This window comes from Sipha flava, unplaced genomic scaffold (genome assembly GCF_003268045.1).
Source record: "Sipha flava isolate LNK unplaced genomic scaffold, YSA_version1 43_pilon_pilon, whole genome shotgun sequence".
Taxonomy (NCBI): Eukaryota; Metazoa; Arthropoda; class Insecta; order Hemiptera; family Aphididae; genus Sipha; species Sipha flava.
This window is the reverse complement of record NW_020273171.1, coordinates 2,417,568-2,561,746: the sequence shown is the minus strand read 5'-3', so window position 1 is coordinate 2,561,746 and position 144,179 is coordinate 2,417,568. Positions and strand designations below refer to the sequence as shown.

The 144,179-nt window shown below is 29.6% G+C and overlaps 16 protein-coding genes across 26 annotated transcripts; 11 read left to right on the top strand and 5 right to left on the bottom strand.

The window, feature by feature from the left end:
• The first annotated feature begins 26,857 nt into the window (after positions 1-26,857).
• Positions 26,858-47,688, top strand: LOC112689410 (PR domain zinc finger protein 1). 4 transcript variants are annotated; one of them, XM_025563104.1, is made up of 11 exons: positions 26,858-27,139; positions 41,385-41,450; positions 43,080-43,253; positions 43,325-43,441; positions 43,554-43,604; positions 44,336-44,461; positions 44,605-44,737; positions 45,115-45,562; positions 45,642-46,603; positions 46,741-46,969; positions 47,074-47,688. In XM_025563104.1, exons 2-11 carry the CDS (start codon positions 41,442-41,444, stop codon positions 47,387-47,389), a joined length of 2,565 nt encoding a protein of 854 aa, XP_025418889.1. In that variant the 5' UTR covers positions 26,858-27,139; positions 41,385-41,441; the 3' UTR covers positions 47,390-47,688. The 4 variants fall into 4 exon arrangements, with proteins under 4 accessions (XP_025418889.1, XP_025418893.1, XP_025418892.1 ...); XM_025563107.1 differs by lacking the exon at positions 26,858-27,139 and adding an exon at positions 31,023-31,041; XM_025563105.1 differs by lacking the exon at positions 26,858-27,139 and adding an exon at positions 36,827-36,962.
• A 3,467-nt stretch (positions 47,689-51,155) lies between these two features.
• LOC112689417 (cuticle protein 19.8) lies at positions 51,156-55,807 on the top strand. Its single transcript, XM_025563121.1, has 5 exons — positions 51,156-51,304; positions 51,450-51,902; positions 54,147-54,311; positions 55,082-55,219; positions 55,369-55,807. Exons 1-5 carry the CDS (start codon positions 51,293-51,295, stop codon positions 55,555-55,557), a joined length of 957 nt encoding a protein of 318 aa, XP_025418906.1. The 5' UTR covers positions 51,156-51,292; the 3' UTR covers positions 55,558-55,807.
• LOC112689416 (peroxisomal targeting signal 2 receptor) lies at positions 55,554-66,166 on the bottom strand. 3 transcript variants are annotated; one of them, XM_025563116.1, is made up of 7 exons: positions 65,183-65,520; positions 56,665-56,962; positions 56,475-56,588; positions 56,288-56,396; positions 55,994-56,187; positions 55,839-55,924; positions 55,554-55,727 (listed from the first exon to the last, which is right to left on the bottom strand). In XM_025563116.1, exons 1-7 carry the CDS (start codon positions 65,275-65,277, stop codon positions 55,580-55,582), a joined length of 1,044 nt encoding a protein of 347 aa, XP_025418901.1. In that variant the 5' UTR covers positions 65,278-65,520; the 3' UTR covers positions 55,554-55,579. The 3 variants fall into 3 exon arrangements, with proteins under 3 accessions (XP_025418901.1, XP_025418902.1, XP_025418903.1); XM_025563117.1 differs by lacking the exon at positions 65,183-65,520 and adding an exon at positions 63,323-63,736; XM_025563118.1 differs by having other exon boundaries at positions 55,636-55,727; positions 55,990-56,187; positions 65,183-66,166.
• Positions 59,551-65,275, top strand: LOC112689414 (arrestin homolog). Of its 2 annotated transcripts, none has more exons than XM_025563114.1 (8): positions 59,551-59,778; positions 59,837-59,958; positions 60,015-60,356; positions 60,410-60,598; positions 60,675-60,863; positions 60,921-61,089; positions 61,150-61,294; positions 64,985-65,275. In XM_025563114.1, exons 1-8 carry the CDS (start codon positions 59,712-59,714, stop codon positions 65,082-65,084), a joined length of 1,323 nt encoding a protein of 440 aa, XP_025418899.1. In that variant the 5' UTR covers positions 59,551-59,711; the 3' UTR covers positions 65,085-65,275. The 2 variants fall into 2 exon arrangements, with proteins under 2 accessions (XP_025418899.1, XP_025418900.1); XM_025563115.1 differs by lacking the exon at positions 64,985-65,275 and adding an exon at positions 61,387-61,477 and having other exon boundaries at positions 59,553-59,778.
• A 3,448-nt stretch (positions 66,167-69,614) lies between the features above and the next one.
• On the top strand, positions 69,615-71,810 carry LOC112689418. Of its 2 annotated transcripts, none has more exons than XM_025563123.1 (7): positions 69,615-69,918; positions 70,137-70,212; positions 70,336-70,408; positions 70,813-70,936; positions 71,012-71,092; positions 71,177-71,224; positions 71,373-71,810. In XM_025563123.1, exons 1-7 carry the CDS (start codon positions 69,862-69,864, stop codon positions 71,625-71,627), a joined length of 714 nt encoding a protein of 237 aa, XP_025418908.1. In that variant the 5' UTR covers positions 69,615-69,861; the 3' UTR covers positions 71,628-71,810. The 2 variants fall into 2 exon arrangements, with proteins under 2 accessions (XP_025418908.1, XP_025418907.1); XM_025563122.1 differs by having other exon boundaries at positions 69,616-69,918; positions 71,012-71,098.
• A 7,180-nt stretch (positions 71,811-78,990) lies between these two features.
• LOC112689412 (atrophin-1-like) lies at positions 78,991-85,021 on the top strand. The gene is made up of 3 exons (XM_025563111.1): positions 78,991-79,143; positions 81,145-81,223; positions 83,515-85,021. The coding sequence occupies exons 1-3, from the start codon at positions 79,120-79,122 to the stop codon at positions 84,918-84,920; spliced, it is 1,509 nt and encodes a 502-aa protein (XP_025418896.1). The 5' UTR covers positions 78,991-79,119; the 3' UTR covers positions 84,921-85,021.
• A 1,429-nt stretch (positions 85,022-86,450) lies between these two features.
• Positions 86,451-89,045, top strand: LOC112689419 (zinc finger protein 716-like). Its single transcript, XM_025563124.1, has 4 exons — positions 86,451-86,799; positions 86,924-87,079; positions 88,587-88,756; positions 88,822-89,045. Exons 1-4 carry the CDS (start codon positions 86,697-86,699, stop codon positions 89,020-89,022), a joined length of 630 nt encoding a protein of 209 aa, XP_025418909.1. The 5' UTR covers positions 86,451-86,696; the 3' UTR covers positions 89,023-89,045.
• LOC112689411 (pseudouridylate synthase 7 homolog) lies at positions 89,030-94,055 on the bottom strand. Of its 2 annotated transcripts, none has more exons than XM_025563109.1 (12): positions 93,900-94,055; positions 93,717-93,819; positions 93,558-93,661; positions 93,410-93,501; positions 93,199-93,343; positions 91,891-91,996; positions 91,465-91,665; positions 90,452-90,608; positions 90,154-90,357; positions 89,714-90,096; positions 89,491-89,642; positions 89,030-89,270 (listed from the first exon to the last, which is right to left on the bottom strand). In XM_025563109.1, exons 1-12 carry the CDS (start codon positions 93,979-93,981, stop codon positions 89,065-89,067), a joined length of 1,935 nt encoding a protein of 644 aa, XP_025418894.1. In that variant the 5' UTR covers positions 93,982-94,055; the 3' UTR covers positions 89,030-89,064. The 2 variants fall into 2 exon arrangements, with proteins under 2 accessions (XP_025418894.1, XP_025418895.1); XM_025563110.1 differs by having other exon boundaries at positions 93,776-93,819; positions 93,900-93,924.
• Positions 94,056-94,497: 442 nt separating this feature from the next.
• LOC112689413 lies at positions 94,498-99,274 on the top strand. 2 transcript variants are annotated; one of them, XM_025563112.1, is made up of 5 exons: positions 94,498-94,731; positions 94,804-94,954; positions 96,548-96,834; positions 96,920-97,020; positions 98,102-99,274. In XM_025563112.1, exons 3-5 carry the CDS (start codon positions 96,576-96,578, stop codon positions 99,224-99,226), a joined length of 1,485 nt encoding a protein of 494 aa, XP_025418897.1. In that variant the 5' UTR covers positions 94,498-94,731; positions 94,804-94,954; positions 96,548-96,575; the 3' UTR covers positions 99,227-99,274. The 2 variants fall into 2 exon arrangements, with proteins under 2 accessions (XP_025418897.1, XP_025418898.1); XM_025563113.1 differs by lacking the exon at positions 94,804-94,954.
• A 2,875-nt stretch (positions 99,275-102,149) lies between these two features.
• Positions 102,150-129,714, bottom strand: LOC112689443 (histone-lysine N-methyltransferase setd3-like). 2 transcript variants are annotated; one of them, XM_025563162.1, is made up of 10 exons: positions 129,615-129,714; positions 129,292-129,513; positions 128,905-129,228; positions 128,585-128,782; positions 128,419-128,483; positions 127,779-127,837; positions 107,339-107,456; positions 105,225-105,552; positions 103,206-103,366; positions 102,276-102,392 (listed from the first exon to the last, which is right to left on the bottom strand). In XM_025563162.1, the coding sequence occupies exons 2-10, from the start codon at positions 129,404-129,406 to the stop codon at positions 102,276-102,278; spliced, it is 1,485 nt and encodes a 494-aa protein (XP_025418947.1). In that variant the 5' UTR covers positions 129,407-129,513; positions 129,615-129,714. The 2 variants fall into 2 exon arrangements, with proteins under 2 accessions (XP_025418948.1, XP_025418947.1); XM_025563163.1 differs by lacking the exon at positions 129,615-129,714 and having other exon boundaries at positions 102,150-102,392; positions 129,292-129,406.
• LOC112689442 lies at positions 108,896-125,768 on the top strand. The gene is made up of 3 exons (XM_025563160.1): positions 108,896-109,125; positions 123,174-123,315; positions 123,388-125,768. The coding sequence occupies exons 2-3, from the start codon at positions 123,178-123,180 to the stop codon at positions 125,680-125,682; spliced, it is 2,433 nt and encodes an 810-aa protein (XP_025418945.1). The 5' UTR covers positions 108,896-109,125; positions 123,174-123,177; the 3' UTR covers positions 125,683-125,768.
• Positions 129,715-131,553: 1,839 nt separating the features above from the next.
• LOC112689357 (talin-1) lies at positions 131,554-135,076 on the bottom strand. Its single transcript, XM_025563031.1, has 2 exons — positions 132,116-135,076; positions 131,554-132,055 (listed from the first exon to the last, which is right to left on the bottom strand). Exons 1-2 carry the CDS (start codon positions 134,826-134,828, stop codon positions 131,829-131,831), a joined length of 2,940 nt encoding a protein of 979 aa, XP_025418816.1. The 5' UTR covers positions 134,829-135,076; the 3' UTR covers positions 131,554-131,828.
• Positions 135,077-135,225: 149 nt separating this feature from the next.
• LOC112689302 (protein PET117 homolog, mitochondrial) lies at positions 135,226-135,577 on the top strand. Its single transcript, XM_025562947.1, has one exon. It carries the CDS (start codon positions 135,325-135,327, stop codon positions 135,538-135,540), a length of 216 nt encoding a protein of 71 aa, XP_025418732.1. The 5' UTR covers positions 135,226-135,324; the 3' UTR covers positions 135,541-135,577.
• Positions 135,521-138,486, top strand: LOC112689301 (CWF19-like protein 2). The gene is made up of 8 exons (XM_025562946.1): positions 135,521-135,856; positions 135,914-136,573; positions 136,815-137,078; positions 137,152-137,217; positions 137,415-137,609; positions 137,675-137,791; positions 137,860-138,198; positions 138,255-138,486. Exons 1-8 carry the CDS (start codon positions 135,521-135,523, stop codon positions 138,387-138,389), a joined length of 2,112 nt encoding a protein of 703 aa, XP_025418731.1. The 3' UTR covers positions 138,390-138,486.
• Positions 138,487-138,566: 80 nt separating this feature from the next.
• LOC112689310 (26S proteasome non-ATPase regulatory subunit 8) lies at positions 138,567-141,622 on the bottom strand. The gene is made up of 7 exons (XM_025562956.1): positions 141,407-141,622; positions 141,198-141,339; positions 140,421-140,493; positions 139,554-139,656; positions 139,118-139,310; positions 138,854-139,039; positions 138,567-138,789 (listed from the first exon to the last, which is right to left on the bottom strand). The coding sequence occupies exons 2-7, from the start codon at positions 141,303-141,305 to the stop codon at positions 138,652-138,654; spliced, it is 801 nt and encodes a 266-aa protein (XP_025418741.1). The 5' UTR covers positions 141,306-141,339; positions 141,407-141,622; the 3' UTR covers positions 138,567-138,651.
• Positions 141,623-141,735: 113 nt separating this feature from the next.
• LOC112689311 (DNA-directed RNA polymerases I, II, and III subunit RPABC2) lies at positions 141,736-143,071 on the top strand. Its single transcript, XM_025562957.1, has 4 exons — positions 141,736-141,892; positions 142,387-142,453; positions 142,585-142,676; positions 142,756-143,071. Exons 1-4 carry the CDS (start codon positions 141,864-141,866, stop codon positions 142,964-142,966), a joined length of 399 nt encoding a protein of 132 aa, XP_025418742.1. The 5' UTR covers positions 141,736-141,863; the 3' UTR covers positions 142,967-143,071.
• Positions 143,072-144,179: the final 1,108 nt, after the last annotated feature.

The following is a 144,179-nucleotide window of genomic DNA, read 5'->3' as shown; positions in this document are numbered from 1 at the left end:
GCTATACCAAATAAAATACCTTTTTTAAACGGGAACCAATTCGGTTACTCCCAATACGATACACTCATCAAGTCATGACTGTTGACGAGGGGCTCTTTAAAACGCAGCACTGCCCTAAGCCAGGCACCGTGTACACACATTTCTATATTTTCGTATAACTATTCGCTGACAGTGAAGACGAAAAGAACACCATGTGTGGTTTATTTTTATTATATAATTTCATGTTTTATATTAAGATATTACAGCGTCCATTACGCTTCCCCCTCCATCCAGAAATGTATAATATTTTTAATGTTTATCATTAGTACGTAATTTGTATGAATTTGTAAAAATGTTTTCGTTTCTGTTTTTAACGTTATTCTAGACCCTCCGGTAATAAATTAATTTTTTCGTTGAACAAGGTCCGTACAAATTCTGAGAGTGGTTGTACAAATGCATACAAACTGCGTACAAATAATAAGCATGAACATAATCATACTTTTATGGACGGGAGTGGGGGCAGGAAGCGTAATGGACGTTTACAGTTCTCGGGAAACCATTTTCCACAAACATCGTTCATACTTCTGTAATACTATTTGTAGACGTTGTCTTTCGCTTGCGCTACAGCCTGTGCATACTCGTCAAACTATTGACCTTAGAGAACCGTTTTAATTTTTTGCTAACGACGCGGCGGGTAAATGTTATTTTTTTTCTTTTTCCAGTGAATGACCTCAAGGTTAGGCACTGTTAATGAAGTAATAATCTGAGAAACAACTTACTTAAAAATTCATTATGTATATAATGCAAGATTTTATGATGTGTAATCGCTAATTACAGTTAAACGTAGAAATAAATATCATAGGAATGTTGAATACATTGAACGCAACTATAATTTTGATTATTTGCCTTGTGAATAATAACCAGTGGATTAAAAATCATATTTAGTTAGGTGCTATTCTATATATATGTAAACAGTATATCTATGTTTAAAAGTGTTTTTATTCGTCTATTTAATATCACCACATTGCAATAAATAACGTTACATTTTACTTTTAAATTCTATCGAATAGGTGGTTCGTACTACAATAACGCAATTACTTTAATATCTAACAAAGGACTAAGCTCTCAGGTTATAATTGTATCTCAACAAATTATGAAATTTCTTAACAATTTCCGTACATATTTTATGACATTTTTAAGTTAAAACTGTTTCCGTTAATGGAATAAGTATGTTCAACAAAGTAAGCATAATGCAAATGTACAACCGTTTTAAAATTCGCTAAGAATTTTGATAATAGCTAATAGTTAAATAATATAGTATACGCATTTATTAAGATTATTTTAATAATAATAATGGTTTTTTTTTTTTTTTATTTAAAAACATAATTTCCGGAAAATAAATTTGCTTTTCGAAATATTTATTTTAGAATAATATTTTATTTGTTCGATTGGCTGAGTATCACTCACAGTTCACTTTGAGTTGCCGTTCTGAAACATTTGTTGTGGTTTTGTCCTAATATTTCATTATTTTGTATTGATAGTTTTCATAATATTTCAGTTGTTTGTGAATGGACCTTTTTACTTCGGTTAAGTGATTTACAATATTTTTATTGTGATTCATCGCTTCACGACAAAAAAAAAACAAATTTATTACCTTTTATGGGATATGTTATCCATGTGTTCAATATTTCTTTCACTAAATTTTCAGAATAAAGGTTTTATCACGTTTTTAATGATAAAAGATTGTTGCTACAAAACATGACCCTTGTATTACACATGATACCGTAAACCTAAGATCCTTGTAGATACGCCGACTATTATAGTCGTGAACTGATATTATTGATACTACTATTGTTTATTTACCTACCCGAATCTGAATAGAGTTCGAATTCTGAATTCAAATAAGTCTCCGATGCAACATCGTCATTGTCTGTGTGTAGCGGACAAATGCCTTTATTACACTTTCTTTTTCTTATAAAGGACCTTACAGGGATATGTATAATTTTAATATTTATCCGAGTATTCATGAATACGTTGTAAAAGAATAAATTCTGTCAAGATAATATTCTCAATAAATACAGGATGCTTTTGATTTATTATTACTATACTTTACTATCTAACACAACTATTGCTATGAACTATTAACCAGTTAAATATTGTATTCAGTGATCTTGTTTGTATTCTCAACCCTGCAGAAAGAAAAACAAACAATATAGTTAATACAAGCATGACAGCACAAGCAAAACGTGGGTAGCATATTCTTGATGTATAGTGAAGGTGGTGCAATAGATCGTTATTTTACACGTCCGTTACGAATAGAATGAGTTTATCAATGAAATCATATTGATTGGTCCGAACATAATTTTTGTCGTTGATAAATTATAAGTTTAGTACTAGTACTTATATGTACATAACTCTACTTATATTTGTTATCATATGTGTAATAATAATTGTAGTTATATTATTTTAGAGGTTTAAATTTTCTAGTAAATAACATACTAGACATTGTTTAACAACGTTATTTCAACAATTTAGCCAATAGTCGCTTCTATATCGATTGTTATTCGTTACTAAAATAAACCTTAAATTTTTTTAAGTGTCATTAACACATTATTATTACGCATGGAGCATTCCAGAGTTTGCACTGTTAAAAAACGATTTATTCTCTCTGTAAGCTATTTGATATGTATCGTGAAGAGTTGGCGAAGATTCAGTGTGTTGATATAGCTAAAAGTTACTGCACGTTGTTGTTATATTAATACCGTTTCACAGTTTTCGTATCGTGAAAATTATATAATTTAAATAAAGTTATGTTACTATTTAGCAGTTAGTTTACATGTTTTTCGTTGATTTGATCGCAGTTTGAATTGTATTATTTGTGTCCGAACTATTATGTATTCAATGTTTGTCAGCACAACATTTTTTCTATAAAAACTGTATGTTTTGTTAGTTACATAAAATAACGAAATTTGCCATTGAAGATATTGAAATTAAGTGAAATTTAAATAATATATTTCCTACGACAAGTTTTTGAAGATTTCAACTACTCTTTATTTAATTTATTTAAATTTACTAGATTTAATAATTTATTTTAAATAAGTATAAATCATTACGATTTTTATTTTTTTAATATATTTAGGAAAGGCTTTTTTTTAGCTGTAAAATGGATTTTATAAATATTGTTGACGAAGAATTTGTACATTGCATAACAACTTCTGGTACATCACTCTATAGTATTTAGGTCAAATTTAATTGTTAAACTTGTGTGATCATAGTTGAGTTTTTTTCCACCTTGATATAGTAGGTCAATTGTTTTGATTAAAATATGTACGATTATGTTTTCTTTAATGACAAGTTGGTATGACAAGTATTGTTGTTTATAATATTATATTATTATTATTATTATTATTATTATATAGTAAACAAATGCTAGAATTTTCGTTGTGAAAAAATAATTGTATGATGTGAACCTTTCAAGATTATATCCATTGCGACGAATGTGATATTTTTATTTTTATAAAAAATCCAACTTGTTAAAATAACATTTTTTTGAAATTTTAAGTGTGCATCACATTTGACTACAGTACATAAAATCAATAACTATATACTCCGAAACGAAAAACAAGTGTAACACTCAAACTGGCAATAATAACGTCCACTTGACGGGGAGCCGGAAACCACTGAAGAACGCATGCATACTTTTCTGGTATAAAAGTGTTCGTATATATTATTACGCATAAACATACAAAAATAATAATACTCCGGTATAAAATAAACGAGTACGGTATGTGAGCGGTATTACACTGTGTCGTATATAAGGCACGGAGGATCGTTGGATTGCGAAGAAAATCTATCCTCCGAGTCCAGGTTATAATGCATATTATTGTATATTCACAATCGTACACACAGTACAATACACGTACAACCATTTTACTAATAATACAAAAAAAATTGTTGTCTGAAGTATGCGCTGATGAAGGAAACCGTCAAAATCTCGTAACCGTTCTTTCAGAAAATCCTAAACACTCATCCACCGGCAGCTGCAGCTGTTACGAAACAAATCGTCGAAACTGCTTCGGCTAAAATCTTTACTGTAGTAAATAGTTAAATAGTTATATTAACTTGAACGGTATATAGGTACGCATTATTTTTACAACGCACAGAGTATATGGGACGGATTGGTGAACGCTATCGGTTGCAAAACATCACATTTCATCATCTTGTTAACTTTGGTATGTACCTATTCGGTTTTGTATAACTTTCGCGTACATAGTCAAAACATAATGTACACGTTTTATTATACTAATATACTATAACGAACGACGAATATATTCTATATGGATAATATTTTTTTCCTTATTCTTTTTCCTCTTGTATTCGGGTCGTCGTGGTGTAAAACCCCATTTTAAATCGGGTCAAACGTATTTACTCGACGGTACTTATGGCTGGCTGCCGATTTACAGCTACGGTACCGTAAGCAAGTCGATGAAAACGAACGGTATATAACTGTTTTCGTGTTTAAAAGTAGATCGTGTTGTTGCTTTTTTTATATTATTATTTGTATTTTTTTTTTTTTTTAATTTACCATAATATGCAGTTTAAAATTGCTTTGTACACCGAGACCACAACGGTACGTGAACAACGTGGAAAAAAAAACTCGCCTTTACGGGATATTTTATTTTATTCCATTGTGTTGCCATTCAATTACAGTACTATTTGACGAATTTGTACCACCGATAAACCGGCACTTTTCGCCGTGGGTACCAACCGGTGCTTCATCATTGATGCGCCCATGCTTTATGTATTATAATACGTATACCCGCAACGTTGCAACAACAATAACGTAGAAGACGTATACAAACGATTGGCACACGACGCAACGTTTTACAGTTGATTGTTATTACGACGGTTTTTACCTCGTGGAGTTAGTTTAAGTCCTATGCGAAAAATCGAAAAATCAAAAACAGACAACTAAATCGAATTTATAGATTTTATGCACACGTACGTAGTGTACGAGATAAGTGTAAGTCACGAACGAATAATATTAACGCGGTACACGTTGTGTTGATGGACTGCGATTTATTTCGAACCTTATAGGTTTACCCGAACAACAACGTAAAGCAACAGTTTGCAAGACGCTTACGTTCTACCGGACGCGGTCGTTTTCGCGAATAGTATTATCATTGTACAGGTGTACGATAAAAATAAGTACAACTCATTTTTCGTTATAACGACGTATCGTCGCCTGTAACGCAGTTCTAAATATATATTTTTCTAAATAGATACACGGACAGTGAAACCACTTCGGAACGCGCGCCGCCATGAAACCAAAACGAAGCACCGTTATAATTGTACGGAGGACAGAGTTGTTCGGTAAAAAGGGAACTTGCGGAGAGTGAGAGAAAGAGAGAGAGAGAGAGAGAAATAAAGAAATGAAAATCGTTTTGTTTATACGTTCACGTGTTGTACAGTCGTATAAATATATTTAAATAATACGTACGACCCAACGGTAAACGCATGAACACGAAAAACCTTTATGTATTAGTCATCGTTATATTTTCGTCAAACGTTTATTGATTTCATAACGATTTTAGAGACGTTATTGTAATACAACCGTAGTGCATAATTTTACGTTGCACTGATAATACGTTTTTAAAGCGTTTACATTCATATATTCGTAACTGTATATCCTCCATTTTATCGGTCAATAATTTTCGTACATTACGCAATTTAGTTTTTCCGCGACATTGAAATGTATTTAATTTTATGTATTTGTATTATAAATCACAGATGGTCGTTGAGTTATTATTCCTTTGGTATTGTTTTCGTTTATTTTATAGCAAAACTTAATAATCATTGTACAATAAATGTTTTTACTTAATTACAAATGTATTTATGTAATTTATGCATTCATATACAAAGTCTTGAACAAAACAAAATATTTTTCTAACGAAGAAAGTATGCACAAAATAAATCGTTTTTCTTTGACAAAAACATTTAAATACTCTTATATTGGTTTATTTGAAATAAGATTCGATAGTTAACAGTTGGACATACAGCGCTCAGCAAATAAAATATAACAGTTTATTATAGATTTATAATAATAAACACAAACATCTTCAAAATTAAAAACTAATTTACATAGTTAAATCCATCTACTATAAATTAACTGTTTGCAGTGTACAAAATCCTTTCACAGTGAAATTAAGTCATTCCACAACATGTTATTTATCTATAGAATGTATTATATAACACTGAGGATAAAAACAAAACATTTACACTGTCGTAAATTGTATAAAATCACGTACAACTGTTATTATTAAATAACTTGTTATTGTTAAGTTTTGAGTAATATATTATTATTCTTGTTCAAAAATTAAATATTGTAAGCGGTTTTTATTTTATTTGTATAATCATACTCATTTGAATACATTTTAAAATTCTAAAATGATGTGATATTTTACTTTGATGTAGTACTCGTATTTTAATAAATTATGTATTTACACAATTTTTCAGAGTGATTTTTTTTTTTTTTTTTTTTTATAGTACGAAGCTTCATTATTTTATTTAATCTTTTATGGATAATAATCAATTATTAAACTTCACGTGCATTCTCTTGGCTATTTAGTTATTTATTAAGTTTTTATGTCATGTCACATACTGATATAACTTAACAATGTTTACAGTTAATATTTGCATCGTTTACCTCGAACGTCCATCATTTATGAAACATTTTTGTTAAAGTATAATATTAAACGTATTTATATGCAGGGACACAAGGTAAACTTATAAATCCTATTAAAACTATTTAAAAATAATTTACATATAATTGAGGTGAATTCATCTAATGCAATTTAAATGGTGTGTATTGTTTGTATCGTTTTAGATTATATTTGACTAAAGTTAGCATATTATATTGCAACAACGACGAAAGGACTTTTTATGAATACGTAAAGTCAACAAAATTCATATCAAAAAGTGCAAATAAATAATTCTATCGTGCGGAAATTCCAACATGTATATCTACGTACAATTGTAGAAATACAGTTATTTTTCATTTTCAAACGAACTACTAAACAATGTAAAACTTAATTTTCAAATAAATCTATTATTTCAGCGTTAATAATGCGAATGCAAAATTACGCGAACGGGAATACAAACGATTCTAAAGATAAACTTATGCGTGTTTAGTTATCTAGTCTCGAATAAAAAAAACTTTTGTTTCTACTTGGTATTCCGTACAACAGTGATTTTTCTTCTTTCTTTGTAAACCGTAATTTTTACTGTACTCGAGCATCTATAGTCTTACGTCGTTTATGGATTGTACGGGCAAGTGGACCATATTTCAATGTTAAGCTATTATTACAGAACACAGTTATCCCATGTGTTCCAACAAGGTTGGAGTGGTTAGATAACGATGTAAACGCGTATGGCCCGAGATTTGACCCAAAGAAGTCCTTGGTATAAGACCTCACACAACAATCGAATAACTGTTCTCGGTATCCTTCAAAATGCTTTCACATATTTTAAGATTTACTCATAAATTACTCGTGAGAAAAATAAAACTGTTTTCGTTGTGTCCGAACACAATATAAATATATTACGCATTATTTTTTTTCTTTAAAAAACATTCTTTTAAAATACGTGTGACTTCAGAACATTAAAAACATTATTTTATGACTCACGTATGACTTCAAAACATACATAACAAATCCGCATTTACACACACACTCACGCACGTTCATCAATCTATTGGGCATACTATACGAATACGTGCTATACGTTTTCTTTGTGAATAAGTATTAAGTACGATAAGTACTGGAGCAGTTGTGAACCGAACGCGTTTCGAAACATTCGCGAGGATAAAAATCCTGTTGGATTCGAATCGTTTCGTGAAAACGAACCTATGCTTTTATTTCTCACGTCTTACGATCGCGTACGTTCGGGGTAATCCAATCGGAAGAACGCGTTCGAGACGTTGACCAACGTTATCGCGACCGCGGAAGTAAAAAAAAAAAAAAAAAAAAAACTGTTCCGCTCGTATTTCTTTTCACGCGCGAGCACCAACGGTACTTTGGTTTTTTTCTCTCTCTCTCTCTCGCGTCCACCGTCGCGAGAACCAGATCGTTTGCGCGGTACGAAATAAAGCTCCGGTCATTGTTGTTGTTTTTACGCCGTAGCCCCGTCAGCCGCTTGTCCCGGACCGGGCGCACCACGTGCACGGTACCGACCCGAGTACCGTTGTTCGCACAACGTCGGTTACGTGAACACGTCCGCCCGCGCACCTGCGGGTGACGACCACGTTGTCGGCGCGAAAATCACGACACGCCGGCTACGGGTTGATCGGATAACGCGCGGCATGTGTAACATCTGCACCGTCGGCGTACGGCCACGTACACCGCGACCTTGCTGTCAGATTTGGAACCGCGACGATTATTAAAGGCCGTTTGGCCGTTTTTCGCGTCGGTATCGTTATCAGAAACATCCAGTTCGTACAATTTTAAACGGACGGTTTTCACGTTGCTAACGATAATCGATAGATTATTATGATTATGATATCGGTGCGCTAATCGTCGGACGTATATCTTATCGTTCCGATTTCATTGGCCGATAAAAAAAAAAATAAACAGTTCGTTTTCACACACAACCGACGGTACCGTTTTGATATTGTTTTTGGATTTCACTAGACTTCAGTAAAACTAACATTAATGTTATAATTTACATATATTATATTATTATTAATATTCCTTATGGTATTATTGTCATTAAGAGTTTTATTTATAAGATATCTACTGTTATTGGGTTGGTGGGGTCGAGGACATGCCTTTAGGACAAGACGACGGACGATTAAAAAAATAGGACCAAAAAAAAAAAAGCAATGAGATTTATAAGTATTCAAGAGAAAGATTTTAAAACAAATCAGTTCGACAAGCGAATAAAATCGTGATATAGGCAGTAAACGGAAAATTATTTTTTATCGCTCCGACATTTTAGATCTAATATGAAACTAGTATCCGATCGAAATTTGTCTCCGATAAAATCGGTGTGTGTGTGAAAACGGCCTAATAATGTATGCGCTGTCGTCCGGGAGTCGCGGACCGGGTACGACGAAAACCGAAAATATAACAACGAACGAACGAAAGTCGTCGTGTGCTGTTGTTATTACTACAACAACAACAACGTAGGCGGCGGTCATCTCGGCAGCTTGTCCCGTACGAGAACGTGCATTATAATTTATATTTATACATGTATAAATGTAACGAAGCGTACGCACACCTGTGGTACTCTCCACTTCACTCGGGTCGCGGACAAAACTAACGGGAACCTTCTTCGTCGTCGTCGTCGTCGTGATCGTTTGGCCGCCCGCCCGCCCGCCCATCGCATAATAACGGTAATCCGGTCGACCCACTCTCATAACGGGGCTTCTCGGCGGCGGCGGCGTACGGTAAATCTGGAACTGCCTCCACTCGCTACCTTCCCGCCGCCGCGTCGACCGGTTGCACTTGACCCGCTAAATATTATTATCGTTATTATTATTATTATTATTATTATTATTATTATTATTGCTATTATAACTATTATTGAGCGCTGGCGAGCGCGCGTGATCCCGAAATGTGTCGCTGCGCGTCCCTCTCACTCGGCGTTCACTCTCCCACAACGCACTCACCTTCGCCCGAAATAACTACGCGTGAACACGTACGCGCGTACAACGAGCACAACACGCGTGCGCTACGTACACTCGTCCTAGGTGCGCGTTGCACCGGTGCATTGAAATCGGGCGTTTCCTGTTTACGCGTATTTTGCGGTTTTTTTTTTTTTTTTTACAATTTTTTCCCTTTTTCCACGTCCGTTCTCGTCCGACAGATTCGTTGGTCGGTGCGTACCGTTTTTTATCTATTTATCATAATGTATGTCTCTCTCTCTCACGAGCGACGGATGCGGTAACGTGCTGCTACCGGCGAACGGAGGGGAAGAGACAACGTTTCCCCTACAACGCCCCTTCCCATTCTCATTCCGAAAAGCGGTTGACCTAAGCTGACCTAAGCGAAAAATCGCACAGGTTTTCGTTGCCTCGTGCTGCTACGGGTGGACGTTTTTCAATACCGTTAGACGCGCGCGTGGGAAACCTCCGCGGACGGTTCGTACAGCGCCGGAGGCGGTGGGGGTAGGGGGATGAATCGGCGAAGTGCGTGCGAGTGTATGACGATATTGTTTTTGCGTATGCGACCAAGACAAGTTGCTGCGATCAACAGGACCGTAAGACGTAGTTGACGTGCCCGCAGCCGACGATTGCTAAACGTTTATATATTAATGTACACAATGATGGATTTAAGAGAGGCATAAGGGCTTTGTCACCTCTCTCTCATTCTTAACATTGGTGTTTGATCTCGATTATTTTTGTAAAAAATGCTATGTAAAAATTATAAATAACACGATTCAATAGAATTATTTCCGGGAACGAATTTATATTGTTCCTAGATAATCTTAACGCCAATAAGTAATGCTCAATTATGACTTAAGATCGTGTATTTCGTCCTATATATATGGTGCATATGTTTTTTATTAAAAAATGTAGTTATTTAATATTTTTTGAAAAACGTTGCCCCATACCCTAAAAACAAAATCTTTGGTACGTCGGTAGACGATCTTTGGTACAGCACCATTGGCGTGGCGATATGAATAATCGAGAGGCAATAGCTTTTCAATTTTTTGGTGGGTGGGTGGGTATCGACAAAATATACTTGCCTCTGAAAATTGTTGAGTTCGCCATGCCACTGTACAGCACATATGTACTTATTCACGTCCGCAGTACAAACGCGTGATCACGTCAGGGCCTCGAGTTGTCATCGTGCAGACCGCTGTTTAACAGCATGATCTAACGCACGCCGACCACAGGAATGATGGTCGCACCGATAGTAGAGAACCTAAATCAGGTATCGAATCTTCTCCCTGCCTCCGTGGATCGTTTTCGATTTTTTCTAGCGAAAACGTTTGCGTCGGTTTCTCACCGTGAACGGGTTCCTCACACATGACTACTTAACATGTTCATTACGTCATATTTATACGTTCCTGGATACTATCTTGGCCTGTGTTGAGCATTTCCATTTACTACGGTTCATCTGTATGTGAAATTCTATTCGATGTACAGAGCGTATCGTATACGCGACCGGTGGCGTATTTGCCTTCAGTACCTTTCGAAGAAACGTTTTACGAAACGATAACGGTTTTATTTTTGTCCGTTTGAGCGCCGTATACTGGAACCGCGGGGTGTTTGTACAAAGAAAACAAATCGTACCTTTTCTCGTGAGATAACCAACGGTAATAATATTAAAGATTACACTTCCTGCACATCCTTGTCCTGTTATCCTAACACCCGTTACCTGTATTATAATTAACCGTAATACTCCAGATGGTCGATATTTCCCAAATAGTACTAACACAAATAGTATATAGGTACACAGATTAATGCCATTATAGTTTTTTTTCCAATTCTATACACATACTATTTATATTATAAGTAGGGCTCTCGGTTTGGTATGTGTATCGGTATACACATGTACAACATTAAATCAACATTAAATCAACATTAAGTCCGAACATTAAATAATAATATGTAGGAATACTCATGTATTTAATTACACGTGTTTTTAAAGTTCGTGTACATGTGTATTAAAAGTTTATATACCCGTGTATTATACTGTAAATATAATGTGTAAATATTCAAAATTAAAAAAACTAATTATAGATACTTATTTATATTTTGTCATTAATAAAGGGTTGTTTCTGGTCATGAATTTGATAAATATAAATATATATATATTTATAATTTTTAGAAAAATCAAATACGAAATTTATAATTTATATTATTATATATGAATCTAATTTGTAATTTATTAATAGAATTGGCTTGGTCGTATTAATAAGTTATTTTTATAGTGTTTTTACTGTATAATATATTATAATACAATCGTATAAATAAAACTCAAATTAATAGTTATTCATTTATTATTAAAAAGTTTCCAATTTAAAAATTAAATTAAATGTGTGTTAACTTCATGTAAACAACAATGGGGGAGGGAAACATGGGGCACGTGCCCCTGTTACCCATCCTTGTATCCACCACTGATTATAACGTACATACTTTTAATACACGAGTACACGGACTCTAAATACACGTGTACACGTGTATTTTAATAACACGCACTTTAGTACCGTTTCTATAAAAACACGTACGGAACGTGTTCTTAAATACACGTGAAATAGAGACCATTAATTATGTGTTTTTATATGAATATGTACTCATGCCGTTGATGGACTAAATCATTAATGAATGAATGCTTGTGTTCAAAATAAGTACATTTTTATATCAATCAATATGGATTATACAATTTTAATTTACTAATTGTTGAATATATAATATAGTATGTTAATAGATATTTTTACCACGAAAATTTACGACGTTTTCATGTCCGTTGGTAAATATAGGTACATATAAATACCCAAGTATATACATAAATGTATATATTTAAACAAATAAGAGCGATTAATTGAATTAATGATTATTAAAATTAATGATATTAAAATAATGATTTGTTTCTTGTAAAATATAAAACTCAAGTTTCTAACACTGTATTATCTATTTACATGGAACAGATTTTTAATGGTGTGAATAAATAATTTAATAAATAATGAATAAATAAATAAATTTTAGGTTACATTTTGTTTAAAACATTTATACCATACAATGATTGGATCATTTTTCAAATTTGTTTTGTTACATAACTGTGATTTCTATTTCATATACATTCATACTATACTTAACTATACTATACTAAGTAGATAATGCTTATATATTATTTAAATATATATTAAAGGATCATTTACCGTACAAATAAAATTATTTACGTTATTATTAATGTGAATTATATATATATATATATATATATATATATATATATATATATATATATATTATTATTATAGCCTTATATAGTTAAATTACGGGTTTTCAAAAATACGATTTTTCGATAAAATCGAACGAAAAATACGGAAAGAACATTGAATATTGAAATAGATTATATCGAATAATCACATTTATTAGTAAGTAAAAAGCAAAAGGAAAATCTGTATGTTGATAAATATTACTTCCATATATTTCTAGTTAAATACATTTCTGTTTTTAATATTACCAATTATTTTGATTGGAGTATAACATAATAGTTGCTTGTTAAGATTATTGTATTTTTTATTATTGAATATTTTACGAAACTTCAATACATAAAAAAAATAATTTCTCATGGAATTATTCTAATTTTTAATTCCATTTAATACATTTCTGTTTCAACAATATATTTCATTATATCATAATGATACAACCATTTTATCATAGGATAGTTTTGAAACATAATTTCGACCAATTAAGTACCTACGTACATTATATTAAATTGATTGTAAGTGTTATTTATCTGACTTTTAGAAAACTAATACTCATTATGTTTCACATAATAATAAAATACTTTTGTTGTTGTTTATATTTAAGTAAATAAATTATATGATAGCTTGTGAAATACTTAACACATAATCGACTCTAAATAATTCGAAGTTCAAGGATACAATTTTTTTATCGAGAATTGAACATTTTACATTTTATATTAAATACATAATATTATCTTGAATTGACCTTAATTATAACATTTTTTACATTATATAATATAATAGCATGTTATCAAATAGTTGGCCATTTTATAAATATTTCACAACGACATTTGGATCAAGGCCAATTTGCAATATAGGGTTAGTTTTTTTTTAAACATTAATTGTGTGATTTATATATAAATAAATTTTAAGTTTTAAAAAAGTAATAAGCTAAATTAGGTATATAAAAAGTATGAAATCGAAACATACAGTAATTAAGTATTACTATCGGATTAAAATATAAACTATAATTTTTAATGCTATTATATACATGCATTTTAATAGTATAACTCAGAGCAACTCAAACATTTTTTTTTAAAGTAATTTCTACGTATACAATTATACTGAAATTAAATTAATATTTAGTAAAATCTGTTACCTATATCCGTGTATTAAAAAAAAAAAAAATAATTTCGTGAAACAAATTGGTGTTAAAACTTGAATACAAAATATAATTTTAATCATTTTTACTATTTATTAGTTATTTTTAAAATAATATATATTTTACTCTTTAAAAATAAAGAAAAAAAAACTTTCTTAAAATTGAAATGATTATTAATTATTTGTTTTTATATTTTCAGGATTTTATCTTCTATCACAAATATTAATTGCTTGTGGCCCACCGTGCATATGCTATTATACACGCCGAAACCTAATAAGTAGAAGCAATCATAATAGCATAACAAATACCACCACATAGGAGCTGATACCCAGCTCATCAAGTAACATCAAGTAACATTGATATCCATACGAAATAAATAAATAAAAATGTAGAAAAAAATAAAGATATTTCTTAGATAATTATTAACATTTACTTTATAAATGATATGTTTTAATTCATAAAATACATTTATGTATCTTATCATACTCACTGAGAACATATTTAACGTTCCTAATTATACATTTTTTATTTTTATAGGTAGGATGATTTAAACAAAACTATGAGTACAAATTTAAAAAAACATTTGAAGTAAATTTAATAACTGAATATTGTACGTTAATAGAAACTGTTTGTATGCTAAATATTTTATGTACCTAATTTATTTATTGTATAGAACACAAAGGTTTTGTGTTATAACTTATATAAATTATGTTATAACCTATGTTACTTACTGGTAACTTTTTAAAATATACATATTTATGGGATAAAAACTTTAGTTTATTTTAAATTTACTTATATATAATATGTAATATAGGAATTATTGAATCGACAAAGTTAAATTGAAAAAATTTAAACTTCATATTAATTTATGGTAAAATTAAAAAAACTATAATAATGAGATTATTTTTGAACAAAGTTTTAAAGTTAAATTTAGTAAACCGTCTTATTTAATTAAGAAAAACGCAAAATACAAAATATATTATATTAACTTTATTTTTTTATTAAAAATTAACATCATTATATTTATAGTAAATATTAAACAGTAACAAAATAATTACTAAAGTATATTGGGATTTAGATTATTAAATTTTTGTTAGGGATTATTAACGAAAATAATAAGAATTGGTGTATTAGATAAAATAGTAGTATTAATGATTAGTTAATACGTGCTGTATAAGAGATCTTTAAATCTTTAAAAGAGTCATCTATCTGATGTATGGTATTTGAAGGACATTTGTAACACATAAATATTATAAAAATAGTGGAGGTTCTATTTTACATATTAATCAATGAAATACTTATTCAATATAAACTCATGAAATCAAATTCGTATTTTTTGATACATAAAGATTGTGTATAGCATTTTTTTTATATTGACTACTTATTTCAAACCTGATTTGTAGGAAAGATAAAAACTATTTAAGATTTATTAGAAAAACTGTTTACCATTGAATTAACAATTATATTTGTACAGGAGTCTGTTAAGGTAGTTATTTAATATTAACGCGTAGTATAATGTTAATTTATATTATATTTGTATAATTCAAACTAAAATAGTATAGTTTTTATTCAGATTTTTTTTATATATGTGCTCATATAAGCACATTATTATTTTTTTAATTTAAAGATATGTGTATTTATTTAGAATTTATATTTTTTTCATGACTATGTATCTTGATTAGATAATACAGTTTTTATAATAAACTATTTAAGTCTAGAAGCTAATAATCATTGAATCATTACAAATGTATTATTTAATAATACTGACATAGTGAACTGTATTAAGTTTGATAGTTAATAAATTATATAAGTGGTAACTTTTTCTATGCCAGTCACTGCACTCTTAAATACGACTTGGTATCAGTTTCAAGAATTGTTTTCTCTACATAATTGATTATGTATTGTTTTAAACCAATGTTATTTGACATACCAAATTAAAATACTTAAATACGATTATACCCTACTTATGAATTAAAATTGTTTGATATTAGCTTAAAAGTATTTATTTCAACATTAACGTACAATTAAAAAAATTTTAGTAGACTGTTAATATTATGGATGATGTACCAAAAATCAGTTGTAAAGATTAGTAAAAATATTTTATGTGAAATGAAAGATTATTATTGAATATTAAATAAAATATTTTGCTAATAAATGTGTTTAGGTATATTTGAGTTATTTAAAAATATAAATTGTTTTATTGGCTAGAATAATGCTATACTAAAAAATGTTTATATATTAATTGTATACATTTATAATTTTGACTGCTTGAGTTTAATTTTAATTTTAAGTAAACAAAATTATAGATCGTAAAAAAGCAAAAAAAATTAAAAATTGTTTTTTTTTAATGTATTAATAGCATGCTATTCGATCCTTTTACCTGTGGTCTCTTTTTTTGGTAATTTTCTTTTTTGGTCATTATTTTTTTTATTTTTTGACAAAACATTACGTTCTACTTTTCTATTTACAATTGTTTGTTTTCGTTACATAATAGATGGATGTACATTTAACGGCAATATTATGTGTATAACGGTTATATTAAAGATCCGTTTTATTTTTTTTTTTTTTTTTGTTCACCTATTTATACAATATACAAATTCGATGTAAGTAATAATTACAATTATTGATACCGAACGGGTTTTTATAGGTAAAATAACGAAATATTTTATTTATTTACGTGACAAGTTTTTATTGAATTATTATTTAGTTAAAACATTGTCGTTTATGAAGTAGGTAAACGTTTTTACTGCCTAATATGTTTAGTTACATGAGATATTAAAAATTACATAAGTGACGAAACCGTATACATAAACCTATTAATTCTAATTTTATATAAAACTATTACATAGTTCGTTTACTAATTTTTTTACTATGGATAATAATAAAAATATCCTAATATTTTGGATAACTTCGTCAAATTATTCTGAAAACTTATGTAATTTAAGCCTTGAAAATAATATGATTTATACTGTAATAAAACCTGTTCCAAAACAAATATAAGAATGAGGATTACAAGACATTTAAGATACAAGCCACTGAGAAACTAATAATCAAATATTCTAGGTTATAATTCTACGAAGTAGCCTTCGTAGTACTGTAATATTTTGATCGGAATTCAGATTTAAAAAAACATTTTTAATTTACTATACCCATTTATATAATATATACCATATATATACATATATATATAACATATACCCATTTCAATCGATACGAAGGCAATATGTTTTTAGTTGTTAATATATATGCTGATCGATAACCAGAAAGCTCTTTTTGTGCAAATATTGAACCATATATTTTTATTTCATACTAAACGTCTTCACGGTTTCAAATTTAAATAAACGTTGGTCGACACACAAGTATTAAATATTAATGTCAGACTTCTGCGCATAAAATTGTAATTTTGCGACAATGTTTGCAAAAAACGAATGTAACGGTTAGGTATTATGAGATTTATGAGTAATCGATCGGAATTTTAACCGTTATATTTTAAAGTTTTTTCTGAGAACTTATAGATTTTTTGTTCATACATTATACAATTGTTTCCGCTTTAAATTTGTTAGTTTGTTTAAAACAAATTAAATTAAATTGAATTACATAAAAAAAGGTTACTAACTCTTCAACCATGTTTTTTAAAATTATAATAATTATTTATTTAGAGTTTTTTGGTTACGATCATAGTATCTAATAATACTTAATCAACATTACGTTTCGATAAAAATATAACTTTTTTTTTTAACAAAAGAAAGTATTTTTGTTCACCTTTACATGTTTTGTACAAACCAAAATGAAAAAATACATTTTAAACAATACGTAATTATAACTAAATATTACTTTTATTGATTTAGTTCGAAACCCGTTTGTTGAGTAACCACGGTTTATGCACCACGGAACCGGTTGTAAAAAATTTATACTATTTTGATATGATCACTAAAATAAATATGGTATTGTGTGTACACGAAAACATTTTTTTTTTTTCGTTCATTTAAAATACTTTAAATATTTTATTACTATACGAATGATTTATTTTCCATGAGGAAGAATAATATGTTTATTTTTATTTCCACAGTTTATTCCCCTACTGAATACGCGTTGTAAAATATCAATATAAAATCTGCAACATCGAGCCGCTAAGTCTTCCGGGTGCGTGAACGTTTGCTAACCGAATATTATCATACGCGTGTAGCATTATCTGTAAAGAGATACTTTGAAGGAAGTAAAACGACAATCAGACGGTTGCGATAACCTAATAAATATTGCGTTTGTATTGTTCGTATACAGCGCGTAGATCGTACGGACAATAAATCGTATGTATACACACACGTAGCGCGTGTGCGTGTGCGATGCCGTCGAGAATATAATATAGTGATAATAATAATAATAATAATATGTCCTGAAGGCGAGAAGCCTATCGTGGCGTGTTTAAGGAAACGTGCGTACGTACGTATGCGTATAAAGAGATTTCAATGAAATAATATCCTGTCTTTACCCCGCCGCGCCTGTTGTATGCACAATTGTGATGCGCGTGTGTTGATGTGCTGCGTGTACCTGTTATTCCTCAACATAATCATGACCTAACTTAAGGATACCGCACCGTTCAGCAACCGTACTGTGTACACCCTCGACGGGTAACGATCCCGTTACGACCGCGACGTCTAAAAACCCCGTGTACGCCACGCGAGACCACCTGACTATGTACATAATACCCGTTACCTACCCGTAGTTATTGTATTGGCTTCTACTCGCAGGCTTTTTTTTCTTTTTTTTTCCTCTCTCCGTTCCTATTATAGAAATGCGCCGCATCGCCGTATACTTCCTCCTCCCTTATCCGTTGTTTACACTTACCTCGCAGATGTTATGAATATTAGGTGCGCGCTCACCGTAATACACCGCGGTACCGTTATTTGGGTCGAAAATAATATTGTATATATGTAAAAGTAATCACTACATTTCATTTCAATAAAACCGAGAAAACATCCGGGCACGGTACCTACACCCGCGAACGCGGTCTCTTATTTATTTTTCTTCTTCTAAAGATCATTTGAAAAATGTTTAGTACCTACTTACGGGGGCCGTAACGGTTGAAATTAGTGTACACAAGAGTTTTGCTATTCAGATTATTCTATCGTTGAGAATAAGTTATTAATTGTTGGAGGATATAATCATACAGCTTATTTATACATTTACCACTACTCCATAGTTCTTTTCGTCATCGATTATTTCACATCTAGATTTATTTTCAGTCATTTTGCAAGTTAATGCACTATAGTAATTCATATTAGTTTTATATTTTTCCTATTTTTTATTGATTTATTAGTTTATTTACCTATACTAATATAATGTATGTAAAAGTGTTAAAGCACACTTAATATTAGTTTATTAATAATTTTATTGATTTTAATATTACGTGTATACCTATGTATTAAAAATTGTTCGACTTACTGATAAAAAGTACAGTGCGAATAAAAATATAAATCCACTAAAATGTATCATCATTACCTATCAATTCTGAAATAATTTATATATTAACTCACAAAACGTACGTAAGATTTAAAACATAACAAACATTCTTGTATTATGATTACTATGGTTGTATTTGCATTTAATTTATAATTTTATTAATTTTTTCAATAATTTTTTGAGACTTATCAGTGTAATTGCTAGTTTAATCGATTAATTAATATCATTGTGCCCAAAGTATGTTTGTTTTATTTTAACATTAATTAAAAAAAATCCATTTGTGAATGACTATAAAAATTTGAAATAATTTTAATAATAAGTGTTGTACATTGATAAAAAAAAAAATTATATATCAAATTTTTGGCAAAGATTTACCATACGGGTTTCATATGCCATAGCACATTTTCGGAGTTCACATATATATATATATATATATATATACATATATATATGGCACTTAAGTTTGAATACATATGTCATCATTTTTAAACAGTATTCTTTATAAATATAATATAAATTCATATTTTTTAATTTAACCAATATGTGTTAGCTGATAAGTGATTACTGTTGTTTCATTGCTCTTCTTAGTATTCACTAGCAAGGTTTAAGATCTACATACGAATATACTATATAACTGTGGTCATTAGATGACTTTATTATTATTATTATTATAATTATTTATTACTTTAATCATTATAATCCAAATGTATACGTTGTTATTTATGGAACGTTCCAGCCATAGATTGACCTTTATGATTTTATGACTGTATATGTTTACATTTTACAATTATTATTGTCTATGTTATTATATTAGTCTATAGTATTAGGTACATTATGTTCTGGGCCTGGACGTTAGCGTTGGGCAAGCAAGTATTGCCCGTTCGTCGATTAAACAGTAAAAGTTATATCATTATAAAATTGAAAGATATTATTTGAAATACGTTCATTTTAATGTTTTCTGTATAAATAATTATACAATACCTTTTGCATCGTATATAAAATATGTTTATTTAAAATTTAAACCATACTTACGTACTGCTAAGTGTTTTTTATTTCGCGTTTCACTTGTCACAATAATAATTATCTTATTCAAAATTATCTAGATAATTTATCTCAGATAACCAATTTATCAATTTATTTAAAAATATAGACAAAAAGGTACTCAAAATTATTTGTAAGAAATTATAAATATTTATATCTATATAAATCATCTAGATAATGTACAACAATGTTAATAACTATAATAAACTATTTGAAAATACATTCCTATTTTTTTAAAATTATATTCAATTAGTCTCTGTGTAGACATTATTATAAAATATTTAAACTTTATTTAAATACTATTATACATTTATTTGGTGTGTAACGTTTTAAAATTATATTTACTTTAGATCTGTTGTAAGTACATATATATATATATATATATATATATATATATATATATTATAATACGAATTTTTTTTTTTTTCAAAGCCACCATTTTAAAAAAAAAATCTTTTTAACGGCCAGGTGATTGATATTAAAATGAATAATTTTTTATTAATATGTGATTCAAATAATTTACAAATTATAAATCTTACTAAAAATATACATTTTTTTTTGTTTTTAATTTGTTTTATTATACAATCTGTAAATATATTTTTACAATGAGCATAAGTGTTGATAAAATAGAAATATAATAAAATATAATTATAATATATAAATATAATTAGGTTTTTTGTTACCATTTCAGAATGTTTAGTATTTTGGTTTATAACTTTTTGTTCATATTTCATACCATACTATGATAGAATTATGGTATAGATAGTAGTTAGTTTTATAGTATGATAGTATTAAATATAGTATTATGAATTTAAGTTTATTTTGTGTAATTAATACAAGTTATTTTACTCATATATTTCTTCAATATCCGTTCATTGGATTATGGTTACAATATTTTATTCACTGTACTCGAATCACTCTGTATATGTTTAAACAATGCTTTGAGTTCATTAATAATATTCCGTGCACGTTATAGTTGCAGTAGAAGAGATTGCAAGCAAAAGCGACAATAATTGATTTAGTCGTTGAAATGATATTGCACAGGAATCTAACATACTGACATACATTTAAAAATATTTTTAATAATATTTCCAGGCTCATTATTATGTTCAGTGCATTTGTTGTCATTTCCGTTTTGCATAAAATAATTAAACACGTTACTATACGTTTATACGTATTTAATGTCACTGTAAAATCTGTCAAATCATATTTGATAAAGTACAATTTCAAAAACAAGTAGATCTTTTTCGTAATTGTAATTATACGTATACAATGTGTATCAATATTTATAGTATTTTTATATTTAATAATAATTTGGATATTTGCAAAACGTGAATGATTTGACTTTAACGATAAAAAGGTCAGAAAACTTTTAATCGTGAATCATTCCCGTTATAGATAATTTAAAATATTGGAAAATAAAAGTTTGTTTTAAAAATATATATATATATTTATTTCTAATATAAAGGTTTATTTTATATGCACAATATGTTTATATATTATCAATTATAATACAGTATTCATCAATTGGTACCTCATCGATGTTCTCACATTTTGTTTTGGAAAAATATTTTTGCTATTACTAGATTAGTAATTGCAATTATAATTTTTTTAATTAATTTGAAATGTACTAATAGATAAAAAATTAATATTAGTATTGTTTTTAAATAAATATTGAACATTCTATCATAAAAAATAAATGTCTAAAGGTATAAACTCTTATCACACATTTTAATCTAAACAAAATAATAAGTATAATTTGACATTGTATTCATCTAAAGGTTAAAATTCAATAAATAAACCTATAAAATATACATCCTTAGATGCTACTACCGATAAAAATATATAATTTATTATAAATGACAGTTTTTAAAATTCATTGAACTCTGTGATTTTAATCTTTTTTCTTAGATTAAACCATTGTAAAAATAACAATAGAGAATTTAGAAGAACTATCTTGAATACTTTGGAACGTTATAAATCTTCAATAAACACTCGTATATATATAAAAAAAAAAAAAACTATAGATACTTGGATTGAATAAAATTATAAACATTTTTTGAACATAGCTTATTTTTTTGATCATAAATCAAAATATATCTAAAAAAATATCGATTAAATATTTATTTTTTTTTTGCCATTAAATATATAAATATGAAATTTGCTTAATATGTTTTGACAAAATGTATAAAATATGTTAGTGACATTATTCATGTATCACATTAAAACCCATTATGTGAGTTTATCTATACTTAAACAATTACATCATTAAATATCATTGTACAATACAATTCAATGTTTCTATCACCATAGGGATATTTTCTATGACAGCATTGCCAAATAATCTTGGAAAATATTCCAAAAATCTGATGTAGGTAAACAATAAAAGAATAAAATCCAATGAATTAACTGCGTATGATATATTCAGTATTCCTCACGTGTCAGACTGTATCAGCTATTAGAGTTTAAATTTCATTTTCGACTACGTTTAAAAGAAAAACGAACTTTTTACTGTTGAGACTTTTCCTTTCCGTCTTGGCATCCACCAAATAATAAAATGAAAATAATTATAAAAACATCTTTACTCTCGCACACACACAAACATACATATAATAATATGCCTACGCAAACCATGAAATGACGATCATTTTCATTACGACGGAGAAAAAAAAAACCGTATAAAAGATGCCGTATAGAACGTTCCAGATCGAGAGCCCCGTGCGTACGACTAGATAGAGTGGAATGCCGGAATCCGTTATTTCGTTCGTGTCAACGACCGTGGTTCAACTTTATGTTCCTAACCATGGCCACAGCTGCCGCCGCCGCAGTCGTTATTATATATTATTATACTACGCTGCTGTCGTATAATAATCGTCGAGGTTACAATGACTTCGCGCGTCAGTCGTTTGCCCTAACGTAAGCGACTTGATTGCTTTTAAATAAGTGGCTTAATATCTTCCACGGACGTCAACTAAGATTCTAAACCACATCTCGGCATCACTACAATTACTAACCTGTAGGACAGAAGACTCTTGTAGCATTTGCGTATTTGTATTGCGCAATCGCAAAAATAGCAGAATACGGAACAAATACGGTATATGCTTTTACAAAGCTAGTCTTGACATTTTATTTCGTATATAAATGCATATTTCTTCTATGTATAAAATAATTATTATTTCTATATTATTATTATTTTATATATATATATATATATATATATCCTATATTTTAAATAGTTTATCATTTCATCACTACTTTTCTGCCGACGTTCTTATTTTATCGAGTGTACGACCAAAATATTGTTGAATTAAAAATAATTTTAATTGTTGACCATATATAATATGATTGTTGATTTTTCGCAGATGCTAATATTTCATAGTAATACGTCTCCAGGATAGACGATTAGATTAATTTTATTTAAATAAACACGTAACTTACATTACACATTTTCCGATAGGACATTAACGATCCCATAAACGATACCAAAATATTTCATTGCATTGACTTTTTGTCAACGTTCGTAAATAATTTAATATTAAAGTAATTTAGCTTTAGTTCTGCTGTCTACGTATGTGCGTCTTTATGTACTGTTTCAACATTAAAATGTCTAAAGATAAGCAGTTTTTTAACAGACTGTAAGAATCGTGATGTGAAAGTTGGATGTAAAAAAACGAATTAATGTTACGCAATATTTAAATGATTCATATATTTTGTAAATCAAAAAAAAAATAAAAGAGCATATATTTAATGCATTTTATAGGGGTTTCGTATTTCGCTTGCATATTTGGTGTTTTTTTAGAGTTACAAGTCCTCCACCCTACTCATCTGCAAATCCATCATCATAACGCAATACAATGGTGTGTAATTTTATGCAAATCATCGTGTTCAGACTGTTATTTATATCGATAAAACTGAAAGGCCAAAGGTTTGGGTTCGGCTGTCTGATCGATTCGTACGATCTCTAAATTAAAAAAAAAAAAAAAAAACTATCGTCACCCTTAACAATGCCTGGCCGATTAAAAATTCAAACATCAACGAGTCGAATCCAATGTATCACAGAATCAATCGCATCCGCATGCTACTACTGGACAAACACCTGCTCCTGAGGATAGGTGTAGGAACACCCTACGGGTGGTACAACTCGTTTTCGTTTTATGGTCTCTCTGAAATTAGACACTAGCTCGTACATGCATAACATGTACGGTACAAATATACATTTGTACATTCGTATTATAACAATAACATATGTTGTATACATGCACGGGTATACGTATATATTTTGTACGCGCACAAAACTGCACGTAAGATTCGTATCTATGTATTACTCGTGTTATACAGGTACGAGTGCATTCAAGTGTACGCATTTACGTTCGATGAGCGTTTGATGCCGAACAAATCTGCACACCTGTCGGACGCGGACGGTTAACCGGTGCAACAGATTCTCACGACCGCCTGTGACCGTTGCGGGACGGCCTGTATTTTCCGATCGTACCGAAGCGGTCCGACCAATACTCTGATCTGTACTCAGCAGCGGTGATCTCACGGGAAAACGGAAAACCCAAGGTTTTTATCGCGGAGCGTCCCTTCCAGCGTTCGGGTGATTTCTTCGCAAACGTTTCCCGTGACGTCAGTTGACTCTTTGATCCACTTTCTGATCCGCCGCCGGTGATGCGAATTGCGCATGCGCGTCACGGCTAGGTCAACGGCCGCCAATGACCAAGTTCATCCTCTCACTAATCGTGTGTGTGTGTGTGTGTGTGTGTGTGTGTTACGGTATACTGTTTTCTTTTAACTTTTACCTGGACATTGCAAAACCACCGCACCGTGGTGTTGTACATAATGTACTGCATCTGTACGTACCCGCTTGGCTATTAACAATAATGGTCGTTTCAAGTACAACGCACCGTACCTACATGCGTCGTGAAATAAATAAAATATTTAATAGGCAATAATTAGGGTCCCAAATGGTCATCCGATGCGGTGTTCACTAACCACCGTTAAAGTCACTGGAATGAAAATACATCGTCATCGGATTCTACCGAGATCTAATACATATTATACATATATAGTCTATTGGTTTCAGTTGAATAATATGCGCCGTAGAGAAACGCTGATGATGTAAATGCGTAGCACTAATATTTTTATGACCCATTTATCGAACCCATTTCTTAGGGCTTCGTTTGCTGCACAGAAAAGACGTTTTCTGGAATTGAAGACCCGTTGTATAATAGCCAAAAGGAAGAAAACCCGATCATATTCGCTGTGTGGTCATTGGAACGGTCAATGGCTCGCCGGCGAATATAGTTTACTGGAGCGATGGCCGGCAAACCGGTAACAGGTCGTTGAACTCTCTGAGAATATGTCTATTGCAATTAAAAGAAGATGCTAGAAAACTGCCTATGTATCAAACAACTTAGCATTTCTAAAACTATTTTGTCTTGGCTCGAGAAAAATCTGAAAAATCAAAAACAAAGACGCTCGTTGTGATTTTCGATAGTTTTGCACTAGAAGCCATTGACCTTGTAATGGATTTTTCGAACTGTATAATTCGTGAGTACTATCAATATTATAGTATGGTCGTTGGACGTATAATAAAATTACTTTTTCGGTGTGAGGTTTTAAAGGGGAAAAAACCGGATTTTTCTTTGGGCAAATATTTTTATTAACTTGTTCCACTCGAGAGGAAGAGTATAATTTCATCTTAAACCAGTTTGGATCTGGTTTTGGCGAACAACGAAAAATATATATGTACAACGAAAATATTGTATACTTTTATCGTATAATTTTTAATTACCATTAAAATAATCGTACCTATACAATGATCGATGACACTCGTCGAAGGCGATTTTATTCAATTAAGCGTGGAAATATCATTGGTTTTTGCAAAGCAGTCCATATTATCGCACTCCATATACTATTGTTGCAATTCAGATATCGAAAAAAGAACCGAATAATCTCACGGTTTCTCACGGTCATCCCCTTGGACACGTCAAAGAAATCACAGACACTTTGTGCGACAGTAGAGGGTTGTAACAACCGGTGCAGTACCGTTAAATAATATAATAATAAAGAGAATAGCGAAGGAGGAAGGCTGGATAGATGTATATACAATGTATGTAACCCCACTACTGTAAACTGCGACGGCCCCGACTACCTGTGGCGTTTACTTTCAGAGTTCATCGACCGTTCGGCCTGCGCCGTGAGCTCGAGAACCGGTCGCGTTCGGTTGGAAGGAGATACCGTTTCTTCCACCAGAGGTCGGTTCGTTTTGAAGGTTAAGTTTAAGGAAGTGCTTTGATCCACAGTGTCAGCGCAGACAGGTGACCGTGCGAGTCTTGTCGCCGATCGGTTGCATTTTTATACTCCGCATTTGTTATTAAAAGACGTTTACATATTATAATTATTATATTTTTATATTTTGTTTATAATATATTTAATTTGATCGTAAACAACAATTTTTTATTTTATAAAATCGTGAAATATTCATTTGAGTGCATTTTTTTGTTGGATATAATTCGAAATGATCTAATAATCAACATAGAACGCGCTTATAGGATAATAATCAATACGAACAATAATTGAGTGAGTACTTGCATATTTTATTCGAATAATTTTACTATTATCAACCATAACATTTATAATGTAACTAACATAGTAATAATTTTCCGTATTATACACACATAAGTTAATTTTTGTTTATTCTTTTGAGCTGTAGTTGATTAAAATAATATATGATTGAAGTGGATGGTAATTTAATTAAAATGAATGGTTAAACTGACATTTCATAAGATATGATAAACACTGGTCTGTAACTGATAATGATTTGCAACGAATTAAGTATTTATGATTTTATTATACTCGTAATAACAAAAATTATTATTTGAAATGACATTTTTATCGTCAGAAATCAATTATTTTAATCTTTAATAATGATTTTGAGTCCTTAAATTTACTTTAGAAAATTGTAATAAAAGTAATATTTTATAAAATCCATTTGCAATGTAAAATAAATTTCAGTTAGATTTTGAATTTCGAAAGGATCTAATTTAGACCGGTTGAGATTTTTTTTCTCGGTAACCATGAAACGTTTTAAAGGTGTCGATAGGACGGAGAACGATTTTCGCGTGTATTAAACCCACGCAAACAACGAACGCAATAATGAAACGTTCGCATATGATACATTGTTGTATAGGGATAAATATTGCGTCGTTCAGAAATCGGTGATCGTGTCACGTTGGGTCGAACCGGCCGGCCGGTAAGACGGCCGTGAAATATACGCAACCTATCGGAGTGGGAGAGGGAGCTTTTTGTTGTTTTACGGTCGCTCAACACAGCCTCGTGTCATCGTACTATTCGCTACATTGCAGCAGGTTGCTGCAGGATTAATAACACATTAGTTCATTATATGTCTACAATAATGGTTTTTGTAAGGATTATTGGATCACAACAAAGAACTACAATAAACACCAATAAGATGTAATGTTTAGCTATACTCTTCACCAAAAGGTAGAATCTTTTTTTTTTTTTTCTTTTTTAAAGAGTAAAAGTAATGATAAACTATTATGCGTCCACACACGTAATATTGCGTGTACATCATTTCGATAAGGTCATCATCGGTTGATTGTCCGCGGTACGTAGGTACGCGCGTAGATCAAAATCGCGCACCGCGGACACCGTCATGACCTCGCGGTACACGACCGGGCCGGAACCATGGGCGGGGTATCACAAAAGAACCATCGTTGCCGCCTCCACGCGATCCACGATCAACAGGTCGTTATCTCATCCATTCATTAGCCGGTGATTTTCGCCGTATCCCAATATAGCCGCGGCCGCGTGAGAATGACGCGCGCGCGCTCGCTGAAGCCATTGACCGGTGTATTGTCCTCGTGCGGGCGTGCGGGGGCGACGGGGGAGGGGCCCAGGGAACAGGTGATGGGGAAGGGGAGTTGCACTACCCCTCCGGGCCGCGCGACCTTGCCGTCCGCAACGCTCGCCCCTCCAAACGTCGCGCCGACGGCGTGTTCGACCGTCGCCCGGGCAGGTCGGTGAACTCTGCGCGACGCGCAACCAGACCAACGTCCCGCCGCCGTCACCGCCTTCCCCACCTGGTGTAACCGTGGCCTTTCGCCCGTGAAAAAAATCGTAAATAGGTACAATATATATATTTATACATATGTGTATTCGCGCGAACAGAGGAAGGAAAAAAAAAAACTCGACTTTACTCGACCGCGAGATAATATTATACGCAGGGGAACCTCGGCCGCCGACGTGTGTCGTTTACCCCGTTCGGCGGTACACATCCATCCATCATCGTACGCACTGACACGAACAAGCACACGAAACCACCTGTGCCAAAGACGCGAGTCCTTTTGTTTGCTCGTCGTCACCTCATCCCGTCCTCGAACGACTTCGGCGCAGTAAAATATTAATACGTACACGCATACATGTATATATACATTTACTTTGTACCCGTACGGTAACGACGATGACGACACACCCGTCGAAGTTCTTACGTACGTGAGCGTTTGGCAGGACAATGTTGTGTTCGGGGCCGCGACTGCCGCGTGACCTCGTCGTACGTTTTGTACGTCGTCGCGTCCCACGTATATTGTAATTATCACTCGTTCGTGTTTGTTTACATCTTCGTCGTTCTCGGGCGAACGTGCGCGTTGCTCAAGAAGAAACGCGTTGTTGACGGTTGTTCTCGAACGATGATTATTATTATTATTATTATTATTGAATATAGTTTTGTTATCGTCTGATACGCGCATGGGTATATCGCGTGTAATGTGCATAGCTGTACGTGCACGTACGCGAAACGGTATGGAAGCTCTGCATCGCGAACGTCATTGATCGTAAATTGTTTTTCTATTTTTTTTTTTTTTTCTTCTTGAGTCGCTGCCACACGGTTTTTGCGCTGAAATTCTCCGCGACTAGTATATACGCGCCGAGAACCGGAGTTGAGACGCGCGTGAATCGGTGCCAAAACGATACATCGTAATAATCATAAAATCGGCATAATTAATCGGCGCGAGAACGATGATGTTTACGGAGCCGTTGGAGTGCGCGGTGTGTGATATGCGACGTGCGGGCTACGAGATTTCTGCGATAAACTACGATTTGCGCGGCGCAACGACGGAGGACACGGAAACATATTGATGTAACGCGTTATCGGGCGTGGCGCTTAAGAGATCGCGCGCCAGAAGTACTGCGATGCCGCGTGCAAAGAGCCGAACGTTCACTCCGTGAACGTGGTCCGTGCCGCGGTGGATCCGTTGTGCGTTTTGGACGTCGCAAAATCGGGACGGGCCGCGCGGGTGCGTTGCACGTGCGTGACGAGAACGAACGGAGCGGCGACCGGTCGTGCACGCGCAGTTGAACCGTGCGCGTTGCGCGTTCGCGGAACGCCGTGAAAACGAGAGGAGAACGGAAGAAGAAGATTGGACACGGGCGCGCGGTGGCTGTGACGGCCGTGTGTCTTACGGGCCGCCGGACGAGATATTGCACGGTGCGACGAGATGACGTCGTCGGCCACCGAGTTCATTGGCCGGTTCGCGCGCCGACGATGGCACCCGGTCGAACGTACCCGGGGGCGCGTCCACGGACATCAGTGTAAATGTGTACGTTTATTACGCGTAGTGCGCGCGCGCGCGCGCGCGCGATCGTCCGCGTTTTGGGCGCGGAGCGAACCGACGAGGTTGTTGTCCGGCCGCTCATCGTCGGCCCAGGGGAAGCGAGACAGGTGTACAAACAACAGTGCACTATAATCGATTCGTGTTCCCGGAATCGCGAACGTTGTTATTATTATACTCTTCCCCTACCCCCCACCCCCCACCCACGGTTCGCCGACGCCGCACGGTCGCGCGAGATAAATCTTATCCCCTCCGGTCCGCCCCTCTCGCCGCCGCCGGCCACGAATATTTTTCGTGAGCGTTCGAGAGTCGGTGCGCGCGCCGCGTAAAAAGGGAACGCCTCGAGTGAGTTCTCGGTTAAAAATTTAATTGAACACGTTACGTGACGCGTTCGCGGAAAATAAAAACTCATGCCGGCCGAAACCGCCGCCGCTGCACCATCGGTCGCCGCCGGTCGTTGATCCTCGCGCGCGCGGCCGGTTAACGTGTGTTTTTTGGCGATTTTCGTAGGCATTTACGTTTCGTTTCCCACTCGTTTTTTCGCCTCTCCCGTTTCGACCGTTGCGCGTAATTTTTTCACCCGTACGCCTCGCACGCTTTGTTCGCTCACCCCGTGCGCACACGTCGTACGGAAATACATTCCCAGATGATATAATATCAGGCACGTACATCGATGTCGTTACGCCGACGTTGATTCATCGCCGGGTTGCGTTCGACGCGAAACGAACAACATTTATTTGAAAGTCTCGTGGGTGGCCAGACGCTGCTACTGACCTGACCTGTCACACGCGAATAGCGTCCCTAGAGTGCCGATGACCTGACGTGGTCGACGTGCGTACTCCTCTGCAACAGGTTAGTATACGCACCGTGCGTATTTGCTTTGCCCACTATTATATTACGTTATTATGTAGTTCCCGGTAACCGAACCTTTGTTGCGATCTATAACGGGAAGCCGCGGATATTTTCGGTATGGCGCAATGTGTCATGAAATCAAACAATATAGTTGTACGCGGTACGGTCAACACGTAACTTTCTTCAAACCCCCGTCCGCACAGCAGGTAGCCGTTATTATGTTTCGCTTCACCAACATTTTATTATCGTATTGAACATCACCTCAACTCTAATAACGAAATCATTTTCAATATAAAAGAAAGATCTTTATAAATCAATATAAATATACTTTTTTTTTTTTTACCACGGATGCACGGAGATATTTTATGTGAGCGCGTAGAAATAAAACGAAAATTTAAGGAAGTACAGTAAAACAAAATCGTACAAGTATGTATTTAATATGAATCGATTAAACGTTGATTTCGACATGTCTTTTTGTTCATACCAGAAGAAAACGTATAAATTATACATGTATGTACGTATGCGTGAACATGATATAATGGTGCAACATTGAATCATGTCGCACTAATTCGTGTACACACATCAGTACCTATTCACCGGACGGGCGTTAAAATAACAAACGTGACCTTCAGCATGTTTTTTCCTTCTAATTATGGCGTAGAAAAAAATGCGTTCCCAATTGGAACGGTTCATTAGATACGCACCATCTTCACGCGTAGGCCGGCCACCCCGCAGCGTAACCCACTGGCCTTCGACAAGGAACCTTGTCCTTCGAAGTACCGTTTCCCGGTTCGGTTGTAAGGGTAGTTATAACGGTACCGAAGGTCACACGGCAGTACACGGTATTGTGTTACATTGTACCACGGTATTATTTACGAGACGTTTCGCTGAAGCCGCAGTTTACTTGTCCGGGCGCGCACAATAAGACACCGCAACGGCCACAGCGATTTCTTAGTGCATGTGCGCGCGAGTGCGCGCGCGCGCGTGTGTGTGTACGTGTTTGTACGCAATATGTGCACGTATACGGGAACCAAGACTGCGGTGGAATAGAAAATTTGTCATCGGAGGGGAAAAAAATTGTGCGCTCAAAGCTTCGGTTCGTCGAAAAGAAGAGTGTCTGTCTTGTCCGGTTTGTTCCACTTACAAGGAGGTCATTAGTCCAGGCGTCGAATTCCCATCGCGCATCGCTTTTTCTTTCGTTCGCCGTATTTCGAATGCCGCGCCCGCGTGCGCCTCCTCGTTTCGGCTTCCGCGGGTCGTTTCCGTTGGATCTCGCGAGCGATTGGCAACAATTTTGGAGTTTCCGACGTTTTACCGATTCCGTCCCAACGGTACCACGGATACGCATCGTTACACGACCTGTTGTCTGTTCCCGTACGACTCAAGCGAGACTACAAGATCCCTGCCAGTTGGCAATCGTATTACTGCAATCGCCGGTATATAGGTTTAGGCATAGGTATGACTTAGCTTTATAGGTATACACATGTACGTATTTATACGCACGCATCACGTATTATTATACCGGTGCCGGCGCGCTGCACTAGAGTTCATCGACCGGTCACCGTCGTGGCATTGCCCGTAAAAGTCGTCTGCCGTACGGTGGGGAAGTTGGGAGGGGACGATAAGAAATCTATTTTATTTTATTTTTTTCGCAACCGTAAACACTGGAATTAATTAATATTAGTGGTTATAGTGTTAGGTACCTAATTAAATTTATATACATTCATGTCTTGGTATATTTTAAATTCTAAACCAAAGGTGTGGGGGGAATATCGCTATTGAACAGTAAACGTTGCGCTACCGCGTGTGTACGGTGTAGTTATTCAAATGACGGTCAAATTTCCACATTAGATAATATCGGATTTTTTTTTCTACTCGATCCAATAAAATTCAATGCACGAAAAGTGTTCAATGTGGTCAATCATACACACATTAAACACGAAGTTATTTGTACTTACACGCATGCGCGTTACATCATCCCCTTAGTAATGCTTTAAGCAAATTAAATATAGGTGCATGTTTAATATACTAAACTTCATGATGACGATGTCTTTCCCGCTTCGTCCGTACGTACTTTCGTTTGTAGATGGGCGTATACAATTATATCGAATCTATTCATTTACGAGAACCGTCCACGGACCACCCTTGTACAGTTATTAATGGAGCAGAGGACTTATAGCATTTGCATATTTTTTTAGCACAGTCACAAAAATAGCAGAGTACGAAACAAATGCATTTCATGCTTTCACAAAGCTAGTTTTGAAATTTTATTTTGCATATAGATGCATATTTTGAGTTTTTTTTAGTTTTTAGGGCATATTTCATCCATGTTATACTTTTAGATGCATATTTTAAACAATTTATCATTTCATCAATATTTTGTCGTCAACATTTTTATTTATTTTTTTATTCGACCAAAATAATGTTATTAAATTATAATGTAATTTTTTTTTTTTTTTTAAAGCGCCTTCTCGTGTAGTAATATTTAAAAATACAGCACCTTGCACCTAATCTTTTACTTCCTGCAAAACCTATAACTAAATGGTTAAAACACATAAGCCCATAAACTCAAATAATTCAATACTTACTGTGACATATAAGTTGTGCTTAAACTTTAAATAAAACATATTCATTATCATTAAATTAATAAATACTTACAGAAGAAGAAGTCCGCATTTTTCTTCCTAAATATTCATTTTAAAATATAAAATTTTAAAGGCATATTGTTAATTTTATAATGCATATTATTAATGCATATTTTATGTATATAGATAACTGCATATTTGGTGATTTTTTTAGAGCTACAAGTCCTCTGCCCTAGTTATTAATAAGGAACGACGAAAAATATTTGCTGTTAGTGTTTGAAAAGTACATTTGAATGTTCAAATACTGTTTGTATAAATTTTAGTTATATTTCGTTTTCAATAATATTTTTGTTTGTTCGTAAAAGAGCTGTAAAATGCCAAAAATATTTAACTTTGACATATACGAATCGTGATATTGCGTGATTGACTTTTGTGACATTTGGATTTTATACATTCTAGGAGAGTTTTTGTTTTATTTCGTTACATCGTAAATAAAAAGAAATTTAACACAAAAATGTTACAAAACAACTTGACACCATGGCGTACATTATAAAACATAAATGTTGAACAGCGCGGAATAAAAATGATGTTTTACTGTTGGTCGGAAATTTCCCGTCGCCGTCTCCGATGATTATTACCCCGTGAGTACCTACCCAAGTGTTTTTCACCCACTCAAGTCACCGGTGCCGTCGAAGTGAGTCGATTTTTTGCGACGCGTGTCGATGACACACACCACTACGACGGTAGTACGGCGCGCGTATACCACCTTTAAAACGCTAATACGGTTTAAGGTCAATGAGCCGATGAATAAATTATAGAAGAGAATCGACAAAAGAAATGGAATGATAAAATAAAATGTACGTATAGATTGAGGTTAGGTTACCGTTACCTATATGGTGTGCGAGTGCGCGCGCGCGCGCGCGCGTGTGTGTGTTTTGTATAAGTTGGTCATTGACCCGAGGCTAGTCGGTAGCGGCGGCGGCGGCGATAGGTAGTCAGGTATTTTTGCGTATCTTGACGCACGACGAAAATCGTTTTCCCGTCTAGCCATCGAAGAAAAAAAATCACACATCAACTCGCTACCGTTCCGGAGGCGGTTGGTTAGACAGGCAGGTAGGTGCGCAGGAGATCAAAACAAACCCTTCCCTCTCGTCCCGAGCCGAAAACGGTCGGCTGCAACGATCCACGATGATTCATGACGGACGAGCAGCAACCGTTGCGGGGGCCGCCGACAGACGTATCACGCGTATAATAGTTTAAAAACGATAACGCGCGGAGCCGTTACGTCAAAACGAGTGGGGTGATAACGCGCGAAGAGAAAGGAGGCGACGGCGGCGAAAACCCCTGCGGCCGTCTGACCGACTCTTTCACTCGGAACTCGGAAGGAGTGCTGCCGCTGCGTCGTAGCGGTGGCGGTTTTGCACGCGCGCGCGCGCGCGCGTGTGTATGCGGGTACTTCCGATTTTCTTTCACGTACGCGGCCTCCGCCGGGCCACGCCCACTGACCGAACGTCCTCATTATTACGCGCCGCGTCGTTCGTAGCCGCCGTCGTCTTCGTCGCCGCCGACGCCGTCATCTCGGTGACCTGATGAACTTTTGTCCGCTATACTCCGGCCCGGGAAGGCCCTGCCCCCTCACCATCCTCTCGCCCCCCCCCCCCTCCAACCGACGCTGACACCTCTCGGCGCGTTACGCTTTCCTGGTCGATTTTCGTTTTTTCCCGTTAGGCGTCCGCGATTATTACTATTAGTTCGTTTGTTTGCACCGGTGTTTTTGTTATTGTTATTGTTTTGTTCCCTTCGAATTTTTCGCGTGAAACGATTGATGGCAGGCAGCCTCTCCGCTCTTCCCCTCTCGTCGCGCCACCCGGCGTGCACTCGACTACCGCGCTGCAGCTCACGTTATCCATTATCCCGTCCTTCTGCAGCTACCGCAGCACTCGAACATAACGTACGAACGTGTCGGATATGTTTAGTTGTATTGTTTTTTTTTTCATTCTCCCCCTCCCTCCCCGATTGATTTCGCGTTATATTTACTTACGCGCAAAATAATCTTTGCGATAGTGATTGACCCAGTTTTCGTGTGCAATGTGCGCGCGCGCCGTCAACAAGCGCATTACGTGACGACCTTGATGCACTTTCAGCGGCACCGTATACACCGCGCGACAATATCCACAGAACCCACGCACGGTGCAAGTATATGGTTTTCGTAGTACGAACGTGTTCGTACTGTGCACAAATAAAAACACGTATATAAAGATATAAAGAATATGCGTGAGTAAAAAAATGAATTGCTTACGCGCGTCGCGTTCGATTGCGTTACAAAAAATGAACTAATTCGAGAAAAAAATTAATTCAACGCTCAAGAACACAAGTCGACCACTATACCGTTCGTGTACGTATAATATTATGTACATGTGAAATACCACTTAAATTATTTGTTGCTTATGATATCTACCGGAGGAGTATTGATTTCTATTTTCCTGTCGCCGTGTGACGCAGGTGCATTCCCTCGTGCATCATCTACTGCACTAGATTATTTTTTTTTCGCTCAAACGTATTATCCGTAATGCAAATAAATGGATTCGCAATGCCCCGTCGTTCCTATGAAACCGTTACGCGTCCTGTATTTCAATAAGCACGAACACAATAAATAATCTCATGTGCATTGCTTTCCGTCCGATACGGCTTAAAATTATTTCGATTTTCGGACGATTCGGGAACGTCGAATGTGCGCTTGCATACACACACACACACACACACATACATATATATATATATATATATATATATATGCATATAATGCAAGTAGAGCGCCAAATCGTAAGACCGTTGACCGTTGACCGAGTTTTGTTGTACGTGTAAAGCGTCGCCGACGTGCATGCGCTGGCGAAAAAGCGAGAGTGTGCCGCTGCCGCTAGTGCTGCTCCGAGCTTGCGTAGTCGTCCTGATGCACCGAGGCGCATGCGGAAATGCAATCGACGCCGTTTGCCGTGTCGGCGAGCGCGCGCGAAGTGGGGATAATGTGTGCAACGGGTGTACGGGGCAAGCTCGGGCGCGCGCGCGCCGTGCCAGGGACTAGACGACGACGGGATGATAATCGCTGGCCGTCGACGGTAAGTTGGGTGGTGGTGGGAGAGCACAGCGTATCCTCGTCGTGCAAGCCGGAATTCGATGCACACAGACCGGTGTGTTGCCTTAGGTCAGTACAACGCCTGATTGCTTAGAAGCATTTGTTGTTTATTATTATTTAAATTTTTTTTTTATCAAGCTTCGCACACTTTTCGTTTTCGTTTTCTGTCCTGTTCGTCCGGCCGTCCGTCAACCGTCTGCAGGGTAAGCATGTATTACGCGTATTTACTTTAGAAAAATGTCGCAGTTTAACTCCGCCGTTGTCGTTTTCGTATATTACTCGGGTGTGCAATATAACTTATACGTCTCTTACACGGGAGAACGGGGCTCGTATCCTTATGCTTAGAAACACGAATCAAACTACTATACGAATAATAAAAAAACTATTCAACGTGAACGTTATTAAATATGTATGGTGAAAATCTATCGTACTTGCGAACCGTATTCAACATCAATTCGAGCACGTATTTATTCTTTACGTATGGTGTTTTGTTTTGAATTACAAAATACGCAAACCTATAGGACGTATATCTGCGGTATTATTTCCTTGTCGTTCCCATTTCACATTTGATTGTTATTATTGCGTTGGGACGCATATGAAGATCAAGTTTTGATCGCCATGAAGTGCACATCGTGTATGTGCAACGGGTAAAACGGGAGTCCCAAGGCTGCGGCCGTGAACGTCAATAATCTAGTAATTGTGTATGCCTCGCTGGGTCTATTTATATACGTATGTACCACGGAATACGTATTTGATATTTTTTTTCCGGTATGTTTCATAATATTCGTATTGTGTATGACGTCGAGAATTAATTGTTCTCTCTCTGAAATTGGATGGTTATTAAACGATGAAAATTTTAATTGCTTTTTTATATATTTACAATTTATCGTTTTTGTCTAATGCATGTGATGGTTACATTTTTGCCAATGATAATTCAGCACCAAAATAAATACGTTATTTGATCAAGAACACGTGTTATATTGCAATGATCTAAAAATATATATTATCTCGCACATTGTTCTAAAGAAAAACGAAGTTGTTTAATGAGACGTTTATGTAACGTGAAATAAATGCCAGGAAAATATACATTTCGTGTAGGTAGTTTTTTTTCCTGTGTGTACCGATATGATAATGCAATGTTTTGACTGTTTGGACGAGGAAAATTTATTAACTCTGGAAATAAATTATTTATAAGACAAAATGCTTAACTTCTTTTTGACACTTTTTTATTACGGGAGTCACGAATTATAATATAATTACCAGTTTAATAAGTATCGAAGAGTATGAAACATTTAAAAATCAACCGTATCAATTAAAATAATATCATTCATAATACAATGGAAGTGTATTGAGTTTTTATATAATTAAATAGTAGAATATTAATCAAATTTGTAATGTCTAAGTATGGAATGCATTTTTAAGCATAATTTTCCTATTGAGTAGAAATGTTTAGGGTTTTTTTTTTTTTTTTGTTCTTATAACACTTGTTGGATTTATTTAAGCTAGTATTACATATTGTTGGGAAGTAAATATTTTCACAAGAGAATCTCCGTAAAAACAATTGCATTTCGATAACTTTTCTATCGTGTGTTCTCGGAGGATTATATATATGTACTATGAAAAATATTTTATTCAATATATTACGTTATTTTTATACGTTCTGTATTTTTATAACTTATAACGCATAACGAGAATTTAAATTATTTTTTAAAAACGACATTATATCGTTTTTATCGGTCAATAAAATTTGTGCAAATTGATAAATGTATTAAGCTGATTCTAACCGTTAAAATTAATTTTTAGACAATGCAATTCTTTTCTCTATGAATACATTATAAATTTGGGTTCTGTATACTTAAGTGTCAAATTCCTGTACAAACCATAAATATTATGTATATATTTTTTATTTTGTGAAATTATTGGTACACATTTTCAGTACACCTGTTTCAACTCAAAATTATCATTTTTTATTTTTTTTTTTTTGTTATTCATCATTAAATATTAGTGCAATGTATATCACTTATAGTATGCTCAGTACGGCGTATAAAACAGCGTAAAATTATGTGTTTACGCGGTGATCTGGTATCCGAATCCATATAATAACTTTACTTATATAATTTATAATTTACTCTATATACTTTTTATACTTTATATACATTTATTTGTATAATTCATATATTAATATGAATTACATTCATCAATCCTAGGTACATCGACAAATGTAATTTTTGAAATTGTTTCATGACTCTGCAGAAGTTAATTCATTGTTATATTTATTTTAATAGATAAATTTCTCATTCAATTCCATAAAAATTATATGCCAACGTATTTACACAATAACATCAACTTAACAAATATACTTATTTAAATTTCTTTTAAAATTAATATCATAACCTTGATTCTGATAACGAGATGAAGGACATTTTATGATGGTTGTGTAAGTCTTTTACGCGATTCATATAAAATTGTAAAAATGACAAAAGTAATAAAATTGAGTAATTGAAAACTAAAAGAGCTAATATAAATAATTATTTTATCTCTTTATACGGTCGAACCACACGGAGTGAAGTGATGTATGTACAGAATAGGCCTATATGTATTGGTCTGATAATCGCTTGAACGTCCTTGACCAAAATGCACAATGCACTTTATCAGTTGGTGCATTTGCTAAGCATATACGCGTAAGACCGAGACAAATTATGATGCAATTAAATATTAGCTATATGTTCTTTAGTATTTGACAGCAATAACATTAATTACAATTATGTTCTGGTTTTAAATGCATATTTATAAGCTGATATTGATAAAAGGATAATGAACATTCGACTTTAATTCAATATATCAATCAAATTGGCGATATCATTATAGATTAGTTAGACTCTTAAGTAACACTATAAATATAAATATAAATATAATTTCAATGGAATTGAATAAAGCCATATATAATGTCAGTATGAATATATAATGTAAAAGTTAAACGCCAATAATACATTTTCAAAACATCACTGCATAGTAATACATAATTTTAATTTTAATTTTTCAATAATTGAAATGTTAAAAATCATTAATAATATTATTAACAGGAAATATATGTTAAATATTTTAATTTTTTGTATCTGTAAGTAATTAAAAATTGAGAATGGAAGTACTTAATGTTGGGATGTGTTATAATATACATAAAACGTTTTAATATTATGATACGAACTTTAAAAAAAATTTTAAATAATACGTATTGGTGTCTCGGGCACTTATTTTAAAACATCAATTAATTTTTTGATTTTGTTTGTCAAATTAAGTTAAATAATCTTGAAGTGAGTTAAACTAGATTTACCCAATTTATTTATTTTCAAATTTGAAATAATATATTTTTAGTTAAAATAAAAATGTGACAGTTAATAGTAAACTCAAGTTATAATTGTTTTATTAAAAACGAATATGTTTACCGAAGTTCATACACATTTGTTTACTAAAAAAATATATTTAAAACCACACTAATATGTTATACTCATTAATAATGATCGCACTTATCATAATTGAAATATATATAATTTTTTTTTCTTACTTAACTGTACATATAATTGCAGTAGCCAATTTATATTAATTTTCAGAATTAATAATAGTACTGTAAAATAAGGCCAAATGTGAGCTTAATCAATACAGCGAATAATGGTGGTGAATGTTAATTATTTACTTAATTAAATATTTTCAGAATAAAATAAAACAAATAACTAAATATTACTTATGATTTAATATTTCTCGATATCAACTCTTGTAATTATTTTATTTTTAGAACATTGAAAATAAATAAGCTATTAATTAATATTCTTTATGCATTCTTATTTTCATTCAATAACGATTCCTTGTAATCTTGTTCATTTCTTTTATTAACAATTTCACACAATGCGCATGTATTGACAATAATTTTTTGTATCAATTGAGGAAGTAAAATTTACCATTGTTGGGTTGTTCATTTTACAGTATAAGTAATACATTTATGTTAATGTTGAATTCTACCATAATTGTAAAAACTTCTAAGTACTTTTAGTTGAATTAAAATTTGACATATTTTTACATAATTTTTCTTAGATCGATGGAATAGTATCGGAGATTGCATTAACGTTCATATACATTTCAATATTTCATCGTACATTTTTGCTTTTAAATTTAACAATATATATTATATATGTACCGATACATTTTTTTAATTACGAAACTTGTACATGTAATTACTTCCTAGGACAAAACATTGATTACAAATTAAGTAGATTACTAAATAAAAATAAAATATTCATTTTCACAAATAATTTTTATTTTAATTATGTGATATAAGAATAAGTCATCCAAACCATTTATACATTATACTACTTTTATAAATTGCGATATGTTTATTTGAACAAAACGTTTGAGTACATACAGAATGCGTAAAGATATTTGGAATTTTTCGCTTGAGTATAAATAATTCTAATGCAGGAAACAGACTAAGTGAGCTTCAATCATTATAGCCATCTTAAAATAATTCCAGATATATATTTTAAAAATATTTGTATTGAAGAAGTCTTGCCATTCTTTTATTTGTATAGAAAATAATTTTTTAGTGTAATGGATATTTTATTTTCTGTTTACAGGTTGTTTAGTAATTGCAGACGATTTATGGAGAACTAGTTACTTTTCAACGATTTAAAATGAGACAGGTAAATTTAAATTTAGCTTGATGATAAAAATAATAGTTTTTTGTATAATTTTTAGTATTCGCTTTAGGGTTTCTTATAAACTAATATTAGTTTTCCTCTTTTTGAATATCATTTAAAAAAACAAAAGTATCTGTAAAAATATATTTATGTATTTATATATTAATATGTAGTTTTTGTATTAATTGTATAATTTAATAAATTTTATTTTATTTAAATTGAATAAAAAAAAAAAAGTACAATACTGTCGTAATTTATCATTTTTATGATATTTATGATTTTGTTTGGGTTGATATATTTTTAAAACTAATAACAAGACATTGTATTTTTATTGCACTGTATAAATATTATGTCTTTAAAATTGAATATTATTTGGAAGCTGAAATATATTATTATAAAAAATAAAAATTAATTTATCTGGCAGACTGCGATATTTTATTTTCTCGTTCTCCAGACATAGCATCATTTTATTTGCTGTAATATCGATTTTGTCTAGTCCGATGGTGGTCACCCCGGACCTCAGACAATTGTTTCATTTTTCTCGAGTCGTTATTTTTTTTTATTCGTCTGAATAAACACTGTCTCGGTATTTCTTGTTCATTACTCTTTTTTACTGCATTATCACTGCCAATCGATTTTATTCTCACACTGTCTAGAACTACATTATTGAACTTTCCGGTCCGCCATTTTGTCGGGACGGATTGACACTAGACAGCAGCCATAATCGGTTACTACTTCAGGGTTAAAGTTTAATAACCTTTTACCGAAGTATTCTAAGATTTTTCTTTTTTTCATTTTAGTTGAATACATCCAAGTATTGATGCATTACAATTATTTCCAATAGTTTAATAAACATTAAAATTAGCTCTTACTTTGAATTTAAATTTGACTTTTTTCATGTTTGTTTAAAACTATAAGGGTATTAGACAAATTTCTATTCGTATTACACCTAATCAACATGATTTGGCAAGTATCTTCTGAATCAGAAATAATATTGATATTTTCTTTGGTATATAGTTACTAACGAATGGCCTTCCAGTTGTACTAATAATATAATAGTTTTAAGGTCACATGCTATTTATAAACATATTTATGTATACATAGAATTGCATGTTGTAAGATTGTAATAGAGTATCTAAGTTCTTACTTTTGTCTTAAATGACATTTTTAAAAACTTGTTTTTAAAGATTCGCAAAATATATTTATATTTCTACTTAATGCATAAACTGCATCTTTAATTTGGCTAACGCGTCATAACGAAATACTGGCACTGAGAGTATATATATTTATGAATCCACACGATCGATAGTGCAGTTTGTAGGGCTCTCAGTTGGCACTAGTGACCCATATTCTGACTTCTCCTTGCCCCTACCCCAAGATCCTACTCATACCCAGCCCTAAATGCACCATGTCCGACCTCGGCAATTATCACGATGTATGCTATTAAAACAATGTAGTTGTCTTTTTGGCCATGTGATTCGACGAAAATGCGCGCATTCAGCTAAAAATATATCCGCCCAGAAGGCAAAATCAATAGACTCAATGACCCTGAACCAATAATGCTTTTTTATTTTTATTTTTTCGCTCTTGGGTGTATTAATTTTAATTCACGTATGTTTTTTGTCCATTCAGGAAACGCCTCCGATGGAATCGGATTTGCCATTTGACTTCAATTCTATCAAAGAAGAAGAATTTGACAAATTTGTCGACTACATTGTATTAGACCAGCCGCCAGATCCGAATAACCCAAATCGAGCGGAGAGTTCATTACCCAGAAACCTTAAACTGAAAAAAATTGGAAAGAAAGTAAATACTCAAAGACAATGGCAAATGTCTTTATTTTTATCTGTCTCTAAATGTATGCATTTTATTGTTAGATTACTGGTGTAAAGAGTGCTATATACATTCCATTGGGTACTAGATTCGGCCCATTAGTGGGTGAAGTTTGTGTCAAGGAACATGCACCAAACGGAAAAAGGAAATATTTCTGGAGGGTAAGTTTTATTAAAAATCCTTATAGCTTTTTATAATGCTTCTTAGTTAATATGTTATTGGGTTTAATGATGCTCTCTTATCTACAAATCTGTCCATACTTTTTTTTATTAGGTTCAACTCATGCTAGGTCAAGATAATTTCTGGCGGAAAATGCGCCAACAGGTAAATTGCTTTGGCTACTTTGATATCTATCTTCTGAATCAGAAAGTCAAAAAGGATTTTAAACTGGGTAATCTAGGAACATTTTTATTAGATTTCGATCTTTTTGAATTTGAAAAAATTAACTACTAACATGAAAATTATAATTTTTTTTTATTATAATGGTTATTGCTTTATCACTTACTAAGTTAAATTTATTCTATAGCAATTATTTTTTCATCCTTTAGTATTTACGTTTATATATTAATTCTTATTAGCATTATCATCGCATATTTTATACGTTTTAAGTTTTTACTTCACTTAATGAAGATCGATACAATGACTAGATTTAGTACTACACGTATCCATATAATTTAACTGTGTAATCTAAATATGATTTCAATTTCCTTAATTTCATTTTTGTTCATTTCTAAATTTTTCGTTTTATTAATAAATTGCATTACCTTAACTCTTTACTATTGACATTATTTATATAATCATTATTTGATATTCATGTGAAACAAATAAGAATAAGAAAAATATAAAGTTTCTAATTTTAAGTTCGGCAAAAAATAGAAATGGAAATCTGATTCAACATCAAATTCAAATTAAGGTTTTAACCATAGACTCACGAAATCTGTGAAAATGGTATCCGTTCTGACTCTCTGTTCTAAACTATCGCCTATTTTTCCAATTTTTTTTTTCATTTTGTTTATTTCTATTATCCATTTATTTATTATTATATACCGTTACAGATTTATAAAGAGAACAAACCGTTCTATTATATCAATACGTACGATGAAACCAAATCTAATTGGATGCGGTATGTAAGTGCTCCATATTCACCACAATCTCAGAATCTGATCGCGTGTCAATGTGGAGTAAGTTAAAATTGTATAATATAAGTATTCAATTTGATAAAATAACTCGAAAATATTTTATAAATTGAATGCAATAATTCAATTTTGTTTAAAACGTATATTAGATTATCAAATTATATTAATTAAAATTAATTATTTTGTAGACTGACATATTTTTCTATACTATACGGCCAGTTTATCCAAATGAAGAACTTCTTGTTTGGTATTGTCGTGAATTCGCTGAAAGGCTAAATTATCCATCTAGTGTCGAACAGATGATACAACGAATGCAAGGAAGTGAGTAAAATATTTTTACATGGTGCACCTTGTTTAATGTTATTGTTACACACACCGGTATGTATAAGATTTGCCTATCTAATACGCCGTGTTTGCGCTAGAATATAATTAGTCTCGTCCATTGAAATAATTATTTATTTTTTTATTTATTTAAATAAAATGAATCACGATTATCGATGTATTTTTATACATTATGTGTATGATATTCAATTTTTTAAAGTATACTCAAAATACGTAGAATTTAATCAAACATATTTAAAGAGTTGTATAATATTTTAAAGTAATAGAAAGGTATAAAAAATGATTTAGCTCAATTGAACAATCAGTTTTCGACACTTTAAACATTTTTTATTAACATATTCCTTTTCGATTAACAGAAATACAAACATCTACGTCACCGACGTTACCTATGTTAGCCGATGCTGCAGATACGGTATCATCGTCATCAACTCCTCCAACACCACCACCGCAGCCAGCTGATAGTGGTGATGTCACATTGAAAACAGTTAACCGAGTGCACTGGCAGGATGACGATATACGAAACGAATTTGACAAAGCAATGACAAATAACGCGACGTCCATGCGACGTGTAGTGATTAGCCCAGTCAAAGAATACGCCGACAATGGAAATGCTGACGTTTTGAGGTTAGACGGGTTGAGGTTGAGACCAATAGATGACGAAGGAAAGGCTCAAGGATACGCTCAATCCAATTCGGTGCGGTCTGACGAAGGGTATCACAGCCACACTTATCATGACGATGCACCCACACCACCCGAACATCTATCCGATTCTGACGATAGCTCCAACTGCATTTTGGATTACAGGTAAAAATATTAAAAATAACTCATGATAAACATGATTATTCACATCACGGTTTTTAAATTCCAATTTTTATTATTTTAGTAAGAAATCGAAATTGCCAAAACCTGATGAGGAAGCGGTTGAAGTGGAAACTAACGAGTTTCTCAAGGTGAAGATCAAACTGCGCAAAGCCTCGCAGTATAGAAAAGATTTCGACCAACCACAAAAGGAGCCAACACCTCCTCCGGCTATAGCCGAACCCGTGATTGTTGTTCGACCTCAGTCGCCCAAACAATACGCCGAACCGTCGTCATCGTCTGGTACGTCACCCGATTCCGTTGAATCGCAGCCGAAGAAACTTAAGCTCGAACCGATCGTTGCACCTCCGCCATCAGTTATATATCCATATCCCAGGGATCAGAAGTCGCTTTTAGAAAACCTGTTGCTGCAAACCAAAGAGACAAATCAATCGCCAGCGCTCACGCCGATCACGTCTATGACGCCTCCGCCGCAAATGCCAGCCGCCGATCCACCGTACATGCAGCGCTACGTTAACGCGTCGGTAAGCCCGGATTCGTCGACCAAAGTAATGTCACCGCACCTGTCACCGTTGCACCAGGCACACCGGAGCCCGCCGCCGACGATCCTCGTCTATCCCGCGCCCGCCGGTCAGCAGATCCAATACGTGCCGTACCACCATCAGACGCATCTGTTTCCGCCACAGGGCAACGGGTACCAGTGTCATTATCCCAGCAACCATCAGGTGGAATCCAGCGCCGGGAGTCCACCTGCGGGTTCGATGTCGCCGGACGACGTGTCGCCGTGCGGAAGTCCCGGGAGCACCGGCAACTCGCGCGGTTACAGGTCGCTGCCGTACCCGATCAGCAAGAAAAACGGTAAAATGCACTACGAATGCAACGTGTGCCGCAAAACCTTCGGTCAGCTGTCCAATTTGAAAGTGCACTTGAGAACGCACTCCGGTGAGAGGCCGTTCAAGTGCAAAACGTGCGGCAAGAGTTTCACACAGCTGGCCCATCTGCAAAAGCACAATTACGTGCACACCGGTAAGCATATGACAAAATGATATCGCGCGAAATCGTGTAACGGTAACCCAACAACGGTTGTAAGACGTTAACCGTAACCAATCGCAATCGATCATCACGCGGACCGCGGTTAATTCGGTTGTTTAACGTGTTTGCAGGCGAACGTCCGCACGAGTGCGATGTGTGTCAAAAACGGTTCAGCTCCACGTCCAACCTCAAGACCCATTCAAGGTTGCACACCGGCGACAAACCGTTCGTCTGCGAGGTGTGCTCGTCCACGTTCACTCAACTGGTGCATTTGAAACTGCACAAGCGCATCCACACCAACGAGAGACCGTTCACGTGCCACTGTTGCCAAAAGTCGTACATCAGCGCCAGCGGATTGAGGTCAGTATCGCTTTACCTGTGCCAACTGTGCGTTCGCGCTAGGCTTAGTTCTCCCCCCCCCCCAAGCGCGGAAACGCTAACGGTGCGTGTTTATTCTGACTCAGAACCCATTGGAAGACCACGTCGTGTAGGCCACCGTATTCGGGCGGCAAGGACGACGCGGTCGAGCAACAACGGACCAGTCCCGATTATCAAACGTATCATAACAACGGTTACGCGGGCGGCATGATGGAACAGGTGGACGACGCGAACCAAATGTACGGCGGACCCCCCCGGGTGGACAAGCACGAGGACGACGACGACGATTTGTACTCTCACTTGCGGCCGCACCACCATCAGCAAGCAATCACCGCCGTCCAACCGGAAGAGATCCAACGGCCCTCGGTCATCGAACAGAGGCACTTCATCGAGTGCACTTAAAATGCACACACAAATTCACACGAACTGCATCCCGAGACCGTACGTCGATAAAACGATTGTTGTTCCACACGGATTTAATGGGCGTCACCAATGAATTCAATGATCATTACCATTAGTGGCCTCCCCATACGAAAAGGCTAATATTTTTTAAACACGTAATTATTATTATTATTATTATTATTATTATTTTTTTTATTATTGGATGAAACTCGATAAGCTCAAAGAAGCCAAATATTTATTAATATGAAATTTCGTCAAAAAAAAATAAAAAAAATTTTTTTTTTAGAACAGAAACATAAGCTGTATTTTAATTTTTTTTTTTTTTTTATAAACTTAGCGAAATGTACTGATTGTTAATTTTGTATAGATATTTAGTTTTGTACTTTTAAAAACAGATATTAATGTAATGTTCCTAATTTTTTTTTCTCGAGTTTTTCTATTTGTGTAGACTGTAAAATGTAAAAATATAAATATTTATATTACATACATGAATATATTATACATATATGCATATTATATTGTAATAATTAATTTTATTAATATTATTTAGGTGTATTTATTGTACGATATGAACGAAGTTTTGTTGATCTCAGTTATGTTTTGTAGATAATGAATGTGTTGAATATTGGGAAGGAAATTGGTTATAATATTTTTTTTTTTGTGATTTGATAGTGAGGGCACTAGTTTTTTGAGGTTATGTTTTTTCGTTTTTAATTTTGCAAAAAAAAAATCACAGTTAAAAATAATGTTATCATTTTGCCTACATTATAAAATCTTAATTTTGTAATATTATTATAATATTATATGTGAACTGTTAATTTACTTTTTGCTATTATACATACAATATGATATAAATTATTATGTCGAATAAAATATTTTATGTGTTTTATTTTACTTTCATTATTTATAACTGATACCTAGTTACAAATAATAAACTCAATTTTTTGTCGTCAACAATAATTAATTAGAAAAATGTAGATTTTTAATTTTTAAATATTAACTATATATGAATATTTGTAGTAAAAATTGAAAAGTAGACAAAGTTTGTAATAACATTAGTACATAAAAATATACAAATGTATGTTATATATAATGCAATATATTTTTTTTTTTTTATAAAATTAGATATACCTAAAATGTAATATTAATGTAGCTCACGAAAACCCGTAACTCAGTTAATTGAAATAAAAGGTAAAAAAATAAAATATTGTGTTTCTATAGAAATAATAAAAACAATGAATTCGTTTTGGTAAATCTGTAAATGCAATTAAATTTAAAGCCTGAACCTTCTCGTTTCGGTGTATAAATACCTACAACATGTAATAGATTATCAAAATATTATTAGGTACCCCTTTTGGTCGCATATTAATTTTATTGCTAAGCTGCAGCATATTATAGCAGAATAAATACTATACAAGAAAATAAGTAACTCTACGTCTTGAGTGGGTCCATTATTTTAACACTCATTAAATTCATATTAATTCGATAAATCATATATTTTAATAATACGGATTATTTAATTTTACATTGATTATTTGTTTGATTCCTAGTTGTATACATACTTTAAATTACAGATGCAGCATACAAAATAAAACTGTCAATTTTTTAACAATTGGCCAAATAAATGTTGAATTGCTAAAATTATTGATTGTATTTTACAAAGGTTGTGTAAATATTACTACAATGGATAAACTAACAATAATTATTCATATATTTACAGTTGACAAATGTAAACATAATTTATACTCCCTTAGATTTATTCACTGCTTTTGAAAACACCAAGTGACTGTTACAAAAATAATGATATCAATAGAAATAAAAATAATAATAATATGAAATGAATAATAGTGAATATTGATCTTAATAATATATAATTATTTAATATATGCAATGTATAATTTGTATTAGATGTATAATGAATAAAAAATATAACCATTTTAATTTATATATATACTCGTATAACTAAGTATATCCCCACCCATCCGACGATCATAACAAAAACACAGAATACAGTATTACATTGATTTTATTTTTGTATTTTGTTTTTTAAATAACAAATAAATCAATAAGCTTTGTCTACTGAATATAATATAAAAATAATCACTTATAACATTATATTACATCATTTTCAGTAAGGTTTTTAAGTTTTACCACCGATGTAAATATTATTGTACGATTTTTGTTTGTTTTATGTAGATTCAAAATTGATTTTCATCGAGATTTGAAATTTTTACTTGGTACCTATCTGTTGTTAATTAAGTATAATTTTACAAATTATATAATAACAATTTTGATTCAGATACATTTTATCTACCGATGTTAAATAATGAATTGGGCCGGCAGATCATATATTTTTACCAAGTAGTTATAACTTGAAACGCCGCGAGCCACATTCCAATCAATCGGCCCAAAAATGACAGATGCAGCACATGCACTTTCTGCCGTACCCGTGAGTACGTCTGTAATTTGATTAAAATGTTCAGTAAAATAAAATATTTTGATATTATTGATATTATAGTCATATTAAAAAATAAAAGCTCTCTCTGTTCTTCCAATAACTTAAAAAAAACACTGTTTATTATATATTAAATGTTAACTTCAATCAATACTTATCATTGCGTGACTAATTTTACAAACTTTCTAAAGCTTTTCCATATTATAATTATTACAACATATTTATAAAATTATTATTCATTAAAAATTTTAAATTATAATTATGATTAAATAATAATAATAATAATAATAATAATAATAATAATAATAAATAATAATAATTGGAAAATAAATTGAAATACGGGAATTAAAAATGATAACAATCACACACCTAACCGGTTATGATAATAACATAATATACACAATAACATAATATAAAAAGTATATCATACAGACATAAAATTGTATTATTTTATATTTATGCTGAGAAATATTATATAACTGCATTATAATGATAAACAATAATACTTTCATTTCAGCTGTTAATTCTTGATCACGTTGAATTTAAACTTCATTATTTCACTTTCATCATAATATATAATATTTGCTCATTTATTTCTACAATTAGCATAATTACGTATTGATTCATTAATGATTAATTAGCCATGTTATAAAATATATACAATTAGGGAACAAAAATAAACCAGAGCATATTGTTTACATTTAAAGTGTGATTTGAAAGTAATTTGAAAATTGGAATTCCTTTTCCAGACAATTGATGAAATCAAGCTAAATACGATTTAACGTGTAATAAATTAAGCTAATTAAAATACAACAGTGCGGTCTAAATAATACCTAACAAGATTAAAGTGTCAATATTTTGGATGATTTTGAAATATTCGATTGTATAATGTTTTTAGTGTTAATTGGAAATTATCTAATCGGAAACAAGCCGAGGAAAAAAAAAGAACACTGAATTTAAAGTACACGTCTGCGTTACATTTAAACTTTTACGATAACAAACGCTGAAATGCCGTATAATTCGTCCGAGGGTGGATACGATTTTGACACGATAATGGTCAAGTATTTTGTAACGTTCTAAAAAATTATGTAGCGGACCTGTCCTCTGGGGCGTTGTTTACGGGTTATTTCTGCTTATTTCAGATCCACCCGATCCATTGTTGAAACGGACCACTTTCTAATTCACGATAACACGTTACGTTTCGACACGGGGGGGCACCCAAGTGCGGGAAGTGGGAACAGCAAAGTCGTGAACGTTATCGGTAAGCGAACCGTGCCCGGTGTGAGTTACGTATATAAATCGATGGACCGGCCGCCGATGGGCCATTCACTTACCTGCGTCTACCGCCGCGTATTACGATATATTATGCGCGTGTTCGTCTGATACTACGCGAGCAAGAGCTTTTCCTCTCGCCCCATTCAGTTGCAAACCGCGCCGGTCCAGTCGAAATGATCGCACAGGTAAGCGCGAACGTCTTTTCTTTGCAAAAGCGTTCGATTTTTTTTTTTTTTTTAATTTTCCCCTTTATTATTCTCTTTTCGACTACGGCTGTGCACCACCCACCAACGTCGCTTGGTCTAACGTTTTCTTGTTTTGCCCGCACAGTGTTTCCTAGTGGTCGCTATCGCAGCAGTTGCGATATCCGTGCCAGTCACCCAGGAAGAGTACGCCCGGTACATAGCTCAACAGCAGACCCAGAGGTTGGAAGACAAACAACCAGAAAAAGGTCAATCCAATCGCAGACCGGTGCTGTTTCAAGTCATCCCATCCGGCAACGGCGCTTACCCACAACCGGCGGCCGCACGGCCCGCTTATCAACAGCCCGCTGCGTACCAGCCTCAAGCCGCTGCGCCGCAACCGTTAGCCTATCAGCCGCAGCCCGCCTACCAGCAGTCATATCAGTCCCCGCAGTCCTATCAGCAGCCGGAAGAGTACCAACAACCGGAACAACAGTATCAGCCGGCCGTCCGGCCGCAAGCACCGCGTCCTAAGGGTGTACCCAGACCTAAGACATCTAACAGGCCTGAAAAACCGGAGGACGAAGAAAATGACAACAACGTGAGTGTTTTTTCTCGTGTTCATGATACTACATAGGTATCTTTGAAAAGAATAATATAACATTAACACGCATGTATTAACCAAAAAAGTGGAATTTACAAATCTTCTGTATTGGAGATTTTATTCAAGACATATCGATATTAGACATTTTAGTACATAAACATACATAAACTTCATTGTTTTTTTTCTAATCTATAAGTTTGATAAACAATTTCTTGTTCGCCATTTATTTTATTTTACCATTTCTGTTTTAACATTACTAATCCTTACTTCGGTTTAATAACTATATATTTTATAAAAATAAATTCATACTATGTATAAAAATTCAAATTTATTAATTTTAAAATCTACTAACAATTATTTTAATTGATTGTTGAAAATTTTCTTGGTGATTTTATATTTTAACGAGTCGATTGATAATTATATAAAAATTATAAGTTTCATATTTATTTGAATAATTATTATTGATTATTTTTATTTTATTTAATTTAAAGCATAACACTTTGATTGATTAAAATAATGAAGTTAAACTTTTTGGTATTATTTTATAAAATATTTCATAACCAATTTTTATTGATCGCTTTTAATTTTACTTGTACGATAGTTTTTGTGAGCTAATAACATGAATTTCCGTACGCAGCATCGTAAAAATCGTAGGTGTATCAATCATAAATACTCAAAGAAATAAAATTAATATATATTAATATATTTGATTTTATAAAACTAAAAAAATGTTATGTTTTGTTTTAATATTATACATACTTCAGACATACATTAATTAAATATTATTATATATTTAAATATTTTTAACTTTTAATAATAATAGATAACTGGATAGAATTATTACTAAAGTGTTGTACGAGCAATATATTATATGAGAAACATTTTTATATAATAAATTCGGTTTAAGAAATTTTCATAAAAGTAATTTTTCAATTTATATTTCATTAATCATTAAGTATGTAGCAATCATTACGGTTACTTACATAACTTTTGATCGTTATTATGTAGAATACAATATCAATCTTACATGTAAGCATAATATTATATAGTTAAATATAGTTGTTTGTATATCAAAAGTACGTAACTCACGGGGGCGGGCGAGCTAACAAAACTTGATCAAGTTACGATGTAACAAAAAACGTATCATTATATTAGAAAGTAGTTATAGGAGATCAAAATGTACTCCGTAGACGCGACCTAGTACAAACGAATATTACGAAATGTTTTTTAAAGTTTATTACAATTTATAATCGATGTGCATTATTGATAGTCAGTCGTGTGAAATGCTAAGAAGTATTGTAATAATAATATTTAAATTATTACCGGACATGCACAGGAGTTGTCACGACTTAACCCGACCGTATAACAGTTGCATAACGTCGAAGCTATAAGAAGTGGCTCGGATCTAGACAATCATTAAAGCCATAACGTGCGTGCAGCAAATGAGAAGACGTTCACTTTTGTTTCACAACAGACAAATTGTAGCAGCTAATGTGTAGGCAATGAAGAAACTTTAGAAACGCTTGCGTGTATATTGTATAATCTGACCCAATATTTACTGTTATTTCTGTTTTCAATATAAAATGAATGAAATAATTTCAAATATTTCTCGATAAAATACTAAATAGAGCAATTTAGTTTATTACTAATAAGTAATGAAATTAAAAGCATCTACTGTGCGAGATATTATTATTAAATTTATATTTTTTATTTGTATTGATTGAATTCTAATGAAAAATACCAACTAATGGTACAGTATTTCATTTAATCGTTAATTATTAAACATATTTAAAATATTGCAACTTAGATTTTAAAAACATGTTATACAGATTATTGGCTTTTATATAATCGGATTTTCACTTTATACGGTGAACTATAGTAAAATCTATTTAAGCAAAAAGACAATTAGATTATCCATTGAAATGATTAACTAGGCACCACTTATTAGACTTCAGTATGTACAGACATTTTTTTTAGTTCTATTTTGAGGACATGAAACAAATTGAAAGCTCATCTGTCTCTGGTTCTTTAAACATGTAATTTAAATAATATTTATCACAGGATTTAATAAATGTTTTGTATGTTGTTTCGTTTATAATTGTAATATACATTTTATAGGTACATATTTTTAATTGGTGATATTTAAAACTAAACTAAAGTTTAAAAATTAAAAATTAATAATTCATTCTAATCTACTTTTTTACATTTTTAATAAAACGATTTTATCTTACTTTATCACAGCCAAATGCTCAGTATCAATTTTCGTTCGACATCAGTGATGACGAGTCAACAAACTACCACAACCGCAAAGAACAAAGAGACGGTGAAAAGATTTCCGGCAGTTACAGCGTTGTAGATTCAGATGGATTTATCCGTACAGTTACATACACTGCTGATCCCGAAGAGGTATTTATATAATTAATTAAATTTATATAAAGAACTTGCTAGAGTCTTACAAAGAAATTTGTGGGAATGTATAGAAAAAATCTTAATACAACAACAATATTTGTTATTAATTATATTAAATGGAAAAATATTTAAATAGGTCATATGTGCCAATGAATAACTGATACTCACATTGTTATAGGTATATGTAATATTTTCGTAAATTAATGATTAATCAATATATTTATTATATTAAATATAAATTACACACCCATGGCCGTAGGGCATGTTTTAATGCTTTGGAGAGGCTTTAATCCTATTGTTATCTCTATCAATGTAAATACATTATCCCTTTCTTGTTTTAAATTCATTCTTGAACATTCAGCATTATCTCTGACATTATAAATAATTATATAACAAAATATATGTTATATATTGTAGTGATCAATAAATTATTTTGGCTATTTAATAAATAATAATATATAAATGTCTACTGAGCATTTTAATTTATGGAGTAAATTGCATTGTTTCATAAACTCCACATATAACAAATCGTATAAATTTATAACACCATATAACTTTATAATTTTTTATTTTAACTTAAAAATATGAATATAATTAGTCGTTTTTATAAAATTTGGTGATGAAATTAATTGACATAGAACTTTAAATGATTTAGACTTTATACTTAAATTTAATAATATTTATGGAAATGCAATTATAATTTATTTTGAAATCGATTTTCAAGACTGTGCATTTGTATAACACACAAAATATTTTATGCTCAATAGGGTTTCAAAGCTGAAGTTAGCCGAGAACCAACTAATATCCAAGTAAAGATTCCCTCTCCAGCACCACAACAAGCATCGCCAGCACCGCAATACAGATTGCCGGAAAGAAAAGCTCAGCCTCAATACATTACAGTTCAAGTACGTCATAACAAAAAAAAAAAAAAAATCAAATAAATAAAACTTAATATTTATTATTAGAATCAAAAACAAAACCTAACTAATGTTTAACTGAACAATTATAGAATCTGTTAACAAGTTAATAATATAAATAAATATATCAATCACAGGCCAGTGAACCAGAAGCTGCTGAACAACCAGCTGATCCGATTTCCGGTTATTATCGCCCTGTGCCACAACAGGTCAAGGCACCAGCTCACCGATTCGCACCTAGACCTCAACAAGCCGGCAAAGCAAACGCTTTGGGTTATGCTACCGCACCAACTAATTCACCCATCATCTACCAGGCATATCAGTAGTTAAATATTCACAAGGGTTTGCCTATATTTGGAACACACGAGCCTCAGCATCCCATCCGCAATCAGCCATCAACCCGTTCTCGCTAGGACTAATGTCAAGGCCATAAACGAAGTCGGAATGGTTTTGGTGACTCTGGCGCGGTTCCGATGATGTACTGTAATCCCATATCCTATAAGATAATGTAGCAGTGTTTCATTTTTTTTTCATTTTTTAAATTTATAGTTATATTATAATCTTTTAAAAATAAAATTTAATTGTTGTATAATATATCGTAACATACTTTGTCGTGAAATCATATGAAACCGAAGCTAACGTAGACCAATGATGAGGTGAACATTGTACACGTTTCACAGCATCCTGACAACCCTATATTATTAACGAAAGAAAAAGGCTGTTAAAATCATAATATCACGATGGTTAAAAACATGTACAAACTTCAAGCTGGAATATTGGTGTTATCAATTTTCGCATATCCCATACTCTTATTAATCCTTCGGATCCACCTGTGACTAATATGAACGGGTGAAATTGGTTCCACGAACAGCATAATATTTCTGCTTGATGAGCGTTTATTTTGACACTGGGTCGTAATGGAGAGGAACAGTCCCAAATACCCAATATTCCATCACCTTTTATTAAATGATTTAATTGTATTATCAAATTCAATGTTACAACTATTACTAGTATATTAGATACACTATGTTTTTATATAAATGTAAATGTTTTTACCTGAAACTGAAGCAAAACACGAAGACAAGAAAGGAGACCACTTTGCTTCGTAAACCAATCGGTCGTGTCCCTTATACGTCGTCAATGAACAATACTTGTTAGGGTCCCACTAATAGAAAATAACTCATAAAACGTTTGTGTTCATAATAATAACGAACTATTGATATTATTGTATATTTTCACGTACCAATTTTACTGAACAATCCCACGAAGCTGATAGTATAAAATCGTCAATTGAATTTTGACACCAATCAATACTGCACACTTCTTTTTTGTGTTCACGAAATATTCTCACTGGTTCCTGTTTAACAAGTGACGAATTAAAATTATTTCAATACTTTATGTATTATTATTATTTAATTTTTTATGTATATTACCTGTGGATGTTTATAATTCCACATTTGTATGGTTCCGTCTCCACTACCGGTAACTAATAAGCTTTTGACAGTTCTGCTCCAAACTACATCAAACAATCCATCCTCCCAAAACATATCATACTTTTTAGTTATTGAACTTTTTTTTTTGTTGTAAGATACTAAAAACAGAGTTCCTCCACCTTTAAATCCGTAATACTGTGCAGTGGCTATCGCCAGAAGGTTTGAACGATTAGGTGAAAATTTTATAGAGTAGCCATGACGATTTTGAGTTTTAAAAGTCGTCATCGGGAATTTGAATCTAAAATTGAATTAAACCATATCTTAAAATACCATAATCAAAATATATTATTATTAATCATATTGATTTGATAGACAAATTGATAATGCTAGGAATACTATTTAATTAAGTGTCTACTATACTAGTACAACTAATGTCTACTATTTATAACTATTTTTATAGATATGTGTCAGCTATTTTATTTAAACGCATCTATATTACGAATAATTTGTTTAAATTTAAATTTATTATTAATATAAATTATTTGATTATATTAATTAAAGTTAATTAATCAGTGCATCATAATAAAATAAGTACAATTGCTAATAAATTATACCAATTCACATATTTAAAATTTAAATTTAATATATTCATAATAATTTATCATATACCCAAACACCAATCTACTGAAGTGTATTATATAAATACAAAATTACAAGTGCATCTGCATTACAGTTCAGTAAAAATATTATTTTAATTTAGATTTATCTAAAATAACAATGTTGTAAGAAAAACATTTTCAATTGTTTTTAGAAATAATTAGTTTAATAATTATTGATCGTCACTTTGTGATCTACAATTTTACTACAAAAAACTTTTTGTGTGAATTTTATATTTTAATAGAAGAATCATACTTCTTAGTAAGTTAGGTTGAATTATACATGTTCTAAAGATCGCTCCACGCTACACATGTTTTACGTTTCGCGTTTCGTGTTATTTTGTATTGTATATGTTTTCGTAAACAGGAAGTTTATATCACAAGATTATAAATTAAATAAATTAGATATTAAACATTGGTAAATGGATGATATCAATTATTATTGTATGAAGTCCACCATCTTCGTGTTTATTGTTTTTTATATTTTTGCTTTATAACCGATACAATATAAATTTCACTGACAATTGATAATTCATCTTCACTATAACTATTCATTTTTATTTAAATAAAAATTAACGAACAACATATGTGTTGACATGAACTAAACGTACTAAACAACAGTTAACTGAAAACTGAACAGAACACGTGAAACATGCATAGTGTGTATAACTTATTTACGAAACACTACGAAACGGAAAACATGAAATATGAAACACGCATAGTGTGGATCGACCTTAACGTTTACAAAAAAAAATAAAAGGCTACAATTTGGGAAAATTAAAAAATTCAAATGTTTATAAATGTAAACAACTTCATTGCAATAATTTAAGCCATAACATTTCTTTAAATAAATAACAAATATCGTCAAATGGAAATTAGTTGAAATATACAATCTGAACAAAAATTAATTTTGTAATGTTTATAAATAATTTGTATGACTTTTAAGTCATTTTTATTTTCTTTTACTATAAAAAAAAAAATCATATTTAAATTTTTTAAAGAACTTTCAAACATTAATTATAAAAATTGAAAATGTTAAGAAATAATGATTAACTTTAATTAAGGAACAATTATTATTTTTTGAGTTACGATGAAAACAAAAATTTAATTTCATCAAAAACCTGTAATCCGCATCTAATAACTTTTAGTTGGTTCTTTACAATTATTAAATAAAATGTTTGGAAATTAGGAACATAACCAAATCAGAGTATGAAATAGACATCTCCTATCAAAAATCTCTTATAATTTTGAGGATCGAGGCAAAGAAATGAGCAAACCTGTTTTAAAAATCACACTTTATCCACAAAAAATCAAAACTTCAGTTAATATTACAAATTACTTTTAATACTATTATTCGCATCACTATCACCATCAAAATAACATATTATATTAGATGTTACTGAAGATTATTTTATGTTTTTAAATAAAAAGGCCTATAATACTTAAATCTTGTTGTTTTATAATTGTTGAGCTTAATAATTTTCATTGAAATATCCAATAAGAAAAACCATTTATATGTTTTTAGTTTTTAAAAAACTTAAGTTAAGTTATTTTGATATAACTTAAAAATAATAATTTTAAAGATTCATAAATTCTATTATCGAATCAAAATAAATTTCCCTCAAAACAGTTTTATATAGATCATAGAAACAATTCCAGTATCAAAAATCCTGTCAAATAAATGTCTATTTATATTTATGTTATTTTAATTTTAGTTATCAACTTCAAATTTGTTAGTCTATCATCTAGTCTAGTTTATTAAATAGGTAATTAGTTTCTGAAATTAGACTATGGCTTCATAACCTTAAATAACGACTATTAAATTGCTTTTTAAAATGAAAATACTTTATTTTGCATTATTTTATTTTAATTGCATTTTCAAAATTTCAAATATATTAAATAATACCGTTGCTTAGTTAATTCATTAATATCAAAATAATTTTATTTTTGAATAGTTCTGTTATTGTTCAGAAAATGTCATAAGTTCAATATTATACATTTACACATATAAATACATACAAATATTTTAAAAATTATAAAAATATTTATATCATTTGGGTCAACTTCTGTAAAGTATTTTAAAAAGGCTTCTTGAATAGGATAAGAAATTGAGGTATTTTAGAAAAACTTGAAGCGTTTCGAATTTTAACAAAGACATTTCGCAGGGACAAAATATTAATATATACATATATGTATATTTATATATATATATATATTTATAAACTTCCGGGACTTCATTTAATCTAATTATCTTATGACGACATAATCGTGAAAAAGAAACCCTACGCGAGAGTATTGGTACCATCGATCAACTGTTTAGTTTAACATTAGAAGGGTCACATTCAATCAGATCCTCCATTCAAGTGTTTTGTATTTTGTTAAACTTAAATTATGATACCTTTATTATTTCTTTATTTTATAGCGACGCTAAAAGTTTTTAAAAAGTCTACTCCTAATGGTATTTCTATGCTTACATAAAGAGTCTCTTAAATTTATATTACATTTATATATTTTAGGAAAAGTCACTGTTTACGTCGGTAAACGAGATTTCATTGATCACTTGGACTTTATTGATCCAATTGATGGAGTTGTTGTGGTTGAAAATGACTATTTACAAGGGCGGAAAGTTTTTGGAATGGTATAACTTATCATATTAACACGATTGGCGAAAAAATCTTTAAAATGCTTTTTTAGGTGTCTACGACTTATAGATATGGTCGAGATGAAGATGAAGTAATGGGTGTAAAATTTAGTAAAGAAATGATACTGGCAAGTAGTCAAATCGTCCCACCAATAAAACAAGTTACAGATTTAACTCCCATTCAAAAAAAATTGATAAAAAAATTTGGTAGCGGTAATGCATTTCCATTTGTGTTCAATTTTCCTCCAAATTCCCCATCTTCGGTAACCTTACAACCTGGTGATGACGATAGTGGCAAACCATTAGGAGTCGAATATAATATTCGCACTTACGTAGCTGATAGAGAAGACGAAAGAGGAAATCAAAGATCTTCCATCGAACTAGCCATCAAAAAGGTATATCTTTTTAATATTTGATTAATTTAACATAAAAATATGTAAATACTCAGTTACAATACGCTCCACCAACAAGAAGTCAAAGATTACCGAGTTCGTTAATTAGCAAAGGATTTACGTTCTCGCATGGCAAAATTAGTTTGGAAGTTACCTTGGATAGAGAAGTATATTATCACGGAGAGAAAGTTATCGCCACGGTCGTCGTAAGTAACAGCTCGAGGAAATTCGTAAAAAACATTAAGGTAATACCAAATATATATTAACATCGTTACAATTGTTAATATGACTGTTATTAACAAAAACCATTATCATGTATAGGTGTACGTAGTTCAACATACCGAAATTACAATGGTAAATGCGCAATTTTCTAAATTTGTTGCTAGTTTGGAGACCAGAGAAGGCTGTCCAATCACACCAGGAGCTGCGTTTACTAAACAATTCTATTTAGTTCCACTGGCGTCCAGCAATAAAGATAGGAGAGGCATTGCGTTGGACGGATATCTTAAGGTATTAATAAACATATATTCTGTATCATATTTTCAATTAAAATCGTATAATATTTAGGACGACGATGTTAACTTGGCGTCGTCTACCTTGACATCGGGAGGTAAAGGCCCAAGTGATCAAACTGGTATCGTTATTTCATATTCAGTCAGAGTAAAGTTGAATTGTGGTACTCTGGGGGGTGATCTTGTGACTGACGTTCCATTCAAACTGATGCACCCGAATCCAGGTAAACCGTTGTAAAAAATTTTTTTTAATACATTTAAGAACAAATCATTTTAAACTTCAGTGGCCGATGATTCTACTGCACCGTCCAAGCAACCACAAAAAGGAGTATTAAAAAAAGCAAAAAGCTCCGATAGAATGAAGTATCAAAAGAGCTTCGGAGAAGATGACGAAGATAATATAGTATTTGAAGACTTCGCAAGACTCAGGTTGGCTGACGAATAAATGAAATCCTATTAAGAATTATAACGTCTTAAAACTTTTTTGAAATGTGTTTTATATGTTAAACTTGCATTGGTAGGAAATCCAGGATATGTATAAACTCAAAATTATAATAATTATTATTATTGCAAGATTATAATAAATCAGTTCGCCGCCGTCTTCGATATAAACTGTTCTCGATACTTATACTATTTCCGATAGTGTCTAACAACCTGAAATACTGGATTCGATTCCCAGACGGATATCCCTTAACAATGCCGTCGTTCACTTTGGGGAGAACATGTCATCGGCAATAATCATTATGATGATTCCGAACCGGAATATTCAGTACTGGTTCGATTTCCGTTTTTCACACCTTTGACCCCTTACAGCTAATATTCACATACATATCCAGTTTGACCGATACCCTAAGAGGGATCAATAGCACGAACGTATATAAGTTGTAAATAAAAAATATTTTCTCAGTCAATACAGAGTACTTCTGATAAAAAAAAAAACACTCGTTAAACATGTTTTGTGTAACGAGTATAATATTGATCATGAACGGACAATAAAATAGTTCAACTTCAAATTTCTTGTGCTTATGTGTCCAAAATAATAAAATATCACCATGGATTTTCCTATAAAATATATTAGTGAGTTCTTATTTTAAATCTGTATATGACGTCTTATATAACTTATATCAAGGTTATTTTATTTTGTACATTATATATAATAAAAAATAATATAATAATAATAATTATAAATAATAAATATATAATTATAATAATAAAAATAATAATATTATAAAATGTATGATTAAAATAAGTTAAAATACCCAAAATTAGATACCACTTATACACACACGATTTAATATATATTATTTTCAAGAGAATTACTAAGAAAATAAGAACCGAAAGTCCACGTCAAGGGTAAATTAGTACTAATTATTCGCAACTAATTTGTCCACCGGCTGTTACTATTGAAATCAAGTAAAAACTCATTAAGTGTTTTGATGGATATTTTGCTAAAAAAATAACCTATTTTATTTGGTTTAATAATAACTAAATTTAAAGGCTAAATTACTTAAAATAACCATTAAACAATTAACAAATAAAAATAGTAGTATAATTTACGGACAAAGTTATTCACTTTAAATTAATTGACCAAAATGTGGTCATAATTATTTTAATTGAAAAGGTTGATAAATAATATTATATGAAGTAGAATTAACTATAAAATATATTCAACTATAAAATAAATTAATTAATGAGTTTTAGATGTTAAATAACCAGTTTATAATTTATTGTAATGTATTAAAAAACGAAATGTATAATATTATTTTTTCATTTAACTTTTAGCAAAAATATAACAGGATTTTATAATGGCGGCTTTTACCTCTTATATATAATATCTATTACAAACAGCAACATTAAATTATTTTCTCATAGGACTAAATTTAAATATTATTTTAAACTTTTTAATAAATATTTAAACTATTTACAACTTCATTTTTTCAGCTTAAAAAGTAACGTAAACAATTATTTGAAATTATAGATAAAAGCATAAAATAATCATAATAAATATTTTACTATTTTTTATATATATAAAATTGTAAGTAATTAATAAATTTACATTTGTAATTTTATATATTTACCTATGTTATGATTTCAAGTAGTATTAAATAATACATAATAATCTAAATATCTCAAATAAATTTATTATAATTTTATCCATGTATATCTGTTCACAAAATAATCTTTTAATATAGTCTTTATGATCCAATTACACGTACAAGCATAAATAATGTAACTATGATATAAATAACTAACAAAACAATTCTTGAAGAAAGGTCAATTTTTAAAGTAGAAATTCTTAGAATAGTATACGATACAATTTAAAAATGTAAAATTATCGAGAGTAGTTTAAGAACAATAATATGTTATATGTGTGCAATGAAATGTTTATAAAATGATTTTAAATATTTTAAAACGATATTTATTAATACTACGATAAATATAATAATTATTACTTACTTCAATTCAAAAATTCCATGTGTACTCTAAGGCATGTTATTAAAAACTGTTGATTTTTATTAAGGTGTGGTCTCAAAAGTCTTGAAAAATAATCCCCCACCTAAAAAAGGGTTAGTATAGTGTTGACCCAATGACCAAAGGCTGTTGAGCTCTCCGGTTAGGGTTTAGCTCCCCTCAGTGTCTGTATATAATTTATGCTCATGGGCATTTTTATAATTATGATTTACTGTTGCGCAAACCCATCAATCAACCAAGAAAACGGTCGACGATGTTGTTTAATGTTTATACAGCCGGACATTTCTCTTTCTTTATTATTATTATACACGTTTTTTTTATAACTACCGCGTGATATGGTTATTTTTTAAAACGAATTCTCACAGGATATCTCGAAGAAAGTATGACTAGGTCATTTTTTAAAAATTATAAAAGTTATAATGAAAACGTTAGTAAAAATCTTAATTCCATCGTTACTAAGACAAATATTTGTTGACATTATTTTTCTAATAATGAAGTATATTTACCTAAATAAGCTATTATAAATAATAATAGATGTTCAATGGTTAATTTTTAATAAAATTGTAATTTTGAAATGTTAATTTCAGCTTAACAAAATCTTTATTTTAAATATTAGATGTATCTAATATTAAATTAATCAAAGAAATTAAATACTTTTATTACCTTATCATAGCATCTACTAACAATATTTTATAGGTCATATATAATATTTAAATCATCATTGATAATTATTTAATTAATTAGAAAATCAAAATTAGATTACATAATGTAGTTTAAGTTTAATATACATATAACTTAAATATTTCGTAGAAATATATCGTATGTTTTATTTTTTAATAAATATTTTTAGTATTATAATTATATAGCTATGTAGTCATTAATCATTTAAATTAAAATATTTGAAATAGTATGTTTAATATATATTAGTGATGCCTAAACTTAGGTACGAGTATACACTTTTACATTGGCAAAATTCATTTGGTTTATGAGGAGGAACACAGTATTTGTAAGGTTATCGGCACATTTCGTAAAATTATTGAGAATTTAACACACTCAATATACATAGATTTTTTTTTTTTGTATTTATTCAATTAAAATGCATACATTTACAGTAATTTACATGCATTGTTCAAGATAGAGTGATCCAACCCGAAATTCGTGAGCCACGTGCAATCCTCGAAGTCTTTTTTTTTGCCCTTCTCCATAGAAGACTTATATTGAAAAAAAAATCACAATAATATTATAATAAAATCGTTAGATTGTATACTTTTTATTTTAATTGTCTATAAAACGTAGATATACGTGCAACGAGTAACGTCCAAAATCATGATTAAATTCAGCTCACCACGTATGTATGTAGGCATCGTGTTTTAAAGTAGCCATAGCAAATCTGATATCTTGTGATGGAAGATCGAGGAAGTCATTATAATTATAGATATTATTAAGTGGCCGATTATTAACTGCAGGTTTTACTGGATAAAAATATAATATATTTTTTTTTTTTTTTGTGGCACTTGGTGTTTGTATGAAAAAATAAAATTTAACAAATCCATCGTCCAAAATAAAAGCAAATATGATTTTTATGATGGATTCAGAATTGATACTATGGATGATGAGTAGAATGAAAGAAAGATTGAATATTTTTAGGAAATTGATCAAGATAAGGTGTTTGACCAGTAAAGCAGGACATGCAAATATAACGCAAGAGAGATCACAGAACTTTAATCATATACGACCCGTCGGTTGACGAACATAATGAACACTCGTACTTATGTTAGAGCGGAATCTTTATTATCCACTACTGTCCTCTACACGGATACGCGCAATATTATGAAGCACAGATACCGTTTTACCGACGACCAAAATGAAACTCGTTCGGGTACGTAAGCAGCCGTTGTACAACAACCGTCGACAGATGTCCGAAAGATTATCAATTTCATCCGTATTTTTGCTGTTGTGGTTTTCGTCCCGTAAACGCCGCCGGTGTTCACGGACTCGGGCGTCGCAGATGACGAAAGTATGTATGTAAGATGCACGGCCGGGTAAAGTAAGGTTGGATGTAGAGCGAGATCGGTGGACGGATAACGGGAAGAAAACGTGTAAGGTGTAAAACAAATTACCCGGTAACGTTGACGGTGAACGGTTACAACCCGGTAACATAATGCGTTTCTGCATGTGCACGGCGCGCCGGTGTGTCCGATGTCACGCGATTACGCGTACCGCACCGGACGACGGCCGGAAGAATAGCCCTTCCCCCCCTCCCCCGGGACGCTCTGGGAGAGCAACACACGCGCGCCCGACCCTTTTCCATTCTAATTATGCAAAGTCGACGTGAAGCGCGAAAAAACGGGGTCGGCGCTGTGCTGCGGGTCGGTGGGCGAGCACCGCGGTGTTACGGTTCCGGTGCGCGCCGGTTGTTTGGTGATTTATTACAGTGGCCGTAAACATTGAGGCTTCACGCGTTTCCCCGTTCGCGGGAAACCGGTTTCCGGCGACCGCGGTCCGCGCGCGCAAGGAGATGCCCACCATTTGTCATTATGCAGGAAAACCGGTACGGTTCACGCGGAACACCACCGCCCCGCAGCGCGGCTCGATGTGCCCGCAAACCCTCGCGGTGCTCTCGTGTGACCAACGGTCGCGAACAAAACAAGGGCCGTAAGTGCATTGTAATCTCCAAGGGAATTACCTAAGCTAGCGTAAACATTGAAAGGATTTACAAAACGATTTTATTTTTTATTTTGTTTCCATCCCGTCCCCGTATGGAGAATGGTCCTATACTATGTATTACCAACGCGATGAATGAGAAAGAAAAATAACCGAGTTCAGAACGCATAGCGGCGAACCGAATCAAGGACTTTATACGGATTAAAAAAAAAAAAAAAAAAAAAGAAAGAAAGAAAAAAAACAGAAGAACGTGATGTTTCCGCGACGTCCCGGATAGCGCGTCGCGGCCGAACAATTTATTATTCGGTCGCATCACGACTGCACCACGAGACCACGTTAAGATAAACTAATCGTTACATTTGATTCTCGGACGAGAAGGATTCATACTACAGAGTTGGGTTATAATTTTATCAATATTGTCGGCCCTCAACAATTTCGCGTACGCAATACATAATGTGTAATAAATCGATCAAACGTATCGAAATTACAATCCACGTTAACAATGTATTACACGTGTATGTACATAAAATTTAAGTTGAATAAACTATATATTTTTTAAAACAATTTTTTTTTTTTATCATACTTTGATTTAATAATGGAGTACGTTGCCATATTTTACATGTATTTTCCTTTCCACATTTTGACGGTTCACTGGTCATCTTCATAGTTATTGTTTTCGCTAGGTTTTACATTCCGTTAGATTGTATTTTCTGCAAAAACACAAGAGAAAGCTAATAATAATATTATAATAAAAGTTTCATTTACAAAACAATCATTTGGTCATGAATCAGCGGAACCCAATAAATATAAGACATCTGACCATAGGTTAGATACTGTGCCGTTACAAACACTTTTGTATTATTTTGAATGATTTTATTTTCAAACCAATTTATTAAGATTTTAACCGGGTGAAAACAATTTAAACTATAGATATCTTATTATTCACCGATTAAAGCTATAGACACTTATTTAATATATTTAATGGAATAAATACGGTGTGATATCCGTAGTTTTAAATTAAAATACGTTAAGTTACAATGGTAGAAATTTTCAAGCTCTTCGACGATTAGTTTAAATATAGAAACCGATTTTTTTTGTACTAAACAAAACACGATTCGATCTTAGAGTACCAAGTGAGTTATTATTATGTATATAACTGGGTACTCGGTATTTGTTGGCTGATCATTAATATAATTTAAATTATTGAAAAGGATATTTAATGATGAGAATCCACCAAGTGAAACTGAAATTGAGATTCTATGTACTTGATAAATTAATGACTATTGATTTAAAAACTATTTCATTCTTATAAATTAAATATAGATATATATATATGTACATAATAATACACATTTATTTATTTTATAAGATTTTTTTCGCTGATATAATAATGAATCGTATCGTATTGTAATCGTAAGTGTAATTGTATTAGAGAAAAAATGTTTTATTGGAATTAATACGGAAGCAAATTTTTATGTGAGAACTTTTTATAAGACATTTTTTCACATAATGTATAGTAAATAATGATAACAGACGACAGCAGCATACTGTTGATGTTTAGAAAGTCTAATTAAATACTGTAGCGTTAATTAATGATCAAGTTACCAATGGTCAATATTGGGGGGATTACTTTTTCACCCTTTTTGTTCCCATCAAAACCAGACCTGGACATTAGGTATTTCGCTCCCTCTTTGAGTATTTAATTAAGAGTGCTAAACTGGTTAATTGCCTTTTGTTCGTCATATATTATAGGCATATACCGATGTTTGTTTAGCGGGTAAAGGAATAATGTATCCACCACCCCAAATATGTTTATGTTAATTAGCTTATACATTACAATGCATCTTGATACCATTATAATTTATAGCTGTAAAAGATGGGTTATGTTTTCTAATACAAAAAAAAAGATAATACATAATAATATTACCACTGAAACGCAATCATAGTTGGTACATATTTTCTAACATAGATTTGTATTTAAGAAAGAAAAATTATGTAGATTTAATATCTTGTAATTTACTAAAAACGTGTGTAAAAGTATAATTTATTAAATATCATCTACTGCAGTAGCATTGTGTTTATATAATAGATATATTCAGAATACTATTACAGATGTACACAATTTCAAAACAAATGCATTATAAATGATTCTGTCTTAAATAGTTTTCAATTTATGTGTCATACACAAAGGATCATATTGTGTATACTCGTACAATCATTTGACATTATTTTACATTCTTACAGCGCAATATAAAAACGATGAGGTTAGGTTTTAAATTCAAATTTCTAACTTATACTTTTGAGGTGACACAATACGCATTTAATCGTTTTTTAGAGTTTCAACGTAAGACACATATAAAATGTAAGTAATAATAATAAATAATATATATTATATTATTATTTATTATAATATATTTATTAAAAATAAGTAAAAAAAGACGTCCACTGCGATAAATCGAAACCAATATTACATTCGTAGTAATAATATGAAGTAATGTAACTGCTGTAGTCTGCAGTGTTAGGCGTGTTAAATGTACATTTCTATAAAGAAGATACACATATTATAATGATATAACATCGGTAAATGTTAAGTTTGTATAGCAGACTTGTGACACAATCACGAACAGTCGTGTTTAAAACCTTCGGGCGATGTGCTGCGTTCATTTATCATCCTTAGTCTCGCGTATATAATATAGTCAATTTGCCGCGAGTCCGATTATAATCGTGTTTGTTATTGTAACGATCTATTGGAAAACCTTTTTTTAATGTTTTGAAACGAAGTTGGATTACCCAATCGGTAACCACACAGACTCTTTGTATAGTGATAATAACATACCATTATAATATGGTGGTAGATACAATATTATAATAGGCGTCGCAAGCGTATGGAAAACCTGTAGCGCTATTCCGTTGTGCGTATTGACACGACGATATAATGAACAACAATTACGTATTCGAAAATCGTATCTGCCCCGTTGTTATAGTTACCGAGTGGACCAACGATTGTTAATTTATTTTTTCATCGAGCCCTTGAGACGTGAAAAATAAAATCCACGGTGACCCGCAAAACGAGAAAGGTCAATTTCGAAATCACTACTCGTAAAAAATGGTGTATCGACGGTTCTGTTCCTTCGTAACGCTTACGCCTTTTTATAATACGTTACGGGGTTTATAATGACGCTATACATCAGCACCAACTAAAACCTGTCGATCCTCAGATGGTGCTAGCAGCGTTGTACGACGTGCAATATCCACGCAAACGCGTAACAATAATAATCCCTGGTGAATTCGATTTCACTCCGGCGGGGCTCCAAGGCTCGCGGTTCCGAGAACCATCGGTGCGGATGGCGACGAAAAATAATAATAACGCGTAAGGTTCTCGGCGTCGCGCACGTATATGACAATGTATACGAAAGGCGCCTGCGGCCGACGCGTGTCGGACCGTACGACCGCGACGACGTGCGCTGCAGCGCGTAACCGGTGCAGCGCGTGCGGTTTGCGGTGCACCCGGGAAAAGCGCGCCGCGAAGACGGGGGAGTTGGCGGCGGGAAAACGCGACGGGCGCTCGGACGCGTCGTCGCCGGCTCGTAACGGGAAAACGGTTTGAACGAGTATTGTTATGCGGTGCGTACGCGTAGCCGCCGCTGGGAGAGACACGCGGAAATCCGACGCGCGGCAAATCGGTAACGGATTTCTTCGATCGGTTCCGATTAGCGTTTTATCGCGCGCGCCCGACGACGGTGCACAGTCGTTCGCCGCGCCGACCACCACGTACACCAGCGGGCAGCAGAGCAGCAGCAGCAGCAGCGCGGAAGAAGAACGAAAATAAAGAAAGAAAAGAAAACCCCCCCGGAGCGAAAATGACATTCCCCGGAGCGATCGATTATCGCCATTGTTGTCTACTGTTTATACTATCGGTCAGTACATATATAAATATATATACGCAATACACGATTCCGAGTCCTATTATCGTTACCTACTGCTATTATCGTCGTCGATCAAATATCTTTCCGGCAACGGCTTTAATATGCATGTTATCGTATATGTCGTAACTTTTTGCCGCGACCATCCCAACGCGCGCGCGCGCGCATTGCGTAACAATAATTATAACCATCGTTTTTCGATTTCGTTTCAGACGACCTATTATCGCGTTACCGTTTCCATTACGGTGATCGACAATTACGGGCCCGCGGAAAAGGACCGCGCACGAGGTAAAAACAAACTGAGTACACGTAGACCGTCGTCGATTTTTTTTACCTCGCGCCGTGGCTGATCAAACGTTTAGCGAAGTAAATAATCACTGCAGTAACACCGCGAAATACGAATGTTCACAGATATCAAGGATACCGTCGACGACGCGCGTTCGGAGAAAGCGGAAGACGAGGACGCGGAAAACAAGCATTTCATGTAAGCTGGTTCGTTTATTCCGAATCAAACCTGTACAAAACATCCGGACTCCCGTGACACAATAGCGTTGTGAACAGAAGTGAAATTATTCGGTATCGTGTGTCGGATGATTAGGAAAAATAAATCCATATTGTATCTATTAACGAACACGCACAAATACCCCAGTACATATATATGATAATGTTATATTCGCCAACAACAACACAATATTATGAAATCATTATTATAGGCTTATTATACCGTGAACATTTTCGAAATGTTGACATATTGTACGTTTGATGTATGGTTATTGTGTGTTTTTTATAGTGAAATTCTTATCTTATTTGAACGATCAAGTTTTCTCCTGTATCGATCGAATCCGGATCATCGGTTTTTGTTTAATTTTCTTTCTTGTCACGTTTCAGGGACGTGTACTCGCTGCAAAGTGGTCCACAACAGTTGGAGTTTGGACACGTGTTCGAGGATCCGAACGTCTGGGAACAGAGGTACGAGAAAAAAGATTTTGACGCTCAACGGTACCAAGGAAAGGTGAGTGCTATACGGATTGGACGAAACATACGCATAAATTATAAAAACTTACCACTGTATACCGTGGCTTAACAGGTGAAATGGGGTGACAAGGACGGTGGTTACGGCGAACAATATTGGGACTTGAACCATGGTGGTGCTGGTGAATCGGCCCATGTTAGCGTGAGAATACATAAAATTTCATTAATTATTTTATTATTGTATTGAGATAACACACGTAACTATAACTTATTCGTTTAGGAAGACAACGGGCAATACGAAGAAATGAATCCACTCGAACACGCACAGGTAAACGAAAACAAACGTCTTAATTATTTTAATCAATACATTTTATACTTCATATTTGTAGCTTATAAAAGTAATATAATATCATTATACTATATTATACCTATGTACATTGATTAATTAATAAATGCAAACATTTGTTTGGATTTAGGAAAGCCGTCAAAGATCCGTAGTATACAAGCCTGCAGTGGTGATACAACTCGTGAAGAATAAATCTAAGAAACCTACAAGAAGTGTTCGAAACAATAATATAAATAGATTATTAGAACCCGCAGTTACACAATCAATGGGAACGGGAAACGCCGATAAAAAAAACGCTCCTGTATTAGTTTTCGACCTGAAAACTGGTGTGGTCATGGACGAAGCCACAGGAAATAAATTCATTTTAAAACCGATAAATAAATAATAGCAATCGACCAATAACGTTTGGAAGTAGATAATACGTATTAAAAAAAAAGTTAATAAATGTAACGTCACTGTCTTTCAAAAATAATATTTGGTTCTAATTTGTTACAACGTTAACGATGTAGTTTTTTTAAGATAAAAAAATACATATATATTATATTTAAAAATGCACACTATGCCTTATAACCACTATTTGTATTATTACATTTGTATTAAGATTTTTTTGTTGATAGCTATTAATTATACTAGACGAATAAATGAAAATTAAACTATATCGTATTGATAATTTATACGAATGCAAATAATTTTATACTTTTAAAATATCTACATTATAATAAATGCATGTATTTATGTATCTATTTTGTTTACAAAGTTTATTTTTAAAAATATGCAAGACTTTAATTAATAACTCCAAAATATATAATGATGTACTTTTATAACATTTGAATAATATAAGATAAAAATCTAGCATAAAAAAATAATAATATAAATAATAATAAATAACTATTATAAGTGCAATAAAATATTAGTATAATTTTTTTTCAAAAGTTTTCTGGGTACTTTTCGGTTATCGTACCCCAACGGTCGGCCGGCCGGCGGCGGTGACGGCCGGGAAATACCGATTCCGTTATCGTACTCCATTATATTTATATCAATATTGTCATATTTCATTGTCAAAAATATAATTTATTATAATAAAATAATATAATAATATGAAATAATATGAAAACCAAAAAAAAAAAAATGGTCTATACCGAGTTCGTCTTCACAAAATTGTGTAGATATGTCAACTCTTTAGACCACCAATAAATGAACTTAACAATTTTTAAAAACGGCAGTCTACAATTATACAATTATATAACCAAGTGTTTGTACGAATACCGGTAATATCCTTGCACTTGGAAATGTTGCATCGCCACAGAGGTTTAGACCCGTACCGTAACAACATAACGTGACCGTTTTTAAAAGTACGATTACGATGAAGCACTCCGCGGTCTTATAAAAAACGTATCGCACTTTCTTCGTCATTGCACACCGAACATAAAATATCGTGGTAGAAACGAGCCATAGTCGATTAGAGAACTGATTTTTGGCAATGAAACATGACAATATCGAGATAAATATAATGGGGTACAATAACGGAATCGGTAAATCCCGGCCGCCACCGCCGCCACCAGCTGGCCGACCGTTGGGGGTACAATAACTGAAAATTACCGTTTTCTCTTTTTGTAAATAAGTGAATTAAGAATTAAAATAAACAAATAACTTTATATGTATAAACATTTTATAAAATTTAATAATACCTTTCACCATGTTTCAATTATGAGAAAACTATTAAATAATTGGTATTGATTTCTTTGTTGAGAGCTAAAACAATTTAAATCGAATTATAGATACGTTTTCTAAACAATCGATAATCTTTCGTTTGTTTACTTTAAAATTCACCTTATAATTAGGGAATAATATATTATAATAATATTATAATTATTTTTTTTTTTTTTTATATACATATATTTTTTAATAATTCCAAGTCCTTGAATTTAGTATCAATTGAATATAAATAAATAGTTTCCTAAATTTATATTTCATAAACTTGTTTACGTATTATCATACTATAACACGCATGGTAGACGTTTTCTTCAATATTCAATTATGTTAAGATATAGTACTTACATTCCTGGTTAATTTAGTAACAAGTATTTTGTTTTAATTTTTACATGTACGGGCGGGTGTCCTTATTACAAAAACTTCAAATTGTGTATAGAAATTACAATATACAATATACAACAGAAATAATTAAAATGTTTACATTTTAAATTTAAACATTAATTAAAATAAGGACCCCTCCTCATTTGTGTGTGATAGACACTCGAATGGTTCATCTCGTAGTGTTAAAATGGAGAATATGGAAAGAAACAGTAGAACGCATAATTTTCAGTGAAACCTTAAAGCTTACCAAAGTGAGTAGGGCGGAAAAGTCAATTTTATTTTCCAATATTCCTTTCAAACTCAATGAACGCCTACGCTTCCCAAATTTAATTAGGTTGAGCTCATTCGAAACTGGGACATAGTCATGAGGATCGTAAGTTATGTTCAATAAGTAACTTGAAAATCTTAGGAACCTGCGTTGCACCCTTTCAATTTTTCTGGAATTGTCAGCAGTACCATATTCAAGAATCGGACAAACTTGAGTGCAGAAAAATGACTTAACCAAGATCAAAATCACGGATCAATCTCATAATAAAACCAAGCTTTTTACAACAGTATTACAACATGTATAACAATTATAGCCACCAATATCAAGTGAAGTATTGAATTTGTAATCAAAGTCCATAACGCTACCAGAAACATGCATTATATCTGATTAATCAAGTTAATAAGAGAAAGTAGTTGGTGAGCAAGCCCTGAAAAAAAACATTACTTTATATTTAGAAATTAAATGACAGTCCTAATTTATCACATCATAACGAGAATAAGAAGAGTTTAAATAATACATAGTATTACAATAAATATACAGTAAATAAATATTTATAATTGTGTTTTTGATAAACAAACTCTTGAACATAAATGTTTAACATTTTTCTTCGACAATGTGTATAGATTATAAATACAGTATAAGTATAAAATATTTTAGGTTGTCCAAAAATAATAATTAGTTTTCTAGTATCTATGCATGAGAAAATATTTTGAAATAAAAAAAAATGTGATTGACTATTAAATTAATCTATATAAAATATGTGTACCTAAGTATGAAGATATTTTTGTAAGTACCATTATTACGAAATGCGAGATACGAGATATTATTATATGCGAGATGAATAAACAAATTGCTAAAAAAAAGTTGAAATTAAAATATATCAAAGAATTTATATAAAAGATTTTTATATTTGGTTTAAAAGATTTTTTAACGGATTTTTAAATTAATAAATATTTGTTGAAATAAAAAAACCTTGAAAGAATTGATTATTAAGAACGAGCAATGCAAAATTGTACATGTTCAAGCCTCACAGAAGACTAGGTTTATATTACATAAGCTTCCTATGTAAAACTTCCGAGTGATTGTTATTTTTTAACGACCATTATGCATTATTATAAAAACGATCGACCATGGTTATGTTAGTTGACATTGTTCAGTGATTATGATTTAGGTGCGCGTAATAAGAATAACCGATAATGATGGGCTCTAGTTATTTTATATTACCTTATTTGATATGGTTGACACTTATAAAAAAATATGATTAATTTTGCATCAGCCCGCTTTATCTGTTTAGTTTGACTCTCTTTTCCCACCATAATATACGAGTTACTTTCACTAAAAAATTGTAATTCGTTTAACTACGGATCCAATAAATCCACGATCAAGTATGAATTTTCCACCCATGATTTTTAATAAATTGTTAGTTTTTACTATTTGGTGTATTTATAATAGATATTAAGTATGTTTTAGTATTATTCGCTTCGAATTATACAAACATTTATGAAAATGTGTAATTCTTCTAAAACTGAATAAATATAAATGTTATTTTGATAATTTTTTTTATATTTAAGTCTATATTGATATCTAAGTTTATGTTATAGTTATTTTCCAAAACATGTTTATAAAAATGTTTATTAAATGCCGTGTATTTTAATTGTATTTCAAAAATATGTTATCTTATTTAAAACTTTATTTTTGTCTTACGTATATAAAATTAATTACAATTACATTTAAGTTTAAATATACCAGCATTTTCAAAAAAAGCAGGATTTTCTGTGATGTTTTTAATATTATTATTTTTTGATCAAATTATTTTTACTCGTAGTTTCAAAAACGATTTTTACATTATTAGTATTATACTTTAGAATTTTAATGATTTTGTCAGAAATATGATTTTGATATTTCGTACTACAATAGTTAACAACATTACTTGGTGAGTTGTGTTTTATTTTTCTTTAATACGTTTATGGATTTTTTGAAATAATATTTAAATTAAAATTATTTTTACGGGCTAAATTATAGATAATATTGAGCTCGTGTTGATGTAACTATGTATATTTATTGGAACACGTTCAAGTCTATAGAGTATTGAATTAAAATATTATATTTTTTGAGAATAATAATAATTAGAATCATTTAGTATTTTAACATCAGTTTGTAGAAGTTACCTACAAATATTAAATTCAATTTTTTTTTATTTATTATGGAAATTGTAAGAACTAATTAATTTAATTTATTATTTATATATACTGCAAGTGTGAATTTAATAAGTTTAAATTTAATGAAGTTGTAAGTTTCTATTTATTTTGTTTAAATAATTAACTAAATTCTCTATTTATCTTTATGAACTTCTAAATAAAATAAACATATCATCAACATACTTATAATATTTATAATAAGCTTTTATATATGGACTATATTTTTGTTAATAATAATATTATTTTCATAATTTTTCATGTAAATTTCAGATAAAAAATCCACTCATAACTAACCTTTTTTTTCCGAATATAATATAAGATTATACTATAATAAGTTTTGATTAATAATTACATTAATTGACTGAACAATTTTTTGTATTTCGTTTTTATTGAATTTATAATTATCATGTATAAGTTTATTTTTTTAAATATTTACTGTTTCGTGTTTCGGAATAGTCATATATATATATATACACATTTAATGTCAAGAGAAATCATTTTATACCTTGCGCCGATATTAATTGTATTCATTTTTCAACAAAATCATTAGTATTTTTTATTATTAAAAATAATTTTAAAAATATTTTAAATGTATTAACCAATTTTAAATATAATATTTTATATTAATGCATTTTAATTAATAATAAATAATAATAACCAATCTTTATATTTCCTAACATATCTATGTTACTCATTTAAATAATCTCTAATGTTGAAATGAATGATATTTTTGTAAAACGACCAATTTTTCTTAATATTGACTTTGTATACACTTGATAAATTTTCAATTCGAAACCTGTTATACTTCAAAATAGTGAATAATACTCCAGACTAAATATTATATATTATTTTTTTTGTTTGTTTATTTTTATATTATATAAACTATTTGTTAATTTTTATTTTATTTTTATTATTTTATTATAAAATATATATTTTACATGTATTTTATATACACATATAGTATGTATATTAAATGCATTATGAAAATTTTAAATATGAACAATGAATTTTGACATTAGTTTGTATAAAAAAGATAAATTTATTTTTTTAGTAGTACGTATTGTTATTAAAACTGAGTAAGTTAATTTAACACCGTAATACTGGCTACTAAATTATTGTTTTTACACTGTTCACTATTCAACGTCTTAACAATTAGACCAGAAAATTTATGAAAACCATTTGACAAGAACCGGTATTATTTTTTAATTTATATTTATCATATATAAACATTTGTAGAAGGATGATTTGAAAAACATAAAATTACATAACATGAAAATTTCAAACTACTTGGAAACTTAATATTAAATGTATGAATTTATGTATATAGTATCTTACATACTTTTTCGCCTTTTCACTTGATACTAAAACAATCTAATAAATAGCTACATAATATACCACATATTATTTAACATACAATTTATTTGTCAATCAACATATTATTCTAATTTTATTAAACGTATGAAAAATATTTATTTATACAGATACATTTTTATCAACATATTTATGCATAAGTACAACTAGTAAAGAGAAAATGGGTTTTTGTAGGCTTAGCTCATTCAGTTATTTTCACTAGTTTTAGGAAACATTTATTTTTTAACAATATTATGTTAATAACATTTTATTTCCAAATAAGATGTAAAGCAAAGTATGAAAACAGATTTCGGTAAAAATTATTTGAAAAAAACTGATTAAAAAAATTCAAATCCTAACCCTCGAACAAATTTATAGAAGTGGCTAAATCAATCTCAACAAATGTTGAGCGATAGTTTTCTACTATGAGTTTCATGGAAAACTGTTCGAGGTCAACCATTAACAAGGCTGTTTAGAGTACTTATCTCTTTTAAGTATAAAAAAATATACATAAAAAAAAACTCTTTAAATATTGAATCCCTATTATATATTAATATTCTAAAAATAAATAAAATGAATAATGAATTATGAAATAATAATAAAATTGAATAATGTTTTATTAACAATTTGAAAAACACATCTTAAGTATGGTTGAGATAAAATATATTTAACAGTTTAACTATTCATGTTTTGTATGTTATTAATATTAAGTTATCTAGGACATTTTAAACTCCCTGCAAATTATAAAACTGATTAACCTTTTGATTTGATATTTATAACACTAGAAGACTTTTATTTGAAAAGCAGCTAATATTAGTAAAGATTATTATTTTTAGATTAACGAAATATAAATATTTTTAAATCAGATGTAAATAGTCAAATATCTGTTAATGTATTCAGCCTAAGTATAAATACTCGGTATTTAAAATTGTTTATAATAAATCATATAAGCTATTTATAGAGATAATATTTAAAATGTTATAGTATTATTTAAAAAAATTAAAATAGTGAAAACGTGTTTTTATCAAACTCTCAATCATTTATAAATAAATTGATTTCATTATATTATATTTTAAAAACACTATTGATTCAATTTTAGATAAGAATAAAATAGTTTTGAAGTCATGAACTTGGTATTAATGAAGAAAACCCAGTGCTATTAGGTTTTTGTATTTTATTAAATTTCTTTCCAGTAATTATAAACCAAATACTCTAAAAAATACGTAGTTTTTCCAACCTATTTTTCAAAACTTATTCAAAACAGTAAATAAAAATTATAACCACTTTCAAAATAATGTTTGATATTTCAATATTTTTTGTCTGTCTAACAATAAAATTAATACCTGAGACTACAATATGATCATTTTAGAATATATTTTTTTATTTTCTCTGTTATAGTATGTGTTTCTGAAAAAAAAAAATTATAACTATTTTGCACCACTTAAAATTTAAAATATTTAAGGAAGTATTATTATTATTATTATGTTATTTTTATGACAAAATCAAAGCTAATATTTATTGAAAAAATGTATATAATACGCATATACCTGTTATATTATATTATATAAAATAATTTATTGAAAGAAACTTTATGTTATCAACTCGGATAAAATTTAAATTCATAAATATCTTAAATCCAGTCGTCAAGTTAATATTATAATTCGTGGTCATTGGTTTAGGTGGTGGAAGCATTATATTGTAAAATAATATCATTTCTTCCAAAGTAAAATACAATATTAAAAATATATTTATTTTTAAACGTAAGACAGAGGGTAGGGGAAACAAGAGAAACCGATCTCAACGCTTCTAATAACGGCCATAATAAAAAGACAATCTGTTCGCTGTAGACACACGTCGAAGCTAGTGATCTACTGCAATACAATTAATTTATAGACACTGTTAATATAATAATTTTTTTATCCTATATTTAATTGTAAGTATTTAAATAATTTTAATTAATTTTAACAATGCAGTATGTCATCCATTGCTTGGTAAGTAAATTTAAATTGATTTTATAATTAAATAAAAAATGTAAAGTAAAAGAAATTTTACAAATCGAAAAATGCTTATCTTTTAGACATTTTTGGAGCATTTTATAAAAATAATCTTAATATTATATGGTAATCTATATTTAACTGTAATTTCTTAATCAAAGTTATTAATTCAAAATTATAAAAAAAAAAAAATTATAAACTTAATTTTTATTTCCTAGAAGTGTTGGGAAAATTGTTAAAGCTTTCTTTCCATAGTGTTAATTGCATACATATGTTATATACATAAATATTGTATTTCACAGGTAGCCGATTTGTATTGACCACTATAAATTAATTTACTAATTACTAACCACGTGAACAATTAACAAATGTATATCAAAATTATATTAATTTTGTAACATATTTGTTAATTATAAGTGATTTTAAATGAATAATTAAATTATTTGTTTTGTCTCTTAAAATTATAGTTATGGAGGATATGACTAAATAGTTTATTACATGTGAAAAATAGCTGACCGTCTTTTACTTTATTTGTGTTAAATAATTATACACACATAAAATCTGAGTCTCTTACTCCCAAAATTAAGCAATTCACACTAAATGATAAATGTAACACTAACATAAGTTATAAGTTATAAGTTTATGTGCTGTAAAATTTATAAGGAAAAAAATTAATTTTATTCGTACCTATTTATTAATATGAAACACATTATCGCCTAATGAATAGTATATATATAAATAGCCGAGATAAACGATAAAATAAAGTAACAATTGAAATACCTTTAAGCAGATCACTTCGTTGTATGTGGTTTGTTATTATGAGTTATTAAGTATATATATACCGAGCTATTAAATAAATGAAAAATTAAGTAAACTTCTAGATTTTTTTCCTTAATATTTCGCGATCCAAGTACGATATATTACTACATATGATCCGTTCACAGTGAATCAATACAAAATAGGTGTGCTCTACCAATATTTTATATTAATTAATAATTGTTTCCTCACGTATATTATTTCTACGACATTCTTTTATACCACAAAATTTTGGTCGTAATAACCAATTTCGAAATAATGTGTACCAACTGCATGTTGCACAGATATATTGGAATTAATTTATTTTTTGCGAAATAGTAAATTTTATTTTCATACAAATATATCTTAAGTATTATATTCAAGAGTTTTATTTAAATAATAAAAAGTGTTCGTTGCTCATTTTGTAATTAAGTGAAAAACTTGGTTGAATATTGTAATTTATAATTAAAATAATTAGATAAAGTGACAAAAGCAAATTTAAAATCTTGAAGAACATAAGATATTATTTTACACATAAAAAAATTTAAATTTATTTTCATTAGTTCAACTCTCTAAATAAAAATGTATAGAAATACCAATATCCTATTTATATACAGCTATAAAGTTTTATATTTCATACTTCTTTTTTGCCATCACTTGTTCTGTATATAATATTTTATATTTATTCAGAGCCATCAAATCAAAATTTGATGGAGTTCAATTTATTATATTCCATTCCATCAATATGTGTCAAATATACATTATCTTCATACACTGATATATTATTTATTCAATTATATAAGATGTAAAAGCTGAAAATACACAAATTCTGCTATAATTTGAAATTTGTCTTTCCTCATATCATACAAGTTATATGTTGTTGGTTTTTTGTCATTTGGTCACATTGATGGTACTTTCCCTCGCGTTATAACCCAATATTAGTGACGGTTTCCAGATGAAAAGAATCCGGAGACATAAAAAAAACACACGAGGTAATCAACGGACAATAAAGAAAAGTAACATGCGTTGTTTTCTTGGCCTCCTTTTCTTTTCGATCCGTTTGCGCATGTGAATTGTTACATAATCAATAACAAAACGAAAATACAAATATAAAATATAATGACAATAACGCGCAACCAAATTTTCGTCTCGTGAGTACGCATTCAAATGTCACATTTAATAAAAATCATATGTATTTTACAGGTGTTCCTCTCGACCGTATCCGTCGCGGTATTATTCGAAGTAAAAAAAGTGTACGTCATTGAACGCGATTTTAAAACAGGTATTTAAATACTTTTACCGACACAACATTATTTAGGATGTATTATGGATAATGTGGTAATCAACATAATCCCATATATTTGTTTAAACACTAATAATATCGATGAACTATTATGACTCACGAATTTAAATTATATACCAGACACATAATATTTTTTTCTTCTTTTTATACGTTGACAGAATTATTTTTGTAAAAATGTTTTTAAATTATATCACTTCCAATGTCAACAACGACCCATATTCAATCCTTTTTTAGTCAAGATACACCTCAGATACACCGCTTTATCAAACCGTCCCAGAAATAGTAAACTAAGTCGAACGTAGTTATAGGTACACTCGCATCATCACGTATTTGATGTAGTTAATTTGCACCACCTAGAATCGGGAGATGGGTATCAGGTCTTTATCGTTTTGAAAACTGGTACTTAGTAACCAGTTGGTATTAGGTAGTAGATTCCCTACTTATTGTAAACATGTGATAATATTTTGATCATTGATGGTCAAATAATATCTAAGTAGGAATGATCGAGTGGTTAAAATATGTGTTTGCACCACCTATTAAAAAGTAGTTCGACGCCATTACACGTTGTAATACTGCAGTGCTATTATAAAATGTTAGGTTACTACTTATGCAATACGCTATCACGTTATAATAAAATCGGACGTATTATACACGGTACACATGATTATAATATTATGGGGTTATCTACATTTGAAATTATAAAGGTATTGTGTGTACCAAACCCGAGTGTAACGGCGAATGTCGTTTTTGATCGTAAAATTTTGACGACCCCCATGTGTGTATGACCGTTTTGGTTTACTGAATTCATAATAATCAAACACTATTGCGCAGTAGAACGGCAATTTATCTAACTTATTCCCAGTAGTGTACCTAGTTTGGTACCTTGTCACGCACAATGGCACTGGGATAGAAAAGCAAATAAAGGGAACTTGATGAAAGGCATAGCACTTCCCCAACTCCAAAAGTTTTCACGGACGCCCTAGATAAATATTAGAACTTTATTATACTGAATATATATTAATTACGTTGTTAAAAAATTATAAAAAAAAAAAATATTACCATACAAAATGTAAAATTTATTTAGTTTTTTGTTTGTTTTTGTTTGATTTTAACATACCATTACTATATTCCAATACCATATATGTAGGTTTTTTTCTGTATTAAAATTTGCCTTTTATCTCATGTTTTATTTAATTATTTAGGTCAAGCCGTGAAACACACAATTAAAAAATTTAAATAACATTGTGCCATCTTTAATAAATATTAATTAAGTACTTTATGCGTGAATAGTTAACATATAATCAATTAAATTATTAATAATGACGAGAAAACCGATTGGGATCATAAATCCAAACAGTTGTAGTAGAATCGACTCCGATATAATATATAATCATAACAATATTTATAAAAATATTAATTTTTTTATCAATGTAAGTTGTTAATTTCTTTTCTGCCTTACTTTTTTTATTTTAATTAAAAAATATTATTATTAATAGTAGGTATATTTTCAGGTACTATTAATAGTAAAAATAAAAATAAATTTTAAATTTAGTAAAAAAAAAAAAAATTAGCGTTTCTTTATAAATTACGGCCACCATAACAGTAAAACATTCATCAATGTGTATTTATTCAGACAAAACACATAATATGACATAGATATATAAAACATAATATGTATATTATGTGTTTGTATACACATTATATATTTGTATAATGTAAATACCTCTGTTGAAAGAAATTCTGATTGCCGTGTATAAATAACTAGTTAGAGGAAACTTCTGACGAAGGTAATTTTTAAAATATTCTAAAAAGGAGACAAATTGTACTTTTTCCAACTTAAACTGTGCCGACACGCGTCAGGTCGTTACGATATAATAAAATCTTTAGTGAAGATCGTGGTAGTGAGGTGGAAGGGCGGAGAGATTACGGAAGCTTAGTCCGCTCACCGAATAATTTAAACAAAAGTATAGAATATTGTGCCAAATCATACATCTTGTAGGCTGAAACATAAAAATAAATTGTATATTATTCTTATAAATAAATATTTTATCATATTACGTTTATATAATTTGATCAATATTATAGGCTATCAAAAAATACGATTTAAGATTAAAAAAAAATGTCTCACTATGGTAAAAATGGAGATGGGAGGGGGAGCGAAGGCTCCGCTGGTCAGTTTTTAATCAAAACCTTAAACCAGACGATCACCCGCTAAAATTTCACAGGATTTCCACCTCTGAGATCGTACTCAATCCGTACATTTTTCACAGGTCAGTTGAGAGCTCGGCGGCAAAATGTGCCGGTACAGTCGCACACCATGGCACGAATCGGAGCGCTGGACCATCACCAGCAGCAGCAGCAGCAGCAGCAACTGTTCAACGTGGCCGTGTCACCACCGCCTCTGCCGTCGCTACCGACCACGGTGGTGGGTGGCCAGCAACAGCAGCAGCAGCCGTTGGACTTGGCGTCCACGGTGGACCTGACGGCCGACCAACGGCCGCCGATCGATTACCTGACGCCACCGCCGCACACCGATTTCCATACTTTTCTGCCGTCGTCCGGTACCGTGGAGTCAATGGTGCGCGCGGAATCGCATCAGTTCCATCAGAACGTAGCGACGGCACAGGCGCCACCACCACCTCCGCTCTCACCGTTGACAGCTGCTTCGTCGACGGTGCACACGTCTCCGTTCACACCCAGCGGCGGCGGCGGCGGCGGCGGTGGTGTGTTCCCGCCCGCCCAAGCGCAACCACCACCCCAGTCACTCGGTTCGCTGACCGTGCAGACGTCGTCGCCCAGCAACCAGGTGAACAGTTTAACGTTCACCAGTCCTCCGTTGGAACATTTCACGCCATACACCCCGATGCTGGTGCAAGAATCAGCTAATCATCACCACCAGCAACAGCAACAGCAGCAAGTGCAGCCTCAACCGGTGCAAAACGGCGGTCGCTGGGAACTGGGATTCGACGCCAGCGACATATTGACACCTCCGTTCACTAGCGCGTCGGAACTGCCATCCGCGAGCGGTAATGGCCAGACGTTCTTCCCGCAGGATTTCGGTCAGGAAACCGCGGGCTCGGTGCGCAATAACAAACAGTATCCGGCCGGCGGAGGGTTCTTTGGCGGCGGCGGCACTGGTAGTTTCGGCGGCAGCAGCTTTGGTGGCGGCAGCAACAGCAACAGCTTCGGCAGCAATAGTTTTGGCAGTTTCGACACCACGGTCGCGGCCAACAACAAGTTCACGCCACTAGACGCCGTCATACGTTCGTCACCGTCCAACAAGAATATCTACTGGGGCACGCCTAAGTCCGCCCAACAACAACCGCTGAGGCCACCGCCGTCGTTCCCCGAAACCAACGCGTACAGGTTCAACACCAACAACAACATCAACAACAACAACAACAACTATAACCATAATCAGTTCCTAGACTCGTACCAGATGCCGTTCACCGGTCAGTTCGACGGACCGTTGTCGCAAGGCACGGTAGCCGACCACGTGGTGCACACCTCGTTCAGGATCAAGAGGCAGCTCCGGGACAGTGAGTCCGCGGCGCTCTGGAAAACGGAAGAGGACGACGACCACGATCACTCCGACGGCGTCCGAAAACCCGTGTTCAGTTTCGTCAAGACCGACAGGAACGGCAATTTCAAATGGAGCGTCAGACACGGGTATTAGTTGTCCGCCCGTAACGGTTCAACCGTTATATATATAATATTATGTATTTGGTGTACAACACGCGTTGTGTAATTGTTTTGTATTAAACGTATTTAACCGAATGTAAACCCGTTTTCAATATGCGCTGCCCAAACGGACAATCCTAATCACGTCCACTAGGCATCACTTGCCGCACCACCGTATACGTGTTCATTCGTCGTATTATGTCGTCGTTACGTACGGATAAAAACGTTCGGGAATGAGTAGATCTTTTTTTTTTTTTTTTACCATTACCGGTCTCCAGTTTCCGCGTCAAACCGCGGCAACGGTGTCGTAGCTGTAGTGTAGTACCTGAACAGAACATTACGAATAAACAGGCGCACTGCAATATTTCTGTTTAAATTACGAATCTGTTAAGCTCACTGCTATGGCTCTAATCTACGGTCCGCCATGCTAGTTTTGAAAATACATTATTTTTCAATCTATTGAAAAAATTAATTAATGAATTAAAATAAAACGTGTGTCTATAGTGTCTTTATAGATGTTTTTTTAACAGCTATAAAAATAAACAATATATATGTATTAGAGTTATGCACGGTCTGGTCTAGATCGGTCCGGTTTTTTTCGGTTTTTGTGTTTTTCAATTTAATACGGTCTGGTTCGGTACCCTTGTCTGAAAAAAAATAAATAAATGAGTCCAATCTGGTCCGCTTTCCTTCAGTTAAATAAGATATTAATGGACTTAATTTTGAATAATTTTGAAAATATATTTTTACGTGCATACATTACATAATAAAATATTACCAAACACAGTAATATTATTATATTTTAACTCAGATCATAATCTTTTGGGAAACCAAAAGAGCTCATCGCGTTTCTGTACGGTTTTAGGTGTGATATAATATTTACTTATTATAGAATATAGATCCAGAAATAGAATTCGAGTTAATGAATATGAATTATCTGACTTCTGTATTATTTTCAAATATATCCAATATAATACGTTGTGGACAACTTTTTAATTATATGGTTTTTTATTTTATTTTGAACATTTTACGTCTTGATGTCGTGAGTAAAAATGTAAGATCATCAACAAAATTTCCATTTGGTAAATTTTTAATTGTCGGTCCGGTCTCGGTATTTTCTAGTACATTTTAAATTATACGGTCCGGTCCAGTCTGCTTTCATATTTTATTTAATCAGTCCGGTCTGGTATTGGTCTAAGTTAAAATGTATCAGTCCAGTCCGATCTTTAAAATAGTGTGTGATTGTGCAGAGCTCTAATATACATATACTATGTATATTTTTAAGCCCCTCTGTCCCTGCTTAAATAATTTTAGCCAGCGACGCCCGCAGTGTATCTCAGATTTTATACATCGTACATTTTTTTTTGAGATTCTTGCGCTTAAGTATGAAACTATGTATATCTGTACATCCGTCTGTACATACAGATATCCGTCTGATTCGACTGAGATTATATCAAATAGTATGAATTTCTGTGTTAGTTATATTATCTACATATGCGCTTCCCCATTAGGTAATATATGTGCATTCGAATGTTGTAACATACGTTCGCTCGTCAACACGTTTCGGCGAAAGAATATATATTGTGAGCGACCCGTATTTATTACATACATAAATTTCATATATATTTCATTGTTCAACTCTACACTTTATTGAACTGCGAAAAAAAATACGAGTTAAGCACCGACCAGAACCATTTGTTATACGTTCTAAAGGGTTTTTCAATGGCACGTGATGTGTTTGCGATAAGTGATTTATTGACTCGTGTACTTCATGGAGTCCGACGAAACGAGAAAGAAACGGAAAACATTACACACGAACTACGCACTTAAAATGTGCGATAACTTCAAGCGGAATTATAAACGGAATTTTATAGGTACTTTTAATTAATATCTTACATTTGATAATTAATACATTACACTTAAATTAACTGCATTTTCTACTCTCCGCGTGAGATGAAAAAAAAATAATATTAATTTTTAACTGTGTACATTTTTAAGGTGTTGTCGATGATTTAAAACCGTTGGATTTATCCGTAAGAAGTGCCTTGACACGTCATGCCAAGTCGAAAAAACCGTATAAATTATTCTGCGAAGTTTGCTCTAAGGGTTTTGATCGGCCGTCGCTTTTAAAAAGACACATAAGAACCCACACGGGTGAGATGAATTGACTTATTATTTTTAATGATATTAATTTATACGGTAGCTGGTTCAACTATATATTACAATTTACACTGGGCTACTTGAAGATTTTTCATAATGATATTTTATGAAACAGTATATATTTCGGAAAAAAGTTAATATTTAATTTTTTGATCTTTACATACTCCTTAAGAACCATGACACCCTTAGAATTTATATGAAAAATAATTTTGATTAGATTTTAGCAATACGAATGTCATATTATTATTATTATTTAAACGACATAATTTTCAAAATCTTAATTTTCGTTATAAAAAAATGTATAAAGAATCCTATTTAACATCTTTTTAAATAGTAATTATATAAGTATTGTCGATTAAAAAAATGCAATGAAATTTCAGTATGTTAAAATCGTAATTTTATTCAAATATAACTATTAATGAATTTACCTTACTCTTACTCAAATATAACTGTTAGGGTCCTCTTGCTTCTTGCATACTCTAAATCAGCGATTCTCAAACTGGGGGGTCGCCAATATATAAAATAACTAGCAAGGTGTTCTTGTAAATATCATCATGATAATCATTGTTGAGAATTACAATTGATAAAAGTTTAGAATTGCTAATAAAAACTTAAGTGAATATAAAATCATAGTAATTTATCACTAATTTTTAATATTATCATAGTAAAAGTGTCACTCAAAATCTTAGTGACATGACAGGGAGTTGGAGCCTCAAAAATACTGAGAACCGCTGCTCTAGATTAGTATTGACTTGAATGAATATATTTTATTTTTTTATAAAAAAAAAAAAAAAAAATGTGCTAATTATTATATTGCACAACCAAAAATATTGTTCAATTTTTCAAAATTCATAAGTTCACTCTGTAATTTATGAGAGTACGAACTTAAGATATAACATATCCTACATAGTAATTACTAATTTTTTAATTAGGATGAATTAAATTAATACAATCATATTTTTTACAATAGGTTTTATTCTGAAACTTTTTATAATAATTTCAAACAATAATAAAAATAACAGAAAAACATGTACTTATCATTTCTTATTAAAATAAAAATAAATTCACTTATAATCCTGATATTTAAGAATACAATATAAATAATATAATATTTCTACATTAATATATTATTATCTATTCTCAAATTAAAAAAAAAAAATATTATCTCTTTTTTTTTTATAGTATTACAAGCCATTAGGGCTTTACTGTCATAATTAAATTTTTCCACTCCTCTAAATTAAACGCATGGTTCATGTCTCCATTCTACTCTGGTCTCAGCTCCTGAATATCTTTTTTGATTACATTTAAATACTGTTGCTTAAGTAATTTTTATTTTTTTTCAAAAAAAATATTATTCATCTAAATCAAATTAATAAAAAGCTCATAACTCATATACACATTATAGGATCATACAAATGTGACACTTGTAATTATTAATATTTAATAGTCATTAAAAAAAAATCATATAACATAATGTTTTTGTCTTCTATGCTGTTTCAAGGAGAACGACCTCACGCATGTACACAGTGCAACAAGGCATTTTCTACATCCAGTGCATTGAATACACATAAACGCATACATAGCGGAGAACGACCACATGCATGTCCAATATGTGGTAAGACGTTCACAGCCAGTTCAAATCTCTATTACCACAGAATGACTCACTCCAAAGTAAACAATCTTCTAACAAAGAAAGAAGTAATCCAACTATTAATAATAGAGAGTAATTATTTCAGGTTAAGCCACATAAATGTAACACATGTGACAAATCATACCCAACACCAGGAAACTTGCGGGCACATATGTCATCACACTCTGGAGAATGGACGTACTATTGCAACTCCTGTAATCGCGGTTTCAGTAAGAAAATAAACTTAGAACGGCATGACAAGACATGCCGCAAACATGTGATGAAAACATTATCATCTCTTCAATAATTATCACTTTTTAGCATTAATAACAAAATATTATATTTTTATTTAGTCTTTAACATCAAGTTTTATTTTTTTACAAGAGTTTTCATCTTCATCTGTTGTCAATAAGTTTCGTTTGCTAATTGACGTTTTGCATAATGATGCTTGAGCATGTGATGAGGTATCTTGTTTAGTAATCTCCCGAACAACCATCGTAGCGTAATTGGATGGTTTCAAAGAGAACTCAATCAAAAGTGATTTAAAAGAACCGCCTAAAAAAAAAAAAAAAATTATGAAGGGAAAATACAATGTAAAACCTAATATTTATTATTAGGATTATTATTAATATTTATTTATTATTTCCAATAAACCTAAGATTTACTCTTCCTAAAACAAAATTTTTTAAGTAGCAAAAACATATTTAATCTTTATCATAGTAGTATTATTATTTAATTTATGTTAAAATATATTTATTATTTATTTATCATATACCAGGTACAGAATGGAATGGTTGTTTATTATTCATTATTTCAATGTCTGATAACAGCAAATCATCGTTTAAGTCATCATGATTTACAGTAGACCATACTATATCTTCTGCTTTAGATATAATAGCTCTATAAGTTCCTTTTAAAGAAAACAATCTGAAATTAAACACATAATATAAATACATAATATTTTTTAAGTTATAGCATTCTTAAAAAATAAAACATACTTATTTTTTTTCATTAGTTTTTCTGATGTCAAATTATCCTTGGCTAAAAGATCTATATACCATTTCCCAATTTCATTTTCAGGATATCGAACATCACAACCAGGTAATGGATATACAACATCAAAAATAGTATACTTTGATAAACTTTCTTCTGATATTATTTCAACTTCAGGACATTTTCCATTGCTTAAATCATTGTTTTCTTCTTTAATTTCTTCTTCATCAATAATTTCAATGAGGGCTTCTTTTGCATCATTGTCCTTGAATACCAAATCTCCAACTATTGGTTTTAAACCATATTTTCTTATACGTTGAGACACAATAGTATTCCACAATAAACTCTGATAGGAGTGAAGATACAACAGCACCAAATTCCTTGGAATCTATAATATTTTAATAAATTAAAAATGCATAACTGAAGAATACAATAACTATCATACAATTTGAAAAGCATTAACATAAGCTTTGGGACCATTAAATGCCAACGATCGTATAATTTTAGCCTCAACTGTAAAATTTTTCTTCGATAATTGTTTTAAAGCCATTTTGGGATCTCTTGTCTCCCACCAAACTGACCTGGCACGATCAGTATCAGTTTCAAAGGCACTTTCCATAGGTCTAGGTTTCAAAATATGCTCAATAGCCTCAAAAAAAAAAAAAAATAAATAAATAAATATATTAAAATTCATTATTAAAATAATCTTAAGATAGAAATAGAAATTTTAAAGAAATATTTACTTCTTCGCAGTTACCACAAGCCAATGATTTTCCAACAACATAAGTCGGAGATACTAATGAACTACCAAATCTTTGTAATCCATAATAATTAACAAATCCATGTATTTTTAACATTTCAATAGAATTAGATACCTCTTCATCGCTTCCTTTAATATTTCTAAAAAACAAATTATTAAAACCAATAATCAGAATTAAGTATTCTTGTTATCTCTAACTTTTAAAATGTACTACCTACTATTACAGGTGTTACATTTATTTTTTTGATTTTAGAATTTCTAAGTTAAGTAAATAATCAAATATACAAATTTACTTAAGACTTATATAAATTAGAAATTGTTAAAAATTAAATTATCATATAATGATCTATAAATATGTAAACTATATTACAAACTAATACAATCGAAGGTAAAATATTAGCAACTAAAATCATTTGAAAATATATAAATCAAATGAACTGTTGCGTAGTGTTAATATAACAGTTCAAAAAAATAATATGTAGTAGGATATTTCCAAATAATTACTGAATTTCAGTTAAACTGTTATTTATTGAAATATTTATAAGTACAAAGTATTAATTTAATTTAACTAATAGACTTGCATGAAGGTGCTTGCTAAGATCGGATTACAATATATCTAAATATTGGTCTGTTAGCAACCTCCTAGTCCTACATTATTTATTATTTATGTGGTTCCCCCTATATAATGATAGTTGTAAGGATCTACATTTATATATATCTATAACAGAACATTTACTTGCTTTTTTACAAAGTTAAACTTATGAGTGGAGTATTTTTGTAATGAAGTAGTTTATTAGACCTTAAAAATGACAAAAGATTGTCAATATGTCAAGGAACGAAGCCATTAAGTTCTTAGGTGTTCATGACTTAATGAACAAGAATATGAGAATACAGAATACCTGTCAAAATCAACAAATTATGTAACTACTCATATAAGCCTCATTACAGTACATATATTAAAAATTAGATGATTAATTTAGACACGGGTAAAATTACCTTAGAGCTATACGAAATCTATTTCCTTTAAGATCCCCTAATTTAAGGCTAAAATCTTTGTATACATAATTTCCAGTCCATATATTCCTAGTATAAGCTTTTGCAACATTATCAGCATTTAATTTTCGAACTGATATCATTTGAGTAGTATTTCCTCGCTTATCTTTTGTGCCAGCATGTTTTATCATATTAACCTTCACCCTAAATTAAAAACAAGCTATTTTATAAATATTTAACTAAGTAAACAATAAAAATAATAAATACTATAAATTAAAAATTAATTGAATATGATTTAATCAACCAACATGTTGCAAAAATCATTATTTGAAAAATAATAACTTACTAAAAACTTACTTAACAAAAAAAAAATTAAATTATTAATGTTGAAAAAACTGATGATTTTAAAATATTTAATTAAAATGTTACCCAAGTTGTTTAGAAAGAATGTTCACTACATTTGTAGTATCCATATTACATTTGTGTAAAGCAAAATGTAAATATTCAGGCCTGGATGTAGGCCATGTTTGTCTATCTATAATAAAAACAATAATATATTTAACTAACAGAAATATTAGTTTTCATTCATATTTTGAATCCTTTTTCATTTTATCATTAAACTTCGACAAAAATATCAAGCTATCAAAAACGGTATTCGGACAAAATATCCTGTAATAAAATATCCAAGTCAAAATAACCAAATAAAAAAAATTATAAAAATTTGTATTATTAATAACTGTATAATTTTTATTTAAATACATTATTGTTCATTTTTAGATCACATTTTAATACAATTTAACATTAATAATACTTTATAATAAAGTTATAAAATAATAATAAAAATAATATGTTGTATTAGGTATATAGTAATTATATCTTTAGTTTTATGTAGTGCATTACAATGTAAAATAGTTTTATTTTTACTATTATTATTTTATTACTATATTATAAAATATTAAATAATGTTAATTTTGATTTAAAAATGAACAATGTATCTAAATAAAAAATAAATAAAAAAATAATGTACAGATATACAAATTTATTATTTTTTTATTTGGATATTTTGTCCTAGATTCATCAAAAACATAGGTATAAAACATTATTATTCATTATTTATTTTCCAACATTTAAGTAAAATAGTAATTTACTAAATCATTAATCCAAATTAACTAGCTTACTATAAAATTTTTATGTATGTACATTAGAATTAATATTAATTATTTACATTTTGTAATTAAGTCTTAATACTATTGAAATTGGTTTAATAAACATTTAGTTTCATATGTACATATGTATATTATTACTATTAACTTCTATTACACAGTTAATCATCCTTTGATATTAGTTACAAGTAATGCATACAAAAGATAAATATATTTATAAATTAGAATATATGTACTATTTCATGATATAAGAAAATCAATAAACTACTCAAATACATTTTACTTATTATCACATAAAATAAAGACATAGGTTATTGATAAAAATCAAATTAGAGCTTATATTAATAAATATTTAATAAATATTTTCCCATATCTATGATCTAGAAATAGTTATAACAGTAATTATATATATTGTAACTCAGTGATAGATAAATTTTTATTTCATTATGAGCTTTATTTTAGTTGTTAAGGCAAAGTCGAATTTAATATAAATTTAATTTTACTTGAATAATACTAAGCATTAATAAATATTTTCATTATAATATAATATATCAGTTGTTAAATATACACTCACCATTTTTAACAAGAGTAGATAGACTAACTGCAATAAATGGTTTGTCCTGAGCATCTTTTTTAGTGCAAGTACTAACTTTTTTATTATACTTGAACTTTAAAAACTTATGTATTGATTTACGCTGTTCTTTAGTTAATCCATCAGTCTAAATAAATTTTATATACATTAAAATAAAATGATGGTATACAATTTTTTTAATTAAAAATATTACACTAATTTCGATTTGTTTAGAACTATGAGATTCTATCAATTTATCAATATCTTCCGCATATTTTTCACATAAACCACTTTCATCAATCACATCTAGACACATTTAATAAATCAATAATTTAAAAGTTTTTTCATTATAAATAGATTACCATTTTTACAAGGTTCCTCTAATTCTTTTTCAGGAACAGTACGACTCGTAAGGCGCACAATATTTCCATCTAAATCAATTTCATTCACTTGAAAATCAGATAACCTAAATTTATTGAAATATTAAAACTAAAATAAAAATTTGTTTGATTTCTATTAACCTGTGCTTTAATATACCAGACATTCCAGTAGTAGATGTAGTAAACTCTGTAATACCTACATTTTTTTCTTGAAGTCCCTCGAACAATACTGTCTTTGTAGGTCCTGAATATAAAAACGTTACATATCCTGTCATTCATATGAATTAAACTATGAAATACAAGTTAATATAAATAAATCCATACGCAAGTTTTTCAGCACGGAATCAATAACAGAGTCGTTGGTTTGACTGTTTACTCCTAACATTTCTTCTTCTATAACACTCATTTTTCAACAAAAAAAGAAATAAAATAGGAAAATAGTGTCAAATGTACATGTAATTAAAATATAAAATTTCAAAAAATCGTATTATTTTTATAATACAAACGATATTTATTAATTGTAATAAGTTTTGAATATTTAGACGTGCTTCAATTTAACGTGTATGAAACGTAAGAACTAATCGAAGACAACTCAAATTGTAACCGAAGATTAACTTTTTTTAGGTTAAATTTGTTTTATTAATAGTATTATGAACAGTTTCGACAATCAAAATATAATTACAAAAATATACTCGTACGATACAGTACGGTATGGAAAGAAAATTCAAGGCGAAACTTTATTATAATACACGTATTTTATTTAAATTTCGCATTTTGTATTCAATCCATTAGTTGTGTGAAATGTGGTCATTGTGGTGTAAATTTCTGGTAATAATATTTCCGAGACAACGATAGATAACACAGTTATCACTTATCAGTGAAATGCAAAATTCGTTCGAAAACGATGTGACGTCAGTAGTACATTGTGTAGTCTGCAATCATGAAACTGTACCTTGTTTCTACGTCATTAAAGATACGACTACAGATATTTATTTTTATACATTTTTGAACTAGACTACAAAAACTTCCGTTTTCTATAAATTGTGTTAGTATACATGTGTTCAATAAATTTATGATTGACTCACTAACTGTATAATTGCCATTTGTTGTGGTCAATTTTAAATCGTTCCAATTCAACGCACATACTTCGTTAGTGGTAAGTTCAAATCATCGAGACTGTCCAGATTCACGCACAACTGTAATAAATTGAAATATGTCTGTTATCTAGGTTAACGGGTTCTAGTGGTATTGCTGCTCACAATTTTTGTTTTTACCTTTGCCAAACTGTGTCACGTGCCGACGTGCCTATATAATTATATTAAATAACGAAATTTTTATAACGCATAATGAGCATTAATTAAAATTACGTTAACTTACTGGTAAATAATTTAAAACAAACGTTTTTTCCTGAATATTTAGTGGATTTTATAAATTTTATAATATGTTGGGTTGAATAAATGTGTATATTATTTTAATTTTTTTTTATTGATTTACTTAAAATATGGATTTACATAAAATTGAAATTATTCACAATACAAAACTCAAAAAAATAACTAATTATTTTTTAAATCTATTTTAAAAATGGTATCAATAGTATTGTTAAATATTCAAAAAATATTTGTCTTAAGTTTTAGTTATAGTTAAATTTGATTTCAATGATTTTAGTATGAAATAATTATTAAAATTTTAATTTAATATAACATTAATAGTATATAAAATATGTATTTGTTTATTAATATTAATTGTAATAGTGTATTCAATTGTGTGAAAAAAAATAAATAATCATAGTATTTATTTATTATAATTAGAGCTCGGATTCAAAGCATAATAAATAACAAAAAAAGCAAAAATTAAGCATATTAATTTTTTAAAAAAGTAAAAAATAAAGTTTGACTAAAAATTAATATAAATTAGTTAAAAAACTGAATAAAAAAATTATTAACTACCATGTATTTTATAAGATTTGCAGTAGCGAAATTGTATCTATTATCAGACTGAATGTTTTTATACAAAGAAAACGAATGCTTTACATCCATTGAAGTTATTGGTACACACTTCAAGCAAATGGTTTTATTTAAATTTAATCTATGATAACTCATTTAGTTTGATTAAACACCATCAATAAATTATTAATGTCTAGTAATTGTTTTCAGCCTTTGTTATTCAAAAGAACCATTTAGTTAATCCGAAATTGCAGTTGCAATATCTCCATTAGCTTCATATAACTTCTTTCCTGCATCTAAGATAATATTTATACATTTTATCAACTATCTAACTGTCTGTAGATCGATAATTTATATGTTTTATAAATTGAATAACTAAGCCGAAAACAATAATAATCCAGTACAACCAATTAGTCCGTGTTCCGGGTTTTCAAATTTGTTATAAATTAAATACATTTTTTTTATTACTATAGTATAATAAACATAAAATATCCACAGCTGGAATAGCTGAAAAAGCAAAAAAAAACATTTACATAAAAAAAAGCCAAAATAAATTGGTTTATTTGGATATAGAAAGACGTGAAACAAATGTATATTTAAAAATTAGAGTTCTATCTCATATATAAAAAAAGAAGCATTTCCTTTAAAATCCGAGCCCCAATTATAATGAAGTTCAATTATTAATCTTTGATTACCAAAAGTAGTTCAAGGTGTAATATAGTTTAGTAAATAACATTTTATGTATTAATGATATCCATTTCCATATTTATGTTAATTTTCAAATCCTTTAATATTTATTATTATTATTGTCATAATACAGTTTTAAAATAATTGTACACATAAAGAAATTATATATATTATTAACTAGTCAGATATAAAGGTATCATATAAAACCATTAAATCTAATAGTTTAAAAAAAAAAGTAAATTATAATAGGTTAATTTTGAAGATACTAATTTGTATGAATAATACGTTTAAAATCCATGTACATTCTTCATAATATGTTCTTATTATAATTCTTTGTTTCAGATAATTTTATTTGATATTAAATATTATTATGCCTTGGTGTGTGGTAGTTGGCTGTAAAAACAATTTAAAAGCTACAAAACGTTCTGGAAAAGATGTGTCTTATCATATTTTTCCAAAAAACCCTCAACGCCGTAGTGCTTGGATCAACACTTTAAATCGACCTTTTAAGTTTAATGCAGATGCATCATATATCTGCTCAGAACATTTTATAACTGATGACTTTGAAAGTAATAGTTTAAAAGAAGAATTATTAAATATTAAAGTCAAAAGACAACTTAAAAAAACTGGTAAATATAATTATTTGTTTAAGTTATAACTTAAATACTATAAATCTATTAATTATTTATATCAATGAGCTAAAAACCTTTCCAGCTATTCCATCTGTTAATATGCCTACACCTTTAGAAGAAAAACAATATAAAGTTTCCGTACAAAATTTAAGTAGTCAAAGTCCTATTGAAGTTTATACCAATGTAAGTATTACTAAGTAACAATTAATAGGATAATATCTATATATAAATGTCATGCTAGTTAATATTCTAAACATATTAAAGCTCAGTAACTTTGAAGAGTATTTTATAAACATATTTTATTTTATTTTACTATAGTGATGGGCATAACCGAATACCAACTATTAGTTATACTTATAAAAATACTACCGATTAATTAGTCACTAATAATAAGCATGACCGAATAATTTGGAGTATCGAATATTAGTTGTACTTATAAAAATACTACTGACTAATAATAAACACGACCGAATAATAATTCATTAGTTGACTAATTATTCCATAGTTGACTAATTATTTATTAGTTGATTAATTATCTGTTAGTCAACTAATTATTCGTTAGTCGATTAAATTATTTGTCAACTAATATTTTAGTCATAAACCGACTAATAAACTTATTCAGTACAATCGATTTAGTCGGTAGTTATTAGTTACTCATGCCCATCACTATTGTACTACTTAAATGTATAAATTTAATTTTCTAAAAAAAATAATACTTAAAAATAGTTTATTATCATATTTAATAAATGTGTGTTTAATTAATAATTATATATTTAATTTAACTAAAAAAAGCTGTAAACTAAATTGCAGGTTAATATACTATTATATTAATTGACAATGTATTGTGCTTTTTCATTAATTTTGAGTTATTTTATTCAGTATAAATTTAACAATGATCTTTTGTCGAAAATAGCATGAAAAAAAACTGAATTTATCATATATTTATACTATTATTATTATAATTTATTTATGACAAGCCATAAATTTTTATGGCAAACCATCATTGTTATTTCCGGTTAGAAACTTATAATGGAATCTAGTTTTTACAAAGTAATATTTTATTCTTACTAATTTTATTAGAAACAATACAAATTATAAGATAATAATACTGTGGGTATTTCATATTTTGACTGAAATAAATGAGATAAGTTACACATTTTATTGTATTGTAAAATATAACCATTACTTCATTGATATTTAAGTGTATTCAGTAAATACTGCTTATTTTAAAAAAATAATTAAAAATAATTCTTATGTTTTTAAGTCAGTACTTCCGAAAAAAGATGTCGTACCAACAGTAAAAGAAGAGATTGAAGTAATAGACGTAAAAATGGTAGAAGATGAGTTAATAAAGAAAGAACGTAAAAAACTTGTAGATAAATTATTAGCTGATTATGAAGAGCAACAAAACAATAAGGGTCATTTAAAAGGCATGGTAACAAAGTATCCAAATTTTTTTTCTCCTAAAATTAATCCAAATGCTAAACTTGGTGATAAATTAAGATTATTAAAAGCTATAGATAACCCTGAAACCTATTCTCCACCTAAAAAAAGAAAAATATCTCTACCATCCAAATCTAATACAGAAAACATAGAAATTCCAATTTCTACTAATACATCTCTAACTAAAAATCAAATCATTCAAGTATCAGCAGTTAAAGGTGGACTTATGTTACATGCACTTCCACAAAATGCTAATAGCTTACAGGATACTTTTGAAAAATCTGTTATTGAAGAAGAAGTAGATGAAGAAGAAGAAATTATTATTGTTACAGAAGATGAAGCAAGTCACGTAGATCTATCATCATATGAAGAACAGCACAAAGAAAATAACACTGAAATAATTATTGTGACTAACTTGAAAGAAACTGAAGATACATTTAAACATTTAGAAAACATACCTAAAAAATCTACTGATAAAATTAATGATAGCAATAAAAATTATTGTGTACAAAATAATTTAAATAAAAGTAATGGTAAATGCATTCCTTTACATATTAATAAAGTAAAATTGACTGAAGAAAAAGCATGCCAAGTATTAATCCCATGCAAAGGTTGTGAACACAGAAGTCTTAAAATTAATAAACTTTTAAGAGAAAGAGTAAGATTATTGAAAGATCATAACCAAAATGGTGCATGGAAAGATCCAGATGAAATCACTAATTTAAGAAGAATGAATGGTGTTCTATCTTTATTGTTAAAACAATGTGTTAGTGAAAAATATGGTAAAAAGTCTTCATCAATAAGAGTTGATTTAGTTCAGGATTCTATAGAAAGAATTGACAGAGGATGGTCAATGCAAGATACATCGGAAGCCTTATGTCAAGCTTTTAGTGTTAATGCATATGACAAATTTTCCAGAGCTTTTGAAATATTAAATGAAACATAATGTGAAAATTACATTTTATTAAATAAATATTTAATTGATTATTTAATACCATCTTATTTATAGTAAATTGTTAATAAATTAGATTTCTATCAATACAATATTGAAATTCACTAACATTGGTATTTATTAAAAAGTTGTATTTAATCATTGTTTACAGGGTAAAAAATTACAAATTAAAAAAAAATAAAATTTTCAAATTATATAAAATCTATTTTTCATTATTTATTATGCTTGATTAAAAAATGTTTTTGTAAAAAAAATAGTATAAAAATTTTTATATTGATTGTAAGTGTTATATTGTTGAAATATTTTTTATTAAGAATATTATAAATCATTTTTTTCTTAATTGTATAAATAAAATAACAAAATTCAGTTGTATTAAGTTTCTTATTTCTATAATACTTTTACCAATTGTTTTGGTTCAATGTTACTACTATTTTATATCATAATGTTTTTTGGATTAGATTCAGAGACATCTTGTAAAGCCTCTACGATTTAATGTTACTCATTATTGTTAGTAGATCAGCCTGGGTAGGTCCCAACAACCCCACAACCTAAAAATGTTGCGTCAGTATTGGTTGTAGAAATCAAAAACTGGTATACATATCTATTATTTAATCTAATTATTCTAATGAATAATAATAGTACTGATCTCCACTTGCAAAATCAATTAAAAATCAGAGCTTACTCACAACCAAATAATTTGGTTCACACATATGTGGTTTACAGTTCTTTTATGTACCTTCGTATATTAAAAGTAATATATAAAATAAATAATCAGTATCGTCCGTATGTATCTTACAGTATTAAGGTGCGATTCCTATGCACGCGACTAAAGAAGCGTGATTTGAATTTTGTCCTCGTGATCATTTATTTAGCCGTATGGTCTAATATTGAATCCTATGCACACGGCTAACTAAAATAATTTTAGGCACGTATATTTAGTTGTAATAAGTTCTCTATTTGGTTAGGTTGTACTTGTATATTTTATAAGTGTGTTTTAAAATATTATTAGTTTCACCATGTCCTTAACAAAAAAACAAAAAAAATTTTAAACTACTTCTTTTACAACGAGTAAAAGAAGAACAAACCATCATAAAATACGTTCTGCTAAAAAATAAAAATGAAGTGCATAAAATGTACTTAGCCAGGGAAGTTGAAGGATTTTTCAGTGTCCTTAATAAAAAACATGGCAAGACGAAACCAAATTCAGGGAATTTTTCAGATTGAGCTGGGATCAATTTAATTATGTATTGAACCTAGTTGAGGAAGACAAAAACCAACCCAAACAACAAAATTAGAAAACCCATAACTGCTGCTGAAAAACTAGCAGTCACGCTGAGATAACGTAACATATGTTTATAGTATAATTTATATTTCATAGTTCCTGTATAATGTTCATTTTTAAATAATGTGTATAAAATCATTTTTATTGATAATAAATTATATTAAACTTCTCCTTTAATAAAAATTAACTAATTAAATGATGGCATTTTTTAGGTCATACAAACATGAATGTTCCCTTACACATTCAGCCAATTGTATTCAATCATACGGTATATTAAAAATTAGCCGCGCGGCTCGTGCGATTTGACTGCTTTCGAAGCGGTCGTCGCCGCGCGCGTCCGCCGCGATCGTAGGAATCGGTTACATTTAAAAACAAGTAAAGTAGTGCACGCGCGGCCAAAATTGAATCGCACCGCGTTGGCCACGCGTCTCTAGACACGAGCATAGGAATCACACCTTTAACTGGGATACTTGTATGACAAGTATTGGCGAGATTCTCATGAGGTATATCTCTACATCAAATTTAATCTGAGAGGCTAAGATAATATTGTAATGCCCAGCAAAAATTAGTATATATGTAGTAAGGTGTGCTAAAATTGTACAAATTGTAATAATATATAGTACAGCATTTGAACGATAGCTAAAAATGTAATTGAAAAAAATAAATATATATATATATATATAATATGTATGGATAATTTCATAATCCTACACAATAATTAATCTAGGTACGTAATAATTTACAAACTTTTTCAGTTTTAATTAAAAACAAAAAAATAACGTAATTATTATATGAAGTCTAAACCACTAATGCAGTTAGATTAAATCCAAAATTAATACCACCGTGAAATCAATGTATTTCGCCGTATTTAGAATGTTTAATGTTTTCAAATATTTTGCCAAGTAATGCAAAAATGTAATACATAATTAAATGTTGTAATTTCGGTATACCATTAATTTACAGTCAAATGGTATAATGCTATAGCGTGTCCAGTTCTAATTTTATCGGTGAACTATTGACCAGTTAGGTTCAGTGGCACAAAAAAAAACTGTATTATTCCCCTCTCATCTACCAGTTATCAACTATTCTTATGAAATAAAACCGTTCAGTTAATAATATATTAAATAAAATGTTTTAAATAATCAATAGCAATAATAATTAAAAATATAATAAATAAGTCACCAAATAATGATCCTAATAAATTTTTACCTTATTTTGATTATCTACCAATAATGGAATATAAAACGTATTTATTTCAATGATAAGGTCAAGAAACTCAGAACATAAGTCGTTGATTTTTACTATGAACTCTTAAATATGTCTCTACAATATCATATTATCATGTACCTATGAAAAAAAAAAACCTAGAGGACCTTGAACTATCCGAACCATTTCAGTTGACAATCATATTTTGTAACATTATTATTTCTAAAATTTTAATTTTCTAACCATTTCTTTTGAAAATATAAAAATTAGTTTCTTTGCCTAGTTAAATTATAAAATAATTTAAATTAAACTCGAAGAAATAATAAAATGCAGACATTTTTTAATAATAAATTACTTTTATTTGAAAGATTAACTGTTTTTATTTATATAAATCGTTATTTTTATTTTTATAATCAATTTATTGTTATTATTCATAGTATTCAAAATTATTCAAGCATTCTCAAAAAAAAAAAAATAAAAATGATTTTACTTGAAAGTTGATGTAGAAAGATAAGATTTTGGTTAAAGAAATAATTATCGTAAATAATAATTCCATCATGGCTTAAGAACAACATCCAAATGTTGTTTAACATACTCCAAAGCATTTTTCAATATTGTCAATTCCAGTTGTATCTGCGTGTATGCCAATTGTTGAAACATTGACAACTTATCCTAAACAATAAAAATGTAACTGTTAAAAATGCCTTACCATGTAATTCAGATGATCAATTTTATTAAATATATAAATAGTTTTTATTGCATACTTGCATGTACGATATACCAATACAATTACATGATTTATTAATAATTTCTAGTTATAATTTAAATTGAATTATAATAGTACACAATTATACTATTTTTTAAAATGTCTAATTGTGTTATACAAAAATGTTGACACATTTTAATTTTAATTTTATGAATGACCGTTTTATGAGTAGTAATAATTGATTAAAAAAAAAAAAAAAAAATGTAATAGTAAATTTTTTAATTTTGTTGTAGCTGTCTTTGCATACCAGACGTAACAAATTAGATGTATTGGTCTATAACAAACTACTATTTTTATTCGTTATAATTTACACATTATAATAGGAGTTCGATTCATACATATTATACGATCTTCTAGACCAATATGTAATACATAGTTCAAAATACATTTTTCTTACATAATTCATTCATAATACTTCACACCTCCTATATGTATTCGATCCAATTGAGTAGATACCGACAAAATATGACTCGTAATATTTTGTATTGATAATTATTGACCAAGAAAGCTACAAATAATAATCTAATAATAATTGGTTCCGAAACCGCAACATATCAACATTTAGCTATGGTTTTTTTTTTTCTTTAAAAGTAATCGAATGGTATACGCTCATTAAAGTATACTCAACCGAATACTGAATGTATCCAAATCTTACATTATTGTTGTTTGCAAAATATTGAACGGTTGTACTAATTTTCAAAAAGTATTAAAAGACGAACCGTATTTTCCGGCGATGCAGGATACTGTTTCATCAACAAACTGATTCTGACTTGTAAAAATTCCCAACATTTGATCTCGAGTGCCGGGTCAAGCGTGCCATCCAGTTGCGTCAAATTCAAACAGTGTTTCTCTTCCAGTTGAATCCAGTTTTCCAAGGTTTCTGATGAACAAGACAATGTATATACAACATCATTATAATAAAAGCAATACAATTAACAGAATAAACTGCTTCGTAAATAGGACGAAAAACTCATTCGATAGTTCGCTATCATTCTTTGAACTCTAAAAAGACCCTCGAAGGTTCTGTTACGACGGTTTTCGATGTATATTCTATGAAATAGAAAAGCAAAATCATTTTTTCATTTTAAAATCAAGACCCCAATAAGTGTAGAATATAGATATAAGAAATATTATAGTCACAGTGAAATCATAGAAAATTACTATATTGAACAACAGAAATGGCAGGCTAATGAACAATGTAAAGACATAATAAGAAAAAAAAAATTCTGCGTAAGAAGAGTAAAAAACAATTATTATTATATAACCATTAGGTAATAGATAAATTATATTGGAGGTGGCCAACTTTTAAAGACTTCTGATTGATTCTGGACGACCGGCCGAAAAAAAATGTTGTTTTATTACTGAGCAAAAATATATTTTATATACAAACATATTGTATGTTACACTTTATTTTTTCTACTTAAAATATTAATAAGTAATTATAACATTAATTTTACATAACACGTATTTTAATATATTTTTCGTAAATTGATACGAACACAATAAATACCGTTATTTAATACATATATCCATTAGATTACGTATATATACCTACATAGCTATTCGATTTCAATGTATAATTTATTTTATTTTTCATAGTTATTTTTTACTATATATTGCTTTAATTCACCGCTGTGAATTATATTAGATATATGTTATCAGTGGCAGCGTGAAGTGGGTTTTATTGAAGCAGGTGCTTCATGACCAAAATTGAGTGGATAGGTGGTGCTATGTGACAGTAAAGTTTAATACATAAATTGCGCAATTGACATAAGATATCATCACATATTGTTTTATATGGATGCATTAATTTTAATATTTACTCCAAATCTAAAAATTTGACTTGGGATGGGGCGACTCGATACACGTAAATTGCTTCATTGGAAAATAAATTTCGCGCCGCTACTGGATGTTATTAAACATATGAAAACCACATTATAATTATATCTAGTAGTATTTTAAGAACTGAAACGATCAAAACTATTTTAATAAATAAATAAAAACATTAGGCGTAACGATAGTGCTAGCGAAATCGGTAGAATAAAATATTATAAGACATTATTCTCAGTGACGGCCAATGTGCGGTAGATTTTAATTTTATTGTATTTTAATATTCAATCTTATACATCGACGTGCATCACGTTTTTACGTGCATTTTTATGAGTTACAATTATATCTCGTCAAACCATGTAGAAGGGAGAGAGCGATAAAAAAACACGATCTCGTTTAAAATCATAGGTATTTGCTATAGGTTTTTAACCTTAGACGATATCGTTGCGCACAATAATATACATTAAAGGCGATATAATCATATTGAGGATGAACGAAAATCGCGTTGAAAACGTAATAATGTTATTTAAAAAGTTTCATCCCACATCAGTGGTGTACTAAGAAATTCGGGAGGAGAGGAGGGACGATCAGTTCCAATTCATAACAAAAAAAAAAAAAAAAAAATGATAATAAATTTAATGTAATAAATCACGTTTTCTGAAAAAGAGTATGGAAGCGGAAGGGTGCCCCCGTTTTAATTTAATATCATTTAAGATTAAAACACAATACAGTAAGCCACGGCCCCGTTCGGCGGATACGTCACTGTCCTGCAAGACCACGGTTTAGTAAGGGTTCTCCGTATTGGCTGGCAGACATGGTTATCGACTAAGCGACTAACCGACTGTAGCCCGAAAAAAAAAACACTGTACAACTGTATTGACGAGCACGACCGGTTGGTGTATACGTACTCTGGTCCATGTTAAAGATGCGCACGAAAGCCAAGAGCTTGCCGTCGACGGGAAACGGGCCGGGCGTGATGTAGAACTCGGACAGGGCGGACAGCGAGAGGGTCTGGAGCAGCCGGTGGCGGAGCGAGTACAGCGGGTCGGAGCGGGAGACGCCCAGGCGTATTTTCACGGCGTCGTGCTCGTTGTCCGGGTACACGAAGCCGTTGTGCACCAGGAAGTCGGCGTTGGTGCGCACCCCGTAGAATATGTACACCTGGTCCTCGGCCGAGTAGTCGGCGTCCGCGTAGCAAACGCACACGTTGTTGGACTTTTCGAAGTCGGTCGACAGCTGTGCAAGGGCGCGAAATGCAAACGAAACATAGACATTTTTTTTTTTTTCTTTTTCTTTTTTTTTTCAACCTACACCTACGAGATGATAACGCCGATCGACATGGCGCGACCGAGCAAATAATGTTAACGCGGCGCGCAACGTTTCTGACCATTTTTTATTCCCGTGGCCCTTTACACTCCCACTCGCCAGAACCAAACCGCGTGCCAAGTCGAAGACCTTTGTTTTCATTTCGTTTGTTTCATTATTACTACCGCGCGTAATGCTGTTACGCTTTAATATGTGCAAATACACAACTACTAAACACACTGGTAAGTATTCGTCGCAAATGTTGTAACAATTGATTCAAATAAATTATACGTATACGACTATTTAAAAGGTTATAATTTAACTGTTTTCATTTAAATACAAATCAAATTCTACATTAGTCCTACTCCGTACATATGTACAAGTCAAATGCACTCTTGAGGGTATGTAAGAAAAGTTACGACTCGTGTTGTAACTCTTTTACGGTAATAATGGTACATTCATACTCGACGTTAAGGAGTTGTTGCGTCGTAACGGTAGGTAATATGTGAAAAACGTATGAACAAATCGAGCATAGGCTACGTGACGCGCAGTCGTAAATTAAGTAGTTAAATATTTACATGAACACACGTTTCACCAACATTAGAATGAAGATCAGTGTGTTTTCTAATTTCTACGGAGTAAATCATATACTGATAATAAATAGGATTTCGTATGCATAGATTCACTGCAGGTATTGAAATAAGAAGATGATGTTTTTATCATTTATAAAGTCTTAGCAATTGCAAGTTTAAAGCATTCGATCCACAACGAAAATACAATATCATTAAAGAAAATTATTAAAAAGTTAATAAAGCTAATTTCCAATATTCTTAGAGAAGAGTTATGATCATAGAGCTTACTTTATAATCAACTCCACGGATACGCTTATTTTCATTGTAGATTTGTTATAAAAAAAGTTAAATTCAAATGTTTTTAATTTTTTAAACAATTAAATATGTACAAAGACGACTATAGGACTATTGAATTTTTTTTTTATTAAAGAGATGTTAATATTAAATTATTATACACAATAATTGATTTAAAGTATTTAGAATTTATATGAGTGGAGTAGAAAATTAATGAAGTATTATACCCACCAATTATTTTCAAAAAAATATAGAAACTAATAAAATAATATAATTAAATGGTTTATTCAGATAAAATAATCTTATAAATAAGCCTATTAAAATCATTTTAAAAACAAACGTTAAAAATTATGTTTAATTTTAAATGTTTTGATATTACGTACGATAAATATTTTCAACGCTGTTCAACGCGAACGAAAATAACTACAAGTGTCGGAGATCAGTTTTAAAATCAAATCAAAATGTTCTCAAACAAAAAAGTTACTAAAACACATTCTATTCCATTTCATGAGAAAATTATGCTTACGCCCCTGAAATTACTTTCAATGTTGAATAAATATAATTTAACTACCTAGAGAAAGGTTAAACACTTGTAGGTAGTATTTACTATATAACTTTACATATTTAATTACAAAATGAGATGTGTTTGGGAATAATAAGCTTATCCTATAATAACCTTAAATCTCATAAACTCATTGTTGTATTTATGCACATAAAACTAAAATAATAATGTTTATATTCAAATATGATTAATAATGAATCTTTTTTGGCATTAATATTTAATATCTAAAAATTGTGATTAAAAATATATTGTTTATTATTTCATAAATATATAAATTATAACATCTTACACTTCCACTGCGGTGATTGAACATGTCCCAAAGTGGTATAAGAGCACTTACAGTTTCAGAAGGGTTGTTAGAGCTAGGAACTGTATTTTGACGAGACATTAACGTAGATACTGCCCATCTAAAACAAAATAATTCAAATAAATCATTTATTAGCTGCCGACTACTAATTCCAACGTCTTAAGAAAATAATTTTATTATAACACACAAATTACAAGTTACTAATATATTAGTTAAACAACGAAAATAATGTCATTGATTTTTAAGATACAAAATGTGTTTTCAATTTTAATATGTTTGAAAAACCAAAAACCAATTAACAATATAATCGTCAAAAAATGATAGCTCAAATCTGAAGGAGGTGAAAAAGTACAGGTTATCGATATTTCAAATGGCTGCATCTGAATTGGGTCCCGAATTTTTTTAGGTACTACACTAATTGGATCCCGGATTTTTATAGGTACTGCATTAGTTCCTGTATATTTTTTGGTAAGTTCTATATTATACTAACATTTTTCTTCCAATTTTAACAGACAAAGGACTATCTATGATCTATTTAGACTACAGGTATGGTTGAAAATATTTTTTATAGTTTTTTTTTTTTGTTTTTTAGTTTCTTTTCCATTAATTTTTATTTTTATTTATATTATATAATTATTTTAATATTTTTAATATTTTTACCAACACAATTCTAATAATTTATATTTTAATGGAATAGAAACTACAAACAAAAAATAACTAAAAAAAAAACATTTTTAACCATACCTGTGATCTAAATAAATCATAGACTGTTCTAAGTACACTACCTGCGATTAGTCCCTAGTACTCGGGACCCAACTCGGATGCTCCGTTTAAAATAAACTCAAAAAATTAGTAATAAAATTCCGTTGAAAAGACAGGAAATATAATTAGAGTAATCATGACATGATTGTATAACTAAAATCAATATTGAAATTGTATAATGCTACGATTAAAAATAAATAGAAAAATATTTGAAAAATATCGCCATAAGTATTAGGTCAAATCATAATCGTCCAACAACAAAGCTCTATTCTTCAACGTCGAAAGTTTTAATTAAAACGCATTTTGTTCTTGCATCAAAATATGAATTATTAAATAATACAATGAAACCATGTGTAAGAAGTAGATTAAATCCACTTTGAGATCACCACAGATATCTTTTGTGATTTTATATTATAACTGTATGTTCACCTAAAGAATGTAAATTAAAACGTTTTGAAAACTCATTAAACACTTGTACGTATACAGGTATACCGACTACCATAATTGTCCAACAAACTGTAGTATTGATATACGTGGTACCGAAAAAAAAATCGTATACCGGCTGTAATACTTCCTAGGCGAATAAAAAGTGTGTCGCATTCGAACCGATATGAATAATATATTGAATATGGCTTTAAGGGTTAAAACACATACACACATGGAGTGTCAATAGCGCATTCGGTAGTACCAGATTGATATAGTGGTGTTATTGCAAGCGGAAGGAGTTTGACCGAATGGAAGTGGTACGGACATGCATCCTGTCATACAAATACAGTTCTTCGGTGAAAGGTTATTTACAGTGTCTCGTGTTCAGTGATCGTTCGCGCCAGAAACTACCGCGGCATGTGCCAGTGCGCGTTTTCCATTTAGTATTTCGTAGTAACAATAACGAACTAATTATCGCCGCAACGATAAGTTAAGGATACGTTGGTTTTGATGATTTCGAGATGCAGACGATGAGTATACCAACAAAGCACTATTTGAAGAAAAACAGATGCGAATAACAAGTTTGTTCCAGAATTATCATATTATTTCATTAGCAATCCAATACTTTGTATATGTTAAATTAGCATAATTCATACGTATGTAGATGGTACCGGAAATATTTTTCAAGCAACAATGTATATACAATTAAAATTATAATGCATGTATAGGTAAATAGATTTGAAAGTAGATAAAATAAAGGGCGCAGTTATTATACAAGAACTTATATTTTTCCGGTTAATGAAACATTAGTAAATTTTAATTTTAATAAGTAATTAGTATACATTTAATGTTATTAATGTTAATAAATTATTATCGACATTTTTAAAAAAAAAAATACATAAAAATTTTTGAATGTATTGAATATTTAATATTTTCAACCATTTTCAGAAAATTATAAAATTAAGAAAAAACAAATCAAATTTAGAAGAAGAAAAATAGAAATTTTGAAGTTAAGGGTCAACCCTTCGGTTGATAATAAAAATAACTATATAATATCCATTATTTAATGTTATAATCAGAGCCAGATATCCGATAATAAATAGGCTAAAGCCTATGGGTATCAAGTTGTAAGGAATGCCAATATACATTCAATTTTTTATCATACGCATGAGGTTGATATTTTATTCGTTGGAAATAATGTATAGTATATAATTTATAACAACATATAAGGATTATAATAAACTTTGCAGGAAATATCATATGATTTTGGGGCGGTTTATTTTTATTTAGGGCCAGTATTCCATAATTAAACTTGAATCTCCAATTAGAAAAATCCATAGAGATTAAAAATTATTAATCAACAAATTAAAATATTTAAATTAATTAATATAATAATGACAATTATTAACGATTTACAATGATTATAATTCAAAATATTTTTTATGAAACAAAAACATATTAACAAATGTCAATGAAAATACAAATTAAAGAAATTAATTTAAAAAAATTTTTTTACGTCGCAGTTTTTTCTACATTACATGATACTCGGAGTTAATTAAGTTTCGGGGACATTTACTATGTAGATTAACATATTAATTGTATAGTTTTTAGATTATGTTATTACTGTTAAAATTATATTATATTTCAAACATTTTTCATATGTATTGTACTTTATAATTTAATTTGAACATAACCCCAGGTGTTTTTTTTTATCATTATTTTTCGCATGTCTAAAGAAAAAAATGTAATAAAAGAGCATTGAACACAGGTATAAATACCATACTCAAAAGCTATACTATAGGGTGTCATAATTAAGTTGATTCCAGCTCAATATTTATTTTATAAAATACACTTTTGATGTAAAAAAAATCATAATCACATTAAGTCACGAATAATTTTTAAATTATTTTGGAATGAAATTACTCACTATAAAAGTTAAAGACAAAATTTACCAAAGTATAACATTTATTATAAATATTTATTTATTTTTTTCTACTTAGTCATTTTATATTATAACTCAAAAGTACTCATGAGCTATTCATATAAGCAAAATGTTGATATCCAAGCAAATTTAAATTTTTAATTAAGTTTGAAAAAAACATTTAAGTTATTTTGAAAATTTTAAATTACATTTCGATTTAAAGTAAATATATATATTTAAAAACACCATAATACTTACCTAAAATGTAATTGATAAATAATTTTAAAAGGAACGAGCCTATAGTTCCTATAATTTGTTTTTAATTGAATAAAATTGTTCATCTTTTGACTTAATTCTGTAACGAATAGTTGGAAAAATGAGGAAGTATGTATTTTGTGTTAGACGCGGTTAGCGGAACAACCTATTAATAGCGTTAAGAGAGTTCCGCGTTATGTGATTAATCAAAACAGAATGAACACCTTTTTTAAAGATGATATTGTTAACATTCAAATTTTATTAACCAATTAACTGTATTTAAGTACAAAGATACATACGATTCACTTTCTAAGCATTTAAAATTGAATCATTTATCAATAATATGTTATACTTTTATTGTAAGTATAAAAATCAAAAGATAATATTTATGTTCATTAAAATACAAAGTTTTTTATTTGTTTATTCTAAAATAATTTTGTTACCAATTGAAAATATTACTAAAAATTATTCACATAATAACTTAAATCTAAAGGAGTACAATAAGAAGAAATCACCCTGTCAGCACTGCAAGTTATTGATATTAATTAATACTCAAATCAATTTGAAAGGACCTTACATTTGATTCAAGTTGACCCGTAGGTCAACTAACTATAAATACAAAAAGAAAAAAATTGTTTCAAATGTTCAAGTAGTTAATCTAGGTGTAATTAATTTGTGCAAAAAATAAACAAATATAAAAAAGTAACTATACTACGCCACAACTAAAGATTATAATTTTTATATCCATAATATTCGCCACAATAACCAGTAACGAAGTAGGTAATAAAGAACAATGCAAACTTATTTTCGAAATCATCAACTTGTAAGCAAGAACAACAATTTTTTTAATTCAATATTTCAGTTGTTAGTTGATGACTTTCCTGTGCGCATATAAAATAATCATATTTTTAAATTAAAAAAAGATTTACATTATACAAATGCATAAATTTATTATTACATTTTAAAAAGGCCAATTTATTCATTAGATTATAATATGAATACACAAAATATCTTTGAAATTTAATGAGATTGTTCGTACAAATGTAGTAAACCTATCATTTTTTTAGTTAGAAAAAAATTAACCATCTACAAATTCATCTAATTCTTATAACTCATAATAATTTCATATATATATTTTTAATAATATAATAAAAAATTATTATACAAATAATACACGTAAATTAATATATAAATAAATAAACAAATAGTTTACACATAGAATTATTTTTTTATTTTGTATATTTATTTTTTTTATTTTAAATATTTCTAAGAAAAAATACAATTTAAAACATATTTTAAAATATTTTAAACAGTAGAACTTATCTAAGATAAACAGAATGATCCTAGACAATACGAAAACTAATATTAGAGGAAAATTTTATTTGGTCCGATAAATTTATATATATAAATCCTATATCTATATACATCATAAAAACTGTTGTACAATGTTGAGGTCACTGAGAGGAACCTTCCATCATTCCGATTTTTATTTTATAAGCTATCTTCAATCATCTGAATAAAATTTCAATTGTTTTAAGTTAAATCAGTAAGTCATTAGTATCTTTAAATAAATGCCTCAAGATACCAACAAAAAAATTCAACTATACAATAATATAGTGAGAGTGTCTTTAGTTCAAAATAAATAAAAAATAAATCATTTCTAACGAAAATAAAATAATATAATTTTAAACTAGGAGTTTTAAGTTAACTTCGAATTTGAGTAAAACAAATTTATTGTCTTATTATAATCAAAAATTTAGTATACCTATGCATCATACAATTAAACAGTTTTTAAACATTTATTGAAAACCATATAGTTTATAATACTATAAATAAATATAAAAAATAAATAAATATTTAGTATTATATAGAAACCATATAATTTTTTTTCAACAAATGTTTACAAACTGTTTAATTTTAAGATGAATAAAAACGGGCAAGTCATACAATTTAGTTTTGGCCATAGATAATCGAAATTGACTGGGAAAATGTCATTTAAATTGGAAGAATTCCATAAAATGCTTTTGTTGTATTCACAATCTATGTAAAAATTCTAATTAATTAATTAGTATAATTTATATACTTTCATAGGAGCATTTATATTACTCATTAAACTGATTAAATCTATGCGTTTATATTGATTAAAACCAAAATTAAAAAAATTATTTTTATTTATTTTCACAATAGAATAGTATTCATTTTCTAGTATTATAAAATCAATGGTAATAGATATAAATAGAACTAAAAAGAAAAATCACAATTATACATGAATGCATTGTGTTATAATTTATACGGTTATAGATTTGCTTTCTAACTCAACTTCAGCACCTATAAAAATATAAACATATAAATAATACTATCATTTCGAATACTTGCGCGTCACTAGAGCATATAATAGTACTTATTCTTGGTGGATGTAAATCGATTTTAAGAAGTGTAAAAAACAGTAAACTGGTGTGTATTGTAGCAGTCTTTCAAATCATTTTTGAAATATATAAATTTGGTAATATCTCCCATCAAAATTAATCATAACAAATTATAAAATTCGTCATGCTTATTAAATAGCCGTCAAAATAGTAAAATTATAGACATATATGTAAGGATATATAAAATCGACAGTATATAATATAAAATTACAAAATTTCTTATTTCGACGTGTACCTATATGCGAATATAATATGTAAAATATATACATACGTCAACGTACTTAAATATTTGACTACATGTTATGCCCTTCCTAACAAATAAACATTTAACAATAATATAAAAAATAACTATTTGTACTGTTCGCATTTATTTAAACTAATAGGTGTTTATTATGCTATTTATCATTTTAAATCCGGTTTAATATTAATGTTAAATATTTTAATACTATTAAAATGAATACAATAATCAAATAAAAAATAATGAAAACTTTAATGAAACTACTTTCAAACGAAATTAATGTAGCTATAAAAATATAAGTACAAGTAATAAAATTTTGATAAATTGATAAATAGGATAGATTTATAAAAATAATTTTATTTCAATGAACAGTTTATTTTCTGATATTAATAAAACATTCAAAACTTATATAATGTAAAAAATTATAACAAACTTATTTTGAATAATATTGAGATAAATTAATAAATATAACATCGCTCTTTTTTTGAAAAATAAAAATAAAAATTACAATACATAAGGAGTGGTTTGCCATGTTAAATGTATATAAACATGACGATAAATAACATACACGTACAAATTATACGTATAATAAATAGTTAATATTTTAAAGAATATCGAGTTTTAGTCTGCTTTTAATTTTTAAAACCCACATTTTAATCGACTTAAAAGAGATGCTTGTAGTTGCATAATAAATAGTTTTCCCGCATTAATTGAAAAAAGTAAAAATGTTAAATCTTTCATTATTCTTTAACTATTATTTTTTCATAATGAGGCTAATTAAATGTAAATCAAATATGTACTACCAAAATAATAGGTACTAATTTTTATAAACTAAAACAATATAAACTTTCAGTCAAATTTTTTTCAAACCAAATTAAAACTTTTATTTTTTTTAACTTTAAATCTACGGGTAAATAATTTTATGGGTTATTAAATTTCAATAATTGATCAGAGAATTATTATGCCATTTATTTAATTATTTTGCTATAGTTTTTTTTGAAATAAAAGTAACAAAATAATGATAACAATTGTTCAAATAACAATTATAAAAGATAAGAATACACATTACAATAGGAATATGTTAAATTTAATTTAAATCAAAATATGAATAAAAAAATAATAATTAATAATTAATATTTGGACGTAAACTTTAAATGCTCTAGTGTTTTTATACCTATTAATCCCAAAGTATTTGTTCTTTGTATAAGAACCATCGAATTCAATTTTAACAAACTCGTGAATCGCCGGTTTGAGCAAATCTGCTAATCCAAGCAATTTTCTAAGTAACAAGACATGTTTTTTAAACAGCGAACATTTTTCCACGTGGAACAAATGCGCGTAACCGGCGTCTCATCCGTTTGTTCATGGTCTTTGAATCCGTGGTAAATGCGGATTTCCGATCTTAAAATTGCGTTTATTCTCGAACGCCTTATAATTAATGATAGATGTTCAATTTTGATGGAATTCGGAAATTGAATTAAAATGTAAAAACTAGTATTTTTATATAGAATTGCGGGACCAGTTTCTCAAAGAAACCCGCGGGTGAAAGTGCGTATAATCCACTATTTTGTTCAAAATGGGAAAAACAACTACGTATTAAGTGTTATTATATTACATTTTTTCACATACGAGCAAGAAAATATTGTTTTAATTTACTAAAACTGCATCGGTTGTATAGTCGTTTGTTAAGCAATATCACATACCTATAGACCGCAGACATGTTTGTATATTATATACACTAGAAAATTATATGTTTATCATAACTTCACACGGTTTGGAAAAACATAATATATATTTTCTCATGACCACAACAACGCGCGGTACACGTGCATTTATGAACAATGTCATGAAAGTAATTAGTTATTTACATGCATACTTATACTGTGAAGAGTTGCATAAATCACAGTATATAAATAGTTATTTGTAGACAGTTAAAGATAGATCATGCAGTCTTAATTTCACTAATAAAATAGAATGACTCAAAAATAAATAAAAATAAAAAGTAGAAGCTCATAAATGTGTAAGTCAGTGTTTATTAACATTTTAATATTAATATTATTAGTAACCATATATTTATTAATTATTAAAATAAAAATTAACTGACATATTGTAACCTACAATCTATTATTTTTAAACTATTCATTTAACTGTACTGATTTAAGACTAACCCAATTTTTACTATTTATATTATATATGTTTATATATGTTAATATATACCATATACCATAATTTTATACTGTATTTGCATTCCTTGTGGTCATACGAAAATAAAAAATAACAATAAAAATATGCTTACTTTTATAGAGTAAATTATAAAGATTGGAATTTGGTATACAATAGAGGAATAACATGAATAATTAAATTTTAAATTTTATTTAAACCACAAAGTTTACTCATTTTTAGGTACTAGATTGTGAAACTTATAAACTAAAACTGGGGTATACAGAAATATCGATTTTCCGAGCTTATGTGTCGAAAATAAATTATATATTTAAGTATATTACTTTGCATTCATTCTTAATTTCTTTTTCGTTATATTTATATATTAGTTTACAAGTGTTAACAATTTAATAATTTAAATTTTATTTTATTACTTAATTAATTAACAATTACGGTTATGATTAGTATTCTCGATTATTCTGCTAATCATTTACATTCATGCAACTGATCAATTTATAGATTATATTCAATCATAGTTCATTGTAATTTCTTAAATTAATGTAGTGACATAATGTATTTATATTTTATACATAAAAATAAAATAAATATTTTTTTATCCCGGGATTTTTTTAATTTTTTTTTATTGAAATTATATATTTTATATAGACTTATACAATATCTATACTACGTAATAAGTATATCGATTAGATTTGCGATTTTAAATTCAGTAAATAATCAACAATTGCTGATACAATAGACATCAAATTCAAATCACGTTAATAATTATCATACTTAAAACAAGTTATTTTACAAACAAACAATATAACGAGATAAAATAGAAAGAAAATAAATAACCTAATTTTAATAAACTCTCAAATATAAGTCACGAAATGGATAACGGGATTTATTTAAAATTTAAACAAAGCTAAACTTTAAATAAAGCATTACCAACAACTTAATAAGACACAAATTTAAAAATATTTTTTTTTCATCTAACAATTATGATATTTTTACGTGATAATTTATAAAATAATATTTACTAAATATACAATTCAATAAGAATTTGATTAACACTTCAAATTTTTAACATTTTGTGACGTGATCGAAACGAACATAAATTCGCTTAGTCCTTAAATTTAAAGTTTTAATTTTTAAATAGGTATCCTTGAAATTCAAGTATATTATAAAAATAATAGATTAATAAAATGAGTTAATAATAATTAAACAATGATTTTCGAGAATATTAAAATTTTTTTAAGTAAAAACTAATTAATTTGGAATTTTATATTATATTTGAAATTTAGAAAAATATTACTATAACTTTCGTATTTATTTCAATAATTATATTTAAATAATATTAATTCCTATTGAAGCGTACTTCATAAAAAAGAACCATAAAATGTCAACAATATCAATTATACAGTAGATTTTATTAGTCTACTTTTTATATTTTAAATAAATAATAATTAAATTTAACGATATTTTTAAACATTTTTGAACTATAAGTACTTTTTGTGATGGATGAATAAGTGTCATGCTATAGTTCACAATTATTGTTCAGTAAATATTGTTGCTCATTTTATTATTATTATTTTTTTTTTTTTCATAGCAATCAACTTTTCATCAAGATAATGTACTCATACATTATATTATATATTCGAATACATATGGATTATTGTTGTTATAATACGCTAAGAGCAATATTCTAGTTTCACTGGCGCAAAACATAAATAACTAAAAAAAGAGAGCGAGGTCCAACACGCCGTGAAGTCCGCACGACCTATGTCCTGTTATTTTCTGGTCTAGAACAGACTTCAAGTTTCTTAATACCTAAAAACCTTCAGGAATCTAAATTGAATTTTACCACTAGAACTCAACAAGACAGTATTTAGAAAGGTGCTAATTTTATAAGATTAAAGGGTATATTATTGGTATACTAATTTACTTATTCAATTTATCACGCTTCGTCTAAGAAAAATACGATTATGTAATAACCAAGTTCAGATGTCTAATAAATCACCCGGGCTCGCTTCCGAACATCCGAATCATTAGATAAGTGTAAAATTGACATTTTCGAGATGTCATTACTTGACTTTCTCTCAAAAACTAGTTTTTTTCGATATAAAATTGATAATTCATATATATTACTATAATTTGAAAAAAACAACATATACGTAAATAGACATATTTATCAATTCTTATTCATCACGTTATATCACATTTTGAATACATTTTCCATGTTGGCAATGACTACAATTCGCATAAACAAATATATACTTTCTATGGGTAAGAATTAAATATGTGTTCTTATAAGCAATGTTTCTGGAAAGCTAATTCATTCTCACGGAAAATGATAGATATTCAATTCAAATTAAGTTAGATTTCAAACAAATAATACATGATTGAAGGTTAACGTAACAAAACTAGATTTTCAATCATATATACACAAATAAATATAATCATATAACATAATAATAATCATCAGTTTTAACGACAAAAAATATTTGTTGACAATTTAAATAAAAATCATATACAATTCTAATATTAAAAATAAAAATGTTGACATATATATAAGTTAAAACACAATTTACGTATATATAAATAAATATCGGAATCTAAATTGCAGCATTTTATTATATAGGTTAAGTGTTTCGAAGATGTTTTAAATAAGGAGGAAAGTAGTTTTAAGTAGACGATTAATACTAATCCGGTTCTCTAGTTGTTGTTTTAATATCGTGACTCTGTTGTATTTAGTTTAATGAAATGAATGAGTTCTTGCTTTCTCTCGAATATGAAATATAACAATTAAACAGATGTTGGTCACAAAAATAAAATAATAATTTTTTAACATAATACTATTCTAACATCATAATAAGTTTCATAAATACGACTTAAATAGTCGTATTACACAATTTGCATTAAGTTGGAATATTATCTAAATAATCTAAAAAAAAGAAAAAAAGAAATACCTTTAAACATTGGAATTCAGAGGTATGGTTTGGAATCGTTTTAAAGATATATTGAAGTGCGCCAAAATGGTTGTTTTTAAAAATAATAACAGTTGTTGAGAGATATTCAATAGATGCCTACATATTTTACAAATTTTGACTAAGATCCTTTTCAAATGCTTTGATTTATTTTCACATATATTTTTGTTTTAATCATTTATTTATTATTATTGTAATAATTTTCATATAATTGATTATTATTTATTAGAATTGATTTCACTATTATTGAAATAACATTGTAAACAAAAATATTTTAAATAATTTAAAAAAGTAACGGAAAATCATTTTTATTATAATTATTTTAAAAGCATCATAATTCAAGCGAATTCTAAGAAGTAATTGCATGAATCAAACCCTTAAAATGAATAATAGACAAATATTGTTGAATATTAAATATTTTAAAATATGAAAAATAGTTATATTATAATTATAAACAAATTCTGTACATTTTCATTAATTTAAGTTTGTATTAATTGAGAAATTAATTATAAGTAGAGACCGAATTTTTATGTTTTTACATATTCTTACTGAGAATATAAAGCTTCTATTGAATAAGCTTTCTAGACGATTCATTTTCCTATAAATTTATATACGAACAATTTTAGAGCATAAAAAGCATATTTTAAGGTTAAAGAATATATTGTGCATAATAATACATGTTTTATAAATATACTGCCATATTGTGGTTTAATTTAATATTTTATAAAAAATGTAATGATTAATAAAAAAATGCAAAAATGTTTTTAAACTGTCGGTCTTTTTTCTTTTCAAGACAAAATGTGCAAATCAATATTAATAAGAACATAATATTAGTAAAAAAATCAATTATTCTGTGATTAGTGATGAGCAGGGATCGGAAGTTTTAGCAAATGCATATTTTTCTTAGTTCATCCTAGAATATCCAAAGTAAGATACAAATATGTTTCAAATCACTCGGATATCATGCACAAAATTTAGTTTTGCTATTTTTTGCATATTTATGGGTTTTATTGCTATTTTGCTAATTTAGTGTTTATAGTGCTATTTTTAGGTATATTTTCACATAATACAGGAAATAATCACATTTTGTTGATAATAATTAGTTATAGTTTTAAAAAGATTAGAATTATTGAAAATAAATACACCTCATCCAAAATTATTTTATGTTTCGTTGGCAATTTTGATGTATTAATAGTTAGTGACCAAATACAGTTATTAATTGATGGTTATTATATTGATTAATTGATTAAATAAAATAATTTAATTATAAGTACACTTTTACCAATATATTCAAGTAATTTAACATTTTTGTTAAATATATAATTCAACCAGTACAGACATCAATGAACCCAAACATTTGTAAAATTACGTTTAATTTTTTTTCTAATAAATTTATAATTTGAGTTTTTAAGTGCATATTTAAGAGCAAAAAAATGACATTTTCAGTGTTACAACTTTCGAGCCCTGATGATGAGATATAAAAAAAACTTCACTGATATCCATAAACCTTATACTACGAATTCAGATAGTACATAATTCATGCCTTAAACTAATTGACTGGTCTTGTGTACACGTAGAACGGTCATAAAGGGCGTTCTTCATATTTTTAAAAACAATAAGCAACACAAAAATATTACTTAAATAAATATTAAATTACTCGAAAAGAAATAAATCAAATAAATTAAAATATTTTCATAGCATAGGCAATTTCGTGATATTATTTGTTGAACATATAATATAATTCTCCATAATACTATTGACTTAAAAATTACATTGATCCTTAAAATACTGTGTTTTTTTATTAATTAATTTCATATTATTATAATAGTATTCGTTTGATATGTTATAAACGAATAATAATTTAGTTGTATCGTGTAAACGAAATGACACATGAATTTTTAATTTGAAAACGAAATACTTTCTACAGGATGCTTTATTTGGCATATTATTGATACACATTTAGTGCCAATGGTTCGTTTTATTCTACATATCTTAGTATTATATACTTATGCCAAAATATTTTGTGTCAGCCGTCAAAACGTAGAGTTACATATAACATGCATACTATTACTTAATAACCAATAATTTATTAACACATTCATACAGTAAAAGGTGTGTTTGTTATCAACAACAACAAAATACAAAACAATAGCCCCGTTTAATCACAATTAAAAGAATTGGACCATTTCCTGGTGTGAGTGCTGTATTCAATTTTGTATCTGCTTCTAAATACCAAGTCGCAATTACTTTCTCTTTCTGCACTGTTTTTACTATCCATTGTATTTTAATTTTTAACTGGATTATCTCCCTATCACGTGTGATCCAGAGTTTTTTCTTTTTAAATTGTTTTATTTTACTTCGACCGTAACATTCATGAGTTAAGTATTCATTATATAACAAATTACATGTGTTAAGACACGCTTCAATGGTGAAAATTCTTATCATCACGAAATGTATAATTTAATATATCAATAAGGGAAAAATTACTGTACAATAAATTATTTTGAAAATGAAAAATATTATCTTTTTTCTATAGCTTTAGTACAATTAAAAAAAGATAAATATTTTTCACTACCTGCTTAATTTACAAATGATTTTTAAAGGAATTTATAACAGATGAAACTAACTATATACATCCATAAATAACATAAATATTTTAATTTATAATATAATTAATAATAATAAATAAATCTACAAAATTATATGAAATTATAGAAGTATAATATATAAAAAAATAATCTTTAAGACCTTAATATAATCTTAATATAATCCTCCAAATGTAATACTTTTATGAATAAAATAAGTTATAGTATTATACGAGTATACAAAGTTATAACTTCCAAATAAGGACAAAAGGAATAGTAAATATTATTATTGTTTAGAATGTCGAGTGAAATTACAAATCGTTCAAATTTTCTACGGACAAATGAAAATAAGAAAAACACACAATGATATTGGGATAATATAATATTTTTAACAGATAATGGACGTTTTTATAAATTCTCAATCCGATTCTAATCCACCGTGAAAACTTTAGACACGACAAATATCACATCTATTATAACTCAACTATTTTGATGGCTGTTAGAGATGGTCATACAGAGATTAGTTTCACTTCTGAATTTTGTTACATCATATTTGTAAAGATTAATTGCGGAAAATCTAGAAGTCAATTTAATAAAATCAGTAGTATGTTTCAAGTGAGATTGGTCAACACACAACACCTAATGGATATAAAAAAACCGCACTAACTACTTTTTTTTAACAATTTATTTTTCGTGTTGTTATTATTATGATTATTTTGATACGATAAAATTCAGTGTACCATGAACCTTAAACATGTCTCGCGTGGTAAACACACGATGACAATGAACTAACATTGAGTAGCTGGATGAGTTTCATTTTATTTGGTTTTCGAATGCACACGATTTAAACAGAGAAAGTATTCATTCAAGTTCGCAATTATTATTCAATTGACCATCAATCATTTTTGTAAGTTACTTGACGTATAATCACTGGAGCATAATTCAAATTAATTTAAAAGTCATAAGATCACTAAAATCATATATTGATCGGTGCTCAAACAGTGTAATTTTACAGTTAAAGTAATAATAGTTTAAAAAATAATTTGTTTATTGTTATTAGTTAAAAGTAGGAAACGGATTCGAATGCAACTTGCATTTTTTTCTGAATGTCCAAAAAATTACTTTCCAAGCACAAAGTTAATTTTATACATTTACAAGACATTTTTGCTTTTTAGAGTATTTTTTGACATTTTTATGTTTTTAAGCCAATTTTATATAAGAATAGATAGAATTTGATAAAAATATATTTAAAATTCATATATTCATATATTGAATTCATACGTAACACAAGATCAAAGTATAACGAATGTATCTATTTAAATTCTATGTACAATTTTTTGAAATCATTTTCAAGATAAAAGATAGAAGACGAATAATTAATAAGAATAAGAATTTATATTATAGTACATAAAACAAATGTTTTCAATGTTAAAAATAATTTTAAAAGCACTTTTTAAGTGCATTTTTTTTAAAAAAAAATCTGTTAGGAGTGCAATAAATTATATTTTTTATTTTCTTGTTTTTAGAGCAGTGATTTTCAACAATGCGGCACAATTTTCATCTCCAACAAAGTTTTCGCGGCACACTAATCCATATGTTATATGAACCATATTTTATATATACTGTTTATAGTCTACTTTATTAGAGGGTTATTTATTGAAAAATGTATTAATACAAACGATCGATCGAGACGGCTGCGACGGGCATACTAACAATAAATAATATTATATGTATCTACGATTAGTTCGATCAGTTTTCATCTCGAATATCAGTAATAAGCTGGTAAACACATACTTTTAAAACAATTTATAGATTTATCGCGGCACACCGGTTGGAAACCACTGTTTTAGAGCATTTAAATCCGTTATCTAGTTATAAGTTATTGTTACTTGAAATAACCTATACTTAATAACTATTTAAATATATAAAAATACGCTCAATGGATAATTAGTACATAAAGATTTAATAAAAATACTTAAAACTGCATAAATTATATTAAACTTCAATAGTTCATGATATTTTTAATCGTGTACATTTTTTTTTTTTTTTTTTTTCAGAAAAATGAAGAATATTATTTGGGTTCTTTTAAACTGTACTTTGATATTTCATCTAATCACGACTTCTTGCTGTATTGAAAATGAAGAAGAATTAAATGCTGATCTTAAATTTTCTAATTCTTCTACTCAAGAAATACTTAATGTAAGCGCTTTATTATATTGTCATAAACAATAAATAAAAATGTAAAATTATACAATAATTACTAACTTTTAGAGCCAAGACCAGCAAGGTCTCAATGCCGATCAAATAAATAGCGAAAATGATGAATTTGAGGTTGAAGAAAATATTGACGAAGCTTCTTCAGAAATAGTTGAAAGTCAAGTGCCATTTCCAACGGATATGCCTTTAGAAATCGAATCTGAAATTCCAGTTAGAAAACCAAGACGAAAACGACGTCGCCGACGGAAACGTCCGAGGACATCAACACATACATATGAAGAAGACATAAGCCATCCTGCACTGTATCAGGAACCACTAGAGTCAGATTATGCAGAGGGATATATTAGAAGACGCCCAATGAAAAGAAGAAGACGACCAATACAAAGAAGGCCTTTAATTGAAGGAGGTGCAGAAGAAAATATTTTACCGCGGAGAAAACTTATTCGCAGACCAGCTTATTTTGGGGTTGGAAATAAAACTAATGATGAAGATGGTAAGCAATGGGAACCAATAACCTCAACAGAAGAAGGGAAATGGAAACCAGTTAGGATAACAGAAACCACAAATATTGTTTCAACAACACCGACAAGTACTGCGATTTCAACAACGACTACTGCCCCAAAGACGACAACGATTAAAACTACAATGATTTCCACACCAAAAACTACTAGCATTACAGCAACATTTTCATCCCAAAAACTTATTCAAGACAATAGTAATATTAATCATCGAGATCTTGGAACTGTTGAGCCATCAAAAAAATCAAATTCATCACGTGCCGACATGGTTGTATTACATAAAAGACCAATAAATAGTAATTTACCACCAACATCTGCGGTGATAAGACGACGTTTAAAACCACAAAATATAACTTCCGAAGAAACAACAACTCTAAAGCCAAATGTTGTAGTGATAAAAGAAGAATTACCTTCTTCGTTACTTCCACCAGGTTTTAAAATAACAGAAATCGCACCTACAACAGAATCAATAAATAGCACTGAAGATTATCAATTTAATGATGAAGCACTAACAAAAATAATGAGAGAACCCTCAAATAATACAAATAATGAATTTAAATTCAAATCAGACAGCATACCAAAAGTCAAAGACGAAATATTAAGTTTATTAAAGACTAAAACTGGATCTTTATTATTATCTAATGTATTGAATATAAGAAATATGTCTTTAGAAGAACTTCTTCAACATAGAGAACGAGGATCAAGTCAAAGGCATCAAGAATTGATGGACATAAAAGAAGAATCAATAAACTTAAGTTCCGATGAGCCAATGATTACAGAAAATATTAAAAATTTTACAAACTATTTAATTGAAACAAAACTTTTAGCACAAAAGAACAAAGATACCCAAAAAACAGAAGAAATAAACAATTCAAAATTATTTTTAGATAATACCAAAAATGTTATAACTCAAACATCAACCCAATCAACAAATATAAATCAAGAAAAACAAGATAATCAAGAAAAATACAAACATTTGTCAGAACTTAAACACGAGATTGATATTGATGACATTAAATCAAAGACACCAATTCAAATTTTAAAAGAAGAAAATTATAACTCAGAAGAGGTAAATACTCTTAAATCACCAAAAAAAATTGACCATCTGAATAATGCAAATATAGAAAAAGTCAAGCAAGAAGAAGAAATAGGTAAAATTAAATTAGATACAATATTCGAAGAAAAAAGAGTATTTAGTTTTCCGACAACGACTACTTACACAACAGCAGATATAAACAATAAAGAAAATGAAGCAACTGTATTTGTTTCAAAAGCCCCAAAAAGTCGAATAGTTCTAGAAACTTCTGAAAGAGAACCACGTCTTTTTGAAAGTATGCCTGATTTCACAATAAAAACTACCCCAAAATCAATTATAACACCAACTATTCCATCACAAATATTATTCATTCAAGACACAAATCATTTAGACAAATATCAGAATTATGTAGAGCAAAATAAAGATATTGATGAAGATAATAATTTAGTATACCGTCGTTTTGAGATGAGAAAATTACCAGTAGCCGTAAAATCAGCCATCATAGCCAGCGCTGCTATATTGGCAATAGCAATTCTAGGATTTTTTGTATTGCTTATTTCATGCAGAATAAGGCAAAAGAAACAAATTTTAAGAAAAAAATCAGTATTCTGCCAACATAATTTACCTCATGATCCAGATCTACGGTCTAGCGCTCGAAGTACAAGTCCTGTAATGGACAAACACTGTCAAGAACAATATTATGATGGATATGGAGGACGTATTGATGCTCACACAAATGCTAACCGTCAATATTATTTGTGGAGGACACTAAGGAAAACATTTCGTTATGACTGACAGTATGTAAAGAACATTGTTTTAATTTTAAACAAAATTTAAATTATTTTTTATATTGTTAAACTTAAAATACTACTAAAATAAATGTGCAATTTAAAATAAATAATAATTAAGTTTTTATTCAATAAAAATGATTGTATTATTTATTATTATTTTTCTTATTTTTCTTCTCCTTTGCTTTTCTCCCAACAGTTTGGGGTCGGTCACCTTTGTCCACCTGTCACGATTTTCCACATCCACTACGTATACACTAACAGCCCTCATATCATTCTTAATCGTATCCAACAATCTCTTTTTTGGTCTTCCTCTTTTCCCTTCAACATTAATTTTCATAAAAACTCTTACTGCATTTGTTTGCTCTCAATTCATCACATGCCCAAAATATCTCTGTCTATTTTCTCTCATCTTGTCCTCTATCAATTATACACTAATACTACCTCTCACATATTCGTTCTTTATTCTATCTTCTCTTATCACTCCACTTATCCATCTAAGCACTCTCATTTCCGCCGCACTCATATTCTGTTCTATTCTCCTGTCAACCCTAAACAATCTGAACTATATAACATAGTTGGTCTAACTATACTCCTGTAAAATTTACTTTTCAGCCTTATTGGAATTCTCTTATCACATAAAACGCCCAACGCTTCTCTCCATTTCATCCAACCGCACTTAATTCTATATTTTGCATCCATGCCAAAAACCCCTGTACTTTTGTATAAATCATCCTATATATTTGAAGTTCTCGATTTCACCTCACATCACTACTTATTGTCATTGATCTTCTCATACACTCAACTTCTTGGTATCTTCCTTTAAAGTCATACTCTATATACTCTTATTTCTACTAATTCTCAATGACTTTCCTTCAAGGGCTAACATCCTCTCATCCAGGGCCGTCCCAAAAATGAAAATCAAGGGGGGGAGTGAATAATATGAAAAATGTCGACTTCAATTTTTTACTCAATGTATGTAGTATGATTAATTATACGTAGTCGTATTTTTAATTTTTAACATGTATATATGTTTCAATGTCACATGTTCTTAAAATTGACAATTTAACTACATATACATATAATAATATTTTATATTGTATAATAAGTAATTATATAAATTTTATTTGTGTATATACACTGCATTACGTAATATGTAATATTTGTTTTCCGTAAGTAAAATTAGGTCCTTCTAGGCTATAATGAAACAAATCCGACTGCAGACTGGTGTTTTCATTGGGGGGAGAGGGGGGAGACACTACCTCAAGACCCCTTTCGGGAGGCCCTGCTTTCATCCAATCTATTTTTAATTTCTGTATAATTCATTATTAGATAAATTAATTAATATATATTTTATCACAAAAAATGTATATTTAATACTAAAAATGTATTCTCAAGTACTAATACAATTTCTGAAAATCAAATAGTCTATACAAATATAAATTTAATTCATGAATACAATAAGGACATAAAATTAAAGATTGTCATAAATCAGCTTTTTAATGCAAAATATAATTTTATCAAAAAATCATAACATAATTAAAAAAAAAAAAAAAAGTATTTTTGCAAATAATTAGCAAAAACATACTATATAAATGTTTTACCAAGAATTTGATAAACTCATAAATATTTAATGGAATTTAACACAGCTTAAGATCTCAATATAAGTATATTATCTCAATATTATACCTACAGTAAATATTAAAACATATTCATATCAAGTACTTTTCAGTTATTTAAAATTAAAACCATTTATAAAAACTTAGGAATTTATTTTAAAGGCATAAATTCATTATTTTATTTAGTTAAACATAAATCAAATGTTTATTGAAAAATGTAACACTAAATAAAATTTTCTAAAAAAAAAAAATAAAACATTTTGAAGCTGAATGTTAATCTTAGATCTCAATAAAATAAAATTTGTTTAAAAATATTGTGATTTCTCAACACTGAATGAGAATTCTAAAGATATAAACTATCCCATTGGTAAATATATTTATTATTTGACAGTAACCAGTTTAAAAAAAAAAAGTTAAGAAATTGTATACCTACTGACATTATTTTAACAAACCAATCAATAACTAAAAATAAATTTCAACTTACCTATAGTACTCATAAGTAAATGTATCCTTTAATATTACACTAGCTGGATCATTTGACAACTGAAAATATATATAAAAAGTTGGTTATTAATTTAATATTCACTATGCTAACTATTTCACATTGCCTTACTAATAACAGAAAAATCAAAATAAAGTTAGATTTTGAGGGGATCATCCCTAATTTTAATTTTATATGGTTACAATAAAAAATTTAAATATTACATAAAAGAAAAATTGAACAGGTTATTAATAAGATTTTATATTTATGTTCATTATTTGAATACTTTAAAAATTTATTAAAGAATTAGAATTTTATTTCACAGAACAAATACTTTTAAAATAATAAGAACATTATTAATAGTGAAAATTTATATTTTTAAGATAGTATGTTTAATAATAATGTATTTATAATAAATTATTAACTTTCATGAAATTTATAAATCTTATAGCAAAGCAATTTAAAAATATTAACTGCATGTGTAGATAATTTACAAAATATGATGATTTGTTTATGTATAATAAACAATTAGTGAAACAATAGTTTCATTCCTAATAACTGTCTACATTTCGCAAAGTCTATGTATACTTGTGAGTATCATAATACAATAGCTATTTGTGAAAAACAAAAAAACAATTTTTACCTGAAATAGTTTTTTGAAATATGCATATTGTCGAGCTATATTTCTATTCAGCTTTAAAGCAGCTTCTACAATAATAAAATTAGTTTATCAATTCAGATTATATTAGATACATATTCTAATATTTAAGCAAATTGTAAATATTACATAGCATAAAATAAAACACTACCAAATGCAGGTGATCCTTTCAAAGCTTCCATATCAGCCACATCAAAATATACCGGTGTTGAGTATGTCAATGGTAAAGAAGTTAAATATGAATGCCAAAAACTCTTCTTATCTTTACGTAAAGACTCAACCAAAATAAATATAGCTAAAGCAACATTTGGCATATTACGCAACATCATATCTTGAGAGTGCAATTTCCCTAAACATAAATATACAATATAATATATTGAATATTATTGAAGACAAAAATAAATATAATAGGTAATATATGATAAAAATATATAGTTAATAAAATTCATTATTTTAGCATCAGATTCTTACACAGAGGAGAAGACGGTATATTTTCTTCAGTCATCATTAAGGATCGGGGTACTATCACAAGCTTATCGCCAACTATGATATTTTTGTTGGCTTTCATACCATATGAATAGTTTTCAAACTGATGAATTTCCACCCCATTAAGAATGGCTCCGTTTTTTGTAGCCCATTTAGTTAATTTCTCAATAGATTGATCATTTCTTTGAGACAAAGGCTTCAAATCAAATTCTGCTTCTAACTGATTTATTTTAGATAATAAATTGACAATCACCAAATGTATGGACCATTGTTCTTTGATTGATGGGGAATTAGACATCATACTTGTTGCTATTAAACAGTAAAACAAATTAATTATCACATACATTTTGAAGTATAATTTTTTTATTTAACCATCAAGTAATTCGTCCACCAGCTTCAATATCACTACTTTGCAATCATTTAGCTTCATGCTATGCATTTTAGCTAGATTCTTCTTGTGACTAGTAACCTTTACTTTTTTTTCCATTTTTAAGTATAGCTACTCGACGAATATGCAATTTTTGATTTATATTCAAATCGGAACAGTATAAATTAGTTGCAGTATAAAAATAAAAAATAAATACTACAAACCAACTGGAAAAACAAATGTTATCATTAAAATTAATTATTATACATATATTACACGTAAGGTAACTAATAAATAGTAGATGGAAATATTAATTATACTTCCATACTTAATTTAAATTTCTACTGCAGTCTACAATACACATTTATACACCAAGTACAGTTTTGATAATAATCCCTAAACAATGTATACGTTATCATCTATGCTTATTTTTGGATTTAGATAAAATAATAAAATAACTTAGATAACACCATCTTGGGAAAAACTAACTAGTGTTTTATAAAAGAAACTATGAAAGAGGTTGTGGTGTAAACAGTAAATTTGTGATATTGGGTTTCCTTTTCTTAAGTTTTTGGAATTTTTCCAAGATTTATTCTGCACCACGATTTAAGATATAAATTATGTAAACTTATTCGATTCCCTCCTCCAAAACAGTGATTCGAAATCCCCGAGTACTTAGAAGTTATTACAGTTTACTAAAAAAAAAAAAGACAATAGTAAAATATAGTTTGAAAAAACTGAAAATAGAAAAATATAATGAATTTAATAAACATGATCATAATTAATATAAAGGTACCTAACCTCCATTATAAATATATTTTATGTATACACATTAACGTGATAAATCAAAATTTTTTTCCCTTGAATCAATTATTATTTTTTCTTATTAAATTAATTATTATTATAATAATAATTATTATTATTATATTTTAACTATTTAAAATAATTCTCATGATTATTTTTATATCAACTACTAAGATTTTGTGATGAGTAAGAAACCCGAAGCTACATGAACTAGGTATATTTCATTCAGTCTGTAGTGAAACTAGAGGTGTTTGTTTATTTTGTTACTAAATTCATAATAAGATCAATATTGAATTCCTTGTAAAATGAAGAAGAGATGTAACACTAAGAAGAAATTAAAAACTTAAAGATTTAATGGAATATTCGTCAATTACTTGGCAAGCTAATTTTTTAAATTGATTAGCCCAAATTAATCTTTATAAATTGACTATCAACATTTAAACCAGTGTTTCCCAAAGCGGGCAATATCGCCCCTTTGGGGATGCTAGAGCTATCCAGGGGGGCAATGAAAGTTACAAGCTTAATTGGGGGGCATTTCATAACGAAAAAGCGGTGGTATTCTTAAAATTGACATACCTAAATGGGTTTTAGATCCATCCATTTTTTAAATACAGAAACCATAGATTCTGCAAAATAAGAAGAATTGATAGAAATAACTACAAACGAGGAATTAAAATTAAAGTTCAAGGAAGGTTACCAAGTATTCTGGCTACAAAAGCAGATACCTATACTTTATCCTGGATTTTGGGCTGTTGTACATTTTTGATCGCATTTCCATCATCCTACTTGGTTGAACGTGAATTTAGTGCAATAACCAATCTACTGACTAAAAAAATACAACAGTTACAAATAACTAATCGTGGGGACTTAAGAATGCTGCTTACGAAAATCGAACCTAATATCAACAAATTCTAATAAAACACCAACCACATCCATCTCATTGAGATATTTATTTTCATTTGTATCTATACATTATATATTTATAAACAATAAATTTCATTTTTCATCGCATACTTTTGTGACAATATTTTTTAAGGGGGCGTCTGTTGGTTTTTTTTTTTTTGGAAGTGGATGGTAAAGATAAGAAGTTTGGAGAACATTGATTTAAACAAAACAAATGAGAATTTTATTTCAAAGTAATGGTTACATTAATTTTTTTTAAGTTAAAATTAAAAAAAATATACTTATAGTTCATACATTGTTAATTCAAAAATAAATTTTAATATAGTAAAAATTAAAAAATAAACAAATTAAACAAAATTAACTGTTAGCAATAATATATAGATATATACTCATTACATATTCATTTAAGATTTAAATTTAATAAATATTAAATATGCAAGTAGATTATAATTTAGTGTTAATTTTAATTTATATGTATATATATATAAGAATATATAAGAATTAATAAAAATGTTTAACATTATAACTATTATTTTAATATAAATAATTATGCCTTGGTTATTTCTAGTAAAATATATATAATTAGAAAGTATGCATTACGATAAATTGCAATAACTAATTAATGTTTAATTTATACAGGTTCAAATACACGTAATATTTTATTTTTACTACATATGAATTACAGTTAAGAACAGTTATGTGTTGTGTAACCATCGAGAAATATTTTAAAATTAAACATAGGGAATGCATTATTTTGAAAACTTACTATTATAAGGCAAGTTTATAAATTAGATAATATTTTGTAGGGTTATTTTGAACATTTTATAATATTAAATTAAAAACTATTAACACTCTTATTTTTGGCTTGTCTGATGACCACTAATCTTTTTCTAGCTTCTTCCAATTCTCTTTCAATTCTTAATACATCCGACCTAGCATCTATTTCTTGTGCCATACCACCAACCATTTTCTCATTTAATATAAGATTTTTCATTTCATCTGTTTTCATGGCTTGACGAGCAGCACGGACTACATTTTCAGTAGCACGTTTCACAACATTACCTAAATAAAAAATATATACAAATATCAACTAAAATGAAAAATGTAATTGAAAATCATTACCTGAAGCCAAAAGACGTTTTGTAGCATCACTATTTGGATCTGCTTTGACTTTACATGCAACTAAAAGTTGTGTTGTGCAAGAAGCTACTTGATTGGCAGCTGATATAAGTTTGTCTTCGCTTGATAAACCTTCAATAATTTCATGGGCACATTCTACTAAACTATGAGTTGCTGTAGCTACCATTCTAGCTGCATACACTAAACCATCTACCCCTTCATCAACTCCAATTTCATGCTGTGCAAGTGAAGCTGTCTTAACTAATGCACATGTAGCAGCTGCAATTGACTTTACCGCTTCTAAAATAACTTCATCAGATTTCCAACAAGTCTCATCAACTTTAAATTCATAAGGCCTAGGTTGGATATTGTCAAGTTTTTTCACTGCTGTATCTATTGATGTTGCTGAGTCTAATAAATGATATTCTATTGTTTCAATATGTTCTACAATTGTAATTAAATAATGTACTTTTGAAGACAATCGTTGAGATACATCTTCTAAGATTCGTTTTGTAGTATTACTAGGCCTTTTTGAATTTTCCAAAACAGTAGTTAAGAAAGTTTTAAACTCTTCAGCAACATGGCGTCCAGCATCCAATACTTTTTCATTTAAATTTTTTCCTTGACAAGCAGTTAATAACTCGGTAACTGATTTGCGACTTTCTTGTACAGCATTCATAACATCTTTAGGTTTTCCTCTGTAAATAATGTCCAACATACTTTTAGTAACTTCATCAATATATTTTGCAGACTGAATAATTTCTACTGTAGTTGTTTCATTATTTGTTACAAATTTATTCTCTTGTAAATCTCTTTCGATAGCTTCAACTGCTGATTCCATTACATGAGTATTTTTGGTGCGTTCATCATCTACAGATTTTACTGTTTTTAACAAAGAAGTAACATTAGTTACCAACACTTTTGCTTTATGTTTTAGTTCGTCCATAGAAGGAGTATCATAACATCCCTTAATAAGTTCTCCGAGAGAACTAGCAACATCTTTTACAGCTTTTATCAATGTAATTTGAACTTCACGATCATCTAATGAAGATGCACCGGCTTTCACGAGTTCTACAAGTTGCAATACTGTAGACACTGTGTTTTTAGAAGATTCATCCAGCTGTTCTTTAGATACTCCAACCCCTGCAACTAATGATTTAGTATTCTCTACTAATGTTTTAGAAGTCTTTAATATATTTTCACGATAGTCAGAAAACTTTTGTTCATTTACTTCTAGCTCTAAATTGCTACCTCCTAACATAGTAGAATCAAGATCTTCCATAACTCCTATTATAGCTTCAGTGCAGGTAATTTCAATAGAAGTATACTGCTCTTCAGAAATGTATCCAGTCGTATAAGATATAGGTTCTTGTGGAACTCTAAGTACAGCAGGTTTAGCTACAGATTCAGTTTTTACTTTTTGATTACTATTTTCTATCACAATTGCTTTTAGTGGACTAACTGTATCTTCCATAACAGTGGAATATTCATTTGAATCAATTCCAAAATGATCCTTTGCTTCTTTTTTTTTCAAAATTATATCAATATAACCAGATATTAACTGTAATATTTGCTCAGCTTCAGTGGTTTTTACAGAATAATAACGATCAGAGTAATCACCAAAATCTAAAGTAAATGTATGAGGTGAAGCTCCCCAACGCCTAACACTAGTTAAAGGCCAATTTTTTAGTATTTCTTTACTTTTTTCATCCAAGCGTAATACAGAGTCTTTGGTAACTCCAAGAATTCTTGGTACAAGTTTATTTTTGCCTTTCATTTCCTCTTTAACCAAAAAAAATGTAACTCCATATGTTGGAAGAGCTCTAACAGTTCTAGTATACAAAACTTTAGCTTCAAGTTCAGGTAAACCATTATATTTTTTATGTTCGTTAAATATTTTTTTTTCAATACCTTTAATTTTTATGTATGACTGTGGCAGAAATTCTTTCAAATCCAATAATGGAGATTTATGTTTGATTTCATCATGATTACCAAATTGAATATGAGTCTGTAAACCAGCTAATTGAATGGCAAGATTTTCCGTTACAGGATGAGTACCTTTTAAAATAGCATCCCTAGTTTCTACATATAGCAAATTTAATTGAATTGGATCATGTGTATCTATATTACCATCAGAAAAGAAAAATTTGCGCTTTAACAAGACTCCTTCTTTTTCATCAATGCCTTGTTCTCGTAAACTTGCTCCTGGATTAATCCAATTAGTATCTTCATCAGTCTTTAATTTTTTGCGCAAATGCTCCATTTTAATGTCTCTTTTAATAGAATTTCCTATGTTGAGATTATTTTCATCACCTTCAGGGACTTCGCGTACTAAACTATACTCATCATGATTAGTTATACCTAATTTAGCACAAATTACAGCCATAAGGTTAGCGACAGGTTGAGTATCATCTATCATTAATGTTTTTAATGTTCCATCAAGAGTGCTAACCTTGAGTGGACGTATTTTCTTGCGATATTCAAGCAAATCTCCATTTCTTAGTATGTAATATTCAAAATTACGTGTAGGTTCAAGGTATATACCTTTTTTAGAATCTTCATCAGCCAAAAATAGAGTATATTCCGATAGATGGTCAGATGATGTTTTTCCACTGATTTGACAACAAGCTTCTAATACAGAAGTAGATGGGTCAAATTGAATTGTCTTCGTCACTCCATCGTCCACCAAACGAATACGCAAAGACAGCATGGCCATTGTTATTGATGCTTACTTACAACTCAAACACTATTTACTTTGAACAAGAAACATTAATATCGTGGGTTATAATGTTATGAAACAACAGGTGAACATTGCCTTTTATGGGCATTGCTATGCACCTACTTTCAGTTTTGTAAATACAATAATTAAATACAAAAATTTTCCAGCAGATAATAGCTCAGTATGAATAACAGAAAAAAATGCATTTTTGTATAATTTTAGTTTGAAATTCATATTGAATAATATTTAAAAACGAAACTAATTTTAATAAAATTTTATTTTATACGTTAAATTTTTTTTAAATATTGTATTGTAAATGTCTTATCTATTGTATTTCCATTTTTATTACTTATCTGATAATATGATATCAATGATGGCTTTCTGATAACGATACTTCTATAAATTTAATACTATCTACAATGCATACAATTTTACAACAGTCAAACAAGTTTCTCCAAAACGAAAAAACCACTTTTTAATATTTTTACTTAATATGTCAACGACATCCAAAGTAGTATTTGGTCTCTCGTGTATTGTAACAGCAGGTATTATTGGATTTGTTCACTACCAGCAACAAGACGATCTAAATAAATTACACCAAGGTGTTATTAAAGACATTGAACGACAAGAACACAGACGCTCGCAGTTGGAAATTAAAAACGAAATACCAGTGATCAATAATATTCAAGATGGGAAAAAAATCGCATAAAAAGGAGCACAAGAAAAAGAGCAACAAAAAAAAAAAATATGTAAGTTTTAGCAATTGTAATATTGATTTTATCAAATATTCACTTATTATGTTGATTTATAGATCGTCATCATCTAGCTCTAGTAGTTCAATATCAAGTGATGATCAATGGATCGAGAAAAATATTAAAATTTCCTCGCCTAAACAGGCATTTATCAAACCAAAAGAAGAATCTGATAACTGGATGGATTTTGTATGTAATACATCTACAGAAATTGAAAAAAAAACTATCTCAAAAAACAAGGATATAGAGGATGCTAAAGCTAGAATGGAAAAAGTATGTTATATTTTTCATGGTTAATATTTCTTTTATAATACTTGATACTATTTTTAGCCTGGACAATCAGAACGAGAACTAAATCCTTATTGGAAAAATGGAGGTAGTGGACTTCCGCCAATTAAACCATTAAGTCACCATAAAGGTTTTCTCAAACCTAAAATAGATGATGATGATGACTATCATTGTAACAGTCAACAACATTCGAACAGTTCAAAATCAATTTATGGTCGCCAATCATGGAAAAAACATGACCGAAGAGATGATGGTAAATATAGTAACGAAAAACGAGATAATGAAGAAAGATATAGACAACATAGAGAATATGATCAAAAAACAGTAGTAAGAGAAAAGCATCATAGAGAACATAGCAATGAAAAAAAAGAAGATAAAAACAAGCATTATAAAGAACATTTTAATGATAGAAGTGAAGTTGAAAGAAATAAATACTTCAAAGATTATGGAAACAAAAAAAAAGAAGTAAAAGATAAACAATTTAAAGAACATGACTATAAAAGAGAAAGTAAAAGTAAACATTATAAAGACTCTGACAATGAAGAAACTAATGAAATTGTTCACAAAAAATATAAAATAGAAGAGCCTAATGAGCATATAGAAAAAAAAATAAACACAGAATGTATTGATACTCCTTTAACTGATTCTGAATTAAATGCTCTTGCAGCTAAACAAATTAAAGCTGAACTGTTAGGAAATACTGTAAGTTGTATATTTATTATAATATTGAATTCGGTTATTGAATGTATATCCATTACTAAGATTATTTTTAATTTTATTAATTTGTTTACTCTTAAAAGATCAAATATTTCAATTTTATTGAATGAGACTATTCAATTCTTAAAATAATATTTACAAAAAGAATGGAAAATAATTTTAAAATATAATATAATTTATCTTTTAATTTCTTATTTAATAATTTGTTTCTAATTTTATTTTATAGAAATTGGCTGAAGAACTTAAACAAAAGCTTGATTTAGCCAGAAGTATTTCATTAAAAAATAATGTAATAAATAAAATAAAACAAAAAGAAGAATTTGTATTGCTAACCAGAACTTCATCTAAGGGTTTTAGTTATCCTGTTAAACAAGCTCATGGTGATAAAAATGATGGTAGGAAGAAAAAACGAGAAAAAGTATTAACACATGAGGATGGTAAAAGAGTAAGATACTTTGATGATGATGACAAATATTCGTTGAAATCAATGGTATGTAATGTAAATGGATAATAGCAAATAAGAATAATGAAATTATATTTATTAATAATTTTATAATTTATAGTTTGAAAAAGAAATGACTAGTACAGCCGAAGATAGTAATATGGAGTTTGTAAAATTGTCAAGAAAAGTAATTTTTTTATTTGACTTATATTAATTTAATTTTTTTTATTTATATAAGGTTTATTTGTATTTTTATAAATATTGTTCATAAATCTAAAAAAATTATTGTTATATATTTTATGCTATCATTAATATCTTTTCAGGATACTTATTACTTATTTTAGTATGTATACTTGTTTAATTAAATGTAATACATTTTTGAAGGTGAATTCTAGAGATGATGAAGATGATGTATTTGTAGAACGTGCATCAGAAAAACGATCTGCCAAAGTTTCTGAGAAAGAAATTAAACGTGCAATTGATGAACATAAACGTACAGAAAAAATTTTGAACTCATGTCGTTACTGCTTTGATAGTGAAGAAATGTTAAAACATTTATTCATTGCTAAAGGAGAAAAGGTACCTAACCCTGTACTGTAATTAGTTTTATTTATATTTTATTATTATAATTTTTATTGATTTAGTGTTATCTGTGCTTACCATCATACAAATCTTTAACTGAAGGACATTGTTTAATTGTACCTATATACCACTATGCGTGTGCAACTGATATTGATGAAGATGTTTGGACCGAAATGCAGGTAAATTTTATATTTTTTGCAATGGTTATAAATAAATAAGTAATCTGTGTATTTGAAAAATATTTAAGGTATTTCGAAAAGTATTAACGTCTATGTTTAAAGAGCAAGATGAAGATGTAGTATTCTTCGAAAGTGCAATGCGTCTACATAATATGCCTCACATGGTTTGGAACTGTGTACCTGTACCTATTGAAATTGGTGATACTGCTCCTATATATTTTAAAAAAGCTATCTTGGAATGCGAAACTGAATGGGCGATAAATAAAAAGGTTGTAGACTTAAGCAGTAAAGATATACGTAGAGCAGTTCCCAAAGGTTTACCTTATTTCGCTGTTGATTTTGGTATGCAAGGTGGATATGCTCATGTTATTGAAGACGAAAAAATGTTCCCAAATAACTTTGCAGAGGTAAAATAGCTCTATAATTATTATATCATTTATTTATTAATATTTTGTTTCAATAGGAAATTATTGGTGGTATGATGGATTTGGATCACAATACATGGCGAAAAAGGCAAAAAGAACCAATCGAAGAACAATTGCAAAAAACTACAAAATTTCTAGAAATGTGGAAAGATTATGATTTTACAAAAAAATAATATTTTTCACTGTCATTAGAAGAGATAGAACAATAATTCACAATTAATAAAACTAGGGGTTTTCTTCCTTAGAAAACAAATTTAATTTATTTCAAAATACTTGTGTTATTAATAATATGAATTTGTAATTATTTATAAATTAATCATATGAAAAATACAAACATATTTTATGTTTTAAACATTAAGATTTAGATGCTTATTACAAATTTTCAATTAATTTTGATGGTTTTAATTAATCAATTGAAAATTAAGTGAACTGAATTTACACAATAGTTTCCAATTCTTTGGCATAATGAATAGCAAAATCAGCTATCTGTAATGCCGGTATTGGCTCTACTGCTTTTTTCTCTTCTTCGAGGTTGAATACATAATATCCATCTTGACCTAGAATCCACTTTTTCTAAACATAAATAAACAATTTAACTTAGACTGAGAAACAAATAATTAATATTAATAAAACTCACTTTAATAGCAAAATCATTCATTTCATTAGTATTGTTAAAATTTAACATTTTTGTTGCAGAATTAATTGATACTTTTTTATATGCTTTTTGTAAGCACTCAGCAATCTCATTACGTAATGTGTTAGACAATATATTCATAAAAAAATTATATGTATCTGATGGTACATTACTCTTAGCTTGAAATATCTAGAAATTAAATTAAAATTAAAGCATACAATATATACATGATAAATATTCATAACTAATCAAGTTAAATTGAAATACTTTATTATAACTGCCTTCCATTAAGTACTGTTCTAAAGCAACTGGATGCCTTATATAAGTATTGGTTTGAATAATGTCATATGGGAGTAGCTCTAATTCAGTGTGAAACTCTGCTACCCGGTTTTGAGATAGTAAAAACAATAAGTTCAAACCTAATAAATGATATTGATTTGCAGATTCAGGTAATTTGTCCCTAAAAAAAAAAAAAAATGTATACATAGTATTATTTTCACTAAAATATAAACGTTATTATTAATATAAGTAAAAATAAATACAATAACTTTAACAAAGGAAATTAAAAACAAGGAGTCAAAAGGAAACTGCTAAGACCATTTGCCAAAGATTATAATTTTTTTTTTTTAATTAGTTATTTATAAACAATTCTTAATTTTTAGAGTATATTATCCATAATTTTTATATTGTCGATGATAAATACCTGTAGTCCAAATAATAACACTTGAGCTGAGCCATGTATCGTTCAAATGATGGAATATCATGCATGGCAATACTACATTGTACACCAACTTCTAATATATCTCCTGTGAATTATTTTACAAAATTTTATTATTGTTAACTCTAAACAAAGCATGAAATATGTTGGTTTATTGCTACTATTTCTGCCATTTAACTTTAAATTACTAAATATGCGTCTAAAATTCTTGTAAGCATACTTTTAAGGAAGAAAATTTAATAAAAAAAGTACTCTAAAGAAATAATTTTTTAATTTTGGCTGTTAATATACAATGAAACATGATAGTTTTAATTCTGACACTATTTGGTTATAAACACAACAGTTATGACGGTTAGCGTTTTGAATCTATGTGTTATTGTTTTTCAATAAAAATCGACCAGTTTATTTAATCCATTACTTTATAATAATCACTCTATGGTTTATATATTCTTTATTAAAATGGCACTCACCATTAAACTAAAATTTACATTTAATTAATGGTGGTTGAAAAAGAAAAAAAAATTTTTTTTAAAAATTTGAATAATTATTAATTTTTATCCTCAATAAAAATAAATTACAAAATTACAATATAAATCTGCGAAAAGCAAAAATGAATTACGACATCATTTTAACACTAGTGTATGAACAAATCATTAATGATAAAAACCAAATTTTTTCTTTGTGGTGTATGGTCGGCTTAACTTTTTTAATCAAAAGAAAAATTTAAAAACAATTTTTAATATTAATCTACAATAATTTTTTTAATAAAACTGAATAATTTCATTTTATAACACATAATATGAAACTGTAAAGCTAATTTTTTAGTTCTTACAAATTCTTGTTTAAACTTACTTGCTATCAAATATTCTTTATGAGATGCTTCTACATTAGTAGTTGGTAAAAATGTGTGTTTGGTCATTCCAACCTACAAAATATAATAAAACGTTATATTTTTAAGATAAAACTTAACTGTTAATTTATACTTTAATTTAAATAACTTTAAATCCGAAAAAAATAATTTTAAAGCACTCATAAAAATTAAAATAATAACTAATCTTTATTTTAATACATAGGTATATAATAATAAATAATAATAATAATAATATATATAATATATATAATCGTAATAAATTGGAGGCTGAGAAAAAACAAATAACGTAACAAAATAAAAAATATATAAAACTACTTCTAGAATATAAATAACAAGTAAGGGAGCCTTTTATATATTTACTAAAAAACAAGTTACCTTTCACTTAAATGTATGAAAAACAATTAAAATATTTTAATATTTTGCGACTCCATATAGAAAAAAAAAATCAAATGCAATATAAAATACTTCATATTTTGTAATCAAATACTATCATACAAAATACTTTGAAAAAATATTTTTGTTTTAATATTTATCAACTTTAAAATGTGTAAAATAGATTTAGTAAAAATAAGTAATGAAAAAATGATCTATGATCTCACAATTATTTTAATCTAACCTTAAAAATTAATTTATTTAAAAAAACGAATAAAGTATTTACCAATATTTTATGATAATTAAATTTTAAAAAAATTATCGTATTTTAGTAAATATTAATGATAGTTGTCAAAAAAAAAAACGTTTAACAATCGCACTCTCACCTTGATCTGTAACAAAATATTGTTGCATAACTTGAAATCGGGCTTCCTTTTATTCCACTCGGTTTTTAAATTCTGGTACAAATTTTTGATCTCGTCAAAGGAAGACATGTCGTCGTTTACGTTAACTTCGTGACTGATTGTCCTGCAAAAACACAGAATTGAAGACATGGTCCGCCAAGGGAAGACAGAATATCGAGCGAGAAACTCACCAGCAGACGGTTTGGAAGAGCAGCGGACGATTTACAAATTAATTTACAAATTATTCACGGTCTTAACGTCAGCGATTCGTAATGGATATTAGGCACAAGAAAAATATTCGAAGAAGTATTATATCCAGTTATTAGAACAATACCACAGACTGGTCCGTAACAAAAATTCAAGTCTCATGAACACTGCTTGTTTTTTGATATGTCATTCGGGGCGGGCACTCAGTGGCGTCTATCAATATGTGTGCGTGTGTGAGTGTGTAAAAGCGAACCAATGGGAAAATGCGTTGATAATAAAAGTCCGTATACTACACAAATATAGACAGTAATAATTATTATCCTTATCTGTAAAGCGTGGTACAGTTTTATATTGTACACAAATTTATGCAACTTACATTATCGATATCATTTGACTTTTCGTTGCAGATCTTTCGTAGTAGTTACTAGCAACCGGAAAGTAATGGCTGATGAAGAATTCGATCACGACGAGTGAGTCTTTTTAATAATATTTCTTAATTTTAGTTATCACGTTAAGAAGGCTCTTGATTTCGGAATAGTGCTAAATAGTAATTTTAATAATATTTATCTCTACAAAATAATTTCTTATAAAACATTTTAGTTGATATTAATTTTTTTTTTACTAATATTAGCATGTTTGTAAATATATTAAATAACAGTACTTTTGTTAAAAATGCATTCTTACCAGTGACAAATATGAAGAATATCAGTCGACTAAGTATTAAAACATAATACATCTTGTGTAAACCAATAATTTCAAATGTAATTTGCGGTTATAATTATACTTTTATGTAAATGTCAACTTAATTTAGTAAGAAATCTATACGATATGAAATTATAGCATACTAGTTGATTTACCAAACATTTTTTAGCTTTATAAATTGTATTTACATTTAATTTATTATTTTACGTCTTGTCAGTACTTTCTAAGTTATAAGTAAACATATGATTTATTTTCATTTCAGTGGTGGGGCAGATGATTTTGATGAAGTTGAAGATGATGCTGATTTAGATGAATTAGATCAACCTGAAGTAATTAATGTTATCATAATTTGTTCATAATAAATATGTAGTTTAATATTTTGAAGAATCTCTTAAATATTAAATAATAACCATTATCTGATTAATCAAAAATGTATATATTCTAATAAAAACTGTAACAGGAAAATGAAGATAATATTGATATATTACCTGTTCAAGAAGCTCAAAGTCAAGTTCAAAAATCTAAACGTATTACTACAAAGTATATGACAAAGTAAGTTCTTAAACATTAACTACTTATGGTATATTATAAGACATTTAAACTTTATATAAAATGTTTTTTTATGTTTGAGGTATGAAAGAGCTCGAGTATTAGGTACTAGAGCTTTACAGATAGCAATGTGTGCTCCTGTTATGGTAGAACTTGAAGGTGAAACAGATCCATTACAAATAGCAATGAAGGAATTGAAAAAACGTAAGATACCTATTATAATCAGAAGATATTTGCCTGACAACAGCTATGAAGATTGGGGAATTGATGAACTTATAATTGTAGACCAATAAAAATGTATGAATATAGATTCAAATATGTGTAATTATTTAACTTTTAATAATCTTTTTACTGAGTAATAAAACTGATCTCTGGGTCAAAATGGTTTCAAATTATAAGTCTTGAATTTAAAAAATAAATGTAAAATATCCAAAAATCCATTCTATTTATTACATCATAAATCAGCATAATTCTCAAAACTATTTTAAATTTTTTATAGTTAAGAATAAAAAATGTAATTCTAAAAAAAATATAATTACACTGATATTAATTAACTTATTTAAATAGTAGTAGTAATATCTTTAAAGAATGTTCTTTTTTTCAGTCCTCATTAATTATTAGAAATCCAGTGTTATAAGCTTGTCATTTTAATTTTATCATTATAATTCTCATATTTTTTAAATTTGAAAAATGTTCTGAAAAAATAAAGGTATAAATTTATTTTAATTATATTATTTAACTAGCATATCTCCGAATGTGGGCTCGCCCTTATTATAATTTAATAGAACATGTAGTGTCATAAGTACATGTAATATGATCTTTTATCAAATATTTGTTTTAAAAATCTTCAGAGTAAATAACATTTTTTGTTTTTAAACCATCTGGTAATAAAAAATAAACTAATTTTTTGGTTTGCCTGTTCTTGATAGTGGTTATAGTAATTCTAACTGAATTACCTGACTTCGCACTGGAGTCTTAGCTTTGACAATGTTATTAATTGATAATTACCTCATACTATTTAATGCCTAGTTTGGTGTAACTGTTTATTATAAAACAAATAAAACAAAATTTCAAATTAATCAATATGCTAGTGTTAGTTGTAAGTTGAGTTATCCAGGTTTGCATTATGGGACCATCTGTCGGTGTTAATATTTTTTAAAATACCTTTTTATTGCACCTCTAGAGTATTGAAGTGACTGTTATGTCAAATTTTAAGTTTATACGTCCTGTCGTTTTTAAGATCTAAAAAAATTCAATGAGTGAGTGGTATTTGCTTTTTTTTTTTTTTAAATGTATTTTATTTTTTATTGCTGAATTGCCTAGTATAAAATTATGGGTATTCAACTACTTTTAGGTGTTACTCACTGTAGAGGCTATGCTTTTTTTAAGTGTAAATCACCTAAAATAACTATTAAAATAATAATTTGTAATTTATTATAATAGTTAGTGGCGTATTTTCTATAAGGAAAGTTCCAGGGTCTCAACCCCCTCTAGTAGAAGAAAAAA

What these genes read in the sequence shown, in the direction of transcription:
- LOC112689419 (XM_025563124.1), top strand. Translation starts at nt 86,697, where the DNA reads ATGGAGTCCGACGAAACGAGAAAGAAACGGAAAACATTACACACGAAC. An exon ending in TTATAAACGGAATTTTATAG is followed by an intron (nt 86,800 to 86,923) that starts GTACTTTTAATT and finishes TACATTTTTAAG; the next exon opens with GTGTTGTCGATGATTTAAAA. An exon ending in ACAGAATGACTCACTCCAAA is followed by an intron (nt 88,757 to 88,821) that starts GTAAACAATCTT and finishes TAATTATTTCAG; the next exon opens with GTTAAGCCACATAAATGTAA.
- LOC112689414 (XM_025563114.1), top strand. Translation starts at nt 59,712, where the DNA reads ATGATACCTTTATTATTTCTTTATTTTATAGCGACGCTAAAAGTTTTT. An exon ending in TAAAAAGTCTACTCCTAATG is followed by an intron (nt 59,779 to 59,836) that starts GTATTTCTATGC and finishes TATATATTTTAG; the next exon opens with GAAAAGTCACTGTTTACGTC. An exon ending in TCGAACTAGCCATCAAAAAG is followed by an intron (nt 60,357 to 60,409) that starts GTATATCTTTTT and finishes GTAAATACTCAG; the next exon opens with TTACAATACGCTCCACCAAC.
- LOC112689418 (XM_025563122.1), top strand. Translation starts at nt 69,862, where the DNA reads ATGACATTCCCCGGAGCGATCGATTATCGCCATTGTTGTCTACTGTTT. An exon ending in GTGAATCGGCCCATGTTAGC is followed by an intron (nt 71,099 to 71,176) that starts GTGAGAATACAT and finishes TTATTCGTTTAG; the next exon opens with GAAGACAACGGGCAATACGA. An exon ending in ATCCACTCGAACACGCACAG is followed by an intron (nt 71,225 to 71,372) that starts GTAAACGAAAAC and finishes GTTTGGATTTAG; the next exon opens with GAAAGCCGTCAAAGATCCGT.
- LOC112689411 (XM_025563109.1), bottom strand. Translation starts at nt 93,981, where the DNA reads ATGAGTGTTATAGAAGAAGAAATGTTAGGAGTAAACAGTCAAACCAAC. An exon ending in ATCTACTCTTGTTAAAAATG is followed by an intron (nt 91,997 to 93,198) that starts GTGAGTGTATAT and finishes TTTTTATTATAG; the next exon opens with ATAGACAAACATGGCCTACA. An exon ending in AGATTTCGTATAGCTCTAAG is followed by an intron (nt 90,609 to 91,464) that starts GTAATTTTACCC and finishes TTTGTTTTTTAG; the next exon opens with AAATATTAAAGGAAGCGATG.
- LOC112689412 (XM_025563111.1), top strand. Translation starts at nt 79,120, where the DNA reads ATGCAGTATGTCATCCATTGCTTG. An exon ending in AGTATGTCATCCATTGCTTG is followed by an intron (nt 79,144 to 81,144) that starts GTAAGTAAATTT and finishes TGTATTTTACAG; the next exon opens with GTGTTCCTCTCGACCGTATC. An exon ending in TGAACGCGATTTTAAAACAG is followed by an intron (nt 81,224 to 83,514) that starts GTATTTAAATAC and finishes CATTTTTCACAG; the next exon opens with GTCAGTTGAGAGCTCGGCGG.
- LOC112689357 (XM_025563031.1), bottom strand. Translation starts at nt 134,828, where the DNA reads ATGGCCATGCTGTCTTTGCGTATTCGTTTGGTGGACGATGGAGTGACG. An exon ending in AAAACGTCTTTTGGCTTCAG is followed by an intron (nt 132,056 to 132,115) that starts GTAATGATTTTC and finishes TTTTTTATTTAG; the next exon opens with GTAATGTTGTGAAACGTGCT.
- LOC112689417 (XM_025563121.1), top strand. An exon ending in ACACTGCTGATCCCGAAGAG is followed by an intron (nt 54,312 to 55,081) that starts GTATTTATATAA and finishes TATGCTCAATAG; the next exon opens with GGTTTCAAAGCTGAAGTTAG. An exon ending in CTCAATACATTACAGTTCAA is followed by an intron (nt 55,220 to 55,368) that starts GTACGTCATAAC and finishes TATCAATCACAG; the next exon opens with GCCAGTGAACCAGAAGCTGC.
- LOC112689413 (XM_025563113.1), top strand. Translation starts at nt 96,576, where the DNA reads ATGCCTTGGTGTGTGGTAGTTGGCTGTAAAAACAATTTAAAAGCTACA. An exon ending in AAGACAACTTAAAAAAACTG is followed by an intron (nt 96,835 to 96,919) that starts GTAAATATAATT and finishes AAACCTTTCCAG; the next exon opens with CTATTCCATCTGTTAATATG. An exon ending in CTATTGAAGTTTATACCAAT is followed by an intron (nt 97,021 to 98,101) that starts GTAAGTATTACT and finishes TATGTTTTTAAG; the next exon opens with TCAGTACTTCCGAAAAAAGA.
- LOC112689442 (XM_025563160.1), top strand. Translation starts at nt 123,178, where the DNA reads ATGAAGAATATTATTTGGGTTCTTTTAAACTGTACTTTGATATTTCAT. An exon ending in CTACTCAAGAAATACTTAAT is followed by an intron (nt 123,316 to 123,387) that starts GTAAGCGCTTTA and finishes ACTAACTTTTAG; the next exon opens with AGCCAAGACCAGCAAGGTCT.
- LOC112689302 (XM_025562947.1), top strand. Translation starts at nt 135,325, where the DNA reads ATGTCAACGACATCCAAAGTAGTATTTGGTCTCTCGTGTATTGTAACA.
- LOC112689310 (XM_025562956.1), bottom strand. Translation starts at nt 141,305, where the DNA reads ATGTCTTCCTTTGACGAGATCAAAAATTTGTACCAGAATTTAAAAACC. An exon ending in TGTTATTATTTGGACTACAG is followed by an intron (nt 139,311 to 139,553) that starts GTATTTATCATC and finishes TTTTTTTTTTAG; the next exon opens with GGACAAATTACCTGAATCTG. An exon ending in TGAATGATTTTGCTATTAAA is followed by an intron (nt 138,790 to 138,853) that starts GTGAGTTTTATT and finishes ATTTATGTTTAG; the next exon opens with AAAAAGTGGATTCTAGGTCA.
- LOC112689301 (XM_025562946.1), top strand. Translation starts at nt 135,521, where the DNA reads ATGGGAAAAAAATCGCATAAAAAGGAGCACAAGAAAAAGAGCAACAAA. An exon ending in AATATTCGTTGAAATCAATG is followed by an intron (nt 137,079 to 137,151) that starts GTATGTAATGTA and finishes TATAATTTATAG; the next exon opens with TTTGAAAAAGAAATGACTAG. An exon ending in TTGTAAAATTGTCAAGAAAA is followed by an intron (nt 137,218 to 137,414) that starts GTAATTTTTTTA and finishes ACATTTTTGAAG; the next exon opens with GTGAATTCTAGAGATGATGA.
- LOC112689443 (XM_025563162.1), bottom strand. Translation starts at nt 129,406, where the DNA reads ATGGAAAAAAAAGTAAAGGTTACTAGTCACAAGAAGAATCTAGCTAAA. An exon ending in ATTTCAAAAAACTATTTCAG is followed by an intron (nt 127,838 to 128,418) that starts GTAAAAATTGTT and finishes ATATATTTTCAG; the next exon opens with TTGTCAAATGATCCAGCTAG. An exon ending in TTTACTTATGAGTACTATAG is followed by an intron (nt 107,457 to 127,778) that starts GTAAGTTGAAAT and finishes ATTTTGTTTTAG; the next exon opens with ATGGGCAGTATCTACGTTAA.
- LOC112689410 (XM_025563104.1), top strand. An exon ending in AAAGGAAATATTTCTGGAGG is followed by an intron (nt 43,442 to 43,553) that starts GTAAGTTTTATT and finishes TTTTTTTATTAG; the next exon opens with GTTCAACTCATGCTAGGTCA. An exon ending in AACTGCATTTTGGATTACAG is followed by an intron (nt 45,563 to 45,641) that starts GTAAAAATATTA and finishes TTATTATTTTAG; the next exon opens with TAAGAAATCGAAATTGCCAA.
- LOC112689311 (XM_025562957.1), top strand. Translation starts at nt 141,864, where the DNA reads ATGGCTGATGAAGAATTCGATCACGACGA. An exon ending in GAAGAATTCGATCACGACGA is followed by an intron (nt 141,893 to 142,386) that starts GTGAGTCTTTTT and finishes TTTTCATTTCAG; the next exon opens with TGGTGGGGCAGATGATTTTG. An exon ending in ACTACAAAGTATATGACAAA is followed by an intron (nt 142,677 to 142,755) that starts GTAAGTTCTTAA and finishes TTTATGTTTGAG; the next exon opens with GTATGAAAGAGCTCGAGTAT.
- LOC112689416 (XM_025563116.1), bottom strand. Translation starts at nt 65,277, where the DNA reads ATGAAATTGATAATCTTTCGGACATCTGTCGACGGTTGTTGTACAACG. An exon ending in TTTTGGTCGTCGGTAAAACG is followed by an intron (nt 56,963 to 65,182) that starts GTATCTGTGCTT and finishes ATTCAATTTTAG; the next exon opens with ATTCAAATTCCCGATGACGA. An exon ending in GGAATTATAAACATCCACAG is followed by an intron (nt 56,589 to 56,664) that starts GTAATATACATA and finishes CTTGTTAAACAG; the next exon opens with GAACCAGTGAGAATATTTCG.